This window comes from Antedon mediterranea, chromosome 9 (assembly GCF_964355755.1).
Source record: "Antedon mediterranea chromosome 9, ecAntMedi1.1, whole genome shotgun sequence".
In the NCBI taxonomy this organism is placed as follows: Eukaryota; Metazoa; Echinodermata; class Crinoidea; order Comatulida; family Antedonidae; genus Antedon; species Antedon mediterranea.
In genome coordinates, this window is record NC_092678.1 from 17,968,845 (window position 1) to 18,107,081 (window position 138,237).

General features: G+C 34.7%; 2 protein-coding genes and 2 long non-coding RNA genes across 4 annotated transcripts in view; 3 read left to right on the top strand and 1 right to left on the bottom strand.

Moving 5' to 3' along the window:
• The window catches only part of LOC140059180 (dolichol-phosphate mannosyltransferase subunit 3-like), an 8,702-nt gene extending 6,641 nt beyond the window's left edge, over positions 1–2,061 (bottom strand). Inside the window, exon 1 of the mRNA XM_072105038.1 lies at positions 1,971–2,061. The gene's annotated coding sequence lies outside the window, so the exon portion shown is untranslated. The remainder of the gene's footprint in view (positions 1–1,970) is intronic.
• A 17,879-nt stretch (positions 2,062–19,940) lies between these two features.
• LOC140058595 (uncharacterized) lies at positions 19,941–27,070 on the top strand. Its single transcript, XR_011847026.1, has 2 exons — positions 19,941–20,667; positions 23,659–27,070. It is a non-coding gene; the product is annotated as an uncharacterized lncRNA (long non-coding RNA).
• Positions 27,071–52,074: 25,004 nt separating this feature from the next.
• LOC140059219 (uncharacterized) lies at positions 52,075–104,473 on the top strand. Its single transcript, XR_011847146.1, has 4 exons — positions 52,075–52,251; positions 95,548–95,697; positions 101,435–101,537; positions 104,256–104,473. It is a non-coding gene; the product is annotated as an uncharacterized lncRNA (long non-coding RNA).
• Positions 104,474–121,319: 16,846 nt separating this feature from the next.
• Positions 121,320–121,649, top strand: LOC140058266 (uncharacterized). The gene has a single exon (XM_072103830.1). It carries the CDS (start codon positions 121,320–121,322, stop codon positions 121,647–121,649), a length of 330 nt encoding a protein of 109 aa, XP_071959931.1.
• Positions 121,650–138,237: the final 16,588 nt, after the last annotated feature.

A 138,237-nucleotide genomic window follows, 5' to 3' on the forward strand; every position in this document is an offset into this window, starting at 1 on the left:
TAACTTACTGAATTGGAATGAGGCATTTTTAAAAGATCGAAGACTGAGGGTTGTGGTAAATGGAGTCATGTCCGAATGGCGTAATGTATCCAGTGGGGTGCCCCAGGGTAGTGTCTTGGGCCCCTCGTTATTTGTATTAATGACCTACCCCAATCTGTTGTTGATTCTTATATTAAATTGTTTGCCGACGATACCACCAAGCTATATAGAGTAGTAAGTAATGAGTGGAATATGTTTAAATATTATATAGGAGGGGGTTCGTATCGAGTTGAAATTGCAGAGGTTAATGTATTGTGGAATCGGACCTTGGTATTTTGTTTGATCGGAAACTGTATTTCTCAGCTCATTCTGTTAAAGTTGCGAGAGCAGCTAATAGAAGATTGAGTCTGATTAAAAGATCATTTAAATATCTTGATAGCGCGGGATATATACGTTTATATAAGTCTATGATTCGACCGGTTATGGAATATGGTAGCTGGGTTTGGAAGCCTAGATATTAGAAAGACTCAGATTTACTAGAGAAAGTCTAACAGAGATGTACTAGATTGATTAAGGATTTGAAGGATAAAGAATATGTAGATAGGCTGAGGGCTTTAAATTTACCTACATCATTATTCAGGAAAAAAAAAGCAGATGTTATTCAGACCTATAAGATTTTTCAAGGTATTGATTCTTTGGATCCTGATAGATTATTTAAGAGATCTGAGTATTCTAAGACTAGGCCTAGAGGTCATCCATTCAAAGTATATAAATCTAAAACAAATTTTAAGGAAGAAGTATTTTGCTTCTCGTGGAGTGAATGATTGGAACTTCCTTCCCAGTAATAAAGTTGTTTGTCGGGGTTCTGTCAATAAATAAGTTTAAAGCGGGTATTGAGAAGTTCTGGTCTGGCCACAATTTAAATAATTAAAAACTCTCAATAAAATGAGAAAGTTGGTCATTCAAAATACTGAAGATTGGTTTTGTGTAAATGTGGGACGATTCGGCCTGCAAAGTGGTCCCACTAAAAGGAATACCGTCGTGTTCGGCCGCCAACGAGTTCGGCCGCATGTATTTAGTATGGAACGCCAGGCTTGCTTGCTTGCATTGTTTATATTAAATGCGTTGTTTAGATTTGCGATCTCCGTGGCTTATTCCATTAAAAAAATAGGGGTGCATTGCTTTACCGATTTTTCTCTACATTTGTATTATTGTATATAATATTACGATTTCTCTTTAGATACAGTTAGATTCATCACAGATAGAGAAAAATGAAAATTATTTTATTATATACAATCTTAACACATTTATACATACTTAATGTATTATTAACTGATTTAATGGTCATTTCTGTTTTTATTAGAACACATTAGGCCTGCAAGAGTAAATGTACAAGACACAAGTACAAGTTTATTGCCCGTTTAAGATTATTATTATAATAATAAACGTATATCTAAATCATTTAAAATAGATTCAAATATATCCACACCACAGCATTCTAAATAATACTTATATCACAGAAAGTAATATGATAATACGCCGTACATTTTATGTCGGTCAATTTTTATCGATCACGTTAGAATGCACTCACATTTTTAGAATGGAATAACCCAATGAAAAGACCAAACGGAAGTTGATGCATCGTTGGCGCTCCATACATAGCGCCTTATATGGGCATTCAAAACATTGCGGCCGTAACCGTTTGCGGCCGAACACGATGTACACCCACTAGAAGTAGGCCGAATAGTCCAGGGCCGAACGAATCGTCCTGGAACCGGGCCTAGGCCTAGCTAGTCTAGCCGGTACGCACTCCGGCGAGCCTCTCCTCTTCCTGCACACACACGCGTTTAATAGCCTGCTGTGTAAGTAGTAGGCCTAGCCTAGCCCTTATAGCCTACTAGTTATCTATGAATAAACCTGAAAGAAATTATTTGGTTCAGCACATGTTTTTTTATACTAATAATAGGGTTATTTAATAGCCTCCTACTTACTAGGTTAGGCCCTAGGCCTACTAATACTGTCAAAGATAGTGTAGTAGGAAGATGTTACACTTCCTATTCGTTCAATGCAAATAAAAGCGAGATAACATGGAGCTAAATTTAAAGGGCGCCTCGCACGTCGAGTGGGGATACGGAAAGTTATATATTATAACAGTAGAATAATAATATGATTGTAAAATTAAGATTTAATACGAATTAACATATAAAATGTAATGTTATCTTTATAGAAAGTGCAAATGAATCATATTTATATGCTTTGGAATACAAATTTGTGTTTCAATTACCTGGAATTGTTTAGGTACCTGGAATTTATCTACCCGTATTATTTCTTTTATTTTAATGTTTTTATTATCATCAAATCAATTGAACTTTTTAAAATTATTTACATTTAATTGTTTATCATCGGAAACAGATAGAGAATTTAATACCTAGCTTTAGAAACACTTCTTCATCAGAGTGAATACATATATTAGGAGCCTAGTGGTAAATAGGTACAATGTGTATGCCTATATAATAATCGATTACGTATGGTTTATTTCTAAGGGTAATAAAAGAGAATGTGTAGTATGCCATGTAATCAATAATCAATCAATATTTATTGTAATCAATAATATTATACAAATAGTTGATCTGCATACACTGAATACGGTAACCAATAGGCTTGAACATTATAGGAATTTAGGACTACGAGTTTTTTTACTGAAATAATACTGTAACCCGTTTAACACTCCGAACTTTAGTGCATTCAACGTAATTTTATATGCCATGATTGTAACGCCTAAAATTATTGATAATATTAATTATGCCAATAAGTTCATTATTAGTAATTAAGGTTATATAAAGGAAAAAATATAAATAGGGAGGCCTACTTTACCCGCTTTTATTATACTACCCAAATGTTCTATCATAGAAGTTTTAGAATTCTATGTTAATCTATAGAAACAGATAATTTCTACTATAGAAATGAATTTACAGATTCTACCCCTAGAGTTTTATAGAAATTGCTTTATAGAAAATATTGAAATTGCAGAAGAATTGCTATCATTTATTCATAAATCATATTGTTTGCCAACAACAATACTGTATACTGTAAAATGACTTCAGACTTGACTGGGGTTTACCAAGATGGGTAAGTGTTGTTATGGGTACGGGTTGGTTTGGGTACGAGATGACCAGCATCCATTCATGAATGCCTCTACAGGCGCGCGTAAGCCTCCTCCTGATCCTAGCTCAGTGTTCACAGTCATGTCATGCCAAAACTCACTCCAAATAAATGTAGGCCTATTAACAATTAAAAAGATCCAAAAACAGTATGAAAACATCATATTAATTTTTAACTTTGTATAATAAAAACAAAAAAGAAGTTTTTGTTTTGTTTTTTGTGGCTTATTTTTACAATTTATTGCCGAAAACACCATTTTCATTGAGCCATTGCGCTCCTCATGTTTGAGATTCGTCTATTCCTACTCGTCGTGAGAGGCGCCCTATCTCGAGCGGTTCTCTAATTTTTGAGCGAAGTGTAACATCTTCCTACTACACTATCTTTGCTACTATGTATAGGCAAAGAATATATATAACAAGAATGAGTAATCCGCGATTTTCCCTGTAACAGTAATATTGTCCATGTGGTAGGGCGCCGCCATAAGTATGGATGTATCTGGGATGTATACAACTTTTTGTGACGGTTTCAATAATCAAAGGCTAGACCACCGGTAGTATTTTCATGATAAAAAATGTTATCAACTACATGCCAACATCATGTTAAATACTATTTAGATATTTAATTGTTCGTTTTATGCAAGTTATTTAGTAAAAACTGCCGTATAAACAGTTGGCTTTGCAACCGGGCGCTACGATAGCGTGACCGGGCGTGTTGGTGTTTACGCGTTTTCACGAAGGTTTCTGGTAAAACAAATAAATGTTAATAACATTTAACATTTTGTCCTATTAATAACATGTATTTTATACTAATTTATATCATAAAAACAATACTTAATTTACCGGGCGTAGAGTAGTACGGCAATGGTAAAGAATAGGCCATGCTAACGATTCATTGATTTTTGGTGTTGCTGTGTTAGGCCTTTTTTGTGAACTAACTTAGCATGTTAGTAAATAATTGTCTTTAAAAGTGAATGTACACTAGTTTGTTAATAAATATGTATTATAAAATAGTTTAAAATTGCAAAAACTATTATCATAATTCTATTTAATGTGACATGTAGAATATCTATTAAATCAAGTCTTATTTAGTATGTATACATCCGCCCTTATGAGGGCGGGCATCACTCACTGGAGCTCTCTGTTACAAATTTCTCATGCAAAAATCGCGGAATACTCATTCTTGTGATATATATATTCTTTGGTATAGGACACAGACGATCGATCGACATGACGACAACACAAAACAATTAATTGAATGTGACACAAACTTCGCCGCCAACGGTTATCAATTTCCGAAGTTAGTTGCATGCCCGCCGCCCTTAGCCAAATAGCAATAAGCCTCATATAATCAGCATAATTGATTTAAAAAACATAATGTTATTATCAATAAGAGGGCTAAAAACGTCCACTGAATAAAAATGAAAAACGCCGCAACAGACTAACAAATATATAATTACTATTAATCTATTTTTTAGTAAATAAAAATAGTGTACATAATCAATCAAACAGTTCGATCTTCTTCAACCTTACACATTGATATTTTTAAATTTTTTAATTGATTTTTAATTTAGGCATGGACTATACCTATTACTCCGAAAAAAAATAGAATGATAACTTGGAATTTGTGAACACATAGTGGAACACGAACTGAACATTCAGGGGAACACATAGTGAACATACAGAGTGACACGTGCGACAGTGTTTTTAATGTGAACACACACTGTGTGGCTGTGTGGCCGGCAATAACAACGTGTTAATATTATGTGTTTACTGTGTGGAAAACAGTGTTCAACACTGTACACTGGAACACAATGTGTTTCACACAGTGAACACGTAGTAGAACATGAACATACAGTGACACATGTGTTTTTTGTGTGAACACATAGTGGAACATGAACACAGTGACACATGTGTTTTTTGTGTGAACACATAGTGGAACATGAACACAGTGACACATGTGTTTTTTGTGTGAACACATAGTGGAACATGCACACAGTGACACATGTGTTTTTGTGTGAACACATAGTGGAACATGAACATACAGTGACACATGTGTTTTTTGTGTGAACACATAGTGGAACATGAACACAGTGACACATGTGTTTTTTGTGTGAACACATAGTGGAACATCAACACAGTGAGACATGTGTTTTTTGTGTGAACACATAGTTTTTATGTGGAATTTTCCTAAGGGTTATCATACCGAATAGTTATGTATATAATTATTCATTTTAGAAGACATCAACATAATAAAAAACATACATGGGATCGTCTCTACTGCTCTGGTAGGTGCTGCAGTACCGGCTGCCTTGCGTTCGAGAATGTTCTAAGTCAGTTTCTCCATAACTATATCTCACAAACTGACTTCAAATAACGAGAGGCAAGCTATATGGTTCAACGATTCGATCTTTATTTAATCATCATCAGGAATGACAATTGTATAACTACAGTATAGGCATCCTACTACTAAGCTATGCTACTAAGTATGTTAATTAGATATAAACAATTTCATAAGTGTTGTTGCAAAGGATGAAACAAAGCCGACTGACAAATAATATCGTCACGTTTTACCGTTATACAATATAACAATAGATAGAACTAGGGGGTACTCCGAGAGTACAAACCTCCGCCTACTGTAAAATTCCCCTACAGAAAATGTCCCCGGAAAATATATACAGTATATATATTTTTTTAATTTTTTTTATTAGTTCAAGCTAAGTGTAAATAGGCTAACTGTACACTACAAAGCTGTGGATGAGAGTTTGGTATAATGGTTATGTATCCAGCCTTGCACTGTTGAGGTCGCTGGTTCAAGTCCCATTGAGTTTTTTTTTTATTATTTTTTTATTTATTTTTGTTGTGGAAATTGATCTTTGACCCTAAACCCTTCAAAATCTAACCACAATTTTATGATGAGTCATTGATCATCGTGGCTAAGTTTGATGAGAATCGGTTAAAAACTGTGGTCTCTAGGCAGTTAAAAATTTTTTTGTTAGTTGTGACCTAACCTATAACCTTTTCCCCTCACAATCGAACTCGTCCAACCTTTTAGGGCATAGATCATTGTGGCCAAATTTGGTGAGAATGGGATGAAAACTGTGGCCTCCAGGCTGTTCACACACACACGTACACCCCAACACACACCTACAGGGGTGAAAACATAACCTCATTGGCGGAGGGAATAAACACATAAAATAAAATATTGTTTAAATAGCAATGTTTTGACACACATGGCGTTTCATACGTAAAATAATTAAACTTAAATAAAAAATTAAAATTCCTAACTGGAACACTAAACATAAAAAATACAATGACTTGAAGAAAGTCCATATCGATATAAAAAATATGCATTATCTTTAAAATAAAATGTTATATGCTTATCCACCACCACCTATAAAAACTGCATTAAAAACGAGCAAAAAAAGAAACAAATAAAACCATTAAAACGTAATTATAGCAACACAGAATAAATATAATGAGATAAATATGCATTGAATGAATAGTTATTTATAGTTTAAAGACATAAAAAACGGTAAAAAAATGAATATAAGACCATTAATAAACTACTATTAATAACGGCATAAAAAGACACTGTACGTCATTTAACGAATAATACATTTTGTAAAGAAATAACTTGTATAAATCACAATAAGATACAAGCTTGTATCTTGAGACCCACAAAAATGACAGAAACATGAAAATTAAATGTAATAAAAGTAGTTACAGCCATGGATAGTCTTTTCTGGTTGTAACCACCTTCGCTTTGAGAAGCAAAACGCATTTTGCCACCGTCATTCAATGTCTGTTTTGACATTTATTTTTGTTAGAAAATCTAATCAATAGCAATACAAATACGTCAATATTCACAGAGAAGAAAAAAAGAAGGTACATAGACAATGATACAATAATTGTATTAATAACTAGGTTAATGGTGTGTCCAGAGAGAATAATGGACTGATCGCCTAACATAAAAGTTAATTCTCTCTAAACAACTAACCTGCGAAAAGATAACATTGATTACCTTCAATTAACACTTTTTTTTAGATAGGCCTACATATTATTTAAGATTTTTAAACAATTTTATTTACTTTATTACGGTATTTATTTGTTACAATGTAATACCAAAGAACTTATAACACAAGAATCTCCTGTTCTTCAATTTGCATTCAAAACACAGTATCGGAAGTATAGGGTTAAAAGGTCAAACTGGGCGAAGCCATTTCACAGCATGGAGCAGCGCCCCCTCCAAACTAGGAAGTCAATTACTCTACCCCCTAGAGTATTAGCAGATCCCCTTTATGATTTTGACTTTCTAATTTGATGCGGGTGCCCTACTCCTCAGTCAATTACTCTATCCCCCCTAGAGTATTAGCAGATCCCCTCTATGATTTTGACTTTCTAATTTGATGCGGGCGCCCTACTCCGTGGCTCACAATGGCGCCACCCATTAGCTCTATTCTATCCCACAATGCCTTTCGAAATTGTTACGCGCTTCGGACGAACAGGAGATTCTTGTGTTATAAGTTTTTTGGTAATACTAAAACTTTTAAAGGAAGACAAATACATTCGGTATTTTGTCATCCGGCCATTATAGTACTTCCAGGCCAATTGCTATCCGACTACATGGCCTTTCATACCTGTTGCAATTCGACTACATGGCCTTTCATACCTGTTCCGGCACGGTTGGTTCCGGTCCGGCGAATCGAATGTGTCAATGTTTCGTTTTCACGACGCTCATGATCCAGGCGGCTATGCGCCAATCGATATGCGCGTAGCCGCGTAAAATTGAAACATTGTGGTTCGAATCGATTTACCGGCGCTGGACCCGGAACCGTGCTGGAACAGGTGTGAAAGAGCCTTAACACATTTAAGCAGTAATATCAACTATTATTGTTAGGCCATTCCTGTATTAGATAGGAGCCTTAATTATCTCTTAGATCTTAGCTAAAACCAAACATCTCGTGGTATGATAAGGTATCTACGTTGGTCTTAAACAGAAGAGATCCCAAAAGGTGGGAATTAACGCTTAAAGGGGACATTAGCTCTACAGAGAAACCTGGTTTCCATCAGAGACAATAGGCCTACGTCTCATATACAATAATAATGGATTCGTCATAGAATTGGAAGTCAAATGGCTGGCTGGTCAATGGATGTGTGGCAAATGTTCGGGTGGCAAATACCATTGACAGGTGGCAACAGGCTTCAAGGGAGAAAATGCCGGGTGGCTTAAGGCCGGGTGGCAACGTCCGTTTTGACGCATTCGTCAAACAAACACACAGACAGATTAACAAACCAGAATGATTGCATAATCTCCTTGTCGGACCTACAGGATGCAAGTCACGTTACAGAATTAACATAACATTTTAACATTCTATAATATGTGAATAATTTCTTAAGGAATTGGTAATGGATTCAAAACATCGAATACGCATTGAAATTCTCTTCTGCTATGCCATTCGCGGTATCGTGTGAATTGACCCTTAGGGGAGAAGGAAACATAGGGTAATTTGAAAAGTTTATTGTATCCATTCATTATGTTAGCACCTTATGCTTATTCATGCAAAGGACGCTTTATAAATACCGTTATTACTTATAATGGTCCTATATTTTCTATAACAAGTTGGTGTCATGGGCAAATTATCACTAGCTTGTGGGTAGGCCACCGACTAAAGGCGGGTCTTTCACACCTAGCCTGCTCCGGCACGGTTCCGATTTTCCTGCGCTGGACCGGAACCGTGCCGGGTGAAAGATCCCCTTACACCGGCAAATAACAATCTCAGACCCCTTTTCAGACTCGACTGTTATTGCGAAACTGATGATTACGGAATATAACAGTATACACCAGATTGTTTTGTAGATTTGTTCGGATATATACCAAAATCATTAACTCGGACAGCATTACTACAGGCCCTTGGGGTTGTTATCGGAAATTGTAGTTTTCCGCTTGTGACCCACCCATAGTTGCAACAGTCATAATCATTTTCCCATGCCTGATAAAGTTCGTCCTCCGTTGCCATTCGGCCGCCGTGGTCTATACACATTGCCTCTCCGTCGAAAAAATTTAACGTGTAGCGAGTAACCCCTTCCCCGTAGATAACACGGTGCGCGGGTAATGGATCGATGTATGAGGTCGTCTGGTTTGTGGGAGGAACGTTACAAAAGGCGAACAGCTCACGCGTTGAGTCTCTGAAAAAAACATTATTACTTCCTGGGTATTGCCAGAAATTAGCACTGGCAAGCGACCCTTGGCTACACGCGACACCTGCCAACAGATATGAGAGCCAAGCAAATTCACAAAGATTGGCACCTGAGGAAACTGAGCTATTCTTCACCTCTTGTGGTGTCGCCAGTCTGCCGTTGAAAGTGTAGTTACAACACTTATCTGCATCATGTCCTGTTAACTTGACGTCATTACTATCTGTCAGTCGAATAATCCGTTGGTTTTCTGGTAAGTAATCGAATGAGGTTGTCACAGATTTGTGACAATAAACGCCACTGCGATACGGCTTGCAAGGGAAGACATTACTGCGTGTCCCAGGTGACCTTAACGTACACGGATTTGTTAGTTCCGTAAATGCAATTTCACCACTGATAAGCCAGCCGTGAGCGCAATCGTGTTCGCCCCCAAGTCGATACTCATCGAACAATTGTTCATAAGAAGCGATTGAGCCTAAATGGAAACTGCATACATTACGAACAAACTCATAGTTCTCGTCTAGTGGCACAAAAAACAGATCGTCACCTAAATTAACAAAAAATACCCTTTGTTCAAGACAAATACATTTAAATTATGGTTATTTTTTAAAAAATAAGGAGAATCAATCAAGATGAGTCCATTTCAATTCACTTGATATTTTAGATGGCTTTCGTGTAGGACTAAAGTCGGATTTCGAATGCAATTGAAGACGAGACAGAAACTGAAAGTTATTGAAATTAAGCGATATGTCTTTTTGTTGTATAATATGTGTTGATGCATTGATTATTAGTTGTGTACTAAACTTTGATGATGGTAACTTTTGTTTTGAAATGTTATTTTATTACTTACATTTTGAAATCTCATCATCAAAGATCTGAAAAAAAAAACAAGAAAATAGTCATATAATAAACAGAGTAATCCATATATTAACAAAAAAAAATGGAAGTTCCACCATCTTGAAACATACAGTACTCATTTAAAAACAGTGACAGCTTTTACCTATATAATCGCTTGTTTTGTTAGTACAGATTTGAAACAAGGAAGGTAACAGAAACGAAGATAAAGATATATCACATATCAATTAAAATGTTTTAAGAAGATACTCAACATTGGTGTGTGTTATGAAATTGTGTTGATATATTAAGCATAACCAATAATGAGAAGGAAATCTGCAAAAGTTATAACAAGGCGATGGGAATGGATTGGGGTCGTGTTGAAGACTGGTAGAAGCATTCTCTTAGCGCATGGTGGCCAGAAGTCAGGGAGAAAATAAGTCTAAAACAGCGTGGAGGCCGACAGTGGAAAAGGAGAGAATGGGACGAAGCAAAGCTGGCTATTAAAGACTCTGGTTCACTAGAGACAGAAAAACGTACAGCCTTGTGGGCCCAAGGCGCCCGAAGAGAGGTATGTAGGTTGTTTGGGCAACCTCCGTTGCCGTATGGATCCATTTCGTGTACTACGTCACATATTCTGTGTGTAACTTTACATCAATACTGTACGTGATAGGCCTACCGATATTCGATGAGTTTCGACGTACCGTTTGTTTAAAATCAACAGTTAGAGGCAAGCACCCAAGAGTTATGAATTAACCTAAATTACATATATGGAAATAAAACCACCTAATATGGGTCTGCTGTACATGAAGTAAAAAGTATAAATCTAGCTTACCTTTTCCATATAATCGTACGACGAATTGATAATCAACAATTCTCCGTTTGTTCCTGGCGTTATCTTATTAAGTTGACAAAGACCATCCTGATGGTAGTTTACCGACAAGCAGTAGGCTCTTCTTGAACACGAAAGCAGGCAATGAACACGATTGGGGGCGGTTACTTCCAAGCTCCAACCAGGTAAAAAACGTTGAGAAAAAATAACAAATTTACCCGACATAACAAGTGAAACATTCATTTGAATATAACAGATACAGAGAACTGATCTATAAAATCTCATGTTTAAGAAATTGGTGTGTTGCTTTACTGTGAACTATTCTTGTTTATGGTTGATGGTTTAATATAACTAGCCTTAACCAAACTCAGTAAGATCATTTTATACATGTTCAACATTGGGATAAACTCATTAATACACAGTAGGTTGCCATAGAAAAAACAGTTATTGATCATTAATCCTTTGTAATTGACCAATTGGATTGAATCTTGGTGATTGCATGTACCACAATGTACCGCATATTGTGTATAACTTATTTTCGCGATTCAATATTAAAAGCACTTTGGACGTGGTTAACAATACCTTTTTTACCTCCGCCAAGGAGGTATATGTAATCGATCGCGTGTGTTTTTTTGTTTGTCTGTTTGTTTGTCTGTTTGTTTGTTTTACTCAAAAAGTAATTACAAGATCTTTACCAAACTGAAGGTATAGATAGATATGTGGTCAAGGACCATTCCATGACATTGTTGGACCACTTAGGACCACGGTACCAATTCTGTACCACTTTTTAGTATACCTTTCAGACCTGCTAGTGTTATAAGATAGGGCAGTATTTTTCAAAAGCAGGCGAGCAGTCTTAAAGCTCAGGTACAGGCATGAATTTTAAATATAATATTTAGTTAATTGTACATAAATCAAATACAAATTTTGGCAAAACTCTTCCATTAAAACCAAGAAGACTTTTTTTCAGTAGTTAGGTATGAGAAAGAGAAAACTGAAGAAAAGTAAAAATTACATAAATGGCATTACTATAATAATATGAATATAAAATAAGTAATAGAAGAGTATTTACACATTTTTATAGAAAACCTAAGCATTATATAATGTTGTTAAATGTTTTTTTATACTTCGATGGAAATGAAATTAACTTAAAGATGTATTGTCCCCCAAAAACATGAAAAATGACGATTAATTTATTCATACTTTTAATATGTTATTTTGTAGTTTTAATAAAGTTAATCACTTCCGTAGAAAATAAAACGAAAAAAAAACAGATACTGGTTAAATTTAACCAAAAACCCACTGACAATTTGTTTGATTTAAATTACAGTTTTTTCAGGTAAATGCATTTTTTTTTAAATCCAATTTTTTTTGTCAAAGTGGATAACTATTATGTTACATTAAAATGGCATATTCACCAAAAAATTGTGTTAATAATTATTTTTTCAGGGGGCCATCTTTAAAATTGACTGGGAGTTTATTACAGAGTTTGTTGCCTTGGTATGTTATATTGGGTTGAGATAGAGTGGTAGAACATAAGGGGATCGAGAGATTAAACGGGTCATTAAATCGAGTGTTAAATAATAATAACAATGATGATAGTATAATAATTATGATGAGGTAATCTAGAATAAAATAAACCGGAAATAAATTTAAGCCCATGCAACTCGCACTCAATATTAAAAACATCTAAAAGCAACAATTGCTAAAACAAAGGTATATTACAATTCTCTTCGGGAGTAGTTTTACTTGATTCAACCTTTTTGTCATTGTTATTTTTTATTTGTATGTAATATTTTGATAATTGAATGTTTATTTGTATTTTTATGAATATAAAGGCAAATCACTGAAAAAATGACAATGCTGTGGGTATCAGTGTCTGGATCTAAATGGTGATACAAAAAAAAACCCCGAAAAGCTAACTCAAAACGATAAAGTAAAACAGCCAGAAAAGTTAGCAGAGCTTTCGGGGGAAACATTAGCCCTTTCCTCAAGTGTATTTTATATATATTATATTTTTTAATTTCAGCCTCGACTATCTAGCTATTTTTGAATGAATAGATAATTATGATGGAAGTCGGAATAAAGTATTGGTATAACGCTTTCGTTCGTGAGGATTAATCTGACCTCTCTCATAAACTGGTGCATCATACACTATTATTGATAATAGAAATGAAATTTAAAAAATAACCAACCCAACTAAGTGGAAATACAATTTGAAAAATCAATACATGAACCGATAAAGAGCAAGAAAAAGTGGATTAAAAAACTAATAGTCTTTACAATTTCTTAAATATTTTTTTGATCGAGATGTTTAGACGCGTTGTCATGATTGTCGTGATAATTTTAGGAACTATTTTTTTTACAACGCGATTTGGTGTCTTTTGCATTTTTAAATAGATCTTGAGCTTTTGCTTATTACTATTTATAATATGAATTCAGTTCATGCATAGAGAATAATTGAGAAACGGTTGTTTGTTAAACACAGTCATCTAGGCCTATATCTGAACTCAAGTTATATTTTTATAATTCAATAAAAGCAATCTAACAACAGGGTGCTGAGCATCATGTGGTTTATCTGTGGCCGCGACAGTACAGTAATGTTGTTAATTGTCGCAATCAGACATAGATCAAAAGACTGTTTAGATAGGTCTTGTGCTTTTGATTAGTTAGTCCAACGTTTATGTAAGAAATATGAATTGAGAGAATAATTAAGAAACCGTTTTTAGCTCTGTTAAACACAGTCACAAATCAGCAAGCTTTTAACTTGTGCCCAAACGACATCAGATATATCTGAACTCAAGTTATATTTTACAATTCAATCAAGGCAATCTAACAAGAGGATGCTGAGCTCCAGAGATCAAAGGGATTGTCTGTGGCTGCGGCACTCTCGTTCCATGCCACGGAGAATTTGTGACAGTACAGTAATGTTGTTAATTGTCAGACTTAAGATCAACAGACCGTTACGAGTTTCTATCTTGACAAGGCGAGCTCGGTGTCTTGTTGTTTGCCTTGATTCAACGAAACTCAACGCAACTCAACGTCGACTGCTGCCGCGGCGGCGTAGCTTAACTTCCGTGCCTCAAAAGGCCACTAGTCCTACACCATGTTCGAGGTGCTATACCAAGATAGTCATCTGGTTGGGCCTACGGGGAAAATAGTCATACACCATGCTGTCTACACGCGGCATGGGGTGGCGGCAGTACACCTTCCGGGCGGCATTATTTTTTTTCCTATCCAATTAAGGCAGAAATCATAAATAATTCATTACCTTAATTATTTTCTATTATAAAGAATTGCAAGATAGCTGCTCTTAGGTTAAAGCCTTTACCACTAGACCAAACATTTTGGGTGGCAAAACGCTGTTTACACAAATTATTTAAACTCTCTGCATCAGAGCCATATACTGTACATGGCTCTGCTCTGTATGCTTATATAGCGCCCTCTATAATATACCATATTATGTCATAATTATTCTATTAAATTATTCATGATTTTTGCCTTAATTTCATAAGGAAACATGTAATGCTTCCGGGCACCAATGACAATAATCGGACAATCAACAAATAACGACCGTTTTGAGTAGCTGAACCCAAAATTTGGAATAATTTACCTCTAATACTAATATGCCTATATATAAAGTGCCGCTGATTAGGATTTAGTGTTTATCAATAGAGGAGCTGTTCTCGTTTAGTTAGTTACTCGGATACTGTATACGTTGCTTTAATAGAAACAAAACTTTCGAGAAAAATAACTAAGCATGCGCCTAATGGGACTTCGGGTGTGGTTGGAATTACTTTGGGCGTGTGGATACGCCTTCGTCTCCTGCAAATTAGCAAATTATGGAAGGCGTGGTCAGTGACCGGCCTCGTCATAGATTAATTACATGGATTGGTCAAATCCGTTGTCCACATTTCGTAAAGAAAATTCCTGAACTTTTTGACGTTTTTCTAACATAAATGCATTATGTACTTTTAAAACATTAAATCAACTCATTCCTTGTTTTGTGTACGTTCTATTTTTAATTGTGAAAAAAAGAAATCAATGCACAGGTCTGTCTCCAATTAAAGACTCCTTCCAATTATTTGATATTTTTACTTTTATTGTTTAATTTGCTAATTAGATATTATTTAAAGGGTAATGTGTTTAAGAGCTTTGGCTCGTTGCATAACCTATTTTGGATCAATCACCATGTTTTTCCGTTCTTGTAAAAGAACTACTGCATATCTGATGAACAAAATAAATGGTACGTCTAGTACCGCGAATAACTAAAAAAAAAAGACCAAACTGAACATTTGTCTTCCAATTAAAGACCACTTTAAATTGAACCTTTGAATTTTTAGTTCCGGTCTTTAGTTGGAGATAAATGATGATGGACTCTAACACCTCAAAAGTTCTCTCCAAACTTTACCACTTGCTAGAACCTAAACAAGAAAACGGGAAGTTGAAAATATCGATAGAGTTGTTCATTTGGTATTTTAACAAACTGCAATGCCGCCCTCTTGTGATTACGGCCTTAATATAAAGGGAACTTTACATGTTTTAAGCTTACACTTACCAACAAATTAAAGTAGAAAAAAAAACACTAACACATAATGGCATTATTCTGGTAGAAATAGTTATAGATATCATTACATGATGAGTATAATGTTTGAAAATGCAATCCAAATGTTACGGATAAAATAAGAATATATTTAGACTGGAACCTTAAAAAGAAAGAGTGAGACATTAAACAAATAGAAACTAAACTATTTATTATCCCTTAGACCAATAGCTCATGGGTCACTTTATGTATATTCATTGCAATCAATGGGTATGTACTATTTTCGTACCCTCCTAAAGCTCTGTTTACACTATCTAACTTTATGTGACAACACATGTGATGTGCCCATATATGGATATGATGATGTCAGCATATCACTACCATTTTTTAAGCATATCACTACCATATTTAGACACATCTCACTTTTTTTGTCAAACTAGTTTGATAGTGTGGACAGAACGTAAGCAATATCGACGAGGTGCTACATTCCTGATTCTTTTATCATAGTAGGGCGGTTTAAGGGAGCCTAATTGATCGTTTTATTTATGGTCATTTTAAAAATCAAGAGAAGTGAATTCTCTTGTACATGCTTAGTCACTCAAGGCTAATAGAATTATATTATGAATAAAAGAATTTAAAGTAGCTTTTACATAATAGAAGGTGAAAACAAAACAATAATATACTGTACTTTATACATTGTAAGTAGTGGCTTTTGACGATCACTGTGGTGGGCGGAATTACAGAGCTGAGTTGGCTTTAATTGACCAATTAGAATATAGGATCACATTGCCTAAGTTTGATTGGCTTAAAAAATTGGTAGGTAAATCCTGTTAGAGGAAAGAACGTTTAGTTAGTAGCTGAATGCCAGATCATAAGTAGGTGAACTGAGATTTTGTATTGAAAGGAATATTTGTATTGCAGTTTATTTATAAAATAACTTACCTCAAGACGGAATTTTAAATATATGGTGAGTTTTAAAGTCAAGCATTCCGGTACCGATTGAGTTTAATATTATCGCTGTAGGCCTATGTTTTAGGCCATTTTGTACTCTGAAATCTGAGGGTAGCACACACCTGCTCATTAGCTGCCCTGTTTAAACCAAACCTCTCTGGTCTGGTTTACATTCTGTGCGAGTCTCGCCAATGGGACACTCTTTAACTATTTGTAGCATACATTGGATATATTAACTACCATGGATACACATATAAATATACGCCGTTTATGGATTATTTTAATTTTTGCTGGATTGGTTTATATTGTCGAAGTTAATTCTCAGTTTTTAACAGAGCCACAATCTGCTGAAGTGACGCAGGGTATAGACCATACTTTGGAATGCGTTGTCAACAAAACCTATCTTGCTGGTTTGTTTTTTCTGGCATGGACTAAAGATTCTGAGGTTTTCTCGGCGCGTAACCAAATTGATAAGGTTGCTTTAGAAAATATAAATGGTGAAGACCCAGAAGATCGATACACAATTACCAAAGTTGACCAAGGTGACACAGGAACGTATAAATTGATTATTGATCAAGTAAAAGGTGTAGATTCTGGAAATTATCAATGTGTAATTTGTCAACATCCGTCAACTTCATATGTGTGTACAGCCATTACAGATTTTAAATCGAGTGTAGCAACATTTAATGTCTTGTACACTCCATCAGTCCCTGAATACCCAGAATGTAATGGTTTGGACAGTTCTGCAACTGTGTCTATTGGAACTCAAGTTGAGGTGACATGTGTGTCGGAAATTGGTGATCCAAAGGTTCAATTACAATGGAATAAGGATGGTGTACCATTATTAAGTACAGTAACTGAAAGAGAAGAGAATAACAGACTTTATCTTATATATACTTTTACAGCAGAACTCTCCCATACTGGTATGATTTTAAGCTGCTCTTCTACAAGCCCTCATTTTACATCATATTCTGAATCTTGTAGCTTTAATGCGCTTACTGTTGTTGACATGCCAGTGGTGGCAGTTACTTCAGGAGCTGCAGAGTATGAAGAAGGATCACCAGCAAACTTTACCTGTACAGCCTCAAGTGCTACTTCAATTACTTTCGAATGGTCTACAGGAAATATACCAAGCAGCAGGTATACACAGAATAATATGGGAATGGAATCTGTTTTGACTATCACTTCAGTTATAGCTAGTGATCATCAGACTGCAATCAAATGTGTTGTAAGAAATGAGCAGGGACAAACTGCAGAGGACCAAGTATTTTTGGAAGTAATTGGTGGGCCTACAGGTATAATTCCAACAAGCAGAATGAATCCACCTACCACTAAATCAGTAACAACCAATAGTAACGAACCAAAATTAACTACAACACCGGTACCAGAAGATAGTAGTAATCTTGGTGCCGCTATTGGTGGCGCTGTTGCAGGCATTGTTATAATTATTTTGGTTATACTGCTCGCCATATATTTCTGTGGGAAGAGAAAACAGAAAATGGATTTGTCCGGAAAAGTCATGTCGATTGGTTCACCTCCAAATGGAATTGGTAGCCATGCACCGCCAACAAAGAAAATGGATTTTGATGATGATGTTAAAAAGGAACCTTTACCTATTACTGATGAGCCAGATGTAGTGCCAAGGCAGCATAATGGTAATCACGATCCACGGTCCTGGTGGCGTGAATCTGTGCCCGGAGATGCGTATACCAAAGACGACAACGAATATCCAACTATAAAACGTATGCAGATGCCATTTAATCAGAGGGCGCCATCTATGGAAAATCTGCAAGAGCGAGTGGAAATGGATAATTATCGTAGCGGATCAAATGGTTATGTTGAAACCGATGTTTATCGTGAAACGGAAAATATGTCTCCAGCTAGCGGTCGCTACGATTACAATCCTCCGAGTGTTCACAGTGATAACCCAGCATTGAGTTATCATGATTACCATAACCCTCAGTTTGATCAACCAGAAAGCTATCACAGACCGCCATCAGTTGATCATTACAGTGAATATAGTTACCAACAGGAAGATCCTAGAATGCAACATCCCCAGGATGATCCCAGAATGCAACATCCCCATCCATCGGTAAATTATGGTCCACCGCCACCACAAGCACAAGATAGGTATGACAATTATTACAACAGTTACGATCGCAGAAACCCTGCTAATTACGGCCCCAGACCAGGAATTGACAATCCAAACTTTAACAGTGATATGCACGTTGCGAATGATATGTATAACGCACGCAATCCAAATTATCCAGACAGTTACGACCCTCATGGTTTTTCCGAGGATGGCTCCGTGTTTAGCAGTGTAACGGACCGTTATTATGATCAAGATTCAAGGATTGAAGGAGCCAGATCGCCTGCATTTTATCCCGATAATAATGGATACGCTTCATCGGATCGGCCAATTAGTCCATACGCTGATATCCCACCTGGCCAAACAAATAACTCAAGTGATGTTTTGTACATGCAGGGACATGACATAGATGTTACTGATCCCAGTTATGTTTAAAATTGCACCAGAAGTTGTATGTTTATAGTTGACCTACAGTATTCCAAGGTCAAATCAGATTCAACTAAAAGCAAGCTTAAGGTCTGTTTTATTTGTGTGAATTAAGCGGAAAATTTATTTTTTTAAATGTTCTTGTTTATGGAAATACGACTTCTGTACACAGTTACGTCTTGGAAACATACTGTACTGTACCTCCTGACAGGTAGCTATCTTTAAAATCAATGAATTTACTGTACTGTATACTTTGGAAATTCCCATTGTTGTTGCTCAAGTAGTTTAAATTTTGACCTTGAGGTCAAATTTTAAAAATCATGAAAATAAGCCGGGATATATTTGAATTGAATTACGGTATTCTTAACAATAATATCCATTTGGTGTACAATTATTATTAATTAATTAGTAATTATTATATTACCTACAGTAGTTTTTTTTCAGGCACATTTCACAAGATTTTAATTTTATTTTTATCATTTATCATTAAAATAATTAGAAAAAAGTATTATCTATATTTAATTTGGACATTCGTAGTAACCCTGCATAATTACATTCAAACGAATTCATTCAAAGACCACTAACTGAATTTTGAAATTTCCACATACATTAAATAATATATCCTTTGTGGTAAGGCCTTACCAATTTGCAATATAAAATTCCATAAAATGTTGATTGATAAAGTCATAGATGCATTAATTTTATAAAACATTCGTTTAGTCATTCCATTAAATGCTTTAATAATATTAATATTAATGTATCAATTACATTTCAACTAATTGTGTGTTAAAAAGTTTTTCCAATATAATATTCTTTCATTAAATTTAACGATAGTTTGTCCCTCGAAAAAATAATTGTTTTAATGTTTTAGTTGAATATGTAGGCCATTTTTTTTAATGTCACATGATAGTTATTAACTTTAACCAACAATTTTGAAAAAAAAAGCTATTTAATTTAAAGCAAAAAAAATACACAGTAAAATCATTACTGTAATTTTTTTTCTCGTCTGAATAACTTTATTAAAACTGCAAAATGGCCTATTCAAAGTATTATTTTATCAATCTACATTTTTGGGGACAATACATCTTTTAATTTAATCAATTTAATAAACAAGTTTTCATATTATTATCAATAATCCAGTACATATTAGGCAAATTTGTTAATTTTACTTAAATTTTATAAACCACTGAAATTGCAATTTTGATTAGAATTAGTTATACAGTAGCTGTAACATGTACAGTGTAGCAAACAAAGACAATACGTACTATTAAAATAGTCAATAGTTGTAATATATTGGCCCTACAGTACATTATTAAGACAAAGTCATTTTTTGTATGTATTACACAGTATGGGATACATAATTATTAATGATTAAATTTTTTCATATTTATTTAAGATTAGAACAAACAAGCCTACTGTATGCAGTGATAATGATATGAAACTTGTTTTATTTAAATATAAAACAAATATAAATGAAAAGTTAAAATACTGTACTGATCCATCATATTAGTTTAAAAGTGGCAAAATCATTAGATAATTTGACGTAGAGATGCATTTATTTATTGCTTCACAGTTTTATTATTTATTAATTTATACATTGTGTACTGTACTCTATTTAATGCATTGGTTACCAAAACGTGTTTAATTTACCACTCTGGTATTTACTCTAGTAGCTAGATCAACTTTCGTATGCACTTTGAGGTCCAGAGAATTTGACTTCAGAAATTGGTTTAGGGTGGTCAAACAATCATTTTTGGCTTGGTTACACATTTTGAAAATGTGGCGAAAGGTCAAAAGGTCAGGGTCAAAGGTTATAAAATCAAACACCATTATGTCCTTAAATCTCGACAACCACTGGTCACAGCGAGGTAATTTTGGTCTTAAATTAATCAGAAGGTATACATTTATATTCAGTCTAATGAAACATTTTAGTCGAAAATGACCGGAAATGCCATTTCTGACCTTTGACCCATAAACCAGGGCATGTCTGTATCTCCGTAACTATTGGCCGTAGTGACTTGAATTTGGGCTCAAATTGTTCGAAATATACATTTAGTTATTTGTTACACATTTTGAACAATGTTACAAAAGGTCAAAAGGTCAAGGCCAGGGGTTATATGAATAAACACAAATAGGTATTTGTATCTCGGCAACCACTGGTCACAGCGAGTAAATTTTGGTCTCAAAATGTTCAGAAGGTATACATTCATATTCAGTCTAATGAAACATTTTAGTAAAAAATGACCGGAAATGACATTTCTGACCTTTGACATACATACCAGGGCATCTTCTTATCTCTGTAAGTACAGGTCGTAGAAACTTAAATTTAGTATCAAATTGTTAGAAATAAACATATTTACATTCATTCTAACAGAAAATTTGGATAAAAGATGATCAGAAATAATATTAATTACTAATCTTTTAAATGAAAAACATATCTACCTAACTTATCATTAGACAGTAATGTTATGCAATAATTGATGCTTAATGATTTCATTATACTGTAGGAATTAAAACAAATCCTTTACTGTTTGTAATAATTGTACTTTTGCTTATAATAATGCTAGAAAGTATTGTTGACCCCCGAACGTTCAAACATTTTGAGAATGCTAGAAGTAATTTACTGTAGTTACCCGAATAAAATCCTCTGGCATTTATTTATTCAGGGAAGGTGTTTATTTTGTTGGGTGTAATAATGGTAACATGTATAATCAAATAAATACACCCCAGATATATATAAAAAAAAATATATATATATATAATGAGAATAATAACGGGATTAAACCTCATTCTATCCTGGAGGAAGTACAATCATGTAATAAAAGGTATCGGAGACCACAATAATAAACCAAGTCATTGTCATTATTACGTAACACTGTTGCATAATAGTTTTGAATGTCAACGACAAAACTTATACATACACGTCTGTTCCCAGTGTAGATAATAAAACAATATATATTTCTGGAGATTTATTATCAATACCACTAGAAACTTTGACATGTTTTAGGTACTGAATGCATTGACAATAAAAGCATCAGAAGTTTATCATGATAAAATCATACTACAACACTGTACTACAGTACACAAGGGTGTTTTCAGGAAAGCTGGACATATTGTACAATAGTAATGAAACTATGTATTGGCATTTAAAACTATGCAAAAGATTGTTGTCAAATTGTAGTTACAAACAAATAGATGATAGAATGAAGATCCATTATGAGTGCAATCGTGTCAGGATAATGATGTGTCATTGTTTTATATCATTATACTGGCACCTGGAGGAGAAGATCCATTTAATGGAATCTATCACTTTTATTTTAAAAGACAGAAACATTTCGTTAAAAAGCATAAAGAGGAAAACGAATCATGTAAAGTACCTTTTATCAGTTGAGAAACGAAATACAATTATTAAAATTAGAGTATTCCTTCAAATAAACGCCACCATTCCCTCCAATAGAACACCATGTGGAATAAACGCCCCGCCACATGCATTTACAGAATAATTGTATGACGTCAACACATTTCATTAACTACCATAATCTACAATTTACCAAGCATTTTGACATAATTTTATCACTTTTTGATATTAATTGTGCAGTATTTTTTTACATCTAGGTGGTATTTATTTGATTATACATGTTACCATATTATACCCCAAATAAAGATGCCTCCTTTCCCCCTAAAAACCCTTTTGAACAATAAATGCCTGGAGCGTTTAATCGGATACATATGGCAAGTTACTTCTAGCATTCTGAAAAGAACTGTTGAGCTTAACGTTTCTATCAAAATGTCCTTGGGGACAGCAATAACTTGAAATTAAAACAATTTAAAGTATCAGTTATTGCATAACATTACTGTCTATAGGATAAGTTGTGTAGATATGTTTTTTGTTTGAAACATTAGTAATAGTATTTCTGTTCATCTTTTAACCACATTTTCTATTACAATGAATGTAAATATGTATATTTCGAACAATTTGATACCAAATTAAAGTTTCTACGACCTGTACTTACAGAGATATGAAGATGCCCTGGTATGTGGGTCAAAGGTCAGAAATGGCATTTCTGATCATTTTTGACTAAAATGCCCCATTAGATGGAATATAAATGCATGCCTTCTGAACATTTTGAGACCAAAATTGTCTTGCTGCGACCAGTGGTTGCCGAGATACAAGTACCTTTTTTTATTTGTTCAAATAACCCTTGACCTTGACCCTTTGACCTTTTGTAACATTTTTCAAAATGTGTAACAAATAACTAAATGTATATTTCGAACAATTTGAGCCCAAATTCAAGTCACTACGGCCAATAGTTACGGAGATACAGACATGCCCTGGTTTATGGGTCAAAGGTCAGAAATGGCATTTCCGGTCATTTTCGACTAAAATGTTTCATTAGACTGAATATAAATGTATACCTTCTGATTAATTTAAGACCAAAATTACCTCGCTGTGACCAGTGGTTGTCGAGATTTAAGGACATAATGGTGTTTGATTTTATAACCTTTGACCCTGACCTTTTGACCTTTCGCCACATTTTCAAAATGTGTAACCAAGCCAAAAATGATTGTTTGACCACCCTAAACCAATTTCTGAAGTCAAATTCTCTGGACCTCAAAGTGCATACGAAAGTTGATCTAGCTACTAGAGTAATTATACTCGTTCAACGAGTGTGAACATATTATACTCCTTGCTGGAGACAGTGAAAGTACTCTGTGTACAGTAGCAAAGGATTTTCTATGTACTCTACAGTACATAATACTGATCTCCCTTTAATTAAAGACCACTTTTGGGATGATTATTTTAGTAAAGTAGCTTTGGTCCCTAATTAAAATCCCTCCAACTATAGACCGGCACTAGATGTTTAGAGGGAAACTAAAGAATGGTTATCTTGCTCCCTAAAGGGAAAAATAATGTAATCAGGTTGGTTTGTTTGATTTTCTGTCCATTTGTTCAAATTTGTTCTTCAATTTTTTATTGGCTGTTCTACCCAAAAAAAGTGTTATTTCAAAATTGTCGTTTAGTCGCGTGCACTACTGTAAGTCACTGTGTTGGTCAGTCGGTTGGTCGGTCGATCGGTAAATACTAACTCAAATTTGAGCACGCGACTGCGGTCATGTATACAGTATGGCCATGTTTAAAGAGGTGTATATTGGGAAAAATATTTAGTTGGGTACACCCAAACCGTGGTCATTTTTCTCTAATTAGAGACAGTCTTTAATTAAAGGGAGCATCTAATGTTAGAAGATACAGTAGGCGATCATCTATGGTATGCGGTATTAAATTGAAATGGTCTTTAATTGGAGGGAGACATGTACTTTGAAGCAATCCACATTAGGAACCACCGCTTTAACATCAGTATTGTACTGTAAGTTAACAGCAGCTTTAAGATTTATATTTAAAAATATAATGTTTGTTTGAACTGTAATTATGTAAATTTCAATGGTTACCAAATTATCTGCCACTAGTTTTCTAATTATTTAACTGGAATGCAAGTACAGTATTTCACACTTTCATGTCTTTCTAGATCCATAATGTTGAAACAATGCCCTACTATTATGAGTAATTGAAAGCAGTTTTTTTATAGGCTCGTAACCTCTGTTTGATTTTAAGAGAATAATGGGTATTTAGAATTATAATCAGAAAAGAATGATTGTTGGTTTTAAAAGAAAAGGCATTTTGTCCTTCAATTAATTTTTTTTTACTTTTGCTGGCGTAATTTATTTATGTACAGTTGAATATAAAAACATAAATACCACTGAAGCAAAACAAGTTTAATATCATCAAAATTATTATTTGAAAAATTTCCAAAATGGACATCAATGTTTTAATATCTTTTTATATCTTAGAATATAGTATACAGTACAGAATCTATACTGTTCATTGGATTGAGTGATGGGAACTTCAGGAGAAGTTTTAATTATATGTGATTAAATTTCTCTATTTTTTATATTAACCTTTCTTTAAACATAAAATTGAACTGTGTACAGTCATTAACTTCTTAGCCAATTATGAGACATGCCCACCGACATTAATAGTCTATATATTTTTCTTTTCAAATAATTATTTTATGACTTTCTTAATTGTTAGAGACCAATTTGTTTAAATATATCTTATGTTGTGATGTCTACTTAGTAAATTGGACATGTTTATGATATATTGTACTCATTTTTATTTTCATGAATATTTTTTTTAGGATTTAAGTTTTAAGTTTAATATGTTGAACAATTTTACTAAGGGGCCATGTCATAATTATTTTTACTGCAGTAATTACAGTAATCAATACACATTCTTATAACAGTCATTGTTTCATAAACTTCTACTGAACTCCCTGCTACTGTAAGAACAAGCTAAATATATTTTGTTAGTGGAATAAAAAGTGTGGTTACTGCAGTAACTGCAGTAAAATAATTTTGACATGATCCGCATGATACTGTATCTGTAAATAACATTTTGTATATATTATAATTGTATATTTTGTATATTTTAATAAGTCTTCGATAATTATTCCATTTTGAACTTATCAATATCCACATTTTTTAATTATTTGAAGAATTATTTAAAGATAAATAAAACAATTAGTTTTACGTCCAGGATTTAAAAATGTTTTTTAATAAGGGCTTTGCTAATTATATTTTTGTTGACACTATAAAAAAGGGAGTGATAATCATATTTAAGCCTTATCTACACTAACTTTATGTGACAAAAAAGTGATGTGCCCATATATGGACATGATGATGTCATATCACTACCATCTTTGGGCATACCACTACCATATTTGGGCATACAGAGCTTTAGTTTGTTAATATACCAACACATTTGAATATGATCAATTAAAAAATTCCCCTTCATGAAAAAAAATATAATCATAATACATAATTATTTAATCCTGGATGTAAAACTAATGTTTTTTTTTACTTGGTCTAAATTAAGAAACATGCACTTCTTGCATACAAAACATGACTAAGTATTAGGTGAAATCTATACAAATCTTAATAAAATATTAGGGATCATGTAAACAGTGTTCTACTGCAGTTCCTGCAGTAACTATATTTTTAGTGTAATAACACATGAGTTTAGTTTATTCCATTGTGAGTTTATGAGGCAATTTGTACTAATACACACAAAATTGTTATTAATAATTGTATAAACAGGTTAGACAATGCATTAATGCAGTAGAATCATTTTGACATGGTCCCTTAATGTTTGACATGGTCCCTTAATGTTTGACATGGTCCCTTAATGTTTGACATGGTCCCTTAATGTTTGACATGGTCCCTTAATGTTTGACATGGTCCCTTAAGGTTTGACATGGTCCCTTAAGGTTTGACATAGTCCCTTAATGTTTGGTATGGTACCTTTATGTTGGATAATTTCAGTCATGAAGATGATGCATCTAAATCTAAATTGTTGCTAATGGATTTGTTAAGATAAATGACCCAAATTGAACTACAGTACATGACCCTTCCAATAGGCGTGATTTTCTAATAGCTGTTTTTAAGCTTTGTCCACGTTCAGTTATGTGACACTGTCTATTTCATTACTACAGTGTAATTAGAGGTATATTGTATATTTTTTATATTAATCTATATGCTTTGTTCATTTAAAATCGCATACAATAAAGTAAGACATACCATTTGTTGATCAGTCACAGATATTTTCTAATGAAATAGAAATTTATGTACAAAATATTAATGTTATATCAATTTTCTTTGTATTTGCTTTAGGGATCATGTAAAAATTATCCTACCGCAGTAACCATACGTTTTAACCTGTGCATTCATGCAATTACTTTGAAAGCTATTTTGGTAATATGTATCACACATTGTAGTGACTGCCAGTAAACGTTTACATTTAAACTAAAACCAATTGCAGTGAGAAATAGTTGCTGCAGTAACTGCAGTAGAATAATTGTTGACATGATCCATAAGCTAGTGAATAGAGTATATTCACTGATACTGTGTAAACACTGATTTCCATGGTGCTGTTCTGCAGTATAACACCTGTGGAATAAGAGTATTGTTTATTTTGATTGTACAATAAAAATTACGAAGAAATAAGAGATTGACCCCTCTAAGCTTATATTTAGTTCAGTTTATGATGTGGTATAATTGGATGTCTGTACAGTATATCAAACAGGGAATTCCTGGTTTGAATCCCTGGTCGGTTTGTCTCATTCTCATAGATGTCCTCAACATGGCAGGCGAGACATGGAGAGAATGATTGGCCCCTTCGTTCTTCTGTTTAGTTACATCAGTTTGTGGTCTAATGGTAGGATGTCTGCATATCAAGCAGGAGATTCGGAATCTCGGTTGTGGAAGCTTTTTTCTCATTCGTACATGCTCACAACTTGACGGACGGGCGTTTTTGAATTTAAATTGACGGACAATAGATTGACGCCTTTGAGATTCAATTCAATTCAAAATTCTTTAATCATCCCACACGGGGCAATTCAAATAAAAAGGTCTGGATTAAAATGATATGTAGTATAATGGTAGGACATTTGTATAAATCAAGCAGGAGATTCCGGGTTCGAATCTCGGTTGGGGCAGATTTGTCTTATTCTCACACTCGTACAACATGTTTGTGAATTGTGAATAGATTGACGCCTTTAATCTTCTGTTTCAAGGAGAAATGTTTGGTCTAATGTTAGAATTCCGAGTTAGAATCTCATGTCTAAAGTTTGCAGGCGTGTTTGAATGCAAATGATAAAAAAACGTCGACGTCTTCGAGGTCAATCACTTTAAAGATAACGTATGTGGTTTAGTGGTAGGGTTTCCGCATACCAAGCAGAATATTCCTGGTTCGAATCGCAGTTTTAGCTGCTTTTGCTCATGATAATATTCATTTATACCGTAATTCTAACGAACATTTCTCATTGCGATGTGGAGTTAGGCCTACACTTGTCCTCTACGTCTTCCCCTAGAGTCACATGTCAGTTCTGCCAAAAACATTGTCTGCCCACGACAATGTATGTGCCTGATAGCGTTTCATATTTATTTTAGCGGTAGGCCTATTGCCGAACAGTTTAAGATTTTCCGAATATACTTAACACTGACGATATTGCATGCGTATTTTATCATCCATAATCCATCTGAGATATACGAATATGAGTTATCATTAAAACCATCTTCTGTAGTCTGATTGGTCAGTTTGCTGACCCAGTTTACACTCCTGCAATGTTTATATTTTGTATGAATTACAGTAAACTATGGAACGCCGTTTACGCAACAACTCGATCTTATGAATGTTATGACGCGATATGTAAAAGGTATATTTTAGTCGTTGCATTGCGGTTTTTTGTTTGTTTAAAAGACACGTAATAAGTCATTCAAATACGCATATACAGTACAAACAATTCTTTCTTTTATTTCAATTTTATTCAACAGTTATTGTCCAATCACAGGATGTCTTAAATCGGAAAATGTTAACATTCATAATTACAGTATAAAACACACATTCCAAGTTAGAAAGATAATAAATATAGAAGTATTTACAACATTACAATTACTACATACAAATTACACTGGGAATTAGGACGGTACTCTAGCTCTGACAATGTATTACATGGAAAGTTTTATGTAATAGTTTCGTAAACTGTTTTTCTTTATAAAGCCGCTACGGTCGGTTTGATTCTGAAAAATATGTCATCCCCTGGAGAATTTGAAGCAATGTGGGAGACCCAAATATTTCAATATACCTACGGTACGCTTGACATAACCCTAACATGAATTTATTGTCTTGATATACAAGAAAAAAAACTCGTGAAAAAGTAAGAAAAAAAAAGAATGTTCAGTCCCTTGCTTGTTTGATTGTTATTGTATTGTTATATATTTGTTCACTCATTATTTTTGTTTGATGTTTTTTTCTGTGTTTATTTTTTTAATTGCTATTTTATATATTTGGTCACTCATAAGCCATATAATTGGTCTGGTCTTGTATTAAACAAGAGTGTGATTAAATAAATAAAATTTAAAAAAAATACAAAATTAATGTTTGGTCCTAAAGGTGTCCCCTTAACGGGGAGTCCAATTTACTTATTTTTAATACTGTTAGGCCTACTGTTCTACACGGATAAAAAGTTAAACAAAATAAATTAAATATTACAAGTACGGTAGTAGGCTACTATACTATTCTTTTTCCTTATAAGACAATTATAAAAGTACGTTGCTAAATGTAATCCGTCATCAGCAGTATACGCGCTCATCTCTAGTGATTTGAATTGTTCTGCCAACATCATTATTAAAGATGAACGAGCACATCTAAACGTGTCACGTGGTGGCTAATGTCTTCGTGCCATAATCATTAAGTGACGTAGTTGTTCCCGAAAGTTCAATATCCAGCGATTATCCACCCCAAGTCAATTTTGCACGAATTTAAAGTCATTTTATAAGTCTTGAAGATACATCGTTAAAATAAAATGTGTTCCCTGGTGCAGCATCGATTGACTATGCACGAAATATTATTTACGTGTCATCACCTCCCTCCCCCTCCATCACCATCTGACCCATTCATCCAATTGTGATTGACTTTTATGTTCTCACGTTGCGTTTCGTCCAAACCGCAAGGACGTAGTCCGCAACGCAAGCGAATTGACCAATCATAAAGCGTGGTTCCCACAAGCGACGCAACGTAACGCAATCTACGCAACGTAAGAAAATGCCCTTTCAATCATTGCGTTTTCCCCCGAAATCAAACCTACGATGTTTGCAGCACTATTGCGTCGCCGTCGGTTGCCACTTGTGATTACGCAATACATCAATTTGCGTCGATACGTCGCTGCGTTGCGTAGCGACAGTTGGAATAAACCATTGCTTTTGATTTGCTTACGTTGCGTCCTATTTGTGGGAACCAAACTTCAGAGCTTGATTATCGGTAAGCCTTAGTACTGTCTAGATCAACTGTATTTTACTGTGTTTTTACGTTTCACGTACATTGCAATTCTATTGTCTCGAATCGATAGTCAAAAAATGCTTCTTTGTCGTCGAACTTTGAAATGTTAATGCCTCCAGTGTTAAGCTAGCTAGTTTTACAACACGACAAGATATAACGTGTCAGAATGTGTTCTATTGCCGCAAGGTGAACGTTATTTCTGTCCATTTCAAAGAAATCGCTTTGTCCCTGAGTAACAAAATATTGGATTTGTGAAAATACGAAATTTGCTTGTTTAGATTCTAATGCCTGTGACATTTTAAATAATGTGTTTTATATTTCTCTGTCTGTTTGTGTATGTATTGCAGCTTTTTTATCTTTTGTGATTCACCACAACCTTCACTCATTTGTCTGTATAATTACTAGAAAATAATACAAAGTATTTACTTCTTAACATTCTTTTTTTGTTGTTAAATCTATTTACAACAACCAATTGTATATTAATTAAAATTACAAAAGTGTTTACCTGCAAATCTACGTTACACACATGTTAACATACACATTTATTTATATACTATATTTTTCACCTTTAGTATAATTATGCAAGGGTCATGAATTCAAGTCCCGTCACATGTCAAGATTTTTTCTAAGAACAAAATTACAACTCCACTCCTAAAGACTTGCAATAAGACTTTGTTTATGTAGAGCATCTTGTGTATATGTTTGTCTTGTGAACATCTGAGGGTCCCTAATGATCAGCAATTGCTGGTTGAATCACCCTCATTTATGGTTTAAATTTTATTTTTATATATACAGTAATATAAACACTTTAAAGCATAATGTAACTATACTATAACATATTGCGTTCATGTCTCCATTTTATCTCATAAACTTTGTAATCGAAGCGCGCCTGTTGGTGTTATTTTGCCAGTAATTGTGTTTAACCCTTGGTTAGGTTCTAATCCCGCCAGAGACATTTTTTTCATACATTTACGGATGAACTGAAACATAAGATATTAAAACTATATACCGTGCTGTAGTTTGAACATGGACATATACATTTAATAGTTCCATGCTTTAAATTCCTGTTTTGGTTGCTGTGGTTTAATTGGAGATTTATGGAATACTCTGAATACTTGAATACGTTTACACTTTGAATACCGGATCTCCATAAAACCCGCTTATTGAAGCGGTACCACCGGTAATATTGATAATCAAAGTGTAGGTGTGGTGTTAATTCTCATCTCGTATCGTCAAGCCTATGCATGCTATTGTGTAGGCCCTACTACACACTAGCCTATGTTAATTATATTGTTTTAATATAATAATGATACCACGCTAAGTTTAGACAATAATGAATATTAAGCAGAAAAACAAACAACATGCAGGTTCCCAAGGTGTCAATCATATGGCCATACTTCTTAATTATGGCCGATATCGCGTCCCATAGGCATATATGTATGGAATGCGGTAATTTATGGAAGGCAGGAAATTAATCAAAAATTGTTTTACTATAATACCACGCCAAGTTTAGACAATAACGAAAATAAAACAGAAAAACAAAATCCCGCTTACAACTACCTGCAGGTCCCAATGTGTCAGTCATAATGGCCATAATTATGGCGGTTAACGCGCCCCATAGTCATATGTATGGAATGCGGTAATTTATGGACGGCAGGAAATTAATCTAAAATTTCGGATTTGAAATTCAAATTTCTAGTTGTGGGTAGTTACAGGGCAGCATTTTAAAGTCATTGTTGTGCCTGGTTTGCTTGTCCTTTTTTAAATATCTTATATTCTGTAATTGCCTTGCACCTAATGAAAATCCGTTGCCTTTATAAACTTAGACATCATCTAGTCGATTTAGGCTATTGTGGTATCTATTATTTGTAGTAATGAAGTGAAATAAAAAAAAAGGGGAAAAGAGTATACACTAAACCAGAATATACTGTACTTAAACAAGCCCATTATTAAGATAACTTTTATAATTAACACAGCGAGCAGGCCACATTGTTCCCATGGTAGTGGTCAAAACGTGGACGAAAGCTCCCCGAAAATATTGACTGCAGTGTACATATTTCTCCTCGTTATAGTCTCAATGGAAACTATGCCTAAGAGGCCTGTCTCCCCAAGAGACGTATCGTCTCTCTTGAATATGTTCTTCCAAAAAGAGAAGTTTGTTACTTTTACTTAACTCCTGTATGTTAGGCCTATGACTTGCAATACGAATGCACTTTGTAACACCTAAAATTCAAATAATTAATGCATTATTCATAACCGGAACCTCGTAACTTCCAGGGCTAGTTGTATTGTTGTGTACAAACGTCATGGTAGTAAAGTACAATAGGCTATACATTCCAGAAATAGCAACGATATACCTCTCTGCACGCATTTAGGCCTACATATTGAACTATGTATATTGTAATGGGTAAAGAATATTTTAAATACATTTATTTGGCAGCGTCTCAGATTCGTCGATATTTCGACTTGATTTTAGATATAGACCTAACTAACTAGTTGAATGCCTACAAACTATTATTTGGTATTTGAGGCGTTTATTTATTTATTTATTTTGGTGTAATATGGTAACATGTATAATATAATCAAATAAATACCACAGATATGAAAAAAATACAATAATTAATATCGAGAAGTGATAAAATAAAGTGTATCAAAATGCTTGGTAATGTAGATTATGGCAAACAATGAAATTCTACTACAAATAGAATAGTATTGTAATACAATACATTACATTGTGTATACAGTATAATATGCATGCGGCCGGGCGTTTATTCAAGGAAATAAATGATTTTATTTTATTTTATACACTTTTACTATATCTTGTTTTGTATTCATTGTGTAAAGTAATGATCTACTGTATGTATCGATGTAAATTGTGGGGGGGGGGGAGGGGGGTAGGATAGGGGTTGATAGTTGCTTTTGCCTTTTTTTTACTTTTCTGTTAATTGTTATATTTTATATTGTGAAGGATGCACCTTTGTGCTAAGTGTGCCACCGATCTAAAGGTGTAATTCCAAATAAATAAATAAAAATAAGGGCCCCGGGCGTTTTTGAGTTGTTGCGTTTATTCAAAATGATGTTCTATTCAGGGAGTTTATTCTGGGATGCGTTTATTAGAATAAATACGGCAAGTTTTTGTCGTTAGGCCTAGTGGAGAACATCGTAATATTAGGCATTTAGACTTTGTACGTTTGTTATCTGTAAACAAAGGTTATATTTGACCAGTGAGAAATTTACATCTCCACGAGTTTACTGAGTACCGTATATTATATTTAAAGTATAAGTCCAAATGACCGTTGGTGAATGTTTACTTTGATGAATATTATAATCATAAATATATCATAATATAAATATAAGATGTCGTTTTTTTTATATTTCAGATTTAAATTCCTGCTTAGTATTGTGCCTACAGAGAATATAATCATGGGCAAAGAAGTGGTAAGTTATTTATTCGACTAAACGCCCAGCTTTATATTCCTATGATACTGGAATAAAGTAACCGAGAATCTCGATTTTTCTTCAGTGAGAATCGACATCCGAGTAAAAGGATTAACTTAATTCATTTATAAATAAAAAAATACTGTATTACACGTGTAATTTAACACGTAATAAAGCCCTTACTATACATCGATCGAGGCGGTCCGCGGTTATTGTAACATTTACTTTCGTTAGTATATGATAAATGACCGGTAATATTTATAGGTTATACGCGATAATTATTTTTTAGTGCAGATATTTCCGTATTCTCTAATTTGTTTGCTCTAATTTTGCCTAATAACTGCACCTTAGTACCGAGTGAGCTATCGATTGGGTGCGCTTTAGGTGACAGCTGTCCTGTCATTCTAATGATGTTGATTGAATAAAGTAAGTATACTAATAAACCCATTTGTTTAACTGTAATGTCGGTTTTCATCTCCATCCGACTCTACAATATTCGTACAACTTTCAACTTTTCGTATCCAGCCAGGCACATTGAACTCACCTTATCTCGAATCGACAATGCAAAATAAAATACTTAGGCCTACATCAAATAATGAAAAGTGGAATTGTGTGTATGGCGGTGGTGATCGCTATTATAGTGTAAGGGGGGGGGGGGTGGGTGTTGACCCCTCATGAAACGTCACATAAGACTGACGTAAGAATTGGCGGCTGATAAAGGGATAACGAAGACATGTATAATATATATATTATTTGGGACTCATAAACGGGATCAACTATTATTATTACATTACTATACCAGCCTCTCCCTAAACATCCCCACCTAGCTCCTACCCCCTCCCCACAACAAAAAAACACCATTCTTTCCTTAAATGTATTTTCCAAAACAAAAAGAAAATAACACTGCGTTATAACACCCCTTTCAGCCTAAATTATAACACACTACGTTCTGTCGATAAATGTACCTCCAGTGTTACTTTAAAATCAATTATTCATATTCGCATAAATTGCAATTGTATTAATCGAATATCGAATTGATTGTTGTTGTTATTGATTAATTGTTCAAGTTGAAATATGCCGACTATGATTCGACAGGTTGTTGTATGATAAATGCATCGATTGATGGGCCTTACTATTGATGCGGTTGCAAAATAAATGATTGACATTTGAAGATATGGTTGAAGGATTCTAGTGTACGCGCTCGTAAGTAGATTATATCCGTTGGGAGTGCTCATTATTATTAGGTCCAAGGCATTTTATTGAATTTAATGTCACACATGTATCACATGTGATGCCTGTTATTATCATATGTCATAACCCTTACATAAATTTTACCTTACCATGTAAGTACAGACGCAATATATGTGACTTTGTATTTATTGCCATGATACTGGACAAAATATTAAAGCAAGACAGATAGTTATTGTGACTTTGAGGGTGGTTTATTATTAATGAAACAATTCAATTTTAATATTTATGTTGTACACACTTGGTATTTCTTCTTTGATTTCTTTTGTAATCGTTTTCAATTCAACTTTTGTATCACATTATCAAGTATTAAGATATGCTAAATCATATATACAGCTGATAACTTGTCGCTAGCGGCAACTACTAACATAGTTAACACGTGACATTAGCTGTCAAACATAATATTACAAGCACGTATATCGCATAAGAACAACCTATATTAATTATAGCGTTGCACTATAGTATTTTACCCTTGAGATTTTATTTCAGAAGAAATCGACATTTTATAAAAAGCTGCGATAGCATTTACTTAGTTTTATCATGTCATTATCGTTGTCAGAATTTAGTGTTGTTGGTATCGGTGTTATCAATGTCGGTGTTATTATTTAGTGTTATCATTATCAGTGCCGGTGGTGTATATGCCTATAATGTTGTTAGTGTCAGTATTTAGTTTTATTATCTTTGCCATTAGTGTTGTCATCAGTATCGGTGTAAATGATATCCTTGTCGGTATCAGTATTAAGTCCCATGTCCGTGATAATGTTATCATTATTGGTGTCAGTATTTTATAATGTTATCATTATTGGTGTCCGTGATAATGTTATCATTATTGATGTCAGTGATACTGTTATCATTATTTGTCTCAGTGATAATGTTATCATTATTGGTGTCCGTGATAATGTTATCATTATTGGTGTCAGTGTTAATGTTATCGTTGTTGGTGTCAGTGATAATGTTATCATTATTGGTGTCAGTGATACTGTTATCATTATTGGTGTCAGTATTTTATAATGTTATCATTATTGGTGTCAATATTTTATAATGTTATCATTATTGTCAGTACGGTATTTAGTTATCATTATCAGTGCCAGTGTATGTTTGTTATCTATCAGTTTAATGTCATCAATATCGTTGGTAGATTGTTATCATTATCGGTATCAATGTAGGCTAATTTTGTTATTATCGGTGTCAGTATTTTATTGTCATTATTCCCGGTGTCATGTTGGTGTTACCATTGATCATCCACAACTGAATGCCAGTTCCCTCTTTCCTGGGCAAGTCTCCGCTGTTCTATGTCTGGTAATACGTTTTATTTTCTGATCTACTGTTCTTCTCTCCGTTCCACCCGGTCTGTCTACCTTTCTCTCGCATGGCTGTAGTGTGTGTCTGTCACCTAGGCCTACAATACGTCCTAAACACACTCTTTCTTTTAGTATTACCAGGGAGATGTAATCTCCCTGGTATTACGAACATTGTTTTTAAAGTAGGACATTATGATTTCACAATATTACTTATTAGCTAACAAAAACGATAGTAGGGTCATGAGAAATCTTATTCATTTATTCCCAATCTTTGTTGAGATATAATTAGTCGTATTAAGTCCATTTTCAATCTCTCAGATTTAACTTCAATCACGCCGCAGAGTGGGTTTTATTTTAGGACTTTCTTTGTTGCTATTCTTTGTTACAATTTACAAGCTGCAGACACGTGATGTTCCGTATTTCATTTGACTGCAAACTAAAGGTCTGATGAACCGTATACAATATATGTTGACAGGTATTCTAAGGTTATGTCCATTGGAGCTGGGAACGTGCTATAATCCGTGTAAAATGTTGGTAATTGCATTCCAAACAATATATCTCATAACTGCCGTTCTGTGTAAAGTTCTTGTTTTCCAACTGTCGTATATTTCTCTCGTAAACGTGTTTAATGTGTCCACGTGTCACAGGTGACATCACCCAGACAAGTTGGAAGCATATCCTACAATTTTAAAGTATACCGAATTAGGCCTATACATTAATGAATATGTTGTAACACATGATAATAGAGTGTTAGGAGTCTACAAGCATAGAGGTTTGTGCCTATGCACGGTAAAACATAACGAATTATCTAATATTTCAGGCTTAGGCCTAAAGTTTATTATTTGGAATGTTTATTTTTTCTAATGGAAAAGTTCATTTTATTCCTGGAATCAGAATATAAAACAAATAGGCAAATTAATGAAAATAATAAAAATGCTGTGGGTATCAGTGGCTGATGCCTTGAAAAATACCTATACGTACAACTTTGTATTTGTAAAGCGCAGAATAACAAAGTGAGAAGATCAGGGAAACGTAAGAAAGTGGAAATTCAAGCCAGAACCCAACCTGAGGTTGGTGCCCACTAGGACGCATCGCAAGGACGTGTAAACGCAACATGAGACGGCATCCAATGCAATGATGTTATCTTAGGCGCACAACGCTAGCTATTTGACCAATCACAAGCAGTGAATTCTTCGGACTGCCGCTTGCCATTGGTCAACTAATGTTATAAGCAAATTAAAGATTCGAAACCCCGGAAACCATTTCCATTTTTGAAGAAGCCTTCTGTGTGAAGTTTATTTTAACCACGTATTAAAAGTAGCCATATTATCTCTATCTATAATAGTAGGCCTAGACAGAATAAAATAAAATCAACAAAACTATAAAAAAGAACGATTTTTTTAAAAACTTCTTGTTATAATAAATCTTACTTTGGTTCCGACAATCTGTAGTTTTACGTGAGACATGTTTGATAAATGTTTCTAGCGTTAAGAAGATAACTGTATATTTTTCGCGTAAATGTTCACTTTAATTATTAATGGACGGATATTAAGCTGGAAAAATAACATGCCGTCGGGGGCTCTGTCATGACCTATGATCGGTGAACTTACGTCGTAACACCTTTGCTATTTCTATAAATGGGTCTCGTAATGTCATCTTTGCCACACTGTATATAACATTTATAGAGAGTATTCCGTAAATAGTACCGTTATGCTTGATGAAAAATACAAAATAGGTACAATTCAACATTGTAAACATATTTAATTCATGTCATAGGATGGCATAATACTTGTCGGCGTTCATTAATGTATGTGGTGCATGTTGCGTTTGCGCGGACAACCCGAACTCGTCAAAGTGACGAGTTCAAATCTAGTTCTAAATTGCTATCATCTTGCATGGCTTCCATCATCGCCATCATTCTTATACTTTCTATTTCTTCTCTTCTTTGTTAATATAACATTATTTTATGTTCATATGGATATATTCAATATGTTTTAACATAAAACGTGTATGTCGTTTACATTTAACACATTATCCTATGTTAGTTTATCACAGCTTCTCATTGACTGGAATATTCAATATTTTATCATGATGCGCGATGTCTTAAAAACGAGAGCTACTTTTCTCAAGGTTAGACTAAACTTGTGTAGGTTTGCCAAAAGGCAATCAAGTATTGCTCATCAAATATGCAGACAAAATGTGTGATATGTGTATATATTTTTTAATCTTCGCGAAGATACTGTTTAGCAGAATATTTCTGTAATGAATGAGACATCTTATAAATCGCGTCGTGTCGGTCGCGTTCGTCAATAGATGTTCACGCGTTTACCACGTTGTCCACGCATTTAATCAAGATAATTACGATGGCAACTTCAAACATTGATATAGGCTAAATATTTATACTGAAAAACATGATGTCAATGTCTATGTTAGTTTAGATATTTTAATAATCAAATTGCATTTTGAAGACTATTTCACTATATGAAAACAATATAAATGTGACCATTTTGTTCTGATATGCGCATACCCAATTGCTTTGAACTGAAGATGACGGAGATCGAATGCTTAGAAGTAAAATCAAGTGAAATTTGTTTGTTGTAGTAATAATTATATTTTAGGTTATTTGTCTTATTTTTTAAATAACAATGTATTCTGCAAATCGCTTCTTTTTCTCTTCATAAAATGTGCCGATTTGTCCATACTATGCGTTTCGAATGCGTTTGTAACGCGTCAATTGTTTTGAAGTAATAGTGTAATCCAGGCTTCGGTTGCTTTGTATTCACGCTGTATTATAATCTCCCTCTAATCTTTCGAAGTTGGAAATCAGTTTAGCAAATCTTGAACAGGATTTTTTTGTTTCCATATAACATCTGTCGTTGTCAGGTTTAATTTCTTTTGTTGCAGTGTACGCCGAGAGAAGAAAAATGATCGGTTTTCACTGCAAATGGTCATACGAACGCTAATGGTCAATAACGCAATAAAACCTATTAAGTTTGTATTTAATACTGATGATATGTAGGGTCGTGGGAAGTATGTCCTTTTTAAGACCATGTTATAACAAGAAAATAATAATTGAAATGTTTAATATTACTAGTAGGTCTAATTGTTTTGACCCTATGTATCAAACTTGAATAATTTTGCTATAATGACATTTCTTAATTATGTTGCCCTTTATTTTAGAAGTAAAAACCATTATATTTTATTTTGTAAATTGTTATACCTATGATAGAGCAGGAAAGTGACCCCTTTAACTTTCAAAGTCCTCGTTGATAATATGCTTTCAAAACAAAAACAAACAATCTTTCTCTTACAAAAAACACCGTTCGACTTTTAAAAAATAAAATAAATAAACTTCGTAATTTTAGTTGAATTGAATTTAATTATATGTGATCCGTTGTGATTGAAGAGGTCACGCATAATTATTTTAGCATGTCAAATTTCGATAACCACTTATATTTCAATGTTATGACATGATCACGTTATCATAGAACGTGAAGATAAAAGAATCATAAGATGAATGTCTGAGCAAGAACATATATAGGCCTAAGCGAGATGCGGCTCTCTGAAATGTGTGGGTCTAGAGATGAAAACTCGCACCGGAATTGTATCGTTTGTAGTATAAAGGACAACCTTTAGGCCTAAGCCTATTCCGAACTATTGTAGTGAAATGAACTCATTAGGGTCCCTCTGAAACACGATCAAACAACACATGTACTACCTAAACAAACCGTACTTTTTTTTGGTGATTGTTTTTCAAGTATTGAAAACCACAACCCGTGACGTCACGCAACAGTATACGCACAATTGTGTGTGAGGGTAATAACAAGGGTCTTGAAATAAAACCCTGGATGTAAGTAATCTTAAAAGTAACCATTCGTGACTTCCCCTTTTCAAAAATAATATTTGTTTATCATGTTTGCTTTGTTTATAGCCAACGAAGCAAACAAAAATCTGAATCAGGTAGTACGTACGTTTGTCGAGGTTATTTCTTAGTAAACAAGATCAAAACACATTACAAATAGCTGGTTTAGTGTTTTGTTATTATCATAACCATTATAATCATAGAGCTGAGGTTCACTGTAGTAATATATATGTTTATTTCTTTATTCAAATTGTATTATTATTATAGTTCCTCGGTTCGTTTTATTATTAATATATAATTATAAAGACATACTTCCTCCATTTAATATCTTTAATAATTTATAATACTATAATATATTAATAGAGTATTTATTATATTTAATGCGTATTATTATCATGCCTGATCCCGGTAGTCTGTTTTTAGGCACGATTATTAAACGGTATGTTAGAGGCCTAATTGATAATGTTTTAGGTATTAGACATGGGTAACACACTACTTGGTGCTATTCTTCTTGGTTAGTTCTGGGTTAGATGCGGTAGAGAGAAATAGGAGCCCAGGTCTACAAGTTTTTTCCAATTACAGTACTGTATAATAATGAAAGCAGAAATCGTCGCAGGCCTCTACTGCCTTATTTATCTGCGACTTTAGCCTAGTGGTTGGGAGGAGGAACATTGGTACTTCGTCACTTACTTACTCTTATCAGGCTCTCCTTTGGTCGGAGAGGTGAGGACGGGGGTACAGAGAATAAGAGGTAGTAGTAGGCCAGTTGTTTCTATTTTGTGTCTCATGATGAAAGCATTCATTGAGGCTCATGTCAAGAACTATAGTAAGCTGCTAAAATGATTCTTCACTAGGCCTAGAAGTACAATTCTCTGTTTTATAATAATTATTAATTTGAGAAACAGACATAAAGTCATGTTCCTTGCGCACGCTCTTTCCAATCATAATTTAGTTGGAAGGACGTTACTAATGTGAACGTACTTTTGTTCGTTCGGACGGCCTTCTTACAATATTGGATGTGTAAAAGTCGGAGATTAATGAACTGTAAAAAATAGATTTACAAACAAGTATGAAATTGAATAATGTATTGTATATCTCGAGTGTTTATATTTGTAGGATACACGGTGCGTTTCAAACGCTTGTACCGTTATATATTCTGGAGAATGCTAATTTGTAGCAGATAAAAGCAATTTATGTTAGGATAACAAGGGTGTAATCAGATAAACAGATAATAGTTACTGTTTCGTTGTATAATTTACGAGGGATAAAACGCATTTTGACCTTGATGTTTGTGCAGCACGTTCAGTGTTGTTTTGTTGTTAGTGGAGGCTAGGTAGACCTACGTAAATTAGAAGGTACTTAGCGGATCTTAGGTCGTGTTTATACAACACCCTAAATTTGAACACGGCTTTAATTTTTAGCGTGTTGTTCGGACCGAGGTCAACCCACCTTAACGTTTGCTGTTATACTAGAAATCACGATACCGTGTTATACCGGAAGTTTCATCAACACGCAGTGCATGCTAGGATAAAAGGTCAAATCGTTGATCGCGCTTGAATTGGCTGAGTTGTCAACAATCATCGTCGCCTCCTCGCTGTCGATTCGCGCGGTTTTTACCATTTTCATTATATTGTATTCGTTCACGTTTGCATTGTTGTTTATTTTGTTCTCGGTTCATTTAAATTAATAAAAGTTATTTTAAGGGTTTCATTGTTTCATCTATACACTATGGAAGAAGATGCCATTTTTGCGATGTTATTTTTTTTATTCTGTTTGGAGTGGGAAACGATAGATGCCTACTACCACTACGAGTTGGCCCCACTAGGCTAGGCGTAAGACGTGGTAGGAGGATGATTGCTGGCAGCGAAGCAGCAATAAATGGGCCCAATCTTGTTAGCAATGTCGCATGACATGATTGATATTACGACCTGTTTTAACGAGAGGTCAAAATATACCCTGAGGACATTTCCAACACGGTAACGGCGACCGGGAATCCACCAAATTTTAGGATTCAGCCAAGTAGCCTTTTTTGCAATTAAAATCTCATTACACGGAATCTCTTTGTTGTTATACAACACACTTTTCGTAGGCGTGTAGAATATGCGTGTAATAGCGTGTTGTATAAACGCGCCCATAGTGGGCTAGGGATACCTATTTGGTCATGCGCATAATATGCAAGCTTTAGTCGGGAATAAGTGAAAATAGTGAATTTCACAATTCTCTGGTTTAGTGCACTTGAACAAGTCAGTTTGTCAAGATTTCCCTTTCCCCTTCACATTGGCGCAGGCATGTGGGCTCTAAAGTTTGGTTCCCACTAGAACGTAACGCAAGGACGCAAACGCAACGCAAGATTTTTAACCAATGACAAGCGAAGTTATGGACAGTTAGTAGTCACAAGTGAATAAGTCATCGGTTGTGATTGGTCAATTCACTTGCGTTGCGTTACGTCCTTGTGTTGCGTCGCTAGTGGGAAGCACGCTTTATGTACTGTAGTTGCGGGTCGTTTTTTTCGTATTCCCACCTCGTTTATACTGTTCTCCGAAAGATCCGCTTACACTATACGAATAGAAAGGACTTGAGAAAAAAATAAAGTACATAATCAGTCATTCTAAACAACCGCGTGCCCAATCACAACGTCACAATTTGTCTTTTAGGTCAAAAGTTAAACATTATCGCATCCGATTTGATATAATTTTCCGTTCATTTCTCTCCCCGTTTCCACAGGCAGTTTTATCGGTTATTATCGGTAAATTTGTATCGGTTAATTATCGGTAAATTTGCATTGTTAATTATCGGTAAATTTGCATTGTTAATTATCGGTAAATTTGCATTGTTAATTATCGGTAAATTTGTATCGGTTAATTATCGGTAAATTTGCATTGTTAATTATCGGTAAATTTGTATCGGTTAATTATCGGTAAATTTTTGGCCGCTGAAACATGGCCTAAAAGGAAGTAACTTGGGGAGTGTCAAACATGCGTGACGTCCCTGGATATTTTACTTGGCATCAATTCAAATAATCTAATCTTGATAGAATTAAAGTAAATATGCCTAGGCCTACGTTAAAAGAATAATAACTGTATTTCACTTGCTGCATGCCATGTATGGACTGTATTAGTTAGTTCTTTCTACGCTATCAAACTTTATGGGATAACAAATGTTGTGCCCATAATGTGGACACGATGATGTCATTATAACTACCAATATTGGGCACACCTTTCGTATCAAACTAGTTTGATAGTGTAGACAGAGCTATATACATTATTAGGTAGGCCTAATTGGCGAAAGTTGTTATTCAGCAGATCAGAGACATATCAATGAACAGTACAGTCACTATTATGTCTCTGGAATCTATGAAACAGTAACAATCGTCATGAACCAAACACGTACATTTGAAAGACCAAGGCCCCTGGAAAAACAGGCCCAACAGCGTGGGTAATTGTGGATAGCCAGTCGTGCGTTTGTTCAGTTACGCTAATAAACCGTAATAAATCGCTAGTGACACACGCTAGCTTCAACTTTTGGCCTCTTTATTTTCTTAGTGTTAATACAATACTCAATATTGAATAGACTGGGATTTTCTTTTGTACGATTTAATCTGAACATCTAGATCGGTTCACTGAGCAAAGTATATGACACAAAAAACAGTAAACAAATTTGTTATATCGTCTGCTTTTAAAATCATTCAATTCAATTTCTTTTATTCCGGAAATTTCATCCATATAAACAAGCTTACAAAATTCGAAACCATAACCTGAAATATAGGATACTTCTCCATCTACAATATTTGTGAGTTATGGATTAGGCTATGTTTGCAAACACAAGCAACAAGAATATTACAACTATTCACCATACGTTAAAATAATATAATATAACAACTTATATAGCGCACATATCCACTAAAAGTGCTCAAGGCGCTAATCACAACACTGTTTGTTTATACTTCATTAATATCATATGCCTCGGCAAAAAGGTATGATTTTAATGATTTTTTAAAAGAATCACATAATACTCGTTAAAGAAAGGGACACCTGTTCAATAAACATCATACCGGCACTACTGCTTCTAGAGACATTCAGTATACGGTCCAGAGCATTATTGTAGCATACATTAAGAGATGTAATAGTCTTCATACGATAGTCACACCAAAGGGCAGCACAATAATATTAATACACTAAGATCTAAAGAGGCAACATTTAACATTAGTAGGCCTAGTATAGTGATAGGTAAAAAAGGCCATGTTCAGGAAACCGTGATTATTACGTTACATGCATGTTATGCGTTTGTGTAGAGAGATATACCAACTTCCTTATTGAAGCGAATACTTTGCGCTGTTGAGTGGCCATAGTATTTTCATATGCCGTAATTTCGCTCACATTTCGCGCACGTGGTTTGCGTACTAAATCATTTTTCTAACTATACCATATACGTTTTGGTTACTTTAGTAATAGGCACACACGAGGTTAAAGAAACCAATGGAGAAGGTTAATTTTAATTAAAACTAAACAAATTAATATAAACTTTCTCCTATGTTAGGCCGCCCATTAAATTTATTTTAAGAATTAAATCAGTCTTCTCGCCTTTTCGGAATGTGTGATTGACAGAATGCTCAGTACAACACTTTGTGTATGAATTGTATGGTATTCCTGTACCAGAAAATATCACTGTAAATTTATACCAGCACGTTTGTTTTGCATTAACACATTACAGCCTCTATTTTTGTTCTGTGAACTTTGAATTAGTGCAAGATCATTGTGTGTATTACCATATAAGGATAAACTTGTATAATTCACGCTTTTACTGTTTCGTGAAATTATAATCTTAAAAAGAAGTTTACCAGAAACGAATCTAAAAGGCTGTTTTTAGTCGTGTGCAACGCGACTCTAGCTCACTATGTTGGTCGGTTCGTCAGTTGGTCGGTCGGTAAAAACTAACTTAAGCACGCGACCACAGCCATGTATATGGCCTTGTTTGTAATAGTAGCGTCCAATATCTAATAATTCCTTTCAGAGAAATAATGAATGGCGCAATTAACCTACATATTTCGCAACAGTATAGAAATTAAAAGCAATATAGAAACTAAATGATAAAGATAATAATGAGCTTTTTGCTGTATCGAAATTAAAAGTAAGACTTAACAATCCATTAACAGATGCAAAGGCAAACACATAAACACGATTGAATTGGCAAGGATACACGCATGCGTGTAATACATTATTCTTAAAGCTCTGTCTACACGATTAAACTGTATGTGACGAAAACATGTGATGTGCCCAAATACGGTAGTGCTATGACATCATCATGTCCATATAACATGCACATCACATTTTTTTGGTCACATAAAGTTTGACAGTGTAGACAAGGCTTAGTGGAAAAAGGTAAAATAATTCGAATAGGCCTATCTTGTGTTTCAATTGGGTAGGCCTAATGGAATTAACGAAAGAAAATGAGCTAAGCCATCATTCACACTGCTAAGAAGTGCTGTCACTTTTACAGTTTAAATGAATTTGCAAAATATTTAAATTATTTTACTGTCATTATCTAAAATGGGTTGTTAATAATATATATCATGAATTTATCATACATAATTAACTCGCAATAGCTGTGTAAAGGTTTCCATATATTGTAAATTATTAATTTTCATATCGGGTCATATTACTAATAGCCCTATCTGTTCACACTAACTGTTAATAATGCAATTAGAATAGTCTAAAAAATCAATGACATCGAAGAGTTGCGATACGCTCAATAAATTCTCATGTTTAAAAATGAATATTTTGAAATTTAAAAGAACAGGGTGTTTGATTTATTGTTTTTATAATATTTATAGTATATTTTATAAGTCGATGATGCATATTTGGGTGTCACATACACTTACGTCTATTATAAATGTTCACTAGGCTGCTAAGAACACTGTGTCCAACATTTTAGTTTTTTCGACATCGTTTTGCGCCGCGCCTGTATGCAATTTGAGTTTAATAGTCCAGAGGATGTAATCATTACAAAACAATATCAACGCGGAAGCTATTTTTATACTTTAAGGCTATAGTGTGGACTCCATGCGGAGTTTTGTCTTAATATTAGTAAAAATATAATTTTTTTTGCACATATGGCGTTTCATACGTGTATTACTTGAGTTTGGATAATTTCCAGACAAAAATCAAAACGACAACGTGTGGAATAACATAAAAAAGACAATAAATACAGACTTGGAGCAAGTTTACTTTAAGGCTGACAATATGGAAATTTGTAAACTCGGACTGTGCATGCGCACACCCCATATCACGTCTGGGGAAAAAGAGTCTAGGTAAACATCTTCAGATAATATTAGGCACTTCAGTCACTTGCACTTCAGTTACGGTACTTGAGATTTTCAGTTGACGGCCCATGCACATTACACAAACCATGGAGCTTATTTCTCCATGCACAAACTAACGTAACCAAATATAGCATTTCAGGCTATGAATGAATGAATGAATGTACTGCTTCTTAAAAAAAAATTAGTTATAATAAATCACTGTTTCTTAATTTATTAAATAGAATATCTATAAAAGTACAATTTAATGAAGGAAGAGCTATAATCAAAACTGTCAATGATTCGAGTGGCATTTTTTTTGGTAAGAAATATTTCTTGTTTAAATGTATGCCAGACTCTAGGCCTAGACATTTCAAATGTTTTGTTTTCACAGATTGAAGAGAAACAATATCGAACTTCCTCCTGTCGGGCGAAAGTAAGGATATGTATTTTAAAAACAAATAATATCTCTTGTTTTATTACAGCTGATTGCAACATGTATATATTGTCTCTGACGTCATACTATCTTCCGTTATACGGCATTATTTTTGATTGTTTATTATTCTCTAGTATTAATAAAACAAAGAATTATTTTAGTTTTCATTTTCGTTTACTATTTTCGTTTATGACTTGTTGTCTTTGTTTCAAATATCATACGTTAACTAACCAAAACAACTTTTATTTTGAGTGTAAAAAATAGTAAGTTTTTCTAAGAATTACATGGCCTGCAACTCCTTGAGCCTGTTATATAGTCTGCTTAACAAGATTGTCCTTCAGAATGACAAGATAAGTAACTTAATTGTAGGCTGTTGTTAACTGTTTTGCGATACGACACAAGGCGCATGTGTAACGTCCAATACACTGATTATATTGTTAATATCAAATAGTCTTTTCATTTACATTTGAAGTTGCACGTAGGCAAACTCACGTATTATACGTATCCGTGTTCAATATGTATAAATACGTTTGAATTAATAGCTTTTATTTAATAATTGTTTCATGTCTTTTAGGCAATGTGGCCAAGGATTACGAATAGTAAATTAATCACTGTCCTGATAGGTGGTAATCCTAATGATACAGGGCCTATTTTGTTCACCGGGGTAACCCCTACTCTTCTCGAATAATGAACTACTGGGTTCTCTGAAGTACACACAAGTTTATAGTCCTTATCCGAGAAGACTTGTTCCACCACCAGAACTAGGAACGAGTCGGCCTCGAACCCTTGCCGATGTTGTTGGCTTTTTAGGTACTGTAAACGGCACCCCTTTCTTAACCGCTCGGCAGGGGCAGATGCTTTTCATTTGGCCATCATTTCACGTAACGTGTGTTTAAACACTACTCCAGTACATTCAATTTTCAAGAATTAATATAGAAAATACTGCATTAATTTGAAGACACAGCCTACATACAGTTTGGACGAAGTGCAACGTAATCGACATCGACATACGGATGATCTTCCGCGCGCGCCACCGTGATTGATCACATTACTTGTGCTGTGCTTACGTCATTGCGTTTTTTTGTTTTTTTTGTTTGTGTGTATTGTTACAACAGGGGACACTTTGTTAGGTCCCCTTATAATAGATGTTCTATAGATACTCACGAAACACCTGTCAATCAGGCAATTTAATGAATGTTGCACAAGGCAAAGATACTAAAAACAAACTCAATATATATAAGTGCTGCCTGGTGAATAGACACAGCGGGCGATCGATAAGGATCAATAGCTGGGGCATTCTCAACCGTTTAGAGATTGTTTGTTAGAACTGTCAAAATGCGCGTTTAATTAACGTAAACCTTGAACGGTTCTTTAGCAATGCACAATAATCTATTTAAAATGTGTTTTATTAAATAAAGCATTCGTAATAAATTAAAGTGAATGTTGGCCTACAATATAGGCCAATTAACACAGACGAGCGGTAACGGGTAATACATATATATAGAATCTATGTAATATGCTATGACCATTTACACAAAGCGCGGAGCGGACGGGTTCGCTGAGGAAATACAGATTCTATAGGACAAGCTACGCGGTTTTTCGCTTACCGTTACCGCTCGTCGGTGTAAATTGCCCTTATAGCAACATTATCATAGGGCAATTTATTTGCAGGGGTACCGTAAATGAACTTTATGCGAAAGAAGACGTGTTAGGATGTTGGTTAGCAATTATACACTATAAGAGAATAGTCGTGGGCCAAACGCACATCAATTGAGTCTTCTGAAATGTGTTCCAAACAGGCCTAATTATAGTGGATGCAGAAATAAAACTGTTAAACAATTTAGTTTTAGTCGTAATCGACATCGACGATGATTTTTCGCGCGCGTCATCATGATTGGTCACATTACTTGCGTTTTGCTTACGTCATTGCGTTGCGTCCTAGTGGAAACCAAACCAAGTTTAAAGCCTGGTTTCTACTAGGACGCATCACACTGTAACGCAAGCGAGTCGACCAGTGACAATCGACAGTTCGAATAATTCATCGCCAATGATTGGTCAAATCACTTTCGTTGCGTTACGTCCTTGCGATGCGTCTCTAGTGGGAACCAAGTTTAAGTGATCATTAAAAAAATATTGTACTGCAGTTACTGCAATAATTACATTATTTCCAAAATTAAATGCATGGGGTTTAGTTGGTTTCAATATGAGGCAATCACGGAAAAAAAATAAATTTAAAAAAGAATTGTAAACAGGTTGAAGAATACAAAATGTGTAGTTGCTGCAGTAACTGCAGTAGAATGCATGTTCCCTAACACAAATATACAGCGAATTCAAAATTTCCTGCAGTAACAAAAAATTATCATTTTTTGCGTCGTCTGCCTGTCATTGCTCAAATATTCAAATTTGCGGCAACTCTGAGAATTTCCAGAGAGCAATATTTCATCGTCAGTAATATCTGATATTTTTCTGCATAATAATTTCTGAGATAAGCCGATAATGACATATTAGATTGGATTTGTGTCCCAGGGTGTGGATAAATCACGCCAGCGGGCCTAAAGTAGCCAATTTTAGATTTGGCTCCAGGATCATCACAACTCGATCGCTTAGAAATTCAGCTCTCACCTCCGCAGATCCGATACAAGTCACCCTGCGGGAAGTAGTAAGGTTAAGCATTATAATAAAACTGTTAGATGTGTCACATCCATTCAGTGTCTATTTTCTGCATTAGCCTAATGGGTTTGGCTTAATACACACAAATAACATAATAACGTCAGTTTAAAAATATACATATTCCTCTGTCATGTTTATGTTTTAAGTCGCATTTAATTTGATTGTGTTGTACGTACGGCAATTGTTCTGACATGCACGTGATGATGCCAGATGGTAGGCCTATTCCTGAATCTGAAAGCAAGTTTTGATTAAAATGAAAAACAGAATTATAGAATATATATAAATAAATAGTTAATTAATATGCAACGGAATACATGCTTCACTATTGAAGGAATACAACATTGTATGTGTGATATGAAGGAAAAGTGTGAGACCATAATTTGAGTAAAGACCAACTAAGACTGCGTTGTACGACTAGGCCTGATGATACATCTCGTCAGGAGAACATGTTTAATGTTCCCCGACGACCTGAATGAAAACTACGCCCGACTCTATCTCAAGACGACTCGTCCTGTCGGGATTTTTCGTCGGGCCTCGTTGTACAACGCAGTCTGACTTCGCCTGTAAGAAGAAGAAGACACTGAATAGATTGATAATTACATCAGTTTTTGTACACATACGGGAGACGTGTGAGAGAAGATAAGTGAACGCGTGCAGAGAGTGAGGGCGTATCGATCTTTCGAGATGGAATCTCAGTTATAACAATCCGTTATTTAGCCAGCCCTCAGTCGCAGCCCTATTTTAACTATAGTCGTGTATATTAGTATACATCATCGCATGTGTGGTGCAGCGTTAGACACCGGCATCATATTGTCACGCCTGATGTTGCAACTGCTTTTATTATTTTCGTCCTCTAACAGATGAATTTCTAGATACAGCATCACATGTGTGATACAACGACACACACCGGCATCATATGTATTGTCAAACATGATGTTGTTAACTAAACATTGTATTCCATACGATTCACGGAACATGTCTATGATACGCCTACTTTGACAAATTGATAGGCCTCTTTAGCTTGTCCGGTTGTCCATGTCACACCAGGCAGGTGAGACGATTTAAGGCATTTGTGGACAAACCAAGATCTGCTCGCAGAACTCACTCACTCACAAATGTTTGTCTATTTTACACGAGGGAATACCGTCCATATTGAGTATTTAGAATAAATATTATTGCAACGTTCTGTGTTTACTGTGTGCATCACGAAACAAAAAAATGAAAGTTCGTTGCATCGGTTTCCTTCGCCAAACTCAGGCAGCTGAATTGTTTGCACTGTTTAGTTAGTCATCAATCAATAGCAATGCTTTTTACAATATAAAAAGAAAGAAACTGCTTGATTTAAGAGTAAATAATCTCATACCGTCGTTATATTGAAGCTCCTATTGTCAAGCTTTGAGCCCAGTCATCCCATTTATAATCATTGTCTGTATAGCTTTTTGATTAATATGACAGAAAAATAAATTTCTTTTTTTTTTTATTTTGTATGCCCCTATATCATTATTTAGTAGAACCCATCCGTTGGGGCGCCCACCCCTATCCAAGAATACTCCATTAAAGGGACGCGATTATTTCCCGTGAGACAAACAAGGAGCATGATTTAACCCTACGAACCAAATGGGACATTCCTATGGTGTATTATGGATATTTATCTGAAATAAAACAATTATCCCTTTTTTTATTTAGGAGGTTCTTTTGGAGGTTCCTGACTTGCGTCATACGGTACCGTATCAATTTTGATATTCTGGTCTCTATTGCGCGTGCGTGCGTGCAAATGAGAACCAATGTTGTTCCGCGTATATCGGAATTATTAACATTTATTTGGAAATATATTAAGCCTTGTCTACACTATCACACTTTATGTGACAAAAAAAGTGTCTATATATTATGGATATGATGATGTCATATCACAACCATTTTTGGTCATATCACTACCATATTTGGGAATGCTTAAAAAGTGTGTGCGGTTGACTCATTTGTACACGGTGAACCATGTCGTCATTGAAAACATACCTTTTAGTTTTCCCCACATTGGCCGCCTCCCCTGTACATTGGCCGCCTCCCCTGTACATTGGCCGCCTCCCCTGTACATTGGCCGCCTCCCCTGTACATTGGCCGCCTCCCCTGTACATTGGCCGCCTCCCCTGTACATTGGCCGCCTCCCCTGTACATTGGCCGCCTCCCCTGTACATTGGCCGCCTCCCCTGTACATTGGCCGCCTCCCCTGTTCATTCAGCCATCTAGCTTCTGTCAAAATAGTTCAAATAACAACTTAACAATTTATTAAGGCACTACTTTTTATCACACATACGAAATATTTCATTCTTTGCTGGAGACCCCCACCAGTGAAACCACGATCATAAATTAGTGACAAATATGGATATTATGGAGAGTGATATTCTTAATAAGCAATGCCATCTATAAAACGTTCTCCCGCTCCCGGCCGCGATATTTCTTTTCGTACATAAGTTGGGAGGGTGGGGGAGGGGGGAGGGTGGTGTTGAAACGTCACAAAATCAACATGAGTCATATCCATAAGGTGTGACGTCATAATTGAGCTAGCTGAAATTCTCTATTCAAACGCTTTCTGTCGAGCCGTTTGTGTATGGGATTCGAATTCCATGAGCAACTTCTTTTTACTTTATAGTGAGAGCGATTATTTAGAGGGTTGGGTTTAATTCCTTAATTATACTTTGAATTACAATTTAGACAATGTAACTCCGATTAACCTCAATTTAACTCCGGTAAACCTCACTTTACTCTGGTAAACCGCAATTTAACTCCGGTAAACCTCACTTTAACTCCGGTAAAACGCAATATAACTCAGATAAACTACAATTTAACTTTTAAAGAGAAAGGATCATATAAACATAGTCCCTATATGCTTCATGCCATGTGCTATTTTTTGTCTCCTCAGCCAAATACACAACCAGACTTAGGCCTAGAGTTTTTGTTTTCTACGATCAGATTTGCATAATGACCAGGTGATGACAGAGGAATGATACAGAGAATTAGGAAGACGATAACACAATACAAGTGTTTTTAGCAACGAAACCACTCTGCTTTTAGATCAAATATACAGACGAATGCACTATTTCCGGTAAGATCAACATTTCTTTTTTATCAGCGTTATGTTCCCGGGTCAATAGTTAATGTTATATTTACTTTCAGTTTCATGTGTTAATGGGCGAACTACTGGTATGTTGTTGGCCTATATTTAATTTGAACTCTCTAGGCGGCTCAAGTGGCAGTCTTGTCCTACAGTTTTATACCAGGTAGACAATGTCAACTTTAACGCGTCTTAAACATTATTGCGTCTCACTATCACGTAACGCGTCATAACACCATTATTGCGTCAACATGCTTTATGAAGGCGTCATATAATTTTGAAAACATCGAGAATTTAATATCATAAATTCAGGACAGATTATGATTATTAAATTACACTGCTACGATGTTTTGAAAATAAAAACAGTGGATCTTGGTGGTTTTTTTTTTTGAATATCTTAAAAATCGATTATGCTTGTACATTAGTACGGTAAACCGTGTTATTATATATTATATATATATATATAAATACAATATTTGACTTCCATTGAAAGTAATCTCCTTGGTTACATGGTACCCGAACTTTGATTACGACTAATAAATCATAAGGCAGTATGATGTCACCAATGCCGCGGTTGAATTATTTTCAGAAATTTCACGTTTTATTGCAACAAACAGACTGACATGCTATGCGTGCATAATAAAACCATTACAACTCATGGGTACCAGTATGTTTCTTTGTAATACGAATATTTATAGAACATTATACAGTGATAAAATCAAACATCCGCTTTGTGTTGCGTAAGGGTACCGTTCGTGCAATAGTCAAGCTTCTAGACAGTATTTAGAATAATTATTAGCAAAAAGATAAATATTTTGGCACATACGGCGTTTCATACATATTGAGCTCACAAATGTATTTCCCTGACAACAATCGAAACGACTTACATAAAAAAAAACACTAAATACAGACTTAGGGGCAAGTCTAATGCAGTTTGTACATTTCGACCATGATTGACTCCTCCAACGAGACAAGCATGCTGTCATCATTCTTCTACCCTTTAGCATTTTTTAAAATAACACATTTTATAGAAACATTCAAAGTAAAATTATCGAACAGTTGAGAACAGATTCGTGCAGTTACTGCAGTAACTTTTTTTACAAACTGCAATCATTATTTAGATTCAATGTAGAAGAGACAATCAGTGTGAATGAATACATTAAAGCTATTGCTAATTAATTTCGTAAACACGTTAAAATAATAAACAAATGTAGTTACTGCAGACAAAATGTAGTTTACAGCAGTAACTGCAGTAAAATAATTTTTCACATGGTCTCTAAACGCAACTATTGGGAAAAGTTTACTAAAAGTTTGGGCCTTTTCCAATCCAACTTACTTTTCTGTTAAACTAATCGTGTGTAATGTAGGTGTGTAGATAATCTATCAAGTTTTATTACATTATACTTCGCTATGCTAGACACGGACCAGTACTCAATACGTGTATGTTCTACGTTTCAATAAGTGACGGCCGATTTGTTTCAAAATTCTCATTGGTTGACTATTTAGACTGTCAGTCTCTTAGTCCCTTTGTGATCGACTCTCAATGGTAGTGGAGTCAAAAGTTAGCATTCGTTTTAAGCTTCTAGAAAACTATTCGCTATTAAATTAGATTAACTTAACTTAACTTTATTTGAACAGACGCTTTTAGAACAGCGGCACACGTTTTATGACGGTGCGTTCATAAGTTTAAAGAAAAAGAAAAGGAAATGAATTATACAATAGTTAATTAACAAATTAAAGTATGAAAATAAACTTTAAGATCAACGAATACAGTAAACACAAATAGAAATTTAAAAAGATTTACAGAGATGTACACCAGTCTTTCTCTGCAACATTAAATACAATATACAGTGAAAATTAATAAACAAAATTATAAAGCAACAATGCAAATTAGCTCTTTTTTAACTCTGATCTTTTTTTCCAGGCAACTTTAAGGAAATTCTTACAGTATTTGTCAAATGCTGTCAAGACAGCTTTACTAGGATCCAAGTTAATATCTCCCCCTAAAACTATAGTAGTTTTTTCATTAACATCAGCATTTATAAAATGTTCCCATGTTGCAGACTCATCCAAATTTTCAAGGTCATTATTTAGCTTCACTAATTGGATCTCCCTTATAGCATTAAAAGCTTGGCAATTAAATAAAAAATGCTGTACATTTTCTATTTCACCACTCTGACATATAGTGCAGTGGCCAGATATTTCTTTAGACCATTTACAGGTTCGTCCATCTAGAGGTAAAGTGTTGGATCTTAATTTAAATTTTAAGCTTGCACCTGTGAAATTGGTTTTATCAAGAAGATAACTCTCAAGGCTAGGACTTTCTTTTAGTTTGGAGTAATCTTCAAGGGATGACTTTTGGTTTATATTATTTAACCAATCCAAAGTGTATGCATCTGCAACATGGTCATCTATGGTTTTAACAGAGAATGAATTAAAAGTATAATTTTCAGTATCAAAAACTTGTTCAAACATATTTAAGTCTTGGCATTTATCTAAAGTTTCTTTACATAAAGCTAAAAAGTTGTATTCATTAATGAATCAAAATCACTGTTGAGTTGAAACATGCAATGGAGTGAAATATTAGGCCATCTATTTACATTCATATTTATAACACGTTTGAGGTATTTGATTTTAGTAATTTCATGTGTTTTTGATAATGGACTCCATCCTAAATCACCATATAGTGCTTGTTGCGGTGTGCATCTCGGAGCTTTTAGCAGGAATCTGGCCATTTGTAGCTGTAATTTTTCTAAATTGTAAATATCGCTTTTTGAATTACAGTGCCATACACCACATGCATAGTTAATCGAGGGAAGTGCAATTGTTTTCCATAGGATATTCCCGAAATAGACCCTATTGAAATCATCAAGATTTCCTATTATACCTTTAATATATGCGATTAGACGATTTCCTTTTTGTATAACATGTTGGTAGTGACCATGCTCTTTTTGATTTGCACAAATTATTACACCTAGATATTTATAATTGTTTACCTCAGTTATAAATTCATCTCCAATTTTCCATTTTTTATCACGATTGACACGTTTCCCAGTAACCATTACATTAGATTTGTCATAATTGAAGCTTAACTTCCACTCCTTTGCATATTTCCCTGCAATATCCAGCATTTTTAACATTTCAAATTCATTATTAGCTAGCAAAACAACATCATCGGCCCAAAAGAGGCCACCCATCCATGAACCATTCATTCTAACTCCTAAATCATTACTACGGAGCATTTTAACAAATTCATTTATGAAGATACAAAATAATATTGGGGATAAAACGCATCCCTGTTTTACACCCTTATTTACATTAAATTGATCTGTAAGATCATTCCCCATTCTAACCTTTGCTTTGACATTACTATACAAACACTTAATGATTCGCCAAACCTTTCCCCTTATTCCGACATCCCACGCTGATTTTAATAGGCCTTCACGCCACACACTGTCAAAAGCTTTTCGGAAGTCCAGGAAGGCTAGATATGTATTTTTCCCTTCTTTTGTTCGACATGTTAGAATACTTTTAAGGGTAAAAATATGATCTTCACATCTATGTTGTGATCTAAAGCCTCCCTGGACTTCCGAGAGCAGATCTTCTTTTTCAATGAAACTAGAGATATGCATAGAAATAACTCTGTTAAATATTTTTGATATACATGAAGTTAGTGAAATACCTCTATAGTTGTTTAAATCTGCTTTGTCCCCTTTTTTAAAGATTGGAACAATTATACTCAAGTTCCATTCACTTGGGATCTTTTCAATTTGAATTAATTTGTTAAATAACTGCATTAGAGACATTACAATTGCATTACCACCATTTTTAAGAAGTTCGTTCGTAATATTGTCAACTCCTGGTGCTTTATTATTTTTTGCAGCCAACAATGCTTCCCGTATTATCTGTAGATCCATTATTATATCTGTTAACAGGTTTTGATTATCATTGTTATTGTCATGAGTATTGTAAGATCTATTGTACAATTCATTAACTTCTCTGTTTATTAGATAGGAAAAGCAATCTTTATCTGTGTTAGGCTCACCAAGATTTTCCCAGTATTTTTTAGCATTGTCCAAAATTTCTTTTTTGTCTGTAATAATTTCCCCTGAATCTAAAGATTTAATACAAGTGATACCTGATTTGTGTTTTCCATCAGCACTTTTTAAGATATTCCAGAAGTTCCTGCAGGAAGGCCCCCCTTTATTTGCAATTTCAACAGATTTATTAACTCCACTCTCTATAATTTTCCTAGCAATTAAATTTTTTACGTAGATTCTTTTTTTCTGGTACGTTTGCCATAATGTTTCATTGTGGTTTTTATTCGAACCAGTTTTAGTACTGTATCTATGTTCTCTTGCAGCTTTTCTTCTCTCCATAATTGCGGATTTTATTTCATTATCAAACCAATGTTTTTGTTTTTTGTTTATTTGTTTAGTTCCTATGCCTTTCTTTGCTGCGTCTATTACAATTTTCTTCCAAGAATCCCACAGAATATCTACGTCATTAAATTTTTCTATGTCCCAATTTGCAAAAGCTTCTTGGAGATTTTGCTGATAATTTGAGTAGTCCTGTAAGTTTTTTATGTTCCATATATGGTTTTTTGTTTCATTGTTTCTAATTTTAGATTGGCTCATATTGGGTTCTAGTTCTAATAATAATGTATTATGGTCACTTCCTGTGCCAAGTTTTCTATCTTCATCTATAATAAATTTAGCAACATAACTAATAATATTTCTTAAACACAACATGTAATCGATCGTACTTTTCTGATAACCCCTACACCAAGTTATTGTACCCTCACAAAAAATAGTACAATTCAAGATTGTCATATTTGAATCATCTCTGAAATTTAGTAAACCTTTTCCATTGTTATTAACATCAGGGTCACCATTAGGTATATTATGACCAATGTGACCATTGAAATCGCCCATTATTATAATGGATGAGTCACTGTCTTTGTTTTCTAGTTGAATAACTTCTGATAAAAGCTGGTTATATAATTCATTAGACTTATCAGTATCAGCCCCATCTACTGGGAAATAAACAACAGAGATAAATAAAGTACCACAATCATTGAATTTAACTTTAACCCATAGCCTTTCAAAATCGTCATCTTTACACTTAAATACATCATCGTCTAAAATAATAATATTATTTGAAATGAAGGCTCCTATTCCCCCACCTCCCTTATTTTTTCTGTTTTTACCTATCCATTTATAACCACTTATATTCATATAAGAATCATTTTTTAGAAAGGTTTCTGCAATTCCAAAAACTTGTATATTATTTTGTACAATAATATCTGATATTTCCTTAATTTTAGCTTTTGTTAAGTGATTAACATTGTTAAAAGCTAATTTAATGTTATCATTACGTATATTAGTATTACTATTTTGGAATTTTTTCTTAGATTTTTTTTAGATTAATATGTCAATATCAATCCCATCCCCTACTTTTCAACATTCGATTCATGGTTTTTGATTATCTTTATTCTCTCAACGTCATAATTTATCATCTAAATTTATCCTATCATTATTATCACTTTTAGCGTCATCTCCCATTAATATTAGTCATTAACATCCCTGTCCTCAATCATCACTAGCATTAATTTCATCATTATCCAGTATTGTTATCATTAATTCGCATTAGCGCATTGTCATTGTTTTCATCATCTGTCATCACACGCGCAGCATCATCATTGTATTGAAGTTTTAGCTACGGTTGCTTGTTTTCCAATCCTCGGAAGAGCCGGGACAGTATTTCCTTTCTCTCCGGGAGCATAAGGCATATTTTAATGTATTTCTGCCCTCCACACTTCCCTGTCTGCCGCTGTCCACGTCCTGATCCGTAGATGGTTTCTATCCCTTCAACCCTTCTCCATTTTCCTTGCGGTCTTCTCACTCTTGCCTAGCCTTCAGGTAGGCCTAAACCCATATCAGTGCTTTTGCATGCTGACCAAGTCTTGACCCGTAGATGTTTTCTTTCCTTTCAATCCTTCTCCATTTTTCTTGCAGTCTTCTCACTCTTGCCTAGCCTTCAGGTAGGCCTAAACCCATATCAGTGCTGTTGCATGCTGTCCACGTCCTGACCCGTAGATGATTTCTATCTTTTCAATCCTTCTCCATTTTTCTTGAGGTCTTCTCACTCTTGTTTTGCCTTCAGGTAGGCCTAAACCCATATCAGTGCTGTTGCATGCTGACCAAGTCCTGACCCGTAGATGGTTTCTTTCCTTTCAATCCTTCTCCATTTTTTTTGCAGTCTTCTCACTCTTGCCTAGCCTTCAGGTAGGCCTAAACCCACATCAGTACTGTTGCATGCTGTCCACGTCCTGACCCGTAGATGATTTCTATCCTTTCAATCCTTCTCCATTTTTCTTGAGGTCTTCTCACTCTTGTTTTGCCTTCAGGTAGGCCTAAACCCATATCAATGCTGTTGCATGCTGACCAAGTCCTGACCCGTAGATGGTTTGTTTCCTTTCAATCCTTCTCCATTTTTCTTGCGGTTTTCTCACTCTTGCCTAGCCGTCAGGTAGGCCTAAACCCATACCAGTGCTGTTGCATGCTGACCAATTGACCCGTAGATGGTTTCTCTCCTTTCAATCCTTCTCCATTTTTCTTGAGGTCTTCTCACTCTTGTCTTGCCTTCAGGTAGGCCTAAACCCGTATCAGTGCTGTTGCATGCTGTCCACGTCCTAACCCGTAGATGGTTTCTTTCCTTTCAGTTCTTCCCAAGTTTTCTTTAGGTCTTTTCACTATTGCCTTGCCTTCAGGTAGGCCTACACCCATATCAGTGCTATTGTATAATGTATCATTCTGGTTTTATTCTCAATACATATCCGATCCATTCCATCTTCTCCTCTTGACTATTTCACTTATTGCTGATTTGTGCCTGTTGTCTCATTTGGTCCTTTGGTTTTCTTATTTGTCAGTGTACACTTTCATGCATGCTTTGTGAAAAACATGGCAGGTCTTTCCTTATCACCTTTATTTATTTTCCATGTTTCGCTACCATATAAAAGTACGCTTATCACATTGGATAAAATCCTGACCTATACCAGGTTGTATCTCATCTGATGAATGTTGCTACTCTACTAAAACCTTTATTTAAATGAGACTTGAATTTACTTATCCATCATATATAATTTACTCCCGCTCAGACACTTATTTAAGAGGAAATGTTGTCGAGTTTCGAAGCTGCTGTACATTTATGACATACTGTAGTCATCAGAAGTTATAAGTAATAACAAGAAAAACATAGGCTTATAAACAGTTTATATATTTTAAATGTGTTCATAATCCGTGTAACGTATGCGTGTGTATATCTGTGTATCGCTTAAGCCAGCTACATTGGTAACAGTTTGATGTTCACAAAGTATTAGTCGACACTAAGCCCTGATTTAAATCTCATAATTCATGTTTCATTAGTTATTTGTGACGTAAAACATAGATCATGTAGTATCATAGTACCGTAGTGTCATGGCAAATAGTTAGCTCTAGATTCCCACTTAAGCGTGGTTCCCACTAGCGACGCAACACAAGGACGTAACGCAACGCAAGTGAATTGACCAATCACAAGCGATGGCTTATTCGCTTGTGATTGCTAACTGTCTATAACTTCGCTTGTCATTGGTTAAAACGCTTGCGTTGCGTTTACGTCCTTGCGTTACGTTTTAGTGGGAACCAAGCTTTAGAGACGCAACGCAAGCGAGTTGACTATTGACAAGCTACAGTTCAAATAATGCATATCTCTAAAGCTTGGTTCCCACTTGGACGCAAACGCAATGACGTAGGCGCAAAGGAAGAGAGTTGACTAATCACAAGCGAATCCATCGCTTGTGATTGGTCAAAATCACTCACGTTACGCTTACGTCCTTCTGTAACATCTCTGATGGGAACCGAACATTATACGTATCTGCGTTGTGTCTGTAGTGGGATCCAAGCATTATGGGTATATGAATGTGGAGAATGGCTCGCATTTATATTTTTTAACAATTCGCTTTATTCTAGATAAAGTAAACATTAGATGGCATGAAATGCTAGAATAGACTTGAACGGCGCCGTCTTCCGTTGCGAAACAGAACAAGTGTAAATGCACCTTTAAACTAGTTTATCGAGGTTCTGCCCTTTTAATGTTGAGTGATTGATAGGCAAATGGGTGGCTGCTGCGTGTGTAAATTGCACGTAGGCATTCCGAATGTTTGATGAGTGTGTCCAGTGCACTTAAGATCAGAAGTGCTATGATTCAGTTTCGTGACATGTGTGTTAAATTCATTTTGATGAGAATTTAAGTCATTTTAATGGTTCACTTCATCAGCATATTTAGTACGCAATACGTTCATATACAAACCTGTAATCAAATCGTTCGATTTGAGATAGTTTTATTGCTATAACCTATAACTTAACATTTAAAGGGTAGCTCCGGGTTTTAGAATTGCCATTGCTTACGGTATCGAATATAGGAATAAAAACACCCCCCCCCCCCCTCACCCACACGCACCCACACACCACCACCTGTATAACAACATTGTGCAGCGAAGCAGATAGAGATCGTAGAAATTGTTTTACGATGATTTCTTTAAAATATGATCCTACACTTACTTTTTCGTATTGCAGCTTAGCTTAGTCAGTTTGACCTCCCGTCACGCTTCATTGCTTGTCGTAACCGGAAGGTGCCTGTTTGACTACAAACAATGAACCTTGGATGAGCTAGGCTAAGTTTAAAACTTCGGTCTCTGCGCGTAAAATCAATTATTGCGGGCGACGATTGTACAGTCCCTGGTCTTTTGTTATCTAATGCGTTCTAATATAGAAATTTGTTTGTTTACTTTAGAAAGATAATTACGAATCAATTGTACTTACCATTTAAATATTATGTTTGTAGATAGAAATTGTATTTATTTTCAATAATTAATCGTTGTTCGGTTACCTACCTAAAAATAGCATTTTTCTATATATGTTATTTTGATTTATATACTTTTTTTTTAACAAATGCCTCAAATTCACATAAAAGTCAATTGGTGATTCCCTATTTTATAGCATTACGAACATGTTATGTTGCACCTAATCAGATAATAATGGTGTGAACATGCCTACAATGGTTTAAACTATTCTTTTTATACCATACATTGAAAATGTCATGTGTGTAAACAATATTGGGGCCTATACGACGCTATTATTAAATATGAATATTTACATTTTGAAATGTTCTAATCTTTTAATTGCGTGTTGTTTAACTGCTTTAGCTATGGTGATATTGTATATATACACCCTCTGTTGCACTAAGGTTTACATGATTTTGACACAGCTGTTCAGTTAGTATACGCTCGGTAATAAATATTTCATTTCTCAATGGAATACTGTAAACATGTCGTAAAGCACAATGTTCCTTATGTTTTATTTGATCAGAACATACATAGAATAAACTTTATCATAATTCACGGATCGTGCCATCTAAAGTCTGGTTTCCATAAAATCGCTACACCGTTTCCATTGAAATCGCTACACGCGCAGATGTCGCCGACGCGCATCGGGGAGGTCTCCCCGATTCATCGCAGACAAATCGGCGAAGTTCAACCATGTTCAACTTTGCCGATTTTGTCGGCGATGAGTCATATACGCGTGTACCAAAGAATATTTAGCGCTCGCGTACTAGATCCCCGATAAATTCTAGCGTTTCCATAGAATCGCTACGCTCTGTAGCGAATTTATGGAAACCAGGCTTTACTAGACGTGGAGATTGTTATTAAATAACAAACATTTTAACATTTTCTTAAACTTTTTAGGGACCATGTCAATATTATTCTGCTGCAGTTGCTGCAGTAAATACATTTTAAATGCTACAATATCTAATATTAGTTTTGTTATTAGTTTGTAAGGCGATAGTATGTATGATTCATTGAAGATTGGATAAGCAGTTTAAAGGAGATAGCGCTTGGTCTCCACTTGAACGCAACGCAACGACGAGGACGCAACACGTCAGTTGACTAATCACAAGTCATAGTTTGAATGATCCATCGGGTCGTGATTACTTACGTTACGTCCTAGTGGAAACCAAGCTTGAACACAAGCTAATGTAGTAGAATTATGTTGACATGGTCCCTAGAAATTGTTTGAAGTGATTCCATGGTATTTAGTGTTAGATCGTGTTCCCAGTAGTAATCCAATTAAAATTCCACGTAATCAGTATTATTTAAATTGACGTGTTTATTTGCTTCCTGTTAGTAGCTGGAGGTTGAGAAATAGTATTTGTCCGAGGTACTGCAGGTATGCCGTATTTTGCATAACAATTTTAGAGGGAGCTATAACGCATTGCCTACGGCAAAATCTTGTGACAAGATCCGGGGACAAGATATCGCCAAATAGGGAGTACTAACCGCCCCCTCCCAAATCCCTCAAACAAAAATTCGTGTAAAAGTAAAGATTTAAAACGAGACATTATACTGCACACCTTATAAATGGCGGGAATTTCAATACATTCAGCACGTGCGCGGCGTAGCGGTTTTATGTTATAATCAAAACATCGTCTGCACCTAACTAAATTACTAAGCAAACGGACAAAATGTCTTCTACTGTACGTTAATCTCTCTCGTGAGTCTATTAAAAATTCGATGTGCGTCAATCCGTCAATAAAAGTTTACAATTGTGACCCTTTTCTTCGAATGTCCTATATTTCTGTATATATATCTTACCTGTATGTAATGCAGAATCTTTAAGTTATAGACCACGTGATAAGACTCCGGGTTGGTCGTTTTTATACGATAAATATACATCTATGAAACCAAATCAAATTACATTTCGTGAATCGAATGAAGTATTTAACAACGTAATGATTTTTTTTTTATTTTTACGGTTACATTTCAAATCTTCCTTTAGTACGTGATATGACCATGTAGATTTTATACAATTTCTGAATATTTTATTGCATAATGGAGACAAGGAACATTGTATCAGACTCTGGTAGATGGTTGCTATGTTTACGATCGACTGGTTGGTTGACTGGTTGGTTGACTGTTTGGTTGACTGGTGAGTTGACTGGTGAGTTGACTGGTTGGTTGAATGGTGGGTTAACTGGTGAGCTGACTGGTTGGTTGACTAGTTGGTTAACTGGTGAGTTGACTGGTGAGTTGACTGGTGAGTTGACTGGTTGGTTGACTGGTTGGTTGACTGGTGAGTTGACTGGTTGGTTGACTGGTGAGTTGACTGGTGAGTTGACTGGTTGGTTGACTGGTTGGTTCCCTGGTGGGTTGACTAGTTGGTTGACTGATTGGTTGACTAATTGGTTAACTAATTGGTTGACTAGATGGTTGACTGGTTAATTGATTAATTGGTTGACTAGTTGGTTGACTAATTGTTTGACTGGTTAATTGACTAATTGGTTGACTGGTTTATTGACTGGTTGATTGACTTGTTGATTGAATTATTGGTTGACTGATTGGTAGTTAGTTTGTTTGGCAGTTATATTGAAGGAGGTGGAGTGTTAGTTGTTGGCAGTTTTTTAGTAACGTTGTTTTTAAATTCAATGTATGTCAGCCTCATTGTAATTCTGTTTTTTTTTTTTCATTATATTTTTTTACGGCCCGAGTGAATAATTATTGCCTCCTTTAAATTTAAAAGTTAATTACAACATAACCTGCGTCCTCATTACAAAAATATATATAAATTACCTAAGATATAAGTTTAATGTTCTGTAATAACAGGGCAATGACTCCACTACATTGGAATTAACCATCGAATAAAAATTCTACATTTATGGAAATAAATAAACGAATAGAACATAAATTTGAGAAACAAAAAGGTTAACGGTCTTGCTTAATAGCAACATGTATGACAGATATGTTCATTGGAACATCAGCTGATATGCAGTGTGCAATAGCGTAATGCAGTTTCGCATATCAAGTATACTTTTACAAAACATGAAACTCATAAGGAATCTAAAAGAAGCGGGAGAAGTTGGTTTAAGACCGCGTATAAACAGCTGATGGCGGAGGTAATTCATCTTGTACAGAGCCTAGAAAAGGGTAATTAATGTCTACGGTACGTTTTAATCTAGCCCTAATGGACTTTTTTACATGTTGTAAATGAGAATACTAAGATGCTGAACGGGTGATTTTTTTACATGAAAATGAGAATACCAAGATATGAAAAGGTGACTGAAATGAGAATACTAAGATACTGAAAAGTGGATTGAAAATGAGAATATTAAGATACTGAAAAGTGGATTGAAAATGAGAATACTAAGATACTGAAAAGTGGACTGAAAGGAGAATACCAAGATACTGAAAAGTGGACTGAAAGGAGAATACCAAGATACTGAAAAGTGCACTGAAAATGAGAATACTAAGATACTGAAAAGTGCACTGAAAATGAGAATACTAAGATACTGAAAAGGAGACTGAAAGGAGAATACCAAGATACTGAAAAGAGGACTGAAAGGAGAATACTAAGATACTGAAAAAAGGACTGAAAGGAGAATACCAAGATACTGAAAAGGGGACTGAAAGGAGAATACTAAGATACTGAAAAGGGGACTGAAAGGAGAATACCAAGATACTGAAAATGGGACTGAAAGGAGAATACTAAGATACTGAAAAGGGGACTGAAAGGAGAATACCAAGATACTGAAAAGGGGACTGAAAGGAGAATACCAAGATACTGAAAAGGGGACTGAAAGGAGAATACTAAGATACTGAAAAGGGGACTGAAAGGAGAATACCAAGATACTGAAAAGGGGACTGAAAGGAGAATACCAAGATACTGAAAAGGGGACTGAAAGGAGAATACTAAGATACTGAAAAGGGGACTGAAAGGAGAATACCAAGATACTGAAAAGGGGACTGAAAGGAGAATACTAAGATACTGAAAAGGGGACTGAAAGGAGAATACCAAGATACTGAAAAGGGGACTGAAAGGAGAATACTAAGATACTGAAAAGGAGACTGAAAGGAGAATACCAAGATACTGAAAAGGGGACTGAAAGGAGAATACCAAGATACTGAAAAGGGGACTGAAAGGAGAATACCAAGATACTGAAAAGGGAACTGAAAATGAGAATACTAAGATACTGAAAAGGGGACTGAAAGGAGAATACCAAGATACTGAAAAGGGGACTGAAAGGAGAATACCAAGATACTGAAAAGGGGACTGAAAGGAGAATACCAAGATACTGAAAAGGGGACTGAAAGGAGAATACTAAGATACTGAAAAGGGGACTGAAAGGAGAATACCAAGATACTGAAAAGGGGACTGAAAGGAGAATACCAAGATACTGAAAAGGGGACTGAAAGGAGAATACTAAGATACTGAAAAGGGGACTGAAAGGAGAATACCAAGATACTGAAAAGGGAACTGAAAATGAGAATACTAAGATACTGAAAAGGGGACTGAAAGGAGAATACCAAGATACTGAAAAGGGGACTGAAAATACTAAGATACTGAAAAGGGGACTGAAAGGAGAATACCAAGATACTGAAAAGGGGACTGAAAGGAGAATACCAAGATACTGAAAAGGGGACTGAAAGGAGAATACCAAGATACTGAAAAGGGGACTGAAAGGAGAATACCAAGATACTGAAAGGGGGACTGAAAGGAGAATACCAAGATACTGAAAGGGGGACTGAAAGGAGAATACTAACATACTGAAAAGGGGACTGAAAGGAGAATACCAAGATACTGAAAAGGGGACTGAAAGGAGAATACCAAGATACTGAAAAGGGGACTGAAAGGAGAATACCAAGATACTGAAAAGGGGACTGAAAGGAGAATACTAAGATACTGAAAAGGGGACTGAAAGGAGAATACCAAGATACTGAAAAGGGGACTGAAAGGAGAATACCAAGATACTGAAAAGGGAACTGAAAATGAGAATACTAAGATACTGAAAAGGGGACTGAAAGGAGAATACCAAGATACTGAAAGGGGGACTGAAAGGAGAATACCAAGATACTGAAAAGGGGACTGAAAGGAGAATATAAGATACTGAAAAGGGGACTGAAAGGAGAATACCAAGATACTGAAAAGGGGACTGAAAGGAGAATACCAAGATACTAAAAAGAGGACTGAAAGGAGAATACCAAGATACTGAAAAGGGGACTGAAAGGAGAATACTAAGATACTGAAAAGGAGACTGAAAGGAGAATACCAAGATACTGAAAAGGGGACTGAAAGGAGAATACCAAGATACTGAAAAGGGGACTGAAAGGAGAATACTAAGATACTGAAAAGGGGACTGAAAGGAGAATACCAAGATACTGAAAAGGGGACTGAAAGGAGAATACCAAGATACTGAAAAGGGGACTGAAAGGAGAATACTAAGATACTGAAAAGAGGACTGAAAGGAGAATACCAAGATACTGAAAAGGGGACTGAAAGGAGAATACCAAGATACTGAAAAGGGGACTGAAAGGAGAATACTAAGATACTGAAAAGGGGACTGAAAGGAGAATACCAAGATACTGAAAAGGGGACTGAAAGGAGAATACCAAGATACTGAAAAGGGGACTGAAAGGAGAATACTAAGATACTGAAAAGGGGACTGAAAGGAGAATACCAAGATACTGAAAAGGGGACTGAAAGGAGAATACCAAGATACTGAAAAGGGGACTGAAAGGAGAATACTAAGATACTGAAAAGGGGACTGAAAGGAGAATACCAAGATACTGAAAAGGGGACTGAAAGGAGAATACCAAGATACTGAAAAGGGGACTGAAAGGAGAATACTAAGATACTGAAAAGGGGACTGAAAGGAGAATACCAAGATACTGAAAAGGGGACTGAAAGGAGAATACCAAGATACTGAAAAGGGGACTGAAAGGAGAATACCAAGATACTGAAAAGGGGACTGAAAGGAGAATACCAAGATACTGAAAAGGGGACTGAAAGGAGAATACTAAGATACTGAAAAGGGGACTGAAAGGAGAATACTAAGATACTGAAAAGGGGACTGAAAGGAGAATACTAAGATACTGAAAAGGGGACTGAAAGGAGAATACTAAGATACTGAAAAGGGGACTGACATGAGAATACTAAGATACTGAAAAGGGGACTGAAAGGAGAATACCAAGATACTGAAAAGGGGACTGAAAGGAGAATACTAAGATACTGAAAAGGGGACTGAAAGGAGAATACTAAGATACTGAAAAGGGGACTGACATGAAAATACTAAGATACTGAAAAGGGGACTGAAAGGAGAATACTAAGATACTGAAAAGGGGACTGACATGAGAATACTAAGATACTGAAAAGGGGACTGAAAGGAGAATACCAAGATACTGAAAAGGGGACTGAAAGGAGAATACTAAGATACTGAAAAGGGGACTGAAAGGAGAATACTAAGATACTGAAAAGGGGACTGACATGAGAATACTAAGATACTGAAAAGGGGACTGAAAGGAGAATACTAAGATACTGAAAAGGGGACTGAAAGGAGAATACTAAGATACTGAAAAGGGGACTGACATGAGAATACTAAGATACTGAAAAGGGGACTGAAAGGAGAATACCAAGATACTGAAAAGGGGACTGAAAGGAGAATATAAGATACTGAAAAGGGGACTGAAAGGAGAATACCAAGATACTGAAAAGGGGACTGAAAGGAGAATACCAAGATACTAAAAAGAGGACTGAAAGGAGAATACCAAGATACTGAAAAGGGGACTGAAAGGAGAATACTAAGATACTGAAAAGGAGACTGAAAGGAGAATACCAAGATACTGAAAAGGGGACTGAAAGGAGAATACCAAGATACTGAAAAGGGGACTGAAAGGAGAATACTAAGATACTGAAAAGGGGACTGAAAGGAGAATACCAAGATACTGAAAAGGGGACTGAAAGGAGAATACCAAGATACTGAAAAGGGGACTGAAAGGAGAATACTAAGATACTGAAAAGAGGACTGAAAGGAGAATACCAAGATACTGAAAAGGGGACTGAAAGGAGAATACCAAGATACTGAAAAGGGGACTGAAAGGAGAATACTAAGATACTGAAAAGGGGACTGAAAGGAGAATACCAAGATACTGAAAAGGGGACTGAAAGGAGAATACCAAGATACTGAAAAGGGGACTGAAAGGAGAATACTAAGATACTGAAAAGGGGACTGAAAGGAGAATACCAAGATACTGAAAAGGGGACTGAAAGGAGAATACCAAGATACTGAAAAGGGGACTGAAAGGAGAATACTAAGATACTGAAAAGGGGACTGAAAGGAGAATACCAAGATACTGAAAAGGGGACTGAAAAGAGAATACCAAGATACTGAAAAGGGGACTGAAAGGAGAATACTAAGATACTGAAAAGGGGACTGAAAGGAGAATACCAAGATACTGAAAAGGGGACTGAAAGGAGAATACCAAGATACTGAAAAGGGGACTGAAAGGAGAATACCAAGATACTGAAAAGGGGACTGAAAGGAGAATACCAAGATACTGAAAAGTGGACTGAAAGGAGAATACTAAGATACTGAAAAGGGGACTGAAAGGAGAATACTAAGATACTGAAAAGGGGACTGAAAGGAGAATACTAAGATACTGAAAAGGGGACTGAAAGGAGAATACTAAGATACTGAAAAGGGGACTGACATGAGAATACTAAGATACTGAAAAGGGGACTGAAAGGAGAATACCAAGATACTGAAAAGGGGACTGAAAGGAGAATACTAAGATACTGAAAAGGGGACTGAAAGGAGAATACTAAGATACTGAAAAGGGGACTGACATGAGAATACTAAGATACTGAAAAGGGGACTGAAAGGAGAATACTAAGATACTGAAAAGGGGACTGACATGAGAATACTAAGATACTGAAAAGGGGACTGAAAGGAGAATACCAAGATACTGAAAAGGGGACTGAAAGGAGAATACTAAGATACTGAAAAGGGGACTGAAAGGAGAATACTAAGATACTGAAAAGGGGACTGACATGAGAATACTAAGATACTGAAAAGGGGACTGAAAGGAGAATACTAAGATACTGAAAAGGGGACTGAAAGGAGAATACTAAGATACTGAAAAGGGGACTGACATGAGAATACTAAGATACTGAAAAGGGGACTGAAAGGAGAATACCAAGATACTGAAAAGGGGACTGAAAGGAGAATATAAGATACTGAAAAGGGGACTGAAAGGAGAATACCAAGATACTGAAAAGGGGACTGAAAGGAGAATACCAAGATACTAAAAAGAGGACTGAAAGGAGAATACCAAGATACTGAAAAGGGGACTGAAAGGAGAATACTAAGATACTGAAAAGGAGACTGAAAGGAGAATACCAAGATACTGAAAAGGGGACTGAAAGGAGAATACCAAGATACTGAAAAGGGGACTGAAAGGAGAATACTAAGATACTGAAAAGGGGACTGAAAGGAGAATACCAAGATACTGAGAAGGGGACTGAAAGGAGAATACCAAGATACTGAAAAGGGGACTGAAAGGAGAATACTAAGATACTGAAAAGAGGACTGAAAGGAGAATACCAAGATACTGAAAAGGGGACTGAAAGGAGAATACCAAGATACTGAAAAGGGGACTGAAAGGAGAATACTAAGATACTGAAAAGGGGACTGAAAGGAGAATACCAAGATACTGAAAAGGGGACTGAAAGGAGAATACCAAGATACTGAAAAGGGGACTGAAAGGAGAATACTAAGATACTGAAAAGGGGACTGAAAGGAGAATACCAAGATACTGAAAAGGGGACTGAAAGGAGAATACTAAGATACTGAAAAGGGGACTGAAAGGAGAATACTAAGATACTGAAAAGGGGACTGACATGAGAATACTAAGATACTGAAAAGGGGACTGAAAGGAGAATACTAAGATACTGAAAAGGGGACTGACATGAGAATACTAAGATACTGAAAAGGGGACTGAAAGGAGAATACCAAGATACTGAAAAGGGGACTGAAAGGAGAATACTAAGATACTGAAAAGGGGACTGAAAGGAGAATACTAAGATACTGAAAAGGGGACTGAAAGGAGAATACCAAGATACTGAAAAGGGGACTGAAAGGAGAATACTAAGATACTGAAAAGGGGACTGAAAGGAGAATACTAAGATACTGAAAAGGGGACTGAAAGGAGAATACTAAGATACTGAAAAGGAGACTGAAAGGAGAATACTAAGATACTGAAAAGGGGACTGACATGAGAATACTAAGATACTGAAAAGGGGACTGAAAGGAGAATACTAAGATACTGAAAAGGGGACTGAAAGGAGAATACTAAGATACTGAAAAGGGGACTGAAAGGAGAATACTAAGATACTGAAAAGGGGACTGACATGAGAATACTAAGATACTGAAAAGGGGACTGAAAGGAGAATACTAAGATACTGAAAAGGGGACTGACATGAGAATACTAAGATACTGAAAAGGGGACTGAAAGGAGAATACCAAGATACTGAAAAGGGGACTGAAAGGAGAATACTAAGATACTGAAAAGGGGACTGAAAGGAGAATACTAAGATACTGAAAAGGGGACTGACATGAGAATACTAAGATACTGAAAAGGGGACTGAAAGGAGAATACTAAGATACTGAAAAGGAGACTGAAAGGAGAATACTAAGATACTGAAAAGGGGACTGACATGAGAATACTAAGATACTGAAAAGGGGACTGAAAGGAGAATACTAAGATACTGAAAAGGGGACTGAAAGGAGAATACTAAGATACTGAAAAGGGGACTGAAAGGAGAATACTAAGATACTGAAAAGGGGACTGACATGAGAATACTAAGATACTGAAAAGGGGACTGAAAGGAGAATACTAAGATACTGAAAAGGGGACTGACATGAGAATACTAAGATACTGAAAAGGGGACTGAAAGGAGAATACCAAGATACTGAAAAGGGGACTGAAAGGAGAATACTAAGATACTGAAAAGGGGACTGAAAGGAGAATACTAAGATACTGAAAAGGGGACTGACATGAGAATACTAAGATACTGAAAAGGGGACTGAAAGGAGAATACTAAGATACTGAAAAGGGGACTGACATGAGAATACTAAGATACTGAAAAGGGGACTGAAAGGAGAATACCAAGATACTGAAAAGGGGACTGAAAGGAGAATACTAAGATACTGAAAAGGGGACTGAAAGGAGAATACTAAGATACTGAAAAGGGGACTGAAAGGAGAATACCAAGATACTGAAAAGGGGACTGAAAGGAGAATACTAAGATACTGAAAAGGGGACTGAAAGGAAAATACTAAGATACTGAAAAGGGGACTGAAAGGAGAATACTAAGATACTGAAAAGGAGACTGAAAGGAGAATACTAAGATACTGAAAAGGGGACTGACATGAGAATACTAAGATACTGAAAAGGGGACTGAAAGGAGAATACTAAGATACTGAAAAGGGGACTGAAAGGAGAATACTAAGATACTGAAAAGGGGACTGAAAGGAGAATACTAAGATACTGAAAAGGGGACTGACATGAGAATACTAAGATACTGAAAAGGGGACTGAAAGGAGAATACTAAGATACTGAAAAGGGGACTGACATGAGAATACTAAGATACTGAAAAGGGGACTGAAAGGAGAATACCAAGATACTGAAAAGGGGACTGAAAGGAGAATACTAAGATACTGAAAAGGGGACTGAAAGGAGAATACTAAGATACTGAAAAGGGGACTGACATGAGAATACTAAGATACTGAAAAGGGGACTGAAAGGAGAATACTAAGATACTGAAAAGGAGACTGAAAGGAGAATACTAAGATACTGAAAAGGGGACTGACATGAGAATACTAAGATACTGAAAAGGGGACTGAAAGGAGAATACTAAGATACTGAAAAGGGGACTGAAAGTAGAATACTAAGATACTGAAAAGGGGACTGAAAGGAGAATACTAAGATACTGAAAAGGGGACTGACATGAGAATACTAAGATACTGAAAAGGGGACTGAAAGGAGAATACTAAGATACTGAAAAGGGGACTGACATGAGAATACTAAGATACTGAAAAGGGGACTGAAAGGAGAATACCAAGATACTGAAAAGGGGACTGAAAGGAGAATACTAAGATACTGAAAAGGGGACTGAAAGGAGAATACTAAGATACTGAAAAGGGGACTGACATGAGAAGACTAAGATACTGAAAAGGGGACTGACATGAGAATACTAAGATACTGAAAAGGGGACTGAAAGGAGAATACTAAGATACTGAAAAGGGGACTGAAAGGAGAATACTAAGATACTGAAAAGGGGACTGAAAGGAGAATACTAAGATACTGAAAAGGGGACTGACATGAGAATACTAAGATACTGAAAAGGGGACTGAAAGGAGAATACTAAGATACTGAAAAGGGGACTGACATGAGAATACTAAGATACTGAAAAGGGGACTGAAAGGAGAATACCAAGATACTGAAAAGGGGACTGAAAGGAGAATACTAAGATACTGAAAAGGGGACTGAAAGGAGAATACTAAGATACTGAAAAGGGGACTGACATGAGAATACTAAGATACTGAAAAGGGGACTGACATGAGAATACTAAGATACTGAAAAGGGGACTGAAAGGAGAATACTAAGATACTGAAAAGGGGACTGAAAATACTAAGATACTCCAATAATACCCTTTTTACCTGAGATATTATATGGGGAAATACATCAATGAAAGTCTGGTAAAATGTAATGATAAATCATTTGTAATCAGTTAAATAAATTGTACAACATGTGGACGTATTTAAAAAGCAATTATAAGCATCATATTTTATGAATGGATAATACCAGTAATGAAACATAGCTGTGAGAATTAGTCATTTCAAACAAAAATTACTAATTAACAACTCCATTTTCAATCGTTTAAATGAACGAGCTTTTGCACTTAGCAAATTTATCTTTACGTTATCATCATTTATGATAATACAGATAATGAAAGTCCTACTCAATATTCCAGTCCATCCCCATCAAGAAAAAATACTGATCTTGAAATGTGTTTCAAATCGACGTGAATTATGATTGGTTTTTTTTTGTGAAAATTACTAAGAACGATGATTAATATTAAGATAAAAATTATTAAAACTGAAAATGACAGGGATCAGTCAAAAACGTGACGGCTGAGGCGTGAAACGACTCGGTTTAATCACAGCTAAATGACCTAAAAGGTTATCACGTTTATTCCTTACAAGCGAAGATCAATATATAAGAATAACATTTCTCTACGCAATTATTATTAAGAACATTTGTCTTATGATATAGTGTGAACATCACGTTATCATAAATTTGTTGGCGTTAAACGCTTGGTGTCAGAATATTTGTCTATTGCCCTTTTAAAAGATTACTTCACAAAACCTCGATTTTTGTATACACAGTGATTTAAATATCTAGCCGATTCCCTATTTATATTGCCAAGTTTCATAGGTAAATTAATACAATGTATCACATGTGACGCTTAATATTAACCGTAATATAATTCAGACATTACATGTGACACACTATTATGTGACACTGTATTATAAAATTTTCCATGATAATGCACGTTAAGATACAGTTAAAATAATCCGAGCATTACTAACTAGATAGAACTGATAACATCAAAGAAGGGCATCCACCGACAGACATAGTGAGCTGTAGAGACTAAAAATACGATAAACCTGCTTTTTTGGTTCCCGGTACATGATGTATCCTGAATACACATATCACGTTATTCCGTGTATGAGATACGAACCTAGTATCTAATACAGCCAGATACGTATCTAGACGACTTGCGATAGTCAGTTAGACTCTATCTAGTGATCTGCAGAATCAGAGTTGGTTGACCTTTTTCTTTTTTTGATGAACACATTTAAACACATTGTTGGTAAGGAGTTAATGGTTTTAATTAACTTATATTTAAATAATCAAAAAGTGGTGTAAGACGAAAGCAGTATTACCTGTACCCATATTTTTCTTTAGATATTAAAAGACGGTATGTTCATATACAATAATTTTAACCTAGCTTTCTCATAATACTGTATAAGCTATTGATATCCATACAAAGGCAAGTAATTATAACACATAACACGTGTATGCTGTAGATATACCTTAGTATAGTGTTTTAATTACTTTTAAATAAACAATGCATTATCTTTCCATAAACACATTATACCGACGATGGAGGAGTGGCCATTTCTTTTTAAACATCCGTTCAATGGTGAGATTACAACAACATCGTTGTTTTTATTTTCAAATTGCCTTTCTGCCAATCCCTGCAACATTAACAACTGAATTCGTAAGTACAACGTGTTATGAAAATGTTGATCAAACAACTAGTTAATCGCTCTCCCTTTGATGTACATCATTGACACAACACCAGTATCATATATTTTGAATTTTCCATTGGCACCCCACCAGTATCCTCTCATTTAGAGTACATCAATGACACCCAACCAGTATCCTCTCTTTTAGAGTACATCTTTAACACCCCACCAGTATCCTCTCATTTAGAGTACATTTTTGACACCCCACCAGTATCCTCTCATTTAGAGTACATCAGTGACACCCCACCGGTATCCTGTCTTTTAGAGTACATCAATGACACCCCACCAGTATCCTCTCTTTTAGAGTACATCTTTGACACAGCACCAGTATCCTCTCTTTTAGAGTACATCTTTGACACAGCACCAGTATCCTCTCTTTTAGAGTACATCTTTGACACAGCACCACTATCCTCTCTTTTAGAGTACATCAATGACACCCCACCAGTATCCTCTCTTTTAGAGTACATCAATGACACCCCACCAGTATCCTCTCTTTTAGAGTACATCAATGACACCCCACCAGTATCCTCTCTTTTAGAGTACATCAATGACACCTCACCAGTATCCTCTCTTTTAGAGTACATCAATGACACCCCACCAGTATCCTCTCATTTAGAGTACATTTTTGACACCCCACCAGTATCCTCTCTTTTAGAGTACATCAGTGACACCCCACCGGTATCCTGTCTTTTAGAGTACATCAATTACACCCCACCAGTATCCTCTCTTTTAGAGTACATCAATGACATCCCACCAGTCCTCTCTTTTAGAGTACATCAATGACAGCACAGGTATCCTCTTTTTGTAGTTCATAATTGACACACCACCAGTATCCTCTCTCTTTGGAGTACATCAAAGACACCCCACCAATATCCTCTCTTTTAGAGTACATCAATGACACCGCACCACTATCCTCTCTTTTAGAGTACATCTTTGACACAGCACCAGTATCCTCTCTTTTAGAGTACATCTTTGACACCGCACCAGTATCCTCTCTTTTAGAGTACATTTGACACCGCACCGGTATCCTCTCTTTTAGAGTACATTTGACACCGCACCGGTATCCTCTCTTTTAGAGTACATCAATGACACCGCACCACTATCCTCTCTTTTAGAGTACATCAATGACACCGCACCACTATCCTCTCTTTTAGAGTACATCAATGACACCCAACCAGTATCCTCTCTTTTAGAGTACATCAATGGCACCCCCCCCCCCCCCCCCCACCGTATCCTCTCTTTTAGAGTACATTTGACACCACACCGGTATCCTCTCTTTTAGAGTACATTTGACACCGCACCGGTATCCTCTCTTTTAGAGTACATCAATGACACCCAACCAGTATCCTCTCTTTTAGAGTACATCAATGGCACCCCCCCCCCCCCCCCCACCGTATCCTCTCTTTTAGAGTACATTTGACACCGCACCGGTATCCTCTCTTTTAGAATACATTTGACACCGCACCGGTATCCTCTCTTTTAGAGTATATCTTTGACACCGCACCAGTATCCTCTCTTTTAGAGTACATTTGACACCGCACCGGTATCCTCTCTTTTAGGGTACATCTTTGACAGTTACTATTTAAGAAGAACATAATTAGGTGTTAATTGATTTTAATTTGAAAAACGAATATAGATTTTTTTTTTGGATATTGAAGTGTATCACAAAGATATTCATTGTTTAGTTTGCATGTGGTTATATGCCTACGGGAAGCAGGAAAGACACGCGGTTTTGTTTTTCCTTCCTTGGCTCCATGTTTCTTCCATTTACCTTTGCAAACTTCCTGTTTAACAGGTGAATAAACTACACAGGTTAGAAGCTACACTATAATATTCTTAATAAGCGCAGTGGGGTAGGCCTACAGATTTTAATGCAACAAAACTTTTCATGAAACAATTGGAAAAAATATAAAAACAACACAAAATTATAAAAATGGGTAAAATACTGACAGATGATAATTATCCATAATAAAATACAAATAACTTTAAAATGTTATCCTAATTAAAATAATTGGTTTTTATTATGTTTATATTGACTAAAATGATATACAGTACTAGTTATTATATTATGTTGTCTCACAGTAAACACAATTTAGAATATAAACAGGTCTGAAGTAAAGCAGAAGTGTAAGTTTAATTTTATTGATAGGTGTATTTTTGTCTAAAACTTTTTTTTTAAGTTTTAGCCTACGTTAAACTATCAATATAAGGCCTACTACTGTTATTGTTAGCCTTGTTTTAGTTTTGCTATTAACTATCAAGTCAACTCTTTTAATATCTTGCAAGTCCAAGTTATCTTATACTCAGGTCTACAGTAATGTATACAGCAGCATTTAGATAAATAATTCAATTTCATATATTTATACATGCTTTTTTGCTGATAGACAATAATGTGCACAACATCAACTTATTTCTCCATGGTTTAACACAATTAACTTAATGTTAGAACAAGTCAAGGAAATCTTGCAAGTCTTAGTTATAATATTATACTCCAGGCCTACAGCAATTAGATAAATATTGACTTATATATTTATAAATTGTTTTGTGCTGGATACAAAATCAACTTACTTCTCCGTGGTTTAACACAATTTACTTACTGTTAGAACATGTAGAAGTCAACGAAATCTGACTTTAACAATAAAATAAATATCTAAAAAAATACGGTGATTAGAAATACATTAGTACATTGTGATAATACATTACTAAAGTGCCTTTAGCATGCTAATCCACTAATTGAAATCTAGCTGTCAATATTAACGTAACGAGTATCTACTTCTGAAGAAAAACTAGTTATTTGACTGCAGTGAAGTAACCTGCAGGGTGTTCAAACACATCGTTTTTAAGTTCATTGTCAGAGATAGAATATACAACCGTTCCATCAAGTAAACATCATCTTCAAAACCTTCTTTTTTACAAATTGATCGAAATATGACTCCGTATCTAGAACATTACTCCCCCTAGCGCATGCAGAAATTGAAACAGATTTTTGTTGTTGACCAGGAATGTGTAAAACTTGATATTGTCTGCCATATAATTTGATACCTTGTAATTATTACTGCATACAATGTTTCAATTATAAGTTTTCTTATCTTGTAATGCAATATTACGGAAAGTTTGTACATCGTATGTAAGCAAAATAGTCGGATGCTGTAATGATTTCATGTGGACCTATTAAGTTTGTGTCAATGGATTCAGTATAAAATGATAACAGTATTAATAATTGCCATCATCATTCCATCAACATCGTGGGTATATTTATCCTGAGCCTCATCGTTCTTCTGATAATTTATTCATCAATTCATCGCTTAATCACCTTCGTCATCATCATAAGACATTATCATTATTATTGTCAACACCATCGTCAATGTGTGGGAAATATTCGGTTCATGTAACTTGTATAGTAGCGCTCTCTTGAAAATACCTTACATTTCTCACAATAGGACATTATATAGTTATACTATGGTAGTACTAAGACCGATATGAATAAGACAGTAAAATATCGAAACAAATTATTTTATTATCGTATATGAAAAGATCAAAGGATGACTGAATGAATAAACGTAGGAAAAATAAAAGTCTGCACAATAAAGAAAGATGATGATAATGATCATCATCATCGTAATTATCATCTTCAAAAATAATCCTCATTATCTTCATCATAAATGTAATCATCATCACCATTATCATTATAAACATCAATAATATTACCATGTGATATAACGACTTAAATGTAGCGTTATGTGCGCGGAGTACTTATCTCCTCCCCCCCCCCCCACCCCCCCCCCCCCCACCCCCACCCCCATCTCTTTCGAATTTGCGTAGACACCTGTCAGGAGACTAACGAACGCTAACTTCGTGGTGCATCAGTGACTTTGAAGCCAATGAACAGACACAATCGCTGATGAAGCAGCTTACATTTTAAACACTTCGGAAGTCGAAAATTTAATGATTATGTCGACCGAACAAATTTTACTTTCAACGCCGTGGATTCGAATACACGTTGCGTTAGATTAGAAATATTTAGGCCCAGCCCACGAGCCTTTTTAATGCATATTGCACTGTCGCTTTATCTGTAAAATTAACTATCTCTAAAACTAACTCAATAATTCGAATTTATTAGTCTATCGTCTTTATTACCAATTAACATACACATAAGTAACGGATAGATTCAATGTCTAATTGGAAATAATGTTTGGATATTAAAGTAAATCAAGCCAAACTAATTTTAATTATTAAGTATTTTAAATGTTTAAAATGTGTGGGTTTAACCAAGAACACTAATAATATTGTCCACACAATAATCGTACTGATGCTAAACGCGTTCTTTAATATGGATAAATTAATAATTATACTAGACGGCCAGTGTCCACATTCGCATTGTGATCAATTAAACGCGACTCAACAGCTCACTATGTCGGTCGGTTGGTTGGTCGGTTGGTCGGTAAACACTAACTCAAATTTGCGCACGCGACTGCAGCCATGTATATGGCCTTGTTTACGTTTAAAAGAACAAGCGATAGACCACAATTTACATTCCATTACCGTATGTGTTCTACTTTTCGCGCGCCCACTTAATTATAATTATTTTACACCTACACCAATTAAAATATTTTCTATTTAATAATGATGCGATATGTCTTAATGAGTGATTTTTTTACCCACGCTTTATTATAATCCTTGCATGCATCGTATACCATAAAATCTTAATCATGTATTCAATATATAATGCGCGCGGATTGATACACGACGCGGGGTGCGCAAAGTAATTATTAAAATAGGTTTATTGTACTATTGTAAACACATTAAAGTGATGATTAAAATTAATCATGCGCTAAAACACAGCCGTGTGCACACATATTATTTTTATTGCTGTTCACAAACAGAAACATAGTCACTCTCATAACACTTGATTCTTGTGCTACAGACAATAAACTGCACCCACAGTGTCTTGTCAGCAGTTTCTTATGAGTCTTTTTCCCGCATGGGTTACTGTTCGTAAGTATTGTGGCTGAGCCTGTTTGTGTAAAATTAAAATGATGAGACTCGAAACGTGTATTATTTGTTTTTTCAGAATATACCATCGCTCTGAACTAACCATTAAACTAAACCTTCTCGAATACAGCCACCATATGTGATAGTGTATTATGGAATTTGCCTATGATACTGCGCAGATATTGTTATAATGTCGAGATACAACATTGAGAATCGTGTACAGAGAAAGACAAAATCATTTATGTTATCCAGAAACATTCAATTATTTTTCCTATTAACATATTCTAATATGAAAATATCCTTTGGGAGAAATAGAGTGTGAGGGGGTAGTTCAAATGGTATAATTACGTTTCCAATAATAATGCTTTAGGGAAAATGGGGATCGAACCTAGGATTAATGATTCTCAACCTCTGCCCCCATAATCCCAACGCTCATTTAAACACTTTGATCTTTCCGTTTCTGTTATAAATTGTATTGCGAAGGTGCATAACCTATTCGTAGTCACTTAAACATCTGGAAATAGATGATACATAATATTACTAAAAGTGTCATCAACGTAGGCCTAAGCATTAGAAAACAGTAGACTCGTCTATAGTTATCGGGGACGGACAAAATGTCCTCTTGGTAGGGTTATTTGATGAGGTGCTAACCCATATTTTCTCTCATTCGTTTCGCTGGCAAGTGTTTCCTAAATAGGGGTGTCCCCTGAATAATTGTGTCCCCTGAATAGCGACATTATCGGTTCAGTTTTTTCCCTTATTTTTTTTTAGGCAAGTCAAGGTATGAGCATAAAAGAAATGTGATGGATTTATTAAACATAAACGTATTATAATTGTATGAAATAAATATGCATGTAGATGAAAAAAAAAAACAAAAACAACTAATGTAAGAAAAAATAAGCTTTGTTAATGAAAATGTGTTATAGATAATATGTATAAAAAGAGGAAACTATGTAATCAATGTGGTTAAATGATAATGTATGTATAAACAAAATAATATATGGAAATAGTTTTTTTTTTTAAAGAAAATAAGTAAAAAAAAAAAAAAGTGGAATGAATCCACATAAGAGAAGAAAGTAAAAAAGTTAAATGAAAATTTAAGAAGTTATAGATGCAAAAAAGGATCTGCTGGTTTTGTAAACATTAAAGAACAAAAATATTAATATTAATGTTAAAGGATGAGAACAATATTATGTTAACAGTAAACATGTAGTAAGTAATGAGTATAACAGAGAATATGCATTGTTAAATGAAAATGTGGTAGATGAAAAAATCAAAAACAACTACGTAAGAAAAAAAAAAGCTTGTTAATGAAAATGTGTTACAGATAATATGTTTAATCAATGTGATAATATGTAAACAAATGAATAAATAAGTATATGTATACAGATGATTAAACAAACATTGTAAATATAATGATATGTATAGTGTATAGTGAAAAATATATGTAAAGAGAACAGTGGTTTGGAAATAAAAGTGGGATGAACCCACATAAGATAAAAAAAAAAAAGAAATGTGTATGTGTATAGGAGTGTCCCAAATTAGAGGTAATTCTGTTGCATGCCTTTTGTTTAGTATTATTACAGCAAAAAAAAAAAATAATTTTTCAAAATAATTGTTTACGAGTTAAAATGGGAAATAATTAATTATGAACTGTTTTATAAGTTGTTTTGTGACTGTGCAATTTGGTAGTAGTCACTCTCGTACTGTACATTTAAAAGTAACACATCCAAATGCCAACTTTAAGTCAATGGCTACCAGATGTCTCTGTGAGGCGGTTATTTGAACCAGTACCAGTACCATATTATCGTTTCTTGTCAAAAATGTTATTTGGTTACTAAATTCATTAAACAATGTGTGTATACCGTACGTATATATTTATTATAAGTTTAACTAAATATAGTTTGATGACTGCATACTTGTTGTGTAGACGCGCCTGTGTTTTTTTTAACATGTTTTATAAATATGTAAAATTCATTGCCAAGTCTCCGATGTTAATTAAGCACATGGTTTTTTTGTAAAAGCATTATATTAAAAATGTAGATGTTTGTTTTTTTTGCTGGTACCATGCGTCTGTACTATTTTAAATATATATTTTAGCAGATAATGAATAATTGAAAGTACTTAAGTACAACTAAAGGTCAACTTGATTATAAATAATAATTATAAGAAACGTTAGAAGTGTTTCTTATAGTTACATCTTCCGCAAACACACTATTCCCAAGTTGCTATAATTAGCCGGTTTCATGTTTCCCGACAATCAACACATTTTTAAATGAATATGGGCCCCCGGAGGGTTGTATGAAAGCATAAATTATTAGCCGCGTTATCAAGATGTTCGTTAGATCAGACAATAGAACTAAACATATGAAAATACAAAGGCAATCAGGAAATCCATCAGGAACAACGAACAAACGAATAACCTCAATGAGCTTAATATAGTCTGTGAAAATAATCATTAAATATTCAGTGTGTAGGTATGTGCCTTTTGAATTGTAAACAATAAAGATATGCATTCAAGGTTTTTGGATGAATGTTTAGTTCAAATAATGTTTACAGGGTTTGTTCCCATAGGACGCAACGCAAGGACTTAAGCGCAACGCTAGTGATTTGACCAATCACAAGCGATGGATTATACGAACTGTTTGCGTTTACCTGCTTGCGTTCTGTTATAGTGTGAAGCTAGCCTACGCTAGAATTCTAGAGCTCTGTCTACACTAATCATTTATTTTGACAAAAACAAGTTTGGTAGTGATATAAAGTAATTATATCCATTTTGGGCATATCACATTTTTTTTGTCATATAAAGTTTGATTGTGTAAAATGCACTTATGCATGTGTAAACAGAGCTTTAGAGAGGTTAAGTGCTATAAGGAAGTATAAGTTGAGGATAGGTGGTACGCTTGAGGTAGCGAGATAACAGAATAAAACTGACTTTGATCAACAAAGATCCATTGAACAATTGTAATTTACATTTTAGAACCAACCTGATCATTTTAGTTCTGTGAATCCGTCAGTCCAGTCTAAATCTATAAATTTTTCCCTGGTCAGTCTAAAGCTCTGTCTACACTATCACATTTTATGTGACAAACAGATGCGATATGCCCATATATGTACATGATGAAATATCATTACTATTTGGTATATCACTACCATATTTGGGCATATCACACTTTTTTGATAGTGTAGAGCCTAAGTATTACCAACAACTTCGTAAAAATTATAATTATAATTGACAATGTAAGCATATCTACTTATTTATCCACACCTTTTCTGTTTTACCCCATTATGCAGCCGTCAGTAAATACATCTTAATTGATTATCGTCATTGAGATACACATCAGGTTTAAGCCTTTTTAAACTTCATGTGACAAACAAATGTAATATACCCATGGAAATTATGCTGTTATATCACCATATACCATATTTGGGCATATTACTGCCATATTTGGGAACATCACACTTATTTGTCAAACTAGTTTGAGTGAGACAGACCGTGGTAGTGATATCAACGTCTTGAAACTTGCAGAAGGAAGACAACAAAACATAAAACAAACGTAACAAATCAATAATACATATCATGTGTTTTGAACGTCATCGAATTCCTAAATGCTCTGCGCATGCACTGACAAAAAAAATAACATCAAGATGAGCAAGTTTTAAGCTGTGGTTTTCTTCACAATCATTTGTACTTTCACAGTTAAACTAATATTTTTCCGGCTACACTGGGAATTAAATAGAAACGACTTGATATGATACCTAGGGATTTATTTAATCAGTCTATGTGTATTTTACTTAGGCAATGCCGACTGAGGTAATCAAACTGTGCATTTTATCTTGTCAAGACTTCGTAAAAACAGCTGCCGATATTTTTATGCTTGATGTTTAATTAAGATTTTGAGCGCTATCTACACAGCATTATCTGTTGACATTTGTATTTTAGTTTCTTCAACTCCTCATTGACAATCGTTAGTAAAAGAAAACAAATATATAAAAGTGTATTGAAGCTGGTTCTACCAGTCTCTAGTAAAAGTACCCCGTTTTGTATATGTGATGGCGCTAGTAACTCTCCGTTATGCATGAGTAAATAATGTATTGACGTATATGTGATGGCGCTAGTTACTCACCGTTATGCATGATTGATTAAAAATGACTTAATGCATGAACGCTATTGGTACGTTGCGGGTATTAATTAAAATGTATTTTCATGTTATTAATAGCTTCGTTATTGAATTTAAAATTAATAGGTCTACAATTTAAAGCTGAATTATAAAATTAAAAAAAACCGTTGCAGTTATTGATCTCCTGAACCTACCTTAGTGGTTAGTCCCATGGGCCTACTATGGAATGGCCACAATAGGACTATGATCCTTCATATTACATTTGAGATATATTTACCTGGTGAAAACCTACTGCATTGGTCATTAGTTATTTTTTTTAAAATAATTTATACCTTTTGCCCAAACGACGTTGTCTGTTCTTGGAAATTCGTCTACTTAAATTTGAATAGTATCACATTTATCAATTAGTATATCTAACCAATCACGTGTACCCAATACAGAGTAGTTACATTTTGTGAAATGAATTGAAATGTTTGCTATCTTATCCTTAGATAAAGATGTTTGCCCTAAAGACAGTGTTTAATCAGTCTGTTGATTGGAACATCAAGTGACTCATCATCAGAGATATAAAGGCGTCAACATTCCGTTGTTGTATTAATAATGCTTATATATTATATGATAACAAATTCATGAGGGTTTTCGGATTGCACACTACGGTGTAGAGTTGTTTATTTGTTTGACATTTATCTGACATTTTACGGGGCGCCTTTTTATTTTTAAGTGTTAGGACGTGTTAGATGTGTGTATTCTCTTGTTAGTAGTCTTTCATAGTAATGGAATATAAAGGCATTAAGTGTAACCAATTATGTATAAGTGTTTGGACGTGTTTTTCCGTTTTGAGTATTTTCTTTTTATTCTCCCAAAGTAATGGGATTCTCCATCCCCAGTGCCTTTCTAAAATCCTAAAAATTTATGGTTTCAAATCTTCTAAAATGTGATTATGAGCGCCATTCAACATATGCCTATGACATTGGTTGATGCATCTTTCGAAAGCAATAATTGGTAACCTGATGTTTTTTTTTCAATAATATATTTAATGTTATTTATTATTAACTTGACATTTTTAACTGACTAACGCTTATTAATAGAATTGTAATTAATATCTGTTTTCGTTATAGAGGATGTTGTTGTTTTTGTCGGGAAAGATTTTTTTTTAATTGAACCCGAAACCCGTTCATTACAAACTACAATGTACAATGTTTTTTGGTTTTCTCGCATCAGTAACTTCATAATATTTCAACTCTGGTGGCGCTGTTTCAATTATTATTATTATTAAACATGTAACACGTTAAAAAGAAAGTATAGAAATGACTTATGGACGAAAAAAATAATGTTGTGTATCATGCGTTATTCACTGTAAACAGGTTAAAAAGAAAAAAGAAAGTATGGAAATGACTTATGGACGAATAAAATAATGTTGCATATAGTGCGTTATTCACTGTAAACACGTTAAGAAGAAAGAATGAAAATTACTTATGGACGAATAAAATAATGTTGTATCAAGCGTTATTCACTGTAAACACGTAAGGAAGAACATAAAGAAATGACTTATAGACAAATAAAATAATGTTGCATCATGCGTTATTCACTGTTTTATCAGAGTCAACGTCTTCTTTGGTTACATGTACTGTTCATTAATTTTGCAATTTCTTATGCCCGAATGTAGGCCATATTGAGTCCATTAGTCAATAATTCAAGTACTTTTTGATTTGGATATATATCTCTTAATCAATTCTTTAAATTGGTTCTGACAGAGAGAAAAAAATATCGTCAATTGAGCCATTTGGATTTTGTAAAAACCCTACAAACCGAACGTGAGCCATAACGATTTTCTAAGCCCCTTCAAAGAGTATTGAGTTTATCTTGGTATATCTCCTAACCATCTAAAACTCGATTTTAATAGCTTAAAATATCTTATAAAACCATTTAATTGGAACTTGTAGCTGATGTTAAACCATGTTTGTCTTGTAAAAACGAGAGAACGAGCGTCGAACTGATCGCCTGCAAATCTTTAAGTCCAAGTTACAAATCTTCAAGATACATAATTTTGTTACAGTCAAAGGACGCCAAGATACACTAGATAAAATATTAATAATAGGCCTTGTAATGGAAGGAGACATTTTTAGTCGCGTGCAAACACGACTCTACAGCTCACTATGTCGGTCGGTTGGTCTGTCGGTCGGTCGGTTGGTCGGTCGGTTGGTCAGTAATCACTACCGGTAACGACTGCAGCCATGTATATGGCCTTATTTTCTCTTGTGGAGGATCATACATATTTTTCCTTTCTATTACTTACACAAAGTATCATTGGGTATCACATCATATTTATCTTTTTTTCTGATATATTTATATTTCGTAGTACATTATCATACCATAGAATACGCCTACATTGATGTTTGCTATAATGTTATATTGTAGTGTCAATTTTAACCGTAGGAAACTGTTTTATATTGTAACGTTGGTGGAAGTGTAAACTCCTTACCAAAATGTTTATCTATAGTGACAAATTCGTCATGGCCGCCATTTCGTGTGATATTAGAACAATCCAAACAAGTACAGTCTATTTGTATGTATGACATTTCGACATCTTTCCTTTTCACAAGTATCCACCAATTTGAGAAAGCGATCTCTCTGATACAATGGGTATACTTATACAGATACATTTATATATAAGTATATTGGCTGTGAACCATAATGAAATGGCAGAGATATTAATGACTATTTTGGAATCAACGGATTTCTGAAATCCAGTATGACCATAGAAGAAGGTATCGGCTTTAAGCCTTGTCCCTTCATGTGACAACAAAATGCGATGTGCCCATATATGGACATGCTGATGTCATATTACTACCATATTTGGACATATCACTACCCTGTTTGGGCACATCAGACTGTTTTTTTGTAAAACGTGTTTGATAGTGTACACAGAGCTTTACATACAAGCTTGCGAAAGAAATTCCGATTGTGTAAAAAATGGTAATATTGTATTGGTGTTTATGGTGCTTTCTGTAGTTTTAAAATTAAGGAATTTGTGTAAGCCATTTAAAGATAAACAAAGCACATGGCTGCGTACTGGGATTTTAAACGTATTTTAAAAGACTCTTTCCAGTCTATTTGGTTTTTGTTACCTTTTAAGCAATTTTGTAATTGTATTTATGAATTTGGCGTAAGTTATTAAAGGATTAGTAGACTTATTTCTACAAATATGAGCGTCTTTATTTGTTTTCAGGTAGATTGTTGTTCACACTACGCTACTCGCCACAACAATTCATAGTTTTGTTGAAAGAGTACAATAGTATGATTCTATTGTATCAGAATAAAGACCATGATTCCGTTGTGTTAAAGTGAATTTTAAAATGTGTTTTTGTTGTAGTTTGTGAACAATGCTCTGTTGACGGTGCTTTACTGCTTTAAGTATAAAGCTTTACTCTATTCAGCTTCTCCAATTTCGCGTATAAGTTCTCCGTCGCCAAGTGAAAACAATACGTTTCTTTATAAGTTTTTAAGAAATGGTAATCGCTGTTAATGGAATCTCCATATATAGACCTGTTAGTTATGCGTTGTTTTCTTATACGATAATTACGTTGAAATGCACAACAAATTTTCTTGACTAGGTCTATAATAGTATTTTTACGTTTATGTCTTCGTTATGGAATTGATACTGTTAGTTATGAGTTTTTGCTTATAAAATAATTTCGTTGAAATGCAAAACAACTTTGTTTAATAGGTCTATAGAAAAACACTTTTACTTTTATTCTCTTTGTTTTATGTTATGGCAATCACCGTTATGGCATTACCATAATTATATAAACCTTTCGTTTATGGTGTATAATAGGCCTATTGAAAAACAGTTTTACTTTTATTCTCTTTGTTCTGTTGCAGTCTCGATTTCCCGCACATTATTAATTATGGTTTTAATATATCTTTCATTTTCATTCAGTCGCATTTTTTCTATGTTAGTTATGGTTTATGCAATAGCGTTGCACCTAATTTTTAAGTCCAAGTTACAAATCTTCAAGATACATCATTTTGTTACAGTCAAAGGACGCCAAGATACACTAGATAATATATTAATAATAGGCCTAGTAATGGAAGGAGACATTTTTAGTTTTTGCAAACACGACTCTATAGTTCACTATGTCGGTCGGTCGGTCTGTCGGTCTGTCTGTCGGTCTGTCTGTCGGTCCGGTATCACTATGCATTTTAGCACGCGACTTATGGCCTTGTTTTGAAACGCTTACATTATACCGAACATTATGTTATCCCCTCTATTTTCTATGGTTTCAGAGTAGGCCTATACTGAAAATAGTAACAATTTTCGAGGATATATTGATAATTGTTTGTACTGTAATTCCCGAAAATATTTGTCATGTATTTATGAGTTGAAAAAAACCTGATTACAGCCATGGTGTAATATACTGTTTTTTGAATTTCTTTTGAGTGTTTAAATCATGAAACACAAGATGATTAGGCCTTCATATGACATCATCATGTTCATAGGCATGTCGCACTATTTGAGCATGGAAAATATCTCATGGTTCGGATCAAAATGAAAATATAACTTCCTTTGATTTCGCTTTGTCAAATTCAAATAGTCTTTTTGAGTCGTCTTGGTATCGCAAGGGTAGTATTATCATATTTGGTATATATGGTATTTTAATAATTAATTAATTGACCTAAGGTTAATTAGGCATACTCATTATAAATCTTCTTGTCCAAGTCTAATGATTTATAGGATCGACGATTAGTTTTTTAGTTAAAGGTGTTGAATAATGACAGAATTAACCAATATAATGTCACGTACCATAGTGTGCATTGAAAGGGCTAATTGACTTTAGTTGAAAATTGGTCTTAATCAAAATCTTTATAATAACAGGACTTACACATGGTGATAGATATTTCCATAACGTGAGATTATAGGAATGTATCTCGCCCAAAAATGACTTCCATACATTTTTACATAAGACAATTAAAATTATATTTTAAAATAGAAAAAAATACCATAAATTAAACAAATTAATTAAAATCAATAAAATCAACATGCGGTACGTATTGTTTGTCATTAATTTTGTTCTTTTACTCTATCCGCTAATGACTACCCTGGGTACCAAGGTTCTGGGCTGTTTCAGTCGAACATGCAGACGAAAATCCCTTTCTGTTGACAAACGAAACAAATCCTTTAAAAATTCATGACATTTTGAACTCAATAATATCCTGACGACACGTAGGCCTTAAAATAATGACAACAAAAAACACTTATACTTCATTTACAATATCTGGCTTTTTACAATAGCATAACGTGATAGGTCTCGCGCGCGTACCCGCAATGAACCCCGAGTATAAACATTTCTCTGTGTTTATGCATTACGTCACCCTATTAATTAATCATGCATAACGGAGTGTAACAAGCGTCATCACATACCTATACACAAGATATTTCTTTTTTTTTAAATACGATATTAATTAAGCTGTGTATGTTCGTAATACAGTATTATTATCATACGTCTGATTTAAGTAGTTGTCAACTCTATGGAGAGCAGTGACCCTTCGTAGGCTAATAATTCTGCTGAAAGATGCCACGAGCTCCTTGTAAACTCGCACTCATTTCTACACTGACACATCCTCTCAGCTTATTGATAGTATTCGCCAGCCTAAGGCTATAACGTATTAATAAAAATGTATCTCATTAAAAACTTTTATATCAAAAATCAAATTTGAATTACTTTTGACATTGAACCCATTCGTGAAAGGTCGAGAGTTTCTTAAATTACCCTTATTGTTTATTGATTAGACACAGTGCGGATTGATAAAAAAAAACACTATGACTCGAATAACCAATTTGTGTTTCTAATGAGTTCTTTCGTTTTCTCCTGAGCCTCATTTTGAATTAATTTTCAAAAAGCAGGTCACAGGTCAATGAGTGTCATACATACCTTTCGTTTGAACATCAATGTACGATGAATAATGATTTTTATGTTAGAATTCTGATGTCTTAAACATTCAATATTTTTGATAAAAACACAGCATAGCATACAATTCATCATATTTGTATTGAATGAGTAAATACAGCGTATAGCATATTTTTACCCGATTCTCGGTACTCTCCAGATATGGCAATTGTTTACTCAGTATCATAGGACAATTGCGTCATACAGCATCTAATATGTATCACATGTGATGCCTGTATCATAGGTTAGGTTATGATCATGATAAGCGATACATGTGAAACACATGTGATGCTCTTATGATACTGCAATGTGACAATCTAGATACACGTATCGAAAATAATTATTATTTAACCCCAAAAAACTGTTCACCCTTACAACTAAATTCAAACCGACATCCAATAATATATTACACGTTCGCAACCTTCGAATACTACGATAACTAAACGTATACGTAACATAAAGTTTGGTTGTCACTAGCGACTCAACGCAAGGACGTAACGCAACGCAAGCGAGTTGACCAATCACAAGCGATGGATTATTCGAACAGTCGCTTGTGATTGGTCAACTCGCTTGCGTTGCGTCTACTTCTTGCGTTGCGTTGCTAGTGGGAACCACGCTTAAACGTGTTCAATTCCGTAGACCGGTAAATTCCGAGTTACGATTTACAATTATCACAAACATTTGGAAGTTCTATACTATAATACACGACTCTCCAACATGTTATGCTCAAAAGGAGTTAAAACCGTCAGATGGTTTAAAATGGCAGAGTTACAAAGGTATGTATTTTACGTTTAGTTATAACGGATACGGAATATTTTTTTACACGGCCGGCTGCTACGTCACGTATCGGTCAACCGGTCGTTATACTGCATACGTTATTTCCGGTTTACATATTTTTTTTGTAACGAAAATTCTTTTTAAATTACAGACCGTTCTCATTATATAGCAGATCTAAAAAAAACTATCACACTATAAATTTAATGGTAATTTATTTAAACTCGACTGACCTTTTATTAATTATTTATTGTCAATTGGATACACATTTATGCCTATATAGTACGAATCGTGACGCAGATTATTCACAATTGGGTCAAAGGTGAGGCGATATATTTCTCGTTAATGACAAAAATATAGGCCTATCTGTGAATATCGAAATGGCAATTTATTAAATGCGGCAAACGCGTGCATCACCTATCGCACCCTGCTATTTCCTGATTAGCAAGATCTCCTTCAGGCCTAAAAATTACTTGCCTCATTGCATCATATATACTGACATAGATATGGAAACTAGCATACGAACTTTTTTTTCCAATTTGAATTAAGAGCGCATGCTCAGTAACGTCTACTAAATCACTTTCGTAAGTCAAGTAGAAGTCTATGTAAATATAGATTTTTATTACTCACTTTTATATGTCTCGCTGGTGTTGCTATCATTTCAAGCCATTCGAACGAAATGAAGCAGAAATCACAGAAGATGTAAATGTACTTGATCCTAATTGAACGAAATAAGACGTTAACTAACGGGGCTATGTTAAATGCCACATTTGATTTTATCGGCAAATTATAATATTGAGAATGATGAAAACCGAATACTGCACTACTATACTTACAGTATTCGTATTAAACTACTACATCTAGAGAGTGTTTCTAGGCTTACTGCTGATGAGTCCGCAACTAATATTTAACTGGTCTGTACTCTGCGCTGCTACTTATTTCTGCTACTGCTTAGAACTAAAATTACAATATTCCGGCGCTGTTTATTCTGCTATAGTGGGAAATGCTACTTTTTAATGGTATATAACACCAACATAGATTCCTTTATTTTGTGGGTCACATGACATTTTTACACTCACATAGTGCAGTGTGTTCCCTTTTTTGTTGGCTTAAGACCGGACAGCGGGACTCATTTAACAACAGCATAACAGAGCGCATGCTACCGTGTGAGAGCTCTGTAAATTATGTGAATATTATGTAACTATTACTGCTGAACTGACACTGTGTTTTTGTTTTTGCGACTGTTATTCTACTACTACCACTATTTCTGCTGGTAAATACTAAAGCTGCTATTTACCTCTGCTACTCATTGCTTTTGCAACTAGTAAATACAAATGTTACTACTAAAAAAACTAAAGTTGCTGTTTTGCTAATGCTAATGCAACTGGCAAATAGCATTGCCACAAAATATACTGCTGTTATGCTGCTATTTCTACAGTTGATAAAATAGGGTACTTGGTACCTAACTGCTGCTACCATGCTAAAAACTAATTGTAATAGTTCTGCTACTGCAATGCTAGGTTTTATGCAACTGGTATAAATACCAATACCAGTTACTGTTTCTACTGTTACTTCAGCTAAACACTCTACTCATTCGGCTGCTGAAATGCTACTTCTGCAACTGGTTAATCCATGATACTAATTCGGCTGCTGAAATTCAACCTCTGAAACTAAAAGACGGATTTTTTCTGAAATTAAACCACAGATATTTATGTAATCAGTCGACTTCATTTAATTTCGAAGGAAATCGTAACAAAAAATCCCATTTCTGGACCACTCTTTATTGCTGTACCGTACGTCAAAACTACAAAATGGATCTTGACTACATTTGAACTAAAGATAGATATGTAGTCACGGAAGACTTAATTAAGACTTAAGATTTAATTTTAGAGGTAATCCGGACCAAGATATCCCAATTCTGGACCACTTTTATTGTTTTACCTAGGCCGTACGTCAAATCTAGAGGATGAATATTTACCACATTTTAACTACAAATAGATATGTAGTCATGGACGATTTCATTTAATTTTGGAGGTAATCCGGACAAGGGTCCCAATTTTGAACCACTTTGTATTATTTTACTAATTTTAGGCCGTTCGTCAAAACTACAAGATGGATCTTTACCACATTTTAAGTACAAATAGATATGTAGTCACGGACGACTTAAATTAATTTTGAAGGCAATCCGGACCAGGATCCCAATTCTGAACCACTTTGTATTATTTTATTAATTTTAGGCCGTTGGCCAAAACTATCAAGATGAATAGTTATCATAATATATATTATAATACTGTATGTATTATGCCTAAACTGATTGTTTACTATTAAAATATTTGTAATATTTTCACTGAAAAAATAAACTGATACTCTTCTTCTGGAGGGTTTATCAGTATGAAGCAGCCACAGGCGACGAACATTAAGAAATACATTCACATTATTTTAGAAACAGTATGCACGTTAATGAAGTGGATTTACTGATTTATCTTCTAACAAAGATTTATTACAAACGAATTAAATGGCACTCCGTCAAGTTTACCGCAAGCTGCTAAACACGGAAATTAAGCTGTAATGAAATTGTGTTTTTCATACCATCGTCGTCGCATATTAACGGGATTGAGTGCGTGGTGGTTTGCATAATGGGTGCCAATGTCACCTGTAATTATGCCCTTGTCCGTAAAATCATTGTGAGAGAATATTGAAAGCTATAGGGAGTAATGAAGATGAATGTATCAAATGGATCGTCTTTATGAAGTCGACGACGATGTACATTAATATACTAATAATAAATTAAAACATCTGACTTATATTAATACTGTTGTGAATGCGCCCTCAACAATAACATTTCCCGCGTTTTTTTACGTGCGTAAGTTACTAAAGCTTGGTTCCCACTAGCGACGTAACGTAACGCAAACGACGCAACGTAAGAAAATGCCCTTCCACTCATTGTGTTTGCCCCCGCCTGCGTGAATTCAAACCTACCATCTTTGCAGCACTATTTCGTCGCCGGTTCCCACTTGTGATTACGCAATACAGCACTTTGCGTCGATACGTCGCTGCGTTTCGTTCTAATGGGAACTACGCTCCTACATTCTTCAACCCTATACCAAGCCCATGTGTTTCTAAAATACTTCTGTTTTCGAAATTCACTTAAGCTCTGTCTGTCAAACTAGTTTGACAAAGTAAGTGTGATTTGGCCAAATATGGTAGTAATATACCTCAATATGGTAGTGATAAGATTTCATCGTGTCCATAATGGGCACATGGCATTTGTTTGTCACATAAAGTTTGATCGTGTAGAGCTTTATAAATCATAAGCCTAGTATATTTTTTCTCCAAGACAGACCGTTTCGTTACGTTAGGAGATGACGCATTATTTTAGGAGCACTCCTATATTCCAAGACACAAGACAGATAATCGTAGTAGAAAATAGTAGTTTTGTAGTGGAAAATAATGAAATAGTAACACGATTTTGTTTTCTCTACAAGTGACGTAGGGTTCGCGTGAATAAATTCGCCTAGTATAAAACAGGCTTAATGCATCAGGCATCTTTGATGAATTTAAACCATGTCTGTCATTGTTATAATGTTAATGTTGCGTCTTCTGTTACGTTTCTAATTTTCGAATCTCTTTCTGTGATTTATACATCGTAACTTTGCTTTCTTACAAACACTTTAACACATAAATTATAAAGATGTATCGATGCTATCAATTCGCTGGCTATTCGTACCGATTAATTTAAGCGAATGCGCAGGGATATTTTTTGGTGAGTCCCTCGGGCAGCCGCCTTTCAAACCATACTTTCTCTCAATTACAGCGCATCAATAGGCCTAGCTCTCTAGCTAGATAGACACGCGTTAATACAATAGTTACTACACCTTCGTGTATTCAATTTTTGTGTATCTACTACTGTACCGTCATACATTAATTTTACAATATTTTGCATTAATTATGTTATTCATTACCGGTATTTTTTTGTGTGTATAAAAAATAATAGTATTTTGAATTGAATAGTGTAATTGTAATTGTAAATAAAAAAAGAAAAAATATATATTCGGTTATAGGCCTATGTCCATTGTAGATCCGTTTCAATGGACATTCCTTTTAAAGAGAAACTCTCGTGAAACGAACAAGTGGAAATAACTAGGCCTATAATGTGTTAACACTACGTCCAACTCAACTGAACATTTCTTTGGTCCATAAAGTGTCCCATCAATAGAGGTGTTATACTGTATTTAATTGCATACAAATTCTAGTCTACAGCAAAAATAGTTTTGTAATGCCATTATCGAACTACTGTATATAATTCTGCACGATTTTCATAAGCTCTTTGACACAAATGTATCAATATCTAATTAGTTCTATATATCACTGTGTAGTTTTTTCTGTGTGCCTTCCATATCTAGGCCTATACTCATGGAGCGCAACCGTCGCCATAATTGTAACTGAAATATAGTAAAACTGTCTCTCTCTCCCCAGCACACCTCCCGTCCCCCTCCCGTCCCCTATGTAAATACATTGCACAAGCGACAGTTCGAATAACCCATCGCTTGTTATTGGTCTAATGATTTGCATTGCGCTTAGAGGGACTTTTCATTTTTCTTTCCAACTCTGATTTTCCAAAGCTAATTTCAAATAACTGTATGTAAGTCAATTGAACCTTTGTTGTGTTTTATTCATTATGTATCAATTGGATTTCAATAGGTTGATGACCTTGTTGTCAATGTTCCTGTTTTTGTATTGTTTTGGACACATTTCCTCAAGAACTGATAATTTTAGGGGTTTTCCTCAAAATTGTCGATTCAAATAGTGTATAATGTTATAATGTATATAGTGTCATTGGAAAATGATTGAGTACAGTGTCACACGTGACATTTTTTTAAATCTAACTATAGGCCTATCGAAACTTTAGAAATAATTCCATGAAACAGTCCTAACATATGACAAACATGTTACACTATTCCACGATACTGAACATATTAATATACAGTATGGAGAATATATGTAAATAATTAAATAAAGGAATGAACGAATTTCCAACAGGGTTAGCGCATGCTCATAGAGACATTCCGTAAACGTCGAATAGCAAAATTTTGAGGCCTTTCCAACACTTTTTTTCAAAAGCAATTGAGGAATGATAAAATTACCTTTCAAATTATAATATTCATAAATTTAACATCGATCCTTCTCTTTTTTTATATATAATCTAATAGATATTTTATAATAAATGGAGCTTATGATGACGTAATTGACGGATTTAAATAAAAATGATGAAGACAAACCGTCGTCGACCTTGGCAGAATAAGAAAATCCATAAATGACATTTTAAGCGATGAATCATTCCTTGTAAAAGCGGAGTACAGGTAAATTATATAATTATTTTACAAGGTAATGGATATGATCCGCGCTGCAGTGTTTCTAATAATAAGATATGTGAAAATAATAGCAAGAAATATCAAAATCCGTACGAATTAAGGTTAATGAATTTCATTTCTACCGACACAAGAGGGCGCTTTTAAAAATAAAATCGTACAAAATGGCTGAAATTTGCATTCTTCAATAACTAAAATGTATCGAACAAATAACGTGGCATTAGACAACGTGCATCAGTCATTGACATTCTGCGCAAGCTCAGATACATGACCATGCGCAGAACGTTAGATAAGTCGCATTACTCGCGTAGTCTAGAGATAAGAATCGTGAAATGTACAATGCTCTATGGATAGAGGGCATGCGTAAAAGCGAGAAAGAAGTGGAAGAAGGGGAAGGTGTAAAATGGGAATCAATCGTACGTTTTAAAAGCATATTCTTGTGAACTTTTCATTTGATATGATAATTATTTTTCATGAAAATGATTGTGTTCGTACGGGATTGTGTAACCACGCAAGTCTGAATAATATAATCACAAAACGTATTTAAGTTCTAAAATATAATAAACATATAGCAAACTAAATTTCTGGTGAGAAATTGAGTTGACCAATCAAAAGCGGCAGTTTGTGGTGATGCATCGCGTCGTGATTGGTCAATTTACTTGCGGTGCGCTTACGTCATTGCGTTGCTCGTCCAAGTAGGAACCAATCAATCCTTAATGAATATTCATCAGACTGTGTTCGTCGTTAATATAAAAAAAGTAAGAGTAAGTAGCCATGAGTTGGATCATTCTGTGATCTGCATCGATCCTAATCGAAAGCACTTCACCAAAGTGTGTGTCTCCTTCAGATGGATTACTATCCCATGGGCCTTATTTGCTGCAAAAGTAGGATGTCTTTGGACGCTCGCGTGCTTATTGCGGCTTATCTATCTCATCTTGCTTTTTGGTCGTTGAAATCGGCGTTTGAATTTTGACGGAAACTATTCATGTGTCGTGTAGGAATTGCATGGTATACTTAGCAATTTACTGGTAAAAACTGGTTAAACTGATCCTGTTAAAAAGTAAATTTAAAGTAAAAAACAAACATAAACAAGCAAAATAAATAGCTTTTGATTTAATTTATTTTAGCATCATAAACAATTACAGATGAAATTCAATGAATAGGCCTATATATACAGAAAACAAAGATCGAAACATCAAAAACATACACACAAAAAAGCGATGCCCAGGATAACTCATAAATGTCCTAAAATGACTTGTTTCCAATGGGGTCCTTTTGAAAACATTTGCGCATGCGCACTGATCATTTTCTACAGCTCACTCGACCATTCGGTAAATTCTGATAGAAATGATTGTTGTTTTTAATCTGTTGTGAGTTTCCATTCATGTTGTTAAAAGTTTGTGTAAGGAGAAGGTTTAAGTCATCGCAGGTGTGGAGATCATATAACGAGTAATATTCAACGAAGTACAGCATAATCAGCATAAACAATGAATAATGAATGACTTGAAAACTTATCTGTCCTCCGTTATAAGTAATGCAAGACGTCACGCCATACCGGTTCTTATTCCTAATCTCTACAGCGCTACACCATTTAGATAAATTGATCCTAGCAGTTGTATGGATTATTAGCCTTAACAGTTGTTTCTATATAAAATGAAAGTGTTTCCATGTGTGTGGGCACAACTGCACTAGAACCATACATGGCATGCCTGTGTTGCTTCATTTGTGTTGTCACTTTTCAATATGTTAGCGTCAAAATGTGTTCAGCATTGACAAATTTAAAGCTGAAATATTCCTGTATACCTAAAGGTCAATCTACACATACAAGCGGTAACGGTAAGCGGAAAACCACGTAGATTGTCCCACGTAGAATATGTATCTATCCTCAGCGGAAATCGCCCGTCCGCTCCGCGCTTTGTGTAAAATGGTCATAAAGAACATGGAAAAAAAACTGTCGATTCGCTGGAAATCAGGTATGGAGTAAACAATATGCAATGAGACCATATAATGAGAATAAACATGATTGATTATAGAATGCCAGCATACACCGACCCATGATCATTTTCGTCGATAACTTCAAACGTATTTTTAAATTGCCAATCGATTGAATTAAATTATGTTCTTCAAAGTTAATTAATGACGTTCGAAGCGGTTTGCAACTTATTTTAATTTCGTCATTAAGTTTTACAGTCGTATGAAATATCCAGCAGTTCCGATTTCCCGCTTGATATAAATTTTTCTTTCGAATTAGATTTATTTTAACGGCCGACCCTCTTTTAATGGTCTATTCGTTTAAATGGACGATGAAAACTGCTTTTATAGTTTCCGTGCAACTTGCACATTATTACACATAGAGAGAAATACGTACGTGTTCAGATATTTAATAACATACTAATATTTCCAATCTTTCCATGTTGCATCTCAGTGAAAAAAAAGATCTTCTTTTGTCGTGTTTCTCTTTTATGAACGTTGCCTCTCGGAGTTCGAATTGATAAAACTTGCCAAGCAAACACATCCTTTTTAAGTCAACGATTTTACTTAAGTCTGTTTTGGACATAACCTAAACAAATATTTTTGTTTTTAAAATCATAGATGAAAAAGTACCTCTCGTAAGATAAAACAAAATCTGGTTTTATAAATAAAGCCTCATATTCTTTTTCACCAAAATATCTTGACTTACGCTAAAACATTGTTAAAGCCAGCCACAACCTTACGACTCACTGCAGTACAGAAGAAGCTACAATAGATCATCATTTGCAGGACTATGACACTTAGTCCTCCTCTGCTTTTCTTTGCTACAATTGTTTAGTTAAACATATTCCACACTTTCTTATCTTATGGATCATCAAGTAAGACAATTCTCCAAATTCAAAATAGAGATCAATGAACCTTTTCAGTCACAATTTAAATATTAGGAAAATTTATGCTGTAGGCTATTTTAAATTCTCTTAACAATACAATAACATTTTTCACTAACTATTTCTTCTTTTAAACGTAATATTAAACAACTTAACTTATTAAAACAGCATATGGCAACTTAAGCGTGGTTCCCACTAGCGACGCAACGCAAGGACGTAACGCAACGAAATTGAATTGACCAATCACAAGCGATGGCTTATTCGCTTGTGATTGCGAACTGTCTATAACTTCGCTTGTCATTGGTTATAACGCTTGCGTTACGTTTACGTCCTTGCGTTACGTTCTAGTGGGAACCAAGCTTAAGTCTATTTCTACGTACTCCATTTCTTATATTTAAGACTTTTGTAATCCAGACTTCTGTTTCTCTTTAATTACTCCTTATGTAATTTATTTATTCATTTGTCTTTTCAATTAATAATAGTAATATATTATTATTATTTTTATAATTGTTATTATTTTTATTATCATTGTTGTACTTTTTTATTTATTTATTTTATTTGTTTTTCTTTATTTTTATTTTAACTGGTGGTCATGACTTAAAGATTCGTTGTAATCTTATTTTGGTGACATACCACACACTGTATTACTACTTATATACTTATATCTTTCAATACATGTCTCTTTTTTTAAATTTGTTTTAAAATGTGTGTTGTAAACGAATAATAAACGAACAAACAAACAAATAATGTTTTTCCATTTTTAAAAGTGGACCGTACGTTCATCATCACCTATACCAACACTTAAGTAATTAACACATAATAGGACGCCAGCAGTGAAAACACATAGTTTACAGTTGGTTGACACTGTGTCTATAATTTGTATCATAAGTCAATTCTGTGATAGATGATCACATAATTCATAATATCATAGGCCGTAGCCTAACATTAACACTGCAGGCGCCACGTTATCCATATACGATCCTGTATTACAGTATTTTTCTATCTAGTCATACATGGGGATACAGTGAAGAGAATCGGGTGGTACCGTACCCCTGTTTCTTACAGCAATGCTGAAGTATTATTACTGTCTGATTTGGTATGGTCACGTGTTCAGATTACGTATAACGATTATGAATTACCCAATTACACGTTAAAATATTCATCTATCGTTGTTTTTGAATACTAAACACAAGGCAAATTAAGCTGATGAACATTAAATAGATAGTAAATTGCCCAAAGACGTTTAGAGTGGAAACTGTCAGGTGGCATAACGGCTAACCCAGGATATAGTCTGGCAGACGGGCGCCAAAACAACAGTTTTCTTACCGATTTATTTTACCATGGGCATTTTATATACTTCAAATAACTATGGTAAATGTTGTGAGGATAATGATTGTCTTAATGCGTATTGTTTTATTGAGAATGAGACATCATGGCGCAAACATTGTGAGCGCCGAGTTTACGTCATTGTCATGATCATAATAATAATGATTAATCAAATGCATGCGCATCATTTTTAACACCAGAAAAAAAATCCTGTTTTTTCTTTCTGTTTTTCCTATTTTTATTCATTCTTTGTCTTTTCTCTCCATTATTCATTTTTTGGTTAAAAAAAACAATAGCAATAACAACATAGGCCTACAAAAAAAGATTAAAATCAAAATAAATGGTATAAAACTTCAAAAAGAATTCATAAAATTCAGAAAAACATAAACTAAGAGATTTAACTTTCACATCTTCTGAAACGGTAATTTATAATCATAATAATAATTGAAAAAGAAATCACTTTTTTCATGAAAGTTTTCACCATACAATTACATGTACTTAGGATTTATAGTTTATTGTTATTATTGAACTTACAATTATTGTCGAACTTACATTTATTATTGTCGAATTTGTAGGAACGGAAATGAAATGCTGCTAAAATTAGACGAACTTACAACCTTTTTAGGTAGATGTGTTCGTGTTCTGTTTTGAAATTAAAACACTAGAGGATATTTAAATACATTTTAGTACATAGTACAAGTACATGGCTATTAAAAAAAGCTGATGTTTGTTTTCTTATAAAGCAAACTATTGGTTATCTTTCTTATTCTATGTTTCCATTCCACATACACCATTGAAATGTATTTTTTCTACATTTCCACTTAGGTAATTTACGTTTCCACTTAGGTAATTTACGTTTCTACTTCCACTTTTCTCATAATATTGATTAATGTAAACAATTGGCAAAACTACATGGTAGGCTTGGTCCAGACCCCTTTGCCTAGTAGGCTTATGCACAACCATGGGGGGCCTAAGGTAAACTCTTTTGTACATTGTAGTAGATGGCACTGCAGGATAGGCCCATACCCCTGCCTTGACTAATGCACTTCAGCCATTGGGATCTAAGGTAAACTATTTTGTACATTTTAGTAGATGGCACTGCATGCTAGGCCCAGACCCCTGTCTTGACTAATGCACAACCATGGGGGCCTGAGGTAAACTCTTCTGTACATTTTAGTAGATGGCACTGCAGACTATGCCCAGGTCACTTGCCTAGACTAATGCACAACCATGGGGGACTGAGGTAAACTATTCTGTACATTTTAGTAGATGACACTGCAGGCTAGGCCCAGACCCATGTCTTGACTACACAGCCATGAGGGCCTGAGGTAAACTATTCTGTACAATTTAGTAGATGACACTGCAGGCTAGGCCCAGACCCCTGTCTTGACTACACAGCCATCATGTGGGCCTGGGTTTAAAAGACAGCAATCTAGACAAAGATTTCAACAGTTGTTTTTTTTTTAACTAGTCATTTTCACAAAATGTCAAAGTCGTTTTTATTCAGCAAGAAGCTAAATGTTTCTGTATTTTCTCTTGTGTAGTTCAAAAAGAGACCATTAAAGAAAAAACACGATAAATCACTTGATTTAACACAGCTAGTGACCCAACAGAGACGAGTTCGATCGTGGAAACCAACTCATTAAGGTAAGATACAGACATACTGTAATAATTCTTCGTTTTCACTTAAAATTTCATACTGATATTTACACTTTTTCAGTATATGTTACCAGAAGCAAATGCTTGTAAAACTTTGCTAGATTAATCGCCTGCCAAATACGTTTGACGTCATTGCAATTTTATTTGTTAGTCAAAAGCAATATTCACGTAAGCGCATGGGAAATATAAACGTAGATTTTGTTGTTGATGAAATGATGTTTGCAATATTGACTTATGATGATTAATTGAATAAGTAAATAGCGTGAAATTTAAGACAACATAAAGTTACATTTTTTTCAAACATCGCGTGTGTAGTTGTTTCGGCAAGATTGTGCCGACAAATTCAAAATCCTAATTCTGCATTTTTACTCTAAAAATGTAAAAGTGTAATTATATAACACCAATGACAACTTCTCGTTTTCACAATGAGCCACGCCACAAAGTAGCTTTGAGTCTAATGGTCATTCTGCGCATGCTCTGTTTCTCATGGTAACCAGAATGCCTGTTTGGCTCGACAGCCGCGTAGTCGCGTAGCGGTTCGTATGAAAACAGAAAGGTCGCTAGGCACGTACTTATTTATAGTTTATCATGAGCATCCATCATTCGCTTGAGAAAACGTACCGTAACGTTATGTTTAATAATCAAAATCATGAAAATAGCTTTCATAATGAAATTGACATTCATTGCAGATTAATAAATGGGGTGTATTTCTTATTTCAAATGCAAGCTATCTTTAACAAAGACGTTTTTCATTCGTTACTGTGATTGTTAAATGTCTTTTCTTAAATAACTTAATTCCACGTATTATTATTTCTAGTGTAAGTAGAAATTTGCGTTGTGTGATTCTTAAAGATTTATGTTCAGTTATATTTCAAAATGATCTACAAGCTCGGATTAATTTCATAGTAAATTGTTGTTTTGCATATCGTTTCTTTTCAAACAGTATGTGCAGCGTTGTACGAGTAAAGTTTACAGATATGGCGAGTTTAAAATCTTACTAGGCCTACAGTAAGCCTAGAACCACTCCTGTGGGACACTCGAATTAAAATTACTCCTTCCTGTGAAACGAACACGTGAACTAATTATGTTTTTAACACTATGGTCAATCCTTATCCATGCAGATACCACCTCCATTAAAAGGTCTCCGCTCTGCATATACAACATATTGGAATTGCATTTTCCACGATCACCGTAATTAAATCAGTCTTTGTGTTTTATTATTAGGGTATACAAATAATAATAGTTATGAGTTGAATGTAGAGAATATTTCATGATTTGAAAGATTGGCTTATTTAGAACTGCCAACGGATGAAATGGAACTTTCCATTCAACGAATACCAAACATTGTAATATTTCTTTGTTAACACACCTACTGTTTCTGTTGAATTGAATTTCTGATTTCTTCTTGAATACATTTCTCCGAATTTTGCATTGCAAAAAAATCTCTATTTATTTATTACACAACCAGTGTGTTCAATAGTACGGTTTAATTCACATTTCTATTCATTAGAACTAATACCGAACAGCACGTGATTAACAAATTGGTAGGAATTACACTCAGGCGTGTGCACGCTATTACGTTATTTCACTAGTCAGGATTGAAACAAACGATTGAAGATTTGGCGGTTTTAAAATCTTACTATACAACAGATTGGAATTGCATTTTCCAAGATCATTATAAATCAGTCTCAGAGTGTCATTATTGTTTCATACTTTTCATATATAATCTTTGCTCTCGTACATTTTTAAAATGTAATTTATAGATAATTATCTCGGTCGGGTGACTCTTTGATTGTGTCGTATTTATCCATCATTCTTTCGCTTGCTTATTGAACAAGACAAACAATTTCTCGACCAATTAGCAATTTGCTTTCAATCTATGTTGGTCAAATTATTAGTAAAGTAAACTATTTTACTTTAGCTTTAAACAAGCTGAATTTATCAGACGATATAAATTATGTTACTGTTTTCGCGCCGCGTCTTTAGTCAGTTATATTCACGAGAACGAAAGCTTAAGAACTGTATCATACGCGGAGTCTTATTAATTACTACGTCATAAAAAAATGGGTATTTGGAAACTCTGACTGGGCATGCTCAAACTCTAAAGAACGTCTGGGAGAAGAGAGTATATGAGATGTATGCAGACAGGTAGTCTGGCTGTCAACGTAGACATTTATCATTGAAAATATAATGGTCAAATCCTTCCACTATGGTAAATATATGTATCTGGGAAGCTTCTCTGGTGTGTATAGATGAAGAATTGTTTGATTGGAATGGTGGGGTATTTGGATCACTACGACATTAATTAGTTATGTTTGCTGATAAAAGAAAGTTTTAGCCATAACACAATGCCTTCGTTAGAACATTAAATGGACATCATATTCAAAAACACTTCAGTAGCAATACAATGCCAAAAGGCTACTTCGTTCACGACGACAGGGGGATTTTTCTGCATCATTTAAATATATCCCCAGAGTAAATAGAAAAAACACATTTTCTGATTCGGATATAATTAATGTGATACAGTTCGTAATGTTGTTGTGTTCTGCTCTAGGTAATACTGTTTACCTTTGAGGCTGTTTTCAACGGTACGACTAATTGCTAAAAATGTGATTTATTATGACATGAAATTGCAATAGAGCTGCTAATTGCCTTTTTGAAATTGAATGTTAGTGAACTCTCCCTCCCCTACTCTTTTATTCACAGGTAAAACTTGGTATGACGTGTTCATTAATACTGGTTGCTACACGTGCCCCATGCAGTGCAATTGGATATCTGATGTAAAGAAAACATTCTAGGCTTTGTTTCTATTCAAACCTCTAAAGAATGGTCTTCTTCCAATTGGTGACGTGTTGCACCCGATTCTGTGGCTTTCACGATACTCTCTGTTGAAGACTGTTGCCAGTCTACCAGATACATATCTGACTGTATTAATACACGATATCTCTGTCGTTAGGTGCTATGTAGAGACAACGTTATAATGTGTATTCATCAAATGCACCACGCCGGGAACCAGAATGGCTGGTTATCATATTTTTAGTCGACTCGACTTTGTTTCAAAGACCTTCTTAAATGTTAATATGTTTTGCTTTACTAAAAATAAAATCGTTTTTTTATTTTGTTGCAAAATTATTACATTATTACCAAAAATAAAATCCAACAGTACAGGTGTATAAAGTTCAAATTTGCATCGCGTACCACCCGACTGTCAATAGTCAGTTAATGTCTACCTAGTGACAGCTGCATATTCAAAGGTGGCAATACGAATAAATACGTTTTACGACCTAATTATTCTTGATATTACCAGTAGAAACATACAAAGAACATAACAAAATGGTACAGAACAAAAATAGTGATAAAACTAATTTATAAAATGTGACACGTGATAAGAATAACTTTGCTTTTCGTATCAATTCTTCATTTTGAAAATCATAACATTCGTTTAGCAAGGTCAAATCTGCTTTCAATTTGATCACGTAATCATAAATATACATCAAGCATTAAGACATTTTTTAAAAATATGTGATGAATTCTATTTTAATAAAACATCATTAAAATGAAAAGAGCGTTAAATAATAAAACATAAATTAATTATAAATTGAAAGATGTGTTGCATTTTAACTCATTATCCATTGTACGTGACGCTCCAGTGGTGCACGGATAGTGTGATTAATCGCAACTTACAGTACTATCCAGAAAACCACCTCTACTCTTGTCCACAGAACATATTCGGAAAAAGCGTGTGTCAATTATTCCGCGAGAGGTCCACAGCATAGCTTTTTAGCAGCTACTTCCTGTTAAAAGTCGGAACTCGCGGTACAGCGCGGTCGTCGAAAATGTGTTTAAAGGTGTGAGTGAATGAGCTGTCCTTTATCGTTACCTAATTACCCGCGTTTTGTCCGAATTTGGAAAAACTGCTGGGGTTTGGTAGATGTTTTTTTTTTATGGATGGCACTTTACACAAGCAGCATATTTTTATTTTAGTGTTATATGATTTTAAAATTGGGGAAGAGATTCAATATTATAAATATAAATAAAATTGTGCTTTACAAGTGATTGTGGATTCATTTTTTTTTTATTTATTTAAATATAATACTTGATGCAAATTTGTAAGAAGAAACTAAATTGTATACGATACCACTGTGACTATTAAGTTTCGTTCTCGCTTCGTAAAATAACAGAAATTCAATATACATTGATTTCTTTCGAATTTAAAACAATTCGATGACTCACAATTTTAACAAGGAAATAAAAATGTGATAATGCAGCGTTTCATAGAATAGGGAAAATAATGTGATATTGATATAGTAGGATCTAAATCTCTAGATTAAATCTTTTAAATAAACAAGGCCATATACATGGCTGCAGTAGAGTGCTCAAATTTGAGTTAGCGTTTACCGACCGACCGGCCGACCAACCCACCGACATAGTGAGCTGTAGAGTCGCGATCTTATGTCTTTAGAAAAATAAATCAGACCTTGTGTATGGACAATAAGTTAGGCATATGTCTTTTTATTTTGCAATACGTAACACAACTAGACCTATACATTTATCTATGTAAATCCTGGTTTCTACGAAAGCCTTGTTCCGAGTATGAAGTAACACAATGACGTACGCACAATGCAAGTGATTTAACCAATCACAAGCAACATATCATCCGACTTGTCGCTTATGATGGGCTAGGGATAACAAGGTACTCAATACACATAGACTTGTATCTAAATGACTGTCAATATACAGTTAACATCTACCTAATGACAGCTGCAGAATCGGGTGTAAAACTACGCGTCAACTACTCCAATATTAAAGATATTTTGATGCAAATCCTTTAACTATTAGTAACATGTAGGATGAGATGTCATTAACTTCAAAGTTAGTTTTCTGTCAGTCTTAGAAAAGACGAGATTACATTTGAAATCGAAGAGATCAAAATATATGCCTTGGTAATCTTTTAAAAAGGACTTTTTCAAATACGCATTAATATCAACTTTTATTTGATGACGAGGATACTTTGTAAGATGTAGGTCTATTATTGTCCGAGATCGTTGACAATAATTTGTTCACAAAGCATAATAAAACTGCGATGTAGAACGCTTGTCCTTTCGCGCCGTTTCTCAATTTTTCGCGCCGTTTCTCAATTTCTCGAATATTTACTAACGTCTTGCAAACGGGGTTGTCGAGTGTGTTGCAATATGCAATTGTAATCTCAAATTACTAATAACTTTATCGCTGTACTAATGTTTAAACATTTAAAATTGCTACGCGTAATTAACATCAAATATTTTTTTTTTTAACCAAAAGCAAATCGGATTATTAGATTTGCACGAAGCTGTAACAATTTGCACGAAATAGCATGAAGATAATTTCGGTTTTGCATACAATTGTTTAAACTGAATTGGTTCATATAACGTTCTATTTTATAGTATTATGTTTGGTAGATTGTTTAGATTTTTTTTCAATATCAATATAAAAAAAAACAAAGTACAGATTACCTTTTTTAAATAATATATAGGCCTAATAAATGAGAAAACAGGTACCCCACTAGCTGGAAGCTTGAACTTTAAAAATGTGGGGTCCAAGCAACATATTTAATGTAAGGTAAGAAACATGTAAAAAACAATATGATAATAATGAACAAAAAAGACATTTACCTTAACGAATGCAGTTATAATTTAACATAAAACAGATATATTATTAACTTAAACAATAATAGTAGAAACAAGGTATTCATGTAATTTAAAACTTAAAACAAGATATAAAATTAATAATTTTGAGTTCTTCTGGTAGAGAATTCCATATCTTGGGTCTTATTGTCTGTTTGAATAAGTCACCCCTAAATGACATACATTGCAAACTTTCTATCTGGTTTGACACCTCACTACATTAGGCCTACGCTGTTTTGACACTTCATTATAATGTGTTTCTTACGACTTTTAGCACAGTATTTCAACGTAAATTCACAATATCGGTTGTTGTATTCTTCGACACTATGGACTTTAAGATTTGAATTAACGTGACCGAAGTCCACGTACACATTGGTCGTAATCGACTGTTTTTCGTCGACAGATATATGAACGTTGTAGATTAAGTGGACGTTTACGTTCATGTTCCAGTAAACGTATGACATAATGTCCTTGAGATTATCTGACCTTGTAATATCTAATAGCGCTCGTCCGTGCAGCTATTCGACACTATTGCATTGTCGTAGACTACACTATGCGCTGTAGTCTTCAACACTATTGCATTGTCGTAGACTGTACAATGTCGCTGGTCTTCGACATAGTGTTGCATTGTAGACTGCATTGTTGTTGCTATCTACATTTGTCGTGTACTAAAATATAGACGTGCAATAGTCTTCGTCACTATCGCATTGGTTGACTAAAATGTCATTTTGCCATTATAGTCAACATAGCCCGACTAAAGGGCCTTTCACACCTGTTCCGGCATGGTTCCGGTCCGGCGAATCGAACGCCAATGTTTCGTTTTCACGACGCTCCACGCGGCCAAGCACCAATTGATATGCGCGTAGCCGCGTAAAAATGAAACATTGACGTTCGATTGGATTTGCCGTCGCCGGACCGGAATCGTACCGGAACAGGTGTGAAAGACCCTTAAGCGTTGTGTCTGCGAAGATGCGATAGTACCACCAAAGACTAGAGTGACACTGCCGTCTACGAAATGCGATAGAAAAAATAGATACATATTTTTAACGCGTGATAAAGTATTCACTATACAATTAGGAAGTGTGGTCTGCATATTTTTGCTGAATGTTTATATTGTATCATTCATTCATCCATGCGTTTTATTTCACAATGCATCACACTTGATAAGTTATTACAGAATAATTCAAAGTATTAAATAAAAGATGAAAAGCCTGGAAAGGACCAAATAAGCTCTAGAGAGCTTTAAGCCATTCTACACATATTTGTATCTAAAATAACTAATAGGCATTCATGATTTATATAATTGTATAACATAATTTCCATAAATCTGCTAAATAAACAATAATGCGATTCTTCGGCTACTCGGTACTCTATGAAATGTAACTATTTATTATTACTATTTTTGCGGTAGATCATTTCCAGTTTCTTAACTTTGCATTAAATCAATCTATTCATTAAATGATAATATGTGGAACTATGGTTTAAACTTTGGTAAGAGAGCTAATACTGATAATCATTCACAGTAGTTAAAAGCTTTTTAATAGAGAAGAAACGCGACAATTTCCAATTCTCTTCATTTCGGTTAAATATGAATATTTTGAATATTTTGTGATCGTAGAACATAATGGGAATTCTGTGCGTAGGAAAGGGCAGTTATCAGAGAATTACCGTCGTAAGATTGGCTGACTGTGGGGCCTACTTTAACAAGGTCATATACATGGCTACAGTCGCGTGCTCAAGTTAGTGTTTACCGACCGACCGACAAACCGACCAAAATAGTGAGCTGTAGATAAAAGATACAAATTCATAATAATTAAATACTGATTGAACTTTGAAAGTTATTAAATGGCATAGCAAATGGGAATAAAATTCTAAAAACAAATTTAGCCTAATTTTTCTAACATGGAATTGAGGACTAAAACACTTAGACCGTAGTCTGTGAATTGATATTTACTTTTTGAATCGTCTGACCAGTTGACATTACCGACGTCAACCAACATTTGCGACTAATTATGCACCAACAATATTGTAACATTTCAATTGTCTGCTTCGCTACGTCAACCCACATTTGCAACTAATAGTGCGCCAAAATATTGTAACATTTCAATTGTCTGCTTTGCTACGTCAACTCACATTTGCGATTACTAATTGTGCGCCAAAATATTGTAACATTTCAATTGGAGTGGAGTGGTGGCCTGGTGGTTATGATGATTGGCTACCACTCCAAGGGTCCTGGGTTCAAGTCCCGTCACATGTCAGGATTTTTTCTTAGGACCAAATTACTCCACTCTCAAAGACTTGTAATAAGACTTTGTTTATGTAGAGCATCTTGTGTATATGTTTGTCTTGTGAACCTCTGAGGGTCCCTAATGATCAGCAATAGCTGGATGGATCACGCTCATTAAATATGGTTTAAAAAAAAAATTGTCTGCTTCGCTACGTCAACCCACATTTGCGATTACTATGTGCGCCAAAATATTGTAACATTTCAATTGTCTGCTTCGCTACGTCAACCCACATTTGCGATTACTAATTGTGGGCCAAAATATTGTAACATTTCAATTGTCTGCTTCGCTACGTCAACCCACATTTGCGATTACTAATTGTGCGCCAAAAATATTGTAACATTTCTATTTTTCTGGCATCTGTGCAGACTACGTGCTGCACTAAATGAGAAATCTCCAGAGAAAACAATGCTGAGTTAATGAAACTGTTGTACAACGTTGCTGTTGTGTGTCTAATTGTGTAATGCCACTGTGTAAATGCACTTATCGTGCATCGTACCACAGTGACAAGGACATGTTCGTTATTAAATTGATGTACGTATAGCCATTACCCTTAATGTTCTATGTAGAAAATATGGAACAAACAAGGCTAAAGCTCGTATATACAACCTTGTTGAATACATTATAACTATAACGTAGTTATAAATAGCCACGTAATTTAAACGGCTCGTATGTAGTGTATAAACATAAATCTCCGAGAATATCAATAATATTATTTTATTGATGTTAAACTTTAACTTGCCGGTAGGCAAAACAATGAATCGGATGAAAACTATTAGTCTTAGGATTAATAGGGTAAACTGTCTAATTAAAAAAAATAAAATGTTTTATTTTAAGGACAAAGTTTTTATTTGGTACTAATCCTGGGTTAATCAAATCACCAAGATGTGATTATACAAGATGCCTTCGGCGTATATCACTGTTTTTGATTAAATGATGAATTAAGAATAATTATATTATATAATAGAGAGGTATCGTGACCTCGCAACCTGTGTATGCAATGTCTTTAAAAAAAATGTTCTGTTGGTTGTTTTATGAACATAATAACATGATAATATACTCATGAAGGAGCATCCAATTTCTATACATTATGATCTACTGTTAAATATGTAACTTATAGGAAAAAATATGATAGGAATGATGCAGCAACGCCCAGCAATATGACTCGAAAAAAAAATCTCCCGATATGTATACATTTATAATTTATATTACTCTAGATATAATATAATAGAAAACATACTGATAATGTAGCCTATGTAATGCAGTAAGTTGTTTATAACTCGTGCATTGTGTTATAAGTGAAATAATAAGCATGTTCGCACTTTGCACTCATGACATACTCATTTTATAGTATATATTTACAGTATCTTTAAGTTTTTCATAGCGCCCTCTATGGTTTTATATATTATTATAGCGGCCTCTATAGTTTTATAAAACCAAAGTTAGAAAGTCTGCACTGCTCCAATGTGTTTAAAGTCGTAATATTTGTGCTAATCGCGATGTTTGAGGCCTCTGCATAAACAATAACCTAACTTATGTAATAACTACTACAGTGTCTATCATCTGTACGAATTAGGCCTACCGGTCTTTCTAGCCGAAATATAATTGTAGGCCTATTACAAACCAAAAATAGCCTTGTGGTCGTAGTGTTTATTTAGTTTGGTAAAATGTAATTTTGTCAGAAAATAATGCTTTTTACCACTACACAAAAAATAGAAAGAAAAATGCGGTAAGGATGTGTCATCAAGATAAAAAATAAAAGGGGGAAACGCAGACTTACACTAACAATACAATGCGTTTATTTTTATTTGTGTAGATTCCTTATATACAACAATAGCAACAGGTGTTTACAAGGTGAGTAAACTTGGCTGAGGGATTAATACAACCACTATAATTAACCATGATTAAACAGCATGAGTCATCGGACAAGCCCTACAACAAAGCTATATATTATTGTGCGGAGTTTAATTAACATTTCAATTATGTAAATGATTATTCAATCGTCTGCTTCTTAAGTGGACCAAGCAGACAACAATATATTGTTATGAACTGATTTATACATGCCGGTGTCACCATCGATGTTTTAACTAATCCCCGAGCAAAAATAAAGTTGAATTATAATAATTGTGTACATTTCAAACAGAACTTCATCTCTGTAGATATATTTTTCATTACGGCGTGTAATATTATACTATAATGTTGTAGGCGGTAGTGCTGAAGCTACAGTTCGTTCGTTCTATTTCATATTGCATCACGCTTGATAATTTGTTACCGAAATTAAAGATTCAAAGCCCGGAAAAGACCAGTAGTTTACTACAATATAATTTTGATTTTGGTCCTCCTTTTCTACAATGTTGTCTTTATTTGATGTTTTATTTTCTGATCAAACATTATACACACGGCGTGACACTGAGGGACATCCCAGAATCTAACTAGAGGAAGTTGCAACTCCTCTTGATATCTTATAAATTTTACCAAACTCCTAGTTTCCACTAATTGAAGAAGTTGCCTGTCTGAAATGTTACTATAGGCTTGTCATCTATCCATCTGCAGGATCACGTGACTACAAAGAAAGTTTTCTATTCGCTGAGTTCACATACTCTAAACAGACTACAGTTGGTTGTCATAGAGGGCAGAGCTAACTTCTGCTTTAATCAAACACACGTTTTCTGCCGATGTTATAAACGGGTCTAGTCTGCAGTGGCAACAGTTGGAAAGCTTTTCTTGCTAAACTCGAATTTTACTCGAGTTTTCAAACTTGCAAGTTGCTAGTTTGTGTTTATGTAGACTAGGCTAAATATCGGTACACACTGCGTAAGAAACTAAAACATGTTGCGCTACAATGTCAGACTAAAGATGAAATGAAGGAAGTACCAGTGAAAAAACCTAGGCCGATTGATTACTCATCAGTATTTATTTTTTACTGACATTTCCTTTAAATACTTTCTATGCTTTCGAAATCGAATGTATTTCAAGATTTCATTGTACACACAGGCCTAGATATTATTGAAGCAGATGTGCATTTTCTTATCAAAATAAATGAATGTCCTACAACTACAAGACTGTCCACCTGAAGACAGATCACCGCTGAGCAGAAAGTCAATTTCCCGTGCCATAACAATCAAACATAAAACACAAACAACTGTTTAAGTGTTGCGTCTATATATCTTACACATACATTTAAATTGCGTATAACCCGCTGATCAAATCCTGTTATATTACTTCTTTCTTTATATGATTAATGGCGACGATGTGGAAAATGATTTTCATAAAATGAAGTAGGCCTATGACTTTTGAAGATTAAAACCAAATTTGCTGAATGTAATTGAGAAGCTTAATTCTAGAGAATCTCAGATATTTAATTTCATTTTTTCAACGCTTTGCGGACATGCTCACTGATGCGTTTACCTGTTGAAAAATGAACACATTTACGTATTAATACTATTATTAGGTGATGCATCATAAATGCTTTATAAACGTGTGTAATGCCCCATACAGTGTTTTCTGTAATTCTAATTTCACGATGACAAAGAAAGCAGTGGATATTTTTATGAAACAGTTCTAGATCACATAAGCCTTTAGTAACAATCTATCGCTCATCCTCTTTTCTTCTTTTGGCATCTCCATCATTCATCTCCTTTCTGATTTCAATATCTTACTGAAAGGTTTGCTATTGAGGATTTGCAAGCAGAAGAGTGACATAACGCAGTAGTAAAGAGATATCGTACACGCATGTCAGAGAGGCAAGATACTTTACTCTAATTACGTCGTATTTGACATGGCTTAAAGTCATTTGTTTGTCCCTTGTACATACGGTAAAATGCAGTTAGAAAACTTGAAATTGGAGATATTTTCTCGGTGCCCTAATCGCGGTAGGTGATGGCGCTAGTTACATTCCGTTATGCCTGAGTAATTAAAGAATAACGTAATGCACAAACGAGAATACATAGAAATAATTGTTGTAGGCCTGTGTATACAACGTCACGCTATTGTAACAAGCCATTGAAGTTGTAAATAATATAACGTATGAATAATTTTCCGTTTCATTTTGTCTAGGGCCTAGGCTATGTGTAGACCTAACCTTACTAATCCTGCCATTATAATATTAACTATTAGCACGTTTTGCGTTCCATACTTTAATTGGCCGAGTGGACCGATTATTCTTTGGCCGAGTTGACTTTAGGCCGATATGACGTGAGGTCGAGTTGATTGAGGTCGAGTTGATTGAGGTCGAGTTGATTGAGGTCGACTTGACTTTGGGCCGTCTTGATTTGGGGCCGACTTGACTTTTAGCCGAGATAGTTTAGGGCCGAGTTGACCTGCACCCGCTTTTGTCGTTGTTGTGTACTTGTCGGCAGAAGATTATTTACCGACATAATAGTACGATCGTGGTCCGTATCCATTTTTTAAAATTCCCAGCCTAATTGTAAATGAACATCTTTAGGCCTAACTATAATGGATAATTACAACATCTGTGTGTGTGTGTGATCAAAACAAAACTAATGAAGATTAGATTATGTAATGTCATTGTGTAAACACCAGGCTTGCACATCTCGCGCAGATGGCATGAAATAAACGTAGCGTATCATCATACCAATTTAGAACTATAAATATTTCGGGATAATTTCAAAAATAACTTTAAAAACCCCCACAGAGTAAAAAGAGTAAAACAAAAAAATCGTTGATGCAATGCGATGAATCATTGATTGTGTATGACGATGTGCTGTATCACGTAGTATTATCTCTTTTTAAATTCTCTTCAAATTATGAAATTGTAAGTGTGCTCATTTTCAGTCACGTTGAATTGGTCTCATGGGACATTGGCGCGAAGTGTAGATGGGTGCTCTAATACACATTACGTCTGCTTTGTTTGTGGACACGGTGTTAAAAAGTAGGCCTAATAAGAAGATTACATACGCATATTTAGAAGCTTTCGATTGGCGACGAAAGACGGCTAAACTACGTCATGTTAATGCAGTGTGCGCGCGCATACGGAGCTCCCCACCTCGACACAGGTTTGGTGGTGTTTAAGTCAATGCTACGACCGACGACACATCGATTGGCCTAGGTAGGTCACCTGTCGTCGCCTGGACCAAGAATCTGCCCAAATTGCATCGGTAACATTATGTATTTATTATTATGGATACCGCCCCTCTGAATAAAAACAACAAAAATAGTGATTATTGTAATCACGTTACATTTTAATGACGATATTTTTAATTTGAAATATCGCAATTAAAACAAATGTTTTTAGAATGTACATCAGCGTCATCATTATTTAATATATGTTTGTATTGTGATATACTGTGTTTTGATTGGACAATAGTAGCAGACGACTAGTCTACATTTTACCTACGTAACAATGAAAGTGTTCTTATTATTAATGTGTACGTGTAGCCATGTCTCAGCATGTTTGCTTTGTATTATATCTTTCTATTTTTAAATAAAGTTTAATAACATTTTTTAACGTTGTAATATTTGAATGATTTACATTTTTGACCCGTTCTGGTGAATACCAAAATAAAATAAAAAGTTGTGATATACTGTCTCAGCATGGTTGCTTTGGATTTTATCTTTCTATTTTTAAATAAATTTTAATAACATTTTTTAACGTTGTAATATTTGAATGCTTTACCTTTTTTACCCGTTCTGGTGAATAACGTCAATAAAAATAAGATATTTAGGAATGCTCTTTATTGTATAAATAGAATCTGGGTATGGTGTATTGTGCTGGGATTAAAACTTCATGTCGTCGTGTTTCTGAACATTTTTAAGGTTGTAATATTTGAATGATTTACATTTTTTACCCGTTCTGGTGAATAACCACAATATAAATAAGATATTTAAGAATGTTCTTTATTGTATAAATACAGTCTTGGGTATGATATTTGCCTACTATAAACACGCACGATTTTTGCCTAGATTAAAACATCATGTCTTCATGTCACTCTAGACTTCAATTATTCCTTACCTTCAAAATCTAATGTATTTTTTTGTTACTATAAATATTCATTGGAATTGGAATACAAAATTGATTACAAGCAAAATATTAATCCACTACACAGTATTTTCATCTTTCATCTCATCAAATTATTTGTACCATTGCACTGATAAACATTCATTATTTTTATATTATATGCCCGTCAACTACAATACCAAATTGTTCATCTTTCATCTCTTGAAATTATTTGTACCATTGCACTGATAAATATTTATTATTTTTTTTTATTATAAGCCCGTCAATCATACTGTAAGCGACATAACTTAAACGCGTCGACTACAATACTAACCACACTGTTCTAATCAACTTACACGTGACATAATTTAAGTTATTTATTATATATAATTTATTATATCATCAGAATCCTTTAAATCCAATTGTCAAATTCTCTATTTTCTTTCAAGCTATGCTTTGTGTCGTATCGTAGATTCATCACATTCGCTTGTCGCTTCAAGGCATGTAGAACCTAGGCTCCTGAAGATCTCAATTAACTTGAAGATCAACTTGTCATTTGTTTAAGCGAGGATAATAACAACTATTTGAATAATATAATTCCAATTGGATATTTCAACCAAACCGTGTTTATTTCTGTTAATGTAAAATATAAATATTTAATTTTATGTGATTTTAAATTTAATTCACACATCATAAATTGTGTTAATCTTATGTTAACATTTTGGAATACTACTGACTGTACCTTTCTTTCCTTTTTTACTTTCTATTCCATTCACACAATTATAAAAATACATAAATAATAATAGTACAAAACAAATTATCACAAATCTAAAAATCAATAAATATATGAATCTACCTTAAAGGATGTCTATCAATCGATCAATCAATCAATTAATCGATCTAGATTGGCAACAAGTTAATAAATTAACAATCAACAACCGATGTATTTCGTTCGATAAAACATTTTGATTAATCAATCATTCGATAAAGGCTATCGATCAGAAGATACAATCAAAGATATCAATCTAACATGTCAATCAATTAATCGACGATCAAGGTTGCCAATCAATAAAGTATTGCAAAATCTTTACAAATGTCATATCTAATTAAGCTTCTGTCTTCGTGAACAATTTGATCACATTAAATTGCACTCGTAATCAACTATTCAGCCCCTAATTTTAACTAAATTCCTCAAACCATTCATTGAAATTGTTTTATATTTTATTAATACAAATAAGCACGTTTACAATGCAAGATCTGGTGAAATATGAACTGGGTTGCATAAAGATTACATTAAAGAAAATCTATAAGGCAAATTTTTATTTCATACTTTGACGCTCGTTGTGGCTATATAGAAATCAATTCAAATTGATTTTATAGAAATTAATAAAAATCCAAAACTATTAATTGTATATAACTGTCAAACGTTGACACTTTCCTTTGCTGTGTGATCAATACAGTTCGATTTCAATAGCGATCCTTCGCTGATCAATTAGTCGAGGCTGCCGAAGGGAATGAGCATCGGTACAAATAAGATAATAATAGAACCACTGTTATCTACTAAAAAGAAACTATTTTGAAATATTTAGTTCATAATCGATCTAACATGTTTAGAGAAAATGAAAACTGAACAAGAAAATCACCTACAGTAGTATACACGATCGCGATTTTTTTTTCTCAAAGACATTCTCTGAACAACTGACAAGATAGCTGATATTTACTAAATTTAAGTGAACCTAACCCTATATACTAAATAATCTGTCTTTCTAGTGAGATATCCAATCCATGATCAAAAGGTTTCGAAATAAGGGCTCAATTTGTATTTCCAAATGATACCGTACTACAAGTTCTCCAGTATTATCATAAGCAAAAATCATGAGAATCGTTGTAATGGAAGGGATAGAGGCGCATGAATAATACATAATAACACTATATTTTTAATAATAATTGAGAAAGAAATTTAAAATTCATAATTTGCATATTTTTTTATTTTTATTTCTGGTTTTATTCATTCTACTCCTTGCAATATATAACATTAAATTGAGAGTAAATTACATATACAAATTGTACAATAATAAAGAAAAAACAGTTAATCCACAAAGAGTAAGTTGGATTTCAAAACGTACGTAATTATAAGATAATATAATTTGTTTTTTCATAACAAAGTTAGGTTTCCTGATGCTTAGAAAAACTAATGTACAGTGCATTTGACATACAACGACCGAGCGGTTCAGGCAGGGGCGCCGTTTACCGTACTTAAAGAGCCAACAACATCGGCAAGGGTTCGAGGCCGACTCTCTCCTAGTTCTGGTGGTGGAACAAGTCTTCTCGGATAAGGACTATAAACCGTAGGTCCAGTGTACACAGTTATAACCTGTGTGCACTTTAAAGAACCCAGTTCATTATTCGAAAAGAGTAGGGGGTTACCCCGGTGAACTGGTTCAGAAAATATCCCCTGGCTGTATCAGGGGGATTACCACCTATCTGATAGGACAGTGATTAATTCACTATTGATAATCCTTGGCCACATTGCCTAAAGACATAAATAAAATGAATACATAAATAAACGGAAACCACAGAAATAATTATTATAAACAAAACAAAAACACAAAATAACAAAGACCTAGCCTTGAAAGTACGGTAATCCTTAAGTTCGTCACATTTTTATTAAAATGTTTGATATGCTTTCTAGAAAAATGTTAACAGAAAACAGGAGGAACGTGGTGATGTATTTTAAAAACTTCGATTTATAACACAGAAAGCTGCAGGTCAAGATAACCATATTGAACAGAATATACTATTTTAAAAACCAAATAGCATTTTTGTAGATCCGATAGATATTAAATCATACTTAATTAATTGTTAGTGAAGCAGAAGTTTTTTTTATGAATTACCTTGCTCCCCCCCCCCCCCCCTCCCCTACTACTCGAAACAACTCTGACGTAGATCATCCCGAACAAGATTGAAGTAAGTTGCCATACTTTAAGACAGTTTATTTCTTATTTAGTCATTACTAATATACGTACGTAAGTCTATAATTGGTTATTTAGTCTCAAACATTTCACATTACCAATAGAGAGTTGCATTATCAGTAGATAACTGTCCGACTCTTTTTCTCTATAAATATCTTATCTAAATGAGTCGTATCTTTATTCTGGATCTGCAGCCTGGTTTCTGTCGTAAATGTTCGTCTTATTCAAAAGTGATCCGTCTTGATTATTACTGTACTCCGGCATAAGATTGAATTTGTCAATCATAATTGCGGTGGCTGTTTGTCATTTTATGTCACAAATTAATATTTACATCGATAATCAAGTCTAATGGGTTACCCCGAGGCTAGAATTATGTTCGCATTGTTTTCCAGTGTCGCGAAAAACATTAGCCTAGGTACTTTATCATAACAATGTGAATTAGCGATGTAAATGAGTGCGTGTTTACACGGGTCAGTCACCTTAAATGATTGAAGATCAACTATACAAAAAATGAAGATCGTCCATTATAAAATATATATCCATTCATTCACAAAACTTACACTAGCCTAGTTTTGCGAACGATTCATACATTTTTCCATTTACATTGTAGTTAATGAGACTTATTTTAAATTAAATTCAATTCATTTCAACTTTTATTTCAGACAATTGTCCATATGGTATAATACATTACAAAAAAAAAAGGAGAGAGGACCAAAACTTTTATCTATTGGTATATAATGCCTCTCTCCATTTGTAGTACATGTTTGAATCCATTAACAAATATTTATATACACAAATTAACATTCTGTTTTCGCTTTTCAATGTTGAAGATGGAATTAGTTGACAATGTTCATAGTATTTACATTGTCATTAGCTTGTACTGCATTAGGTCAACATAGAGCCTCAAATCTAACGTCAATAATTAAAAAGGTTTTACAGGGCAGTGTGTAATTTGTACTAAACTCTTATTTTGAGTTGTTTTCAATGTCTCTCAAATCTCTACTGTTTTGGCATTTCTGCTGAGATGATCCAAGAAATCCGATCAAGAAACATGAAATCAAGAAATGATCAAAAGGTTTGACAGAGTGCAGTACGCTAATATACATTCATCCTAAACTCTTCCTGTGGTCACGTCTCTTGTTTTTTAGTCCCGTGGAAGCGACTCTATAGTTCACTATGTCGGTCGGTCGGTCTGTCTGTCTGTCGGTCTGTCGGTCTGTCTGTCGGTCTGTCTGTCTGTCTGTCGGTCCGGTATCACTATGCGTTTTATCGCTTTATGACCTTATCTTGATATCAGTTTAATCTAGCTAAGTTAATTTTTCGCAGAATATTCCTTATGGCCAGGAATCGATGTGGTTATGTTTTCACGGTGCGCAATAAAAAATTACGCGGTCTACGCACGATTTAACGAAATCACGTTTGTAATCATATCTTAACAACCATGAATCACAATTAAATAAAATTTGGTACTCATAAATTTCAGGGCATAAATCATAATATGGCAATACAATTACGTGCGTAGCGCATGTAACGCATGCGTACGCGCGCTTAAAATTTTCAAAATTTATTTTCGATGAAATAAGAGTACGTTTCAGGCAATTTTAAGCGTTTACAAAATTGCCATGAGTGCGCAGATTTTTGCGCGCGCACTGCGCGTTAAACGTTATTGCGCACTCTTTTTGCCCGATTTCTGTTTTCTTGACTTACTTTTCAACTCGAAATTACGTTATACGAGCACGTCAAAAGTGACAGGCTACGGACGTGTAAATTAAAAAAATATAAATGTTTTTAAACATTTCAACATTTTTAAACATGTTCAGTAATTTCGGTCAGTATAGTTCACTATGTCGGTCGGTCCGTCTGTCTGTCGGTCTGTCTGTCTGTCGGTCTGTTTGTCTGTCGGTCCGGTATCACTATGCATTGTAGCATGCGACTTAATGGCTGTTGGCCTTGTTCTTAATTTCTTTGAAATCTCTACTGTTTTGGCATTTCTGCTGATGTTTAAAAAATCCGACAGAAATACGAATGTGTACGATGATTTGTACTAAACTCTTTGTTTGGTCTCTTTGTTTCTTGCTTTTCTTTCAATGTCTCTCAAATCTCTACTGTCTTGGTATTTATGCTACTGTTTCAAAAATCTGACCACGAAGTAAGAAAGTTTTTTTTAAAGTATGTGACCAAGCAATTTAATCAAGAAAGGATTCTAATATTTTTATAAGCCAGGCTAGCAGTACAAGGGGAAGAGAGTAATGTTGTCAACCTACTGTTATCACTCTATATGTACTGTATATTTATATTAAATTCAAATCTGATGTATACTTTTTTATCATCAATTGCCTTGTTATAAATTTTACTGGAATTTATTATGTTTACCTCATTTTCTTGAAGGAAGAACTAAATGTTAAGTTGAATTGAATTGAATTGAATCTTTCATAGTGTCTCCATTCAATGAAACAGTTTTCTAAGTGTTATCCGGTCTTAAGTCATCAAGGACACATTATTCTGGTGTCAGTGCAAACTTTGAGGTTTAAAGAATCTGAAAAGATGTGGTACCAAGCTACAACTCGTCATGTTAACTTTGCTATTTCTTTCAACATGAAGGTTCTGCAGCTCAGCTTTATATGGCAACTAGCTCCGGATACGCTCTCAATCAAGTCGACCAGTTCACCTATCTTGGCAGCAACATTGCCTCATCAGCAAAAGACGTTGATATACGTATCAGCAAAGCCTGGTCAGCTCTCAAACGCCTGACTGTCATATGGAAGTCCAACATCTCAAACAACATGAAGAAAAATTTCTTTAAGACCACAGTCGAGTCTGTCCTTCTCTACGGGTCATCGACATGGACCCTAACTAAGAAACTTGAAAACACTCTAAACTGAACATATACTAGGATGCTACGAGCCGTTCTTAACGTTTCGTGGCAAGAGCACCTCTCGAACGCTCAGTTATATGGGAATCTTCGCAAGATCACCGATGTTATCAAAGAAAGAAGAGTCCGCTTTGTTGGACACTCTTTCCGCAACAAAAGTGAACTGATAAGCGAACTTATGCTCTGGATGCCATCACATGGGACAAGAAGACCAGGCAGGCCCCCAAAATCATTCATTGACCAACTAGTTGCGGACTCCGGCCATACAATTGAAGAGCTACCAGGAGCAATGATGAACAGAGACGGCTGGAAAGAAGTAGTCAAAAGGATCCGAGCAAGCTCGACGCAGTAGTAGTAGTAGTATATGGCAATGTTTATCAGAGATATTGTTTTGACAACTTTGAATTCACTTTTTAACATGATTACAGCCATTTCCCCCTAACTTAAAATGTAAATTCAAAAGTGTCCTTCACATGGCCTTCGTGCCCCACGCGTGGCCCGTGGCTCGGTGCTGTTTTGAATATAAGTACTACATCAACCTTTACACGAACATTATAATGGTTAAATTACACACATAAATGTAATATGCGGAGTAAATGTGCACGTAACAATGCTCAATCATCTCATGAATATTCATTAGACAATCAATCTTCGTTCAAACTTAGAGTTGTCTGTTTTTGATGGTTGATTTCATGATAAAAACAAATCCTTATTGTTGAATGTTTCAACTTTCTTGTTAAAATGCAGAAATTAAACTGTCACTGTAAAAAGAAAATAGACATTTGTTTTTATTCTACCTTAATATCCATCAATGCCTTCCTTCCAGCATAAACATTGTAGCTTTCTGTTATTTTGTCTTCTTAATTTAAAGTTAACTTTAAAAATGTTGATGTCTTCGAATTGAGTAAAGTCCGCATGTCTCTTACGAACTATGATTGCTTTGATAACTTGTGTTATTCCGGTGTTAATGCACTTTCGCACCTCTCTCGAGAGATCTTACCCAATTTAAAAACATTCACCTTCTGCGCGGCGGTGAGTGACCATGAAGTCCAGTTTTAGGTGCGAAACTGCAGTAGCGCCGTGTATTACTTTATACTAAACTTTCCTTTGGTCTTTTGCTTTATTTTATTTTCATTGTCTCATGATTCTACCGTTCTATGTTGATGATCCAATAATCTGAGCAAAACAATTAATAAAAAACGATGCTAATATTCTATAAGAGACGTGTGGTTCCCACTAGCTAGGATATTTACACTGTGTTAAGTCCATGTGGGAATCAATCTTACGTACGACAAAACAAACTTAATATTCCTAAGTGCGCATGCGCAAAGTTCATTATCCTCAATTAAATTACTGACTTTGACTGATTCTTTCATATGAATGTTTAAGAGTAAATTAGCTTACTGCTATTTGATTTATTCATTTAAAATGATGTTCTAGTTTTTTTGTGTTTTTTTTAGTAATTACTTATGTGGCAAAATAAATTTATTCTACTGCAGTAAATGCAATTCTTTAGCAAGCCTTTCTTATGAAAATCATACACATTGTTTATTTCAGTGATTTCCTGATAAACCTATATACATTGAAACGATAACCTGTACGTTAATATTTAGAAAAAACAAGGCCATATACATGGCTGCAGTCGCGTGCTCAAGTTAGTGTATGTTTACCGACCGACCAACATAGTGAGCTGTAGAGACTAAATATATTGGTAGTGCATTCAGTATTTATTTTGTATTTCATTTTCAATCTTTCATTTCAATAATACAATACAAACAATTACAATTGCCTGCAGTAATTACTGTATTTACTGCAGTAGGCCTATAATAATTTTAATCCATTTTAGTTACTTGTTTTAACCAAAGATAGCATGGATTAATACCGAATACAACATTTTATTAGGTGTTTTACGTGTGTTTCAGTCACGTACTTGACAAATAAAATACGATAATAATAGATAAAATATTTCACTTGTAATTCAAATGTTGTATGTGGCAATTGATGACTCTAAAGAAACAGTAAGCATTCATCTTCTCTGGAATCCACTGGGATAAGAGTGACTTTTGCGGGAAATTATTGCTGCGAATTTTAATTAAGCAACTGTGTGATACAGATAATTATTTCATTTTTAAATATAAGTTTAATATTGATATTGTGTTTTCTGTGCTGTGATTTTTAATTACCGTTAATTAATTATCTTATGTATTTTAAGTGGATTCTCACCGTAGCATTTGGAACAGCTATGAGAAAGCCTGGTATTAAAGTAGGTATGCCTATACATTGACAGTTGAAATTTAGTTATATAGTTTTATATCTATGCATAAAACAACACGTCCATCTCTTTTTCCAAACGAAAATCATTCCACATTTATAAATTGCCTCTGCATTGACTTAAGTTTAAGTTTCACTTTATTAAAATATGCGCGTTTTTCACACGCATGCTATTCATGTGCCGGCAATTTTTTTTATTTGACTTTTACGGCTATATAATAACATAACTTGAATGACAGCCGCTTCAATTGCCGTCAGCAATTTAGCGTTAGTATCATAAATATAAAAGGATCTTCTGTTTCTACTGTAGTATTATGGTTGTTTTTTAATCGCAAGAATTGGCAGCGATGTCTGCTCATGATTTATAGAGCTATTGCAATTTGAATCTTAAAGTGGCGCTGTGTGAAAACTGGTTAGAACCAGCTGAGCAGCTGCGCGTATGATTCACGGTGAACGCGCCTGAATAAATTAACTACGCGCGATACAGACATAGCCAATAACAGAGTACGAAGCATTGTGTTTGACGAAATGTTATATAATCTCGTTTATTGATGATGTTAGTACATCCATGAGAGACAAACTTCAAATGCGGTGTTATTTTATGTATTAATATTTTACTGATGTAGCAAGTTTTGTGTATGAACTGGTCACATGACACGCAATCGTTAGTTGAAAACATCAGAAGCTGTTATATGATCATTTTAATAACACTTAACATTGTGAGCAAATGTAATCAAACAAACATATCGTGACGAGTGTCTTACGCCTACGAAAAATACTTGTATTAATGAATACATTATGAAATGATAAAAAGACAAGAGGAAATATGACAAATTAAATGTGGGCGAGAATGATAATCTTGTGAATAGACAGAATTACATAACACAAGGTTTGATACAGGGTGGCGGAACGGTAATTGTGACGATGGTGGACCGGTAGTGGTGACGATTGACAATGGCGGACCAGTAGCGGTGAAGATTGACGGTGGCGGACCGGTAGTGGTGACGATCGGTGATAGTGGGCCGGTAGTGGTGACGATCAACGATGGTGGACCGGTAGTGATGACGATCAACGATGGTGGACCGGCAGTGGTGACGATTGGTGATGGTGGACCGGTAGTGGTAACGATCAACGATGGTGGACTGGTAGTGATGACAATCAACGATGGTGGACCGGTAGTGGTGACGATCGGAGATGGTGGACCGGTAGTGGTGACGATCGAGGATGGTGGACCGGTAGTGGTGACGATCGAAGATGGTGGACCGGTAGTGGTGAGGATCGAGGATGGTGGACCGGTAGTGGTGACGATCAAAGATGGTGGACCGGTAGTAGTGACAATCAACGATGGTGGACCGGTAGTGGTGACGATCGAAGATGGTGGACCGCTGGTAGTGACAATCAATGATGGTGGACCAATAGTGGTATGATGATCGACGATGATGGGCTGGTAGCTGTGATGACGATGGTGGACCGGTAGTTGTGATGACTATGGTGGACCGGTAGTTGTGATGATCGATGATGGTTAATCAGTAGTGGTGACGATGGACGACGGTGGTGGTAACGACAACGGTGGACATGTAATGATGACGACGACAGAGCGGTTGTAACGGCGACGATGATTGACAAATATTACAATTTTAATGTACGGGTATAATCCGTTCCGTACAATTGATAGAAAGACAGAAAACTATCCGCTTTCATGGGTTAAAATTAAATTAAAAATTAATCCAGAGCAGACTTTTTTTTTTATCATAAATACAATTAGTTATATAATGAAAAGATGAAAATGAATAATAATAATTGTATTCATTTAAAGTAAATATGGCCCACATGACTTTTTCTTATACCCAAAATCGTAGACTAGGGTTACACTAATCTAGTACCACCAACATGTGAAAGCTCCCCACACCCAATGCTATGCACATTGTAAGTGCGATGTATACCTGTGTTGTTTTCACATAATGTGGATAGTCAAAGCGATTCTTTCTTGTATCTGTTACTTAACCCTGAGTACTTATAACTATTCAGGCATATTGATAAAAAAATGAAAAGATAATGCAGAAAATTATTTAGTTTACTGTATTTTAAAAAGTATAGCCTAGACTGAGTATATACGTTGGCCTGCGTGTGATATGCAGTGTTGTTTGTTTCACATAGATGATGGCGACGCTTTCTTCCATTTCACCTCCTACTGGGTCTGTTCAACTACTGTTCGTTGATGGTGATAACAATGGCATCATCTGACAACGGTGATTAGTTATCAATCATGGAGCGTAAGTAAAAACGTGCAAAGTGATCAATTCAGATTCGTGCATTACTATTTGCTTGGACATTAAATGGACGTAAATTATGATGATTTCTGTGACGTGGAATAGGAAGCGACTTAACAGTTTATTGTTGACATGATATCGATAATAGAAAACGAAATATATAATCACGAACGCCGTGATGTTGGATTAAGATTGTCTGTAGTTAAAACTGTTAATTGCAATATAGATTACTTAGCCTTTTATCGAGGAAAGTGATGCTAACGAATTAGAAATGATGAGATGGCAATAAGCCACGAACAGCATACACCTAGTCAGCCTGGTCGAACGTCACGATCCAAAAGAACATTTATTTACTTTCGTATTTATATTTACTGACTATATTTATATTTACTAAAGATAAACCCATAGGTTATAACATATCTTAAATTCGAATGCTAAGCAAATTGTTGATTTCGTGTGGGAATGTTAATTTCTATACATTAATGAAGGTGATTGCTTCCCAGACGATAGTTACTAAAGTCACAAAATAAAACAAGGCCATATACATGGCTGCAGTCGCGTGCTCAAGTTAGTGTTTACCGACCAACCGACCAACCAACTGACCGACATAATGAGCTGTAGAGTCGCGTTGGACGCGACTAAAAACGTTATTTTCAGATTTCAGTGAATTGAAAATTTAAAACCTTTAGGGCATAAATTGCTTGACAGCAGTGTATTTTAGTACGATTAGAGCGCATTTCCAATGTACATAAATATAACATAATTGACCACAAATTTCATTAGATTCAAGAAATTTTATTGGTCTTATCTAATTATGTAATACTTACGTTGACTTTTTCTTACGCACGTTTAAATTCTGAACTCAATCAAATTGCTTGATATTGTGACGTTATCCGTTAATACAGTACGTTATAGCCTAACCCAATTAAATAGGTTTAGCAAAGGGCTGCTGATAACAACTTTCGACGAAATATTTAGGTTGCGCTAGCTTGTTATTTAAATTGGCTACATTTTCAAGAGATTTGTACTACTTTAAATCTGTGTAATTAAATATGTAAGTTTTGGGGTCGTTTTGTGACGTCAACCGTTATCACGTTGTAATCACGTTTAAATACGTTTAGCAAAGGGCCTACTGGTAACAACTCTCGAAAAAAATGTTTAGGTTGTGCTTGTTATTTTAAATGGGGAGTTTTGTGACGTTATCCATTTTTACGCTGTAATCACGTTTAAAATACGTTTACGTTTAACTAATGGCTAAATTTTCAAGAGCTAGTTTAGATCTGTGTAAATATGTCAGTTTTAGGTGAAACTTTTATGCAAACAGCATTAATAATTTAGGCCGCGGTGTGATATTTGATTGTTGTTAATTTGAATACTTACGTGATTTACACCTGCTTGTTAATTAAAAGAATTGTAACGAAGAAATAAACTTTACGTTTCGCGTGGCGAAATCAAGACAACGGATTATTGTTACGGTAGCATTGGTATTTAGTTTCTTTGTAAGTCTTGTTACGATAGCATTGGTATTTTGTTTGTTTGTAATTGTTGTTTGATAATTAATTTCACCTCATTAATTTTATAATGGTTTTAATACAATGGTCGTAAGTATTTGCGACACGCGCCAGCTGCAGAAGTGCTGATTATTTTAACACAACGATAACGATAATCAAATAAAAAATATTGTACAATATTTAGCTAATGTTACTCCATGATTTAGCCAAGGTTATGGAGAATGCATGGAGTGCCCGGTAATATTCGCAAACCGGAGAAGAATATAATTTCACTCTTTCCTGGCTAAATAAAGTGTCCAGCTCTGATTTTGTTTGCAATCTGATGTAGGCCTAAAAGTACATATGCACCTGCTAGGTTTTATTCTCAATAGTCACTTCATCTTTTATTATCAATAATAGATAAATATATACATAAATAACAAACGGTGATAATGTGCAGTTCATAAAACTAATCGAAGTATAACACAACAACACCAACAAAAAACATGGCCCCAGTGGAAAGCAGTGATATCACTGATCTGGGTTACCCTCTTTAAAAAATATAAAAAAAACTATTTAAACTGTTATATCAAAAATTGTAGAGTTGAATAAAAGTAAAATATAAATAAATAAATAAATATATATCATAAATAAAATGTGTATAATGTTATATATTATAATACTGTTAAATATTAAACATTCTATTGTCTGTGTGATATATTTCAGCGTTGAAAACTGTGAAAATTCCGATGGGATTATGAAGGCATCCGTAAATGGCGGAACGAAAAGGTTCAATCTTCGAGCCAGCATCGCATACATTAGTCATGAATCGTCTAAAGCCCGTAGTTAGACTTTTATCGTTGATGTTGACACATCGAAGTGGATTTCAAAGTCAAGTGTTGTCTCATTGAAACCTAACGTATTTAGCCATTTGCCCAGGTGAGAATTTACTTTTCTGAACGCTTGTAATTTACAGAAAGCGTTTTCAATTACGTATTTAATTGTAATTGCGTTCCCTGAAAACAAGAAGTAACATAAAGAAGAACAAGGCCATATGCATGGCTGCAGTCACGTTTGTCACGTCAAATTTGAGTTAGTGTTTACCGACCGACCAACCGACCGACATAGTGACTTGTAGAGTCGCGTTTGCACACGACTAAAAATAAGAAGCACATTTTTATGAATACTTTTTTTTTGCGAAAGATAACCTTCAGTAATGATACAGTAAAACACACAACACTAATATCCAGAAGAAAATTAAGACGCATATGAATAATTTCTGAAGATAGCGATGTGCGAAAGATAGTTCTCAGTAATGTAATAGTAAAAGAACACAGCAAATATAATAATATAGAGAAGTATATGCCAAGTGTGTTTTATGCAAGTCCCCAAGACACTAGGCCTACATAGCAATAAAGTACGAGTTCATGCTTAGAGCAATCATTAATTTGCTCAACTTGTCCAGTCAGTAGGCCTGCGATGGCATTTTAACGAATAAAGGCATTTTGAATGACGCTTTCACAGCCAATCAAAATGCTTACGCGTCCATGTTGACGCAAAAGCGACGCCATTTTCCAATTAATTCTGTTACTTATCTATATTTTAGATGTTACTTATATCAATGTCTCCATTCGTACCGTATCTGACTTAATTAGCGGTAATAACGTAACGCGTACGTGATAGCACGCCTGAGTTGATGTTGTGTTGTGTTGGGCTTAGGAAAAGTCGTCCCTGGTTCGACCTAAAAAAAACTCAGTGTACTTATTACTTACTTACTGTTACTTTTTACAACTAAAATGTATACTTTACAGACTATAGTTAGGCTACGGCCTTGTGAAATTAGGTAAATTTCTTTAGTTAACCATCGCACGATATAACTCCGATATAGGCCTACAGTATCTAGAATATAACTTCGATGGTTTCAGAGATACTTCTGATGCAACTATAACTCATATGTTTAAGAATTTAACAATAGAGAAGCGCTTCCCATATTTCTAACCGGTATAATATTATTTGTTTGAATGCAGAACAAGCAAAGCCGCGTTTTAACTCCGATAAACCGCATTTTAACTCCGATAGAGAAAAGATCATGTAGGCCTAAACATATCGCAGAGTTCCTAGTACGTCATTGGTCAGGTGAATTGTTTCATAGTTCCCGGTTCCCACTTGAACTCAAACCAATAACGTAAGCGCGCCGAAAAGTAATTTGACCAATCACGACGCGATGTATCTTTCGAACTGTCGCTTGTGATTGGTCAACTCATTTACGTTGTGTTCTAGTCGTTGCGTGGCTTCCAAGTGGAAATGAAGCTTAAAAGCCTATACAACATCGTGCTTTTACGAGATAAACATTAATTCGAAGATCAAATATCTTGTACATTATTATATAACACTTCAACATATCAAATACATGCGCCACGCTTGCCCCGTGAAATAATAGACAAATGATCAAGAAAATAAGCCGACATTTTGACTTCTGATAATTACATCGACGATAAAAACGATCGGCTAAAATTCCCTATCTGAAGCGTTCGTGCTATATCATGAGAATATATTACAGATCAGTGACCGACAAGGGGATTTTGTATTTCCCCCGTATAAAGTAGTAAGCGATTATATTCAACATTTACTCCTGATAAATTTACAGTTAAAGCCAAAAGTCCCGGAGTTAAATTTCAATGCGGGAAGATAAAAAGCGCAATAGAAATGGAGTTGTAAATCAGTTAGGCCTGCGCATGCGTACACATTTAATGCCGATCGTTTATATTATTTCTGTTATTGAAATGCCAAACGGCAATTGAATATCATTTCGGTAAATTGTTTGAAGAAAAAGAAAATAATCAATAATAAATCAAATAAATATTCTGAAATTTGTCATCGGTTATAAGTTCAAATATTACGTGTTTGATAAATGTGTGTATGTGTGTATGACGTCACGCATCGTGATTTTTGCTTTATCAGCAAAAACCAAGCAACTATCCTCTTTTGTGAAGTGATTGTTCATTTGTTGAGAGATCGGTTGAGACAGGCTCTATCAGACAGTGTCACCATGTGTAAGACAAATCCTAGATCACTGCTACCTTTGCTCTAACATCATTTTCACAGCCTTTTATTATCTGGGCGATTCGTAGGCCTACTAAAATAATTACCCGATTCTCGGTATTGACTTTTTCCAGTATCATGACCGTGTACAGTGTCACATTATATCAGATATGACACCTGTATCACCGTATGTCATAAGCTTAACGTAACAACGGTGCAGGTGCCACGTGTGATACGTGTGCAACTGTATAACAGAATGTGCCTACGATAGACAGTGACATAATGTGGATCGGTTAGTGTTTCACATACTGTTTGAAGCATACAACACGAAAGAAAACTATGATTCAAATAAAAACTGTATTATTCTAAGAGCTGTCTACGCTATCAAACTGTATGTGACAAAGAATGTAAAGTGCCCATAGGCCTATATGGACATGGCTACGTGTTTGTGAATATCACACTTTTTTTTCAAATTAGTTTGATAGTGTAAACAGAGTTTTAATTTATTTGACTTTTCTGATCATGTCTCATTCATTTTCAAAACTAAGACACTATAGGGCCAATATATTAATCATGAATATTCATGAGCTACGCCACTGGTGTCCATTAGTTTGTCCTTTCCTTAGAACTAATCAACACGAAAATATGTTAGCGTATGCCTACATATCAACGTTCATCTCATGGGCCTAGACAGTGTTTATTGGTTCATAAAATGTACTTCACTGACAACATTAAGCGTAACGTGACGTATTCTTAATGGAATTTACGCTGCGTTGCTACACGTAAACAATCAATCAGAATATGCAAGAAAACGTTACGTCACGTATAGTCTGATTTTAACCAACTAAAAAAAAAATGTTTCACAAATGAACGTATCATACTCCATTGAAAGTAAGTTATAATAGCTAGTCTTTAATTGGAGATAGGCCTTCGAATTCCTTTTTATGAAATCGTAAAGTAACATTAGTTAATGCAATCTATTGACATTTTCTACAGCGACGTTGAAAGGCGGTGTTTCGCGATTGAAATCCAATTTGCCGAATGTTTGTCCTCCAATATTAATTACGGAGAGCTTTCACAAAAGAAAATTGTAATTTATTTACTACATGTTGCCTTATTATAATTAGTAGATTTCATTTATATCTGTCTACATTGTCGTCGTGTAATGCGTGTAATATCCAAGCTGTGTTTACAAGTTAGACAAATATTACATCGAGAGCTGTTGTCTGCCCGACGACGACCACATTAGGGGAGCAAATGAATAACACAGATCAATTTTCCCGACAGTTCAGATGGGCTAAAGGCCCTGACGTCAATGGGGGGGGGGGGGCGCATGCTCGCAAAGGTAGAATCTATTGACTGGGGCCGCCCCTCCCCCTTCCACCACTGAAATAAAGTACCTGACATCATAAACGTTTAGAAATTACGTACACAAGTTTATGGATTTTTTTTCTTAAATTTGAAAAGAGTTTTTTTACACAATAGCATTGCCATTTTTTCATTAATTCGCCTTTGAATGTATAAACTAAACTATCTGTTAAACTCTGATATGTGGATATTGTAATAACAATATCCGCATTTACTGTAGTAGATTTAGTAGACGTCTTTCCAGATTTTAGCAATGGCTGCAGAATTCATTATTTTAAATCAATTCTTACGATACCATTTTTGTTTCGATTAGGCCTAATGAAAGAGTTAATAGATAAGAAGATAAACAACTTTATAAGATGAAAAAAACATTAAACAAAACTGGAGCAATGTACAGAAGCTTACAGTAGACAGACAACCTTCAAAGTGTAATTTCTTCTGGGTTTTTTAAGTGACAAAACTGAGTATAATTTCTGATTTGTCATACTTTGGATGTTGGATTGCTAAAGGCAGTGTGGATTATGATTGCCTATTATTAGTCGTGACAGAATTTCATTTGTGTCCTATATTAAAATGGATAGCATGTCTTGATTTTAAATATTTGTAGACATAATACCTCCTCCTGTTATAAATTGTTTTACTGAACTTTCTTTGGTGATTTTTTTGTTGTATTCTTTCCACTTATATTTGTCGTAAGCTCGTTGGTGAATGTTGGGATGTTGTTAAGCCTCGTCTACATTATCAAACTTTATGTTACAACAAAAATGTGATGTGTCCATATATGGACATGATGATGTCATATCACTACCATGTTTAAGCATATCACTACCATATTTGGGCATATCAAACTTTTTGTCAAACTTGTTTGATAGTGTAGACAGAGCTTTTAGGCATGAATTGTTTTGCTGAACTTTCTTTGGTGAATGTTATGTTTTTTTTTATTCGTCCACTTTTTATTCGTAAGCTCGTTGTTGAATGTTGTCAGTTACTTACTTGTGGTTGTGATAATTATGTACAACTGTGATAGCCAGCTTCTCTATTCTAACATCATTATTTCTCTGTTACCGCATGTACTGTTGGTGGCTATAGAGATGGGTGTCACGAAAGCTCAGACCACGAAAGCTCAGACCCCCTAAGACCTAAGATCACGAAAGCTAAGACCCAACACCTAAGATTACAAATATTTATCTTTCGCACCTGCCTTGTATTTTAACTCCTAACATTTATTCTGAATACCACACCTTAGAATTGGCACTTTCATGAAAAAGAATCACATAAAAAGTAACAAATACATTTTTAAATTGATGATTTTACAGACGTTTTTCTCGCACACAAAATGACTAGCCTACAGTACAGTAGGCCTACCCCATGGGCCATGTTAAATGTTTTTGTTTCTATGGAACTTCAAAAGAGCAAAAATTAGGGCTGAAAACTCTGTGGAGTCCATCTACAGTGTGGATGGAACAATGTAAAATTAAAATTGTAATGATAATAGTATAATCATGCAAGTACGAAGAAATAAATACTGGCAAATAAATTTTAATATAAAAATCATGATAAGTTTTTTTGTTTCGTTTTCTTTCTGTTTTTATACTTGTACTATTATTGTTGCTCTTTTGGCGCTCCATAGAAACAAAAACATTGAGCATGGGGAGCTCGAGGAGTTACATTACAGTATACAAAGAAACACATCTGTAAAATCATCAATTTAAAGGATTTATTTATTTGTTATTATGTGTTTCTCCTTCTGAAAGTACTTATAAGTCCTAATTTTAATGTGTGGTGTTCAGGATAAAGTTAGTCAACAAATTTGGAGTCAAAATACAAGAAAGGCAGGTGTGTAAGAAAAACATCCTCTGAATCAACACAATGGAGTAAATATATACCAACAACCCGTCAAGTTTGTTTGTTGTAAAGAAAAAATATACATTTACTCAACGGGCGAAAATAATGTGAGTTTATCTATGTTTTGCGGTAGTATTAAATTATATTTATGGTAATAAATGAAACCTACTGTGTTTAAAATTATGTATGGATAAACAAGTATTGTTTTTAAGCTGTAGTATATCTTAGTATTTGTAATCTTAGGTGTTGGGTCTTAGCTTTCGTGATCTTAGGTCTTAGGGGGTCTGAGCTTTCGTGGTCTGAGCTTTCGTGACACCCCTTAGAGATATGCTAGCCTTTTAAAGAGATTGATCTCATCTTTTACTGTTTTCACATTGTTACTTGTTTAGCAGTGTTATTTAATATTCATAAAATAATTTAACCATGGATTTATATAGGCCTACAATATTCTTGTTTGTTCCAGTGGTTCATAAATGTATTTATTTTGCACGTTAAAAATGTCTCTTTCTTTTTTTCGTTTGAGGAATTGTTGTATTTATAACAAGCCTAGAAACGTGCACACAAACACGGTACTATGCATTATAATATTACAACTAATCTATAGGCACGGCTTTGCAAAACTAACAAACATCCGCAAAAACAATCCACAGCGCATGCGTAATAATAGCTAGATACCATCGTGTCTTCCTAACGATGCTTTAATTGCATGGAATTGTGTTTGGTTAGCTTATTACGTTCTAATAATAAATCGTGAAAAAAAATCTTAGTAAACGGCTGCTGTTGCTATATCTTTGTGTATACAGTCAATGAACTTCACAAGCTCATTTTAGACCTTTAAATTCGTATTACCTTCTGCAACTATGTTTGACCCAGCTTTCAAATAAAGGTTATAATTCCGTACAATACTTTGTTCTGTAATGACATTTTGATATAACGTTCGTTAAATAAAACCGTATTCTCTCACGATTTCACGCAATTTGTATAACAGAAATGCATAGCTTTATTCTTTAGCATTGTCTATTACAATATTTTTCTTAGCTCGACATCCATAACATATTTTAGTCATGAAAACGAATGTTATTGGTCACAACTCTTAAAGTATACGCGTACGCGTATTGATGTTTTTACATCATTACGCGTACGCTCATTAACAATATTCTAATCAGCAGGTACAGCCGTGTTCAGGGAACATTTTGTACCATATAATTATAGTTTCCAACACATTTTGTTGATGACAATACAATACCGCCATGTACAGACGATAAAATCGGGAAACAGTATTTTTTTTTATTTAAACAATTTTTAATTACATAAATACAAAAAATGTGAAACTCACGAGTACATTACGTTTCCAACTGGGTCAATGATTTGACCGCTGGGACGATAATCAAAACAAAACCGAAGTTACTATACAATTAATGACGCATTAAAACATGTGAGCGCGTACTAATTTGATTTGCAAGTCAGTCAATTTAATTACAGGTGGTCTATTCAACAAGCATGTTGTTGTTTGTATACGCAATATGTATACGTGTGTATTGTATGTTGTCAACAGGTACTGTGTATGGAAAGGGTGGGTGTGTAATAAATTACACACAAGTGTATTAGATAATCTGTTATTAAATTATGAGAATAGCATAATACTTGTCAGATTTGGAGTCACAATAAACCGATAGAGGGAAGTATTACAGTTAGGTTTGTATTGAATTAAAGTAAAGCAATTAGAGACGCAACGCAAGTACGTTGACGCAACGCAAGCGAGTTGACATTGTGCGTTTCTACTGAGAACCAAGCTTAAGTAGTTTAACCATGTTAGTGGCGTGCAACGCGACTCTAAATAGCTCACTATGTCGGGCGTTTGGTTGGTTGGTTGGTCGGTCGGTAAACGCCAACTCGACTCAAATTTACGCACGTGACTGGGCCAGCCATGTATATGTCCTTGTTCTGTTGCGCACGCACAGCGTACATTACTTTGTGTTGCGTCATACTAGTTTAAGCGCTTATTTAACGTTGCTTCTACGTCGTCGCGTCCTAGTGTGACGTCATCCATTGCGTTTTGATTATTGCTCAATTCTCTTGCGTTTTAAGCCTACGTCGTTGCGTTGCGTTCAATTGGGAACCAAAGTATGGGCTATGCGCTATTGCTTGTCCGTTTAACGGTTTACCTTCATAGTAGCAATAATAATAATAATTATAACAGCCCAACGTTGAAGTCACAGATGGTGTTTTATTGAAATAACAAGGGCGTACTTTTCACTGAACAATGAATAATACAATGCATATGCATTTTTAATAGTACTTACATTAAACTCAATGAATATGTCATGATATGAAGGTTAGTTTGAAATGTAACTGAAAAACAATATGACTAAACTACTAACTACATTTATAAACAAATAATCATAGCGACGAATCACGTTTTTGTTAAAGTAAGGCCTACATGGTGACTTATTGTAGGCCTGTGAGCAACTTTCGAAAAACCTAGCATACAGACCTTAAGTTTTTGTACATGATTCACATTTATTTACTCATCGTTTATAAATACAGTTTTTATAGCATAAATGATGGTAAGGATCCTGCATACAGAAGTTTACACTTCTGTTTTCGCAGGACCCTTTTACATAAACAACATAAAACAATAAACACAACATAATAGATACAAAATGAAAAAAACCATTTCCTATATACATTTTAGAGTTGATTGATTCAAACTTGAAGTGATGACACTAGGAAAAACCCTCTACCACCAAGGTTTTGGTATGTAAATTGCTATTGGTTGAGAAAGTTGATTAACATGCTGGTGTCATACCAACGATTATAGTGGTACGGCGGCAGTTTCAAATGGGGAAAACATTCTATGGTTTGAACTAGGGAATTGGACATCCAAGTCTTGAAATGATACCTTTAATTTTAAACCACCTAGGGGGCCGTTCAGGTTTAATACCCTGGTAAGTTTTCGCTATCGTTGGTGAGTAGGTCGATGTATGGGGTTCGACTCCTATGAGCTACTTCTTTTACTTATAGTGAGAGAGAGATTATTTAGAGGGTTGGGTTTAGTTTTATTTAGAAAGTAGTTCGGGTATCTTTCACATGGGGTCGGTCCCAATTTTTGTACGAAAAAAAAATCGCGAAAAAAAAAAAATGCTACATAAGTTTAATTACGCCTCCGTCCGACCATAACATTCTTACATTATTCTAAAGTACAATATCTTCAACCTATGTCTTTAACTTTGCGATACTCTCTTGGTACGTAGTGTATTTTTGTATTCCATCATCATGTGTTATTATTTCCAAGGTTAAAGTAGCAGATGATTTTAACAAGAAGATCTCAAAATATCGGCCAATTATATCGATTTTGTTTATATAGCTCTGAGCACTCACTCAACTGTGACTCATCGCCTGATTGACATGGAAATTATTAGAGATAAACTATATAGAATATAGATTATTGTTTTCTACAGTAATAATCTCAGTTTAGCAGACAGCATTAGTCACGAACGAACTGCCTGTAAGTGTAACAATATGGAGTAGGCGTCACCGCCGGGGAAATACCATCAGTAAGAAAAAAACAAGTAGGCATATAAACGTGAGTCAGAGAAATGAAGAATACCGCATGCAGGATTTAAAATTCAACGAAAATCACGAGTTCGCTTGTTTTGGATTTTAAAACATGTTCCATCATAGAGAGATCAAAGACTTTTTTTAGCACGAGCAATGGCGTACGCATAATGAGTGCTTCCCACTGAAGCTTGGTTCCCACTAGAACGTAACGCAAGGACGTAAACGCAACGCAAGCGTTTTAACCAATGACAAGCGAAGTTATAGACATCAATCACAAGCGAATAAGCCATCGCTTGTGATTGGTTAATTCACTTGCGTTGCGTTACGTCCTTGTGTTGCGTCGCTAGTGGGAACCACGCTTGGTTGGTTCCCACTATAGACGCAAAACAAGGAAGTAACGCAACGTAAGTGAGTTGACCAATCACAAGCGATTGAATATTCGAACTGTCGCTTGTCAACACGTTTGCGTTGCGTTTACGTGCTTGTGTTTCGTCTTAACAAAATGCCCCTCTAATAATTGTTCCCCCGCCTCCGTGAAATCAAATTTTCGATGTTTGCAGCACTGTTGTATCGTCGGTTCCCACTTGTGATTACGCAATACAGCACTTTGCGTCAATACTTCGTTGTGTTGCGTTACGTTGCGTCGCTAGTGGGAACCAAGCTTTAGGACGAAACGTATGGCCATAAGCACTACGCAAGTCATTTGGCCAATCACAAGCGATAGATTATTATTATCGGGGTCGTTTTTCATTGGTCAACTTGCTTACTCGGCTCACGTTGTTGCGTTGCGTCCTTGTGAGAAATTTCAAAACGCAATGGCCTGCGCGTAATGTATAATTATACACATACACCAGTATTTTTAACAAAATGTGTAACAGTAATGATTCGGTTAACCCATCGTACTATGCGGCATATCTAAAGCAAATTAATGTTTAAAATTAACCATTTGTATAACTTGATATTTACGAAATACTTTTGAAATACTCATAATTGTTATGTTTTGTTAGCCTGGTAATAGTTCAGTGTTGTTTAGAAAATAATCGTGCATTAAAATCTTAAAAATCCGAATATTGCACCTGTCAAACCTGCACAA

Coding starts and splice junctions, on each gene's coding strand:
- LOC140058266 (XM_072103830.1), top strand. CDS start 121,320: ATGCTACGAGCCGTTCTTAACGTTTCGTGGCAAGAGCACCTCTCGAAC.